At 39.1% G+C, this 116,586-nt stretch overlaps 2 protein-coding genes and 3 non-coding genes across 5 annotated transcripts in view; all 5 read left to right on the forward strand.

Moving 5' to 3' along the window:
• Window positions 1-6,337: 6,337 nt before the first annotated feature.
• Window positions 6,338-12,357, forward strand: KCNJ8 (potassium inwardly rectifying channel subfamily J member 8). The gene is made up of 2 exons (XM_049783827.1): window positions 6,338-6,773; window positions 11,219-12,357. The coding sequence occupies exons 1-2, from the start codon at window positions 6,400-6,402 to the stop codon at window positions 12,117-12,119; spliced, it is 1,275 nt and encodes a 424-aa protein (XP_049639784.1). The 5' UTR covers window positions 6,338-6,399; the 3' UTR covers window positions 12,120-12,357.
• LOC126023608 (U1 spliceosomal RNA) lies at window positions 9,582-9,745 on the forward strand. The gene has a single exon (XR_007500718.1). It is a non-coding gene; the product is annotated as a U1 spliceosomal RNA (small nuclear RNA).
• Window positions 12,358-34,645: 22,288 nt separating the features above from the next.
• LOC126023523 (U6 spliceosomal RNA) lies at window positions 34,646-34,752 on the forward strand. Its single transcript, XR_007500639.1, has one exon. It is a non-coding gene; the product is annotated as a U6 spliceosomal RNA (small nuclear RNA).
• A 14,272-nt stretch (window positions 34,753-49,024) lies between these two features.
• LOC126023467 (U6 spliceosomal RNA) lies at window positions 49,025-49,131 on the forward strand. Its single transcript, XR_007500588.1, has one exon. It is a non-coding gene; the product is annotated as a U6 spliceosomal RNA (small nuclear RNA).
• Window positions 49,132-116,410: 67,279 nt separating this feature from the next.
• Window positions 116,411-116,586, forward strand: part of LOC126022864 (sorting nexin-6-like) — a 2,248-nt gene continuing 2,072 nt past the window's right edge. Inside the window, exon 1 of the mRNA XM_049783898.1 lies at window positions 116,411-116,586. Coding sequence (XP_049639855.1) covers window positions 116,424-116,586 — 163 coding nt within the window. The 5' untranslated portion in view covers window positions 116,411-116,423.

The raw sequence follows: 116,586 nt of genomic DNA on the forward strand, positions 1-116,586 counted from the left end.
AACTTGATCCTGCACCAATCACTGCCAGCTGCTCAGACCGCCTCTCTAACTCAGCCAATCCAAGCAGGCTTTTGATGCATGCAAATTAGACAATGTTCTGGACCCGAATCTACACTGTCAAAAGCCTGCTCAGATTGGCCAGAGTCAGAGAGGAAGTCTATTACAGTAGAACCTTTGAACCTTTGCTTGTTGTGATTGGCTCACTGTGGTACATACAGTTGCAGCACAGGAACGTTCTGTCTGATACAGCAAATATAGTCCTAAACCTATGTTTTAACTGCAAAATTAGGGGGTCGTCTTATACGCCCAGTCATATTATACTCCGGCAAATACAGTAGTGGTTTGGGGCCAGAGCTATAGCACAGTGTTAGGGTGTTTGCCTTGCACGCAGCTGACCCAGGTGTAATCCTACCTGGGTGTAATCCCTGGAGTCCCATAGGGACTCCCAAAGTAAGAGCAATTTCTGAGCACATAGACAAGAGTAATCCCTGAGCGTCACCAAGTGTGGCTCAAAAACCAAAAAAAAAAAGGAAAAAATAAAGAAAAAATAGTGATTGTAGAGATGCCCCCTTTTCATAACTTGCTAATTCATAACTATTAGCAGAATCAATTTTGAGAAACTGAACTTGGAAACTGGCTGGAGATATTTTCAAATGAATCTGATGAATACCTTTGAAAACATTGAATGGCCTAATTTAAAGGTGATAAGAGGCCCTTACCCCCCACGCACACACACGCAGACACACAAACTCTCACATACACACATACACACACTTTAAAAATAGCGATATCTGCATTCATTGGAACAATAGGAAGAGTTATATTGTCATTCCCATTTCAAGATACAACAAAAAATAGTCTTTAGAACATGTTGCTTTAATTACCAGTTTATGTAACAGTTTTATTAAACTAATTCCAAAGCGGTTTATATGAGGACACTATTAAATCAGCACACTGTAGCAAAAAGATCAACCATTATTTGAACTGCTAATATAAATTGATTCCATCGTGATTTAGAAGAATCTCCAAATTCATAAGTCTAATATGGTACATGAAATCAAAGAGTTTAAGATTCACAAGTTAAAAGCCACCAGATAGTTAAACCACTCCCTACTTTTATCTCAAGAGAGCTTTGAAAAACTTCACTAATTTGTGTTTGAGGAGCAAAGCAAATAATGACTACTTGTTTGAAAGCCCCTGACAAGGTTCATTTATTAGGAGAATAAGAACTGTGGAAATTATCTAGCCACAAATAAAATAAATGATGTTCATAAGGGCTAAAAAATCTTCACATACATTCAATTAAAAGTGAACCTTAAATGTACTTTTAGTCTCCTATGGAGTAATAAGCAAATCAATCCCGGTATTGAAGAAAAAATTAAGAAAAATGTGAGCTAAACACATATACCTTTATTTGGCAATGAAAAATTAGTGATTAAATATGTAGAAAAAAATCTGTACAGGATTAGAGGGGAAATTAAATAAAATAAACTGCATGTGAAGAGATGCCAAGCTGATGAAATTTTCAGGTATGGCTTAAAAACAAACAAACAAAAATCTAAGGTATGTAAAGACATAAAAACTTTACAAGGAATACAAACCTCAAATCCATCAAAAACTGGGAGGAAGTTATGCTTCGTCCTAGGATTAGGGCAAAAACCAAGACCACCAACTATAAAAGACATTAAAATAAGAGATGGAACAGAACTCCTAGAACCGTAAAGAAAGACTTCATCCTAAGCTCCATCCTTTAACCTGTGCAAATACCAAGATCCCTAGATACTGAGGCCTAATGTTATCATCCACGACGAAGCAGAAAGTTTCCAGACATCACAAAAGGACCTAGGGGAGAGTCAAAGAACATGTACAGAGCCTGTAGTTATTCCTGTGACAGTATACTTCAAGGGCGAAGAAACCTTGTATCTTGTAGGCCAAGGGAATTCCCTTTCTAATCTCCCCAATATTTATTGTGCCTATGCAAGAAAAAAAAAAGCACAAATTAATTTTTTTTTGTTTTTCAGGCCACACCCATTTGATGCTCAGGGGTTACTCCTGGCTAAGTGCTCAGAAATTGCCCCTGGCTTGGGGGGATTATGTGGGACGCTGGGGGATCAAACCGCGGTCCCGGTTCTTCCTTGGCTAGCGCTTGCAAGGCAGACACCTTCCCTCTAGCGCCACCTTGCCGGCCCCACAAATTAATTTTTTATTTAAATTTTGTTTGTTTTTGTTGTTGTTTGTTGGGGTTTTTTTCCCCTGTGGGTTTTTTGTTTTGTTGTGTTTTGTTTTGGTGCTTTATTTTGTTTTTATTTCAGGACCTTGGTTATTGTGTGGTTGTTGTCTTTATTGCTGTGGTGCTTTAGAAGTTTTTTGTTTGATTCTTTTTTTGTATTGTTGTTATGTTTTTCTTCCTTTTTCCCTTTCTTCTCTTAAATTGATATTTATAGCCTCTGGAAGGACTCCTTCCATTTTTTGCTTATTTGATTTTTTTGCCCCATTTTATTTTATTATTATTATTATTATTTTCTTTCCTTCAAACATAACCACATAACTTGAACCATCTTGTTCTGCCTCACAAATGGAGGGGGAAATAATGGAGGGTACCAAGACCAAACAGTCGTATGAACATTAAGTAGAAATAAAAAAAAATGATCAGACTTAAACACCAAATCCAAAGCCGACGACAACAGAATTGATACCCAATCTACAACATGCTAGACACAGAGGGGACCACTTATACTAACAGCTCGGGGGTAAAGGAGGGGGATACGGGGTGCATGCTGGAAACAGGGGTGGAGGGAGGACAACATTGGTGGTGGGAATGCCCCTGATTCAATGTCATTATGTACATAAAATATTACTGTGAAAGATTTGTAATCCACTTTGGTCAAATAAAAATTAAAAGAAAAAAAGTGGGAGGAAGAGATTAATCAAAACTTCATCAAAGAAGATATACAGATGGTTCAAAATAATATGAAAAAATGTTCTGCAATTTTGATTTTCTTATCAGCCATTCCATCAGGAAAATGCAAATCAAAATGTGATATCATCTCACGCCTCTAACACATGACAAAGAATAGAAAGCCAATGTTAATATAATGTGGAAGGAAGGGGACTTATTCACTGGTGGTAATATTGATTGTTAATACTGTTTTGGAATATTATATGGACACTCAAAAAAACTAGAAATAAAACTTTCATGTATATCCCGACAAGTTTACTTCTTGGTATCTACCTCAAGGACCAAAAAATTCTGAGCAGAAAAGACATTTGTACTCCTATAGTCATTTCAGCATATTCACAATAGCTAAAATCTGGAAACACCCAACAAAAAATAAATGGATAAAGAGACTAAAGTACATGAACACAATGGAATAATATTCAACTGTTAGAAAGAATAGCTCATGTGGGGCCAGAGTGATAGCTCAGTGAGAGGTTGATTCAGGACAGACAGGTTCGATCTCCAGCGTCCCATATGATCCCCCAAGCCAGGAGCAATTTCTCAGCACATAGCCAGGAGTAACCCCTGAGTGTCACTGGGTGTGGCCCAAAAACTAGAAACAAAACAAAGAAAAGAATAGGTCGTGTGTGCAGAGCAGTGGAGAGAAAGGCTGCTCAGAAAGTACCAGATTCAAGTATCTTGCTATGTTACTAATCTGCCACATCAAATAAATAAAAAGATTTCACACTCACTGGTTAATAATGCACAGGAAAATGTTGATATTCATTTCTGGGTGTCTTAAAAATGCTGGAAGCAATGAGTAAACACCGAAACACATACAGGTTTAGTTGTAGGGCCAATAAACAAGCCTATTCTGTCACACAGGTGCACATTCTTGTTTTACTTCCTTCTTCAGCCAAAAGCAAGTCACCATGTTCTCTGCAATGGTCTGAGAAATTAGTGCTGGGAATGTTGCACTGGTGATGGGGGGGGGTGTCCTCTAACATGACTGAAACCCAACCACAATCATGTTTGTAATATTTATCTCTTTACACATTTGCAGTAAAATTATTACATCAATTACTACTGACATAAATGGCAGAAGAGGGGACAGCTAGCTTTCACAGGCTGGGATCCTCAGAAGGGAAAAGATTCAAAACAGATCTGCATAAAGGTATTAATTAAATGGGGAAAAAAAAATCAGCCAGCAAGGGGAAAATTTGCTCCTCATTTGCCCTCGTTAAAAACTAATTTTAGCTCTTTGATACACAGTGGTTATACTGCACACACTTTCTGTCCTTTGTCTTAGAAAACACATGCAACTCCCAAAAATGAAAGTTTCCATGAACGAAAGTCATGGAATGGAAAGACTTGACTTGTGGCAAGAGAACAGGCTTGCCTGAGGAGCCTTCTGGAACAGTGACAGAAGGAAAAAAACAAACAACAACAACAACAACAACAAAAAAAAACTGTTCACTTAGAACCTCTCCAGGCTTGGCCATTGACTGGGATAAAATCCCAGCAACCATCAAGCTGGAGAGGACCCTGCCACAGTTCACTGAAGGTTTGCGCCTTAAAGTGCACAATGGTTTTTGTGGGGGGAACTCTTCACCAGAAGTGACCCATGCTGGAACATGTGTTTGTGGTGTGTGTGTGTGTGTGTGTGTGTGAGAGAGAGAGAGAGAGAGAGAGAGAGAGAGAGAGAGAGAGAGAGAGAGAGAGAGAGAGAGAGAGAGAGAGAGAGAGAGAGAGAGAGAGAGAGAGATTCCCTATGAACAGGTTTTGTAAAGAAATAGTTTAGTGAAGTTAAGAATAATAGATCAGAAGCTGTTGGGTAACTTTCCTATAGAAAAAGAGTGAATTCCTGGGAACAAAAGTGTGCACAGCCACTTGTTCTGATCTTAGATTTTTCGATCTGCTTCTATGCCATCTCATGCAGCCCAATTATCCAACCAGGGTACAAACCATTTTTTTAAACAAGCAAACAAAAATTGTTTTTTCACTCCTTTTGCATCTCTGAATTTGTGTTCCTGCGGGCAGTCCAGTCTAGTCCAGAGCCAGGGGCCTGTCAAAGCGCAACAGGGGGTCGGGACTACCAGAAGCTGCAGATCCCGCCCAGCCTCTCCCCACTTCCCTGCGTCGGCCAGCTGCTCCTCGGGACACTCTCCCAGCCTCAAAGCCCCAGTGGTGTCTCCTCCCCGGCCCGCCCCCCGCAGGGGTCCCGGGAGTCACCCCGCCGCTAGCTTCTCCCTAGGCGCCCCCCCCCCCACCCCCAGAACCTGAGTGTCCCAACTCTCCGCCCCATGCTCACCGCTCGGATCTGGCCCTCCAATTCCGGCTCGGCTCTGCGCGCAGGGATGGGCGCGGGGGGATCTGCCTGCCACCGGCCTGCGCGCGCGGGGATTTGCAGTCTGTGACCCCGCAGCCCGGATTCTGTAAGTTTTGGGTACCAGTCCCGGGGCAAGATGGGGAAGCTGTCGGGGCTACAAAGGATTTAATATCTACAGCACAGCCAGGGTTTCCAGCCGGGTCGGGTGCACTTTCGGCACGGGCTTCTTTCTCCCCGGTCCCGCGGATCCCGTCACGGTCAAAATTTCCTCGAAGAACACAGTGCTTTGAACGGGGAAGTTAAGTTTTTGCAAAAATTGCAACTCCCACTTGCTTCCACTTTAAAGAATTCCGTGCTTATCTTTTTTGAGATGACACTAACCATTTTATAAGTGACTTCGACATTTCCTCTACCTACTTCTAAAATTAAGGGGAGATGTGGTGGGAATGTTGCACTGGTGACGGGGGTATTCTGTTTATGACTGAATCCCAACTACAAACATGCTTGTAATCATGTTTACTAAAGATTTGTTTAAATAAAAGATTAAATAAATAAAGATTAAATACATATTTATTTTAAAATAAATAAATAAAAGATAAGACCAAAAAAACAGATGGGGGAAGATTTCCCTTTTTGTTTTGGATGGATGCCTCTGGATCTTTGCTAAGAAAAGAACCGAGATGCAATGCAATTTTGCAAATTTTTTCTTATAAATGTATGTAGATCATAATTTGAAATTAAACATTACGATTACATTTTTTGGAAGAAGAAAAATAAAAGGAACCGAGATGCACCATTAGCCTTCATTTTTGTCTTGCACTAATTATAAACTAGCGGTTATCTCGAAGCAGTGAGCATTCATAGAGCATGCTGTATAGAATAGCTGGGAGGTGGGAAGGAGGGTACTCCAGCTGTGTCTTTAAGGCTGTTGGACTCCAATGAGGTCTTAGGGATCCAGGACAAGCTAGACTTGCCTTTACATGCTTGCATTCAGGACTGCTAGTTTTGCGGGTGTGGACTGAGCTGCAGAGGGGAGATTCGATCTCTTGTTTCCCCACCCGCAGGAAGTCGGTTCGAGAGCTGGCGGCAGACAGGTGGCCCAGGTGGACTCGCCGGCTATGGTGAGAGCACGATGCTGGCCCGAAAAAGCATCATCCCAGAGGAGTATGTGCTGGCGCGCATCGCGGCCGAGAACCTGCGCAAGCCGCGGGTTCGAGACCGCCTGCCCCGAGCCCGCTTCATCGCCAAGAGCGGTGCCTGCAACCTGGCGCACAAGAACATCCGCGAGCAGGGGCGCTTCCTGCAGGACATCTTCACCACCCTGGTGGACCTCAAATGGCGCCACACGCTGGTCATCTTTACCATGTCCTTCCTCTGCAGCTGGCTGCTCTTCGCCATCATGTGGTGGCTGGTGGCCTTTGCCCACGGGGATATCTTTGAATACATGGAGAAGAACAGCCAGGAGAAAGGGATGCTGGAGTCTAGGGTGTGTGTGACTAATGTCAGGTAAGAAGGCGGTGGGGTGGACATGGGGGGCAGAAAACAGGAAGGCCCAGACTAGAAGACTACCTCTGCTCCCAGGCCCTGGGTTTTGTGGGGTGTGGCATGATTCTTTCAGCAACAGACAAGGAAAAAAAAAAAAAAAAAAAAAACAATCCAACAGAGGCGTAAAATTCTTTTTTGAATGTACCCTTTGGGATGAGCTTTCTCAAAAATTTGCAGTTTCAGTTCCTGGGGCAAGGTTTGAAAACCCTCTATCAATCATTTCTAAAAGAATTGCTGAAGAATTTAGAGGATCTGACTCATAACAAACAAATAAATAAATAAATGATACCCAATTCGCTTCCAGTGTGGAAAATCATTTTCCAGTGTCCACACATAATTATGTCCGATCAAAAACTCATTGTTCAAGTGCTAGTGCCCAAATTTTTCTCTTACTCTTGACATTTTCAAAAATAATAAGGGAAACATGACGGGGAGAGGACCATTGTCCCAAATTTTAAAAACTACCCCCAAATGGAACAAATCATTATGTTCTTCTGGATCAGGAGGTTCTGAGCACAGCTGTTTGTTATGTTCTGATTCTGAAATTAAAAGTCATGTGCAGATTCAGAACTAAGTGATGTAATGTTGCAGGTGAGAACAGGAATAAATAAGACAGTTCTCAAATCATCTACTTTTTGCTTTCATCTCTCAATACAAATATTTCCAAGATAAGCAATGTAGATTTGAAGTTCAGAAGTCTCTGATTTTTACCTAGCCTACAAACATGTAGCTGGGCAGATTTGTCTTTTAATTTTCTTTGTGGGATCATACACATGAATTGGCTATGAAAAAAAACCAAAACCACTAGAAAGTTTTTTCAGGATCTGTTCTAAGAATTATTCCAAATTTGAATAATGTGTAGTGCAAAGCCACTTGAACAAGCATAATTCTTTCAGGAAGCTGTAAAGAACAAGACCTTTACTGACCCTGAAATGTTATGAACTCCATGCACAGCCCTGGAGGAAACAGAAGCGCAAATCATGAACTTGTCCCTCCTTCCATTTCCTCAGTAACTGAAATGCTTAAATATCAACATTTGTGTCCCAGTTCACAGGGACACTGATTTCAGCTCAAATTCCAACCAGGGCAACTACACTGAACTAGCTTAATGTCTTTGTTGCTAAATATATTGTTTTCCTGTCATAATTGTCACAGATTTTTGTCTCTAAGTAAATATCAGTAAAAATATAGGTGCTCATTAGTAGAATAAATATAAAAAAAACCAGTAAGATAGTTTTTAACAGTTTTTATATGAAAGTCAATTACGTATTTCTCTTTAGGAAATTGTGTCATGGATATTAATAAATCATAAGAGAAGTTGAAAATTTATGTACATAAAACTCAACTTTGTAAACCTCAGTTCAACAATTAAACAAAAAGATTTCAAAATAAAATTAAGGTTGCTGGGTGGGAGGGAACCTGGGGTACTAGTGAAGGAAAATTGACACTGATTGGTGTTGGAATATCAGATATCTGAAACCCAAAAATGAATAACTTTATAAATCAAAATAAATAAATAAAAAATAAAAAAGACACTGCTTGCTAGCCACAAGAAAAGATAAAGAAAATTAAATGAAATTAATAAAATAAATTCTGGACAAAATAAAAAATAATGTATAGGAGACATAAAGAAGAAAGTTTCTCAAAAATAAGTGAATGATTTTAACCACAAGACAAATATATTGCCCTTCTCTATGAAAAATTAAGCAATTTACTAAAGTTTACTAAATTTTAAGCAATTTACTTAAATTTACTTAAAATTAAGCAACTTACTAAAATTAAATTAAGGTGGTATCCTTACAATGATCTATTAAATAGGATGTGTTCTGATCCTATACTCTCTGAAATATATCTGCTGTTGTGACTATAAAGTCCTCTATGAGAAGTTGTGTTAGAAATATGAGGGGCAGGGACAGATTTTACCCACTTGATAATTTTGTCACTTTGAATGGTCTTCTTAAATTAAAAAAAATGCTGGCATCATTTAAGGATAAAATCATACTGAGTTTAATTCTTATGGCATTACTTAATTTTTGATATTAGCAGAGTATAATCATCATGAATTAGATATAATAGTTTCTATTATAAAGATAGAAACTAAACATCTTCACTATCTCCTAAATGAAATTTCAAGGACATAATTGTAGCTTTTTATATTTTCATTCTGATTCTGGGTCCCAACATGTCCTTAAAATAGGAAGTAAATTATGTGTGGTTTCACTCACCCAGATGTTCTCATAAAATTCTACCAGTTTTATTTGACTGGGTCATTTTTCCTTCCATGTGGATGATTTTCTAACATAGTCAGAAAATAAACCAATGTGTTGTCTTTTTATTAATTAGCCTAACTCCCTGTACAACAAAACCAAAAAAGAAGAAAACACTTTCACTTCTTTCAGTTCTTGCAATTGTTTCATTATCACAGACATTCACAAAGATTGAGCTGGGAAACAGATGAGGTTTAGAATTAAGTTTCTTTTTTATAAAATTAACAGTAAATAAATAATGACATTGAATCTTTCTAGAGATTCAGTAAAACATATGGGGATATTCATACTTGACTGTTTCCTGAGGCATTAAACATTATTATAAACTAAAGTTAGATGTATATTCCTCCTCTGGAATCATTTACTTTGTCTAGTTTTTGGGTCACAGGCTATGTTTTGTTTGTATCTAAGTATGGAAAATAATTATAGATTTTTGTTTATGTTTTTAACAATAAAAGTTTGGAGGGAGCAGTTTTCATACTTAGTTAAAAACTAATTTTCAATACTTACCTGGCAGGGGAGATACCATGATCACAAAGGTGGTTTCCCCAGGGCAAGGCTCACCCATTGCACTCCGGGTGTGCTGACCCCTGCAATTTCCCCAAATGTGGGAAACTCGACTGCATAATTTGTGGTAGTGGGGGATTGCATTTGTGCTCTCCCCTGGAAAAAAAAAACTAATTTTCAGAACTATTATGTATATTCACATAATTTCTCATCATGTCCCCACAAATTTTCTTGTGTATTCTATATGCAGTGTTTTCACATTTTGGTCACTTATTAAGTGTGGCTTTAGTACATAGGCAATATTCTGATAAAAGCCCACTTCACTACTTGACTTGAGTAGGGGGCAAAGAACAGACTAACAATTTAAGAGCATATTTAATGTACTACTAAAAGTAAGCAACCACAGCTAACATTTATAGTAAAGTATAACATTTATAGTGAAGTGAATTCATGAATAACAAAGTTTCTCTAACAGAGAAATAAATCTGAATGCCCTAAGAACTTTCCAAAGACCACCCTGGTCCTACCAAATAAGTGTATACTCACTGAAATGTGGAAAAAGCTACCTAAGAGTCCCCTGATATTTAAAGGCCATTCTTTTTTGTCTGCTGGGGAACTGGGTTGATGGATTTGAGTTCTTAATAACTATGTGATCTTCATGTACTTGTTTACTAATCTCTCTGCCTCATATCCCTTTAATTCATTAGAAACTCATCCATAAAAAAGTGAATGAAGTTTTTTTTTTCAAAAAGACATTACTTAGAATCAAAACTAATATTTTTGAATGATATATCTTCTTCTTTTTTAGTATTGTGCTTCCTGTATACAGGTACACAATCAGTGCTGATGAATTATTTTTAAATATTGTAAATAATTTTAACATATTAACTCATTAACTTCTCTAGGATTAAAATTAGGTAACACAGATATGAAGTAAATGATCAACATGAAACTGGTAAGAAGCATTACAGTTTAAAATATGCCTTTAATCACAAACATGTATATTTTCTTAATGCCATCATAAAAATAGGTCTATCCTTCCAAAACCTAGAATATATGACTAGAATTGCCTCCCAAAAGGCTGGAAATAGGGGGCTGCAGGAAAGAGACAGTCAGACAGACACACCCTTATGTCTAGAACAGTGCTTCTCAATTATTTTCTGTCATGCCCCCAAGGAAGAAGAAAACATTTTTCATGCACCCAGCGCGACTGTAAATAGTATCTCTATTAAAAAAAACTTTAACCTGCAAAACAAAAATATATAAAATGATTTTTTTAAATCAGATGTCTGGATTAATGGCTACAATGAGCACGTTTTGCAATGCCTAGCTTTTCGAAGCGGGGTTCATTTGAAGCAGGACACAGCAACTCTCAGCTCCAGAGACATCCAGGGACATAAACACGGAACTTAGCTTTTTATGACAGTGTTTGCTGAGATCAAACGCGCCCCCCTTTATGCGCCCCACTATTTGAGAAGCACTGGTCTAGAAACAGACATTGATTGTGTCAGCTAGTCTTTGAACAACTATGCCTGCTACTTTAAAAAGATAAAAGGAAAATGTTCTCGTGACATGAATTCCTGATTCAAGGATCGGTTTGATGGTTTTGTCTTGCATTATACTTCTTTTTAGGTCCTTCACTTCTGCTTTTCTCTTCTCCATCGAGGTCCAAGTGACCATTGGCTTCGGAGGGAGAATGATGACAGAGGAGTGCCCACTGGCCATCACGGTGCTCATTCTCCAGAACATTGTGGGTCTCATCATCAATGCCGTCATGTTGGGCTGCATTTTTATGAAAACTGCCCAGGCTCACAGGAGAGCGGAAACTCTAATTTTCAGCCGCCATGCTGTGATCGCTGTGCGTAATGGCAAGTTGTGCTTCATGTTTCGCGTCGGTGATCTCAGGAAAAGCATGATCATCAGTGCCTCTGTGCGAATCCAAGTGGTTAAGAAAACCACCACCCCCGAGGGAGAGGTAGTGCCTATTCATCAAATGGACATCCCTGTTGATAATCCCATTGAGAGCAATAACATTTTCCTGGTGGCCCCTTTGATCATTTGCCATGTGATTGACAAGCGCAGTCCCTTGTATGATATCTCAGCAACTGACCTAGTCAACCAAGACCTGGAAGTCATCGTGATTCTGGAAGGAGTGGTTGAAACTACTGGTATCACTACTCAGGCAAGAACCTCGTACATTGCCGAGGAGATTCAATGGGGCCATCGTTTTGTGTCTATTGTCACTGAGGAAGAAGGTGTCTATTCTGTGGATTATTCCAAATTTGGTAATACCGTGAAAGTGGCTGCTCCTCGCTGCAGTGCTCGAGAGCTGGATGAAAAACCTTCCATCCTCATTCAGACACTCCAGAAGAGTGAACTATCCCACCAAAATTCTCTGAGGAAGCGTAACTCCATGAGAAGAAACAATTCCATGAGGAGGAACAACTCCATCCGCAGGAACAACTCTTCCCTCATTGTACCAAAGGTGCAATTTATGACTCCAGAAGGAAACCAAAACACATCAGAATCATGACATCAAGACCAGTCCAAGGAAGTCTTGTCCTCTCATGCAGGACAATGTCAAACTGTATCAGAGGCAGGACCCAGTGTTTTGTCCTTGAACACTTAATGCACTAAATGATATTCATATTCAAACTACGGCACCTTTTATAGCAACATTAATATGAGGATAAAAGACTTGTGTCCTGCAATTGTTTTATACATGCAATATTTGTCATGACAGGTTTGAATTATGTTTTGGAACTGGTAGACTTTCATTTTCCTCCAATTGAAACATCTTAATTTGAATAGCAAGGACTGGTTCCATTTGAAATTCTAAGTGGACTTAAGTCAAAAGTTCCCTGTTTCTCTTGTGACCCCTGGAAATGCAAGACGGGGTGAGGTACCTGTTGTCAGCACCTTTTGCATTTCAGCCTGTGTGTGTTGCCTTTGCTTTTTATGTGTTTCTTCACAAATAAAGACTGATGCAAAGCATGTTCAGTTTATCATCCCCATCCATCTAGTAGCTCCTATTCATTCACATATGATCTTCTGAGGGATCCTGGTCCTCTGCAGGGAAACCTGCAGCCAACCATGCCCAAGGAACTTTGAAGAAAATCTAATCTTGTATCATTGTGAATTGGATGCCCCAAAATAATTTTTATGTCTCTCAGTTTCTCATTTCCTGAGATGCCCTAGAGAAAAAAGATTGTATAAAATATTTCATTAAACATTTCTTTATATTCAGTGCATTTTTGGTGATTACTCTCTTGACAAAATGATTCTTAAAGTTCAAGATAAAAATATTTGAGAGACTAGAGAGATATTACCAGGGTGAAGGTATATGTCTTGCAGGCAGCCAACCTAGGTTTGATTCTCAGTACCACATGGTTCCTTGATTATTTTTATCCTGGAGGCCAGCAGTTGACCCAGGTGACCCCTCCTCTACAGGTTCCAAACAGCACCATAAATTTTCACCTGGTTAATCAGGAATCACCAGGAACCACCACTATTCATCTTCTTCAGCAGCCCATGAGCGCCCCCCCCCCAAAGAATCTGAACCATATGAAGAACATGTTCAGTGATAACACTTCTCTTTGGGCCATCTCTTCTTTTCTTGTCCTACATTTTCATTTTATTTTAAACCCTAAAAACATTCTCTTAGATTTCCTATCTTACCATGTGGTAAGCTTTGTTCTCTGAATCCATCTTACCTTCAAAACCACTTTTTCTTCCCAGGAATATCAGAAATCAGGTTTTATCTCTAAATTTTTTACTTCTTTTTTTGTTTGTCTGTTTTTGGCTACACCAGGTGATGCTCAGGTATTACTCTTGCCTATGCACTCAGAAATCACTCCTGGCTTGGGGTACCATATGGGACGCCAAGAGATCGAACCATGGTCTGTCCTAGGATAGCATGTGCAAGGTAGACAACTTACTACATACGCCACGACTCTGGTCCCTTTACTTCATTTATGAACATCAGAATACATTATATATATATATACATATATATTCTAATCCTTTCCTAAACAAAAAGCGTATGATTATCACCAAATGGTGAATATTTGTTCTCATCTTACTTATTTTTATCATTTTTATAAAAAGGTCTAACCACTCCTTTGAACTCCAGGCTCAACTATCACATAGCTTTTGGAGCTCCACTGGGATGTTTCAAATGCATCTTGTCGAAAATCTGTCTCTACACCTCAACTCAACTGCAACTTCCCCATGGTTTCTCCCAATCACTCAGACCTGGGAATCACACTGAACACTTTTTGTTTCCAGCCCCATCTGGCATCCTCTAGAAAAGTCCATTAGATTTAATTTTATACTATACCCAATTTTCACACTTCTAGTGCCAACTGGGCTACTCATCTAGGAGAGAGTGAAGCAGTACAGAGCTTAGTGCTAACTCTGAAGTTGTGCAAGAAAAATTGACAGTGGTAGATTCAGCCACAGCAACCTAAGAGGCTGACGAGATCTTTTAACCTGGCCTCAAGACAAGTGAGCCAACTCATCAGGCAGCTAATACTGGTTCAGTAAAGACATGCAGAGTCTGCTGCTGCCCAGTGCCCACTACTGGTGGAGAAGTCACTAGCTTCTAGTGGGAAATGTTAGGGCTGATCAATGAATGGGGCTGAGATACAGGATTTTGGAGCTAGCTGATACAGGATGCACAGGGCAAGTCTCATCACTAGACCTAGATTTTTTCCTATCCTTCTTCCAGATAAGTGAAAATGACTGAAGTCACTGGTTGTCACGTCTATGAAGAAGGAAGTCAATGGGAGAAAGATGGTAGCTATATTACAACTTCTTCGTTCATTCATTTCCAGTTAGGTATTTGGGGTTTTTTTCCCATATTTTGGCTCTTGTACTAAGTACAACAATGAACATAATAGGAATTGATACACAATTGAATTAGGAGGTGAGTGTGGAGAACTGGAGGTCCTTCAGAGAGAGAGAGAAATACATTGGCAATGGGTGTAATATTTGAAGTATGTACATAAGAAACCAGTTTTAATAGTATCATAAGCCAAAAAATAAAGAAATAATATGGGGTTTTTTATTTGAAGAGATGCCAAACTGAAGAATAATCCCATATTGAATGGTCTCTGAGCTAAGAACTCTGGAGACTTCTCAGGATGGGGATAGGCAGAGTCACTTTCCTACAAAGAGGCCCAGTGGCCCTACCCACACCCAATATCCTCCAACTTTTATACAGCCCATCTTTATAACTCCACAACTTATCTTGAAGAAACACCAAACCTCTGGTGAATCACCCCAGTTACACAGGTCTTGAAGCAGACAACCATGACTGGCAACCAAATAGGAGCTCAGCAAATTAGATAGGAAAGGCGCAAAAGCCAACTTATCTCAATGAATGAAAACAATAAAAGAGAAGTGCAGTGAGCACCAAACAGCTCAGTAAATCCACAATGATTTTAATAACAATACCATATTAATATAACAACTTTAAAAGCTTTTATTATTATTATTATATGGTTTTTTGGTCACACCCGCAGCGCTCAGGGGTTACTCCTGGCTCTATGCTCAGAAATCACTCCTGGCAGGCTTGGGGACCATATAGGATGACAGGATTCAAATCACCATCCTTCTGCATGCAAAGCAAATGCCTTACCTCCAAGCTATCTCTCCAGTTCCAAAAGCTTTTCTTCTTTCTTTCTTCTTAAACAACATGCTGCTCAACAACAGGTGGATCAAAGAGCAACTCAAGGATGAAATAAAAAGATTCCTTGAGACAAATGATAATGAAGAGACAACTTGTCAAAATTTGTGGGACACAGCAAAAGCAGTAATTAGGGGGAAACTCATAGCAATACAGGCCTATGTCAAGAAACAGGAAAAAGACAAAATCAACAGTTTAAAGGATCACCTCGAGCCTGGACAAATAGCACAACGGTGTTTGCCTTGCAAGCAGCCGATCCAGGACCTAAGGTGGTTGGTTCAAATCCCGGTGTTCCATATGATCCCCTGTGCCTGCCAGGACCTATTTCTGAGCAGATAGCCAGGAGTAACCCCTGAGCGCTGCCGGGTGTGGCCCAAAAACCAAAAATAAATAAATAAATAAATAAATAAATAAATAAATAAATAAATAAATAAAATAAAGGATCACCTCAAGGAATTGGAACAACAGCAGCAGAGAAATCCAATCACAACCAGAAGGCAAGAAATAATAAAAACCAGAGCAGAAAAAAACAACATATAAACTAAGAAAACCATACAAAAAATCAATGAGACCAGGAGTTGGTTTTTTAAAAAAATAAACAAGATAGACAAACCACGGGCAAACCTCACAAAAAAAAAAAAAAAAGAAAAGAAAAGAAAAGAAAAAAAAAGAGGGAAAACACCCAAATCAGTAGGATCACAAATGAAAGGGGAGAGATTGCAACAGAACCAAAAAAAAAAAAAATACAACATATCATGAGATCATATTATGAACAACTATATACAGTTAGGCTAGAAAACCCAGTAGAAATCAACAGATTACTGGAAAGATACCATCTTCTGAGACTGGAAAAGGAAGATCTAGAAAGCCTAAGCAGACCAATCACCTCAACAGAAATTGAAGATGTAATTAAGAAACTCCCTAAGAACAAAAGTCCAGGCCCAGATGGATTTACAGGTGAATTCTGTCAAACATTCCGAGAAGACTTACTACCACTATTCCATAGGCTCTTTAAATTCATTGAAAAAAACAGTAATCCTCCCCAACTCCTTTTATGGGGCTAATATCACACTCATTCCCAAAGATGGCAAAGACACCACCAAGAAAGAAAACTACAGACCAATCTCACTAATGAACATAAATGCAAAGATACTCAACAAAATCTTAGCAAACCAAATCCAGAACTTCATCAAAAAGATCAAACATTATGACCAAGTGGGTTTTATACCAGGAATGCAAGTTTGGTTCAACATATGCAAATCACATCAAATACATCACATCAACAACAAGAAAGACAAAAATCACATGATCATATCAATTGATGCAGAGAAGGCGTTTGACAAAATGCAACACCCTTTCATGTTAAAGATACTCAGCAAAATAGGGTTAGAAGGAACCTTCCTCAAGATAGTTACAGCTATCTATAAAAAGCCTACAGCCAACATTATACTTAATGGCAAAAACTAGAAGCATTTCCACTAAGGTCAGGAACTAGGCAAGGCTGTCCACTCTCTCCACTCTTATTCAATATAACCTTAGAAGTCTTAGCAATAGCAATCCGACAACAGAAGGGAATAAATGGAATACAAATTGGGAAAGAGGAACTCAAACTATCTCTATTTGCAGATGATATGATGATATACATCGAAAACCCTAAAGAGTCCACAGTAAAACTCCTAGAAACAATTAACCAATACGGCAAAGTGGCTGGATACAAAGTCAATACACAAAAGACAGTAGTGTTTCTATAGACAAATAACAAAGTCAAGGAGAGAGAAATTAAAAATATAAATCCAATTAAAATAGTATCAAAAATATCAGGTACCAGGGATCAACCTTACAAGGGAAATGAAGGACCTATACCAGGGAAACTTCAAAACACTTCAGAAAAAAAATTGAAGAGGATCTAAAGAAATGGAAGAACATCCCATGTTCATGGGTAGGTAGAATTAACATAGTCAAAATGACTATCCTACCCAAACTACTATATAGATTTAATGCAATCCCTATCCAAATTCAGACATCATTCTTTAAAGAATTAGAACAATCAATCACAAAATTCATCTAGAACCACAAAAGAACCAGAATAGCCAAACACATACTAAAAAACAAGAAGCTGGGTGACATCTCCTTACCTAACCTGAAAATATACTATAAAGCCATAGTGATCAAAACAGTATGGTACGGGAACAAAGATAGGACCTCAGACCAGTGGGTCAGAACAGAATTCTCAGACATAAACCCCCATATATACAGCCAACTAATATTTGACAAAAGAGGCAAGTAATTGAAATGGAACAAAGAAATTCTATTCAACAAATGGTGTTGGTACAACTGGAAAACCACATGTACGAAAGGGAAAATTGACTCATACCTCACTCCTTATACAAAAGTCAACTCAAAATGGATCAAAGACCTTGAAATCAGACTCAAATCTATAAAGTTTATTGAGAATAAAATAGGCAAAACACTCGAAGACCAATATATCAAAAAGGTCTTCGAGTATGGAGCACCAATGGCAAGAACTTTAGCATCAAACATAAACAAGTGGGACTACATCAAACTAAAAAGCTTCTGTATGGCGAAAGAAACCTTACTTAACACAAGAAGACAGTTAACAGAATGGGAAAAAATCTTTAAGCTCAACAAATCAGATAAAGGGCTCATATCTAGAACATACAAAGCACACAAAAAGCTGAGCAACCCAAAAACGAATAAAGCCATAAAAAATGGGGAGCTGAAATGAATAGACACTTCTCTTAGGAAGACAGAAGGATGGCCAACAAACACATGAAAACATGCTCACCTTCACTCATCATCAGGGAGATCCAAATCAAGACAACAATGAGATACCACCTTACACCAGTGAGGATGGCTCACATCAAAAATAATGGGAACAATCTCTGTTGGCGGGGATGTGGTATGAAAGGCACTCTCATCCCCTGCTGGTGGGAATGCCCCCTAGTCCATTACCTATGGGGAACAGTCTGCTCAAAGAACTCAGAATTGAGCTGCCATTTGACCCAGTAATTGCTCTCCTAGGTATCTACCCCCAAGTTGGAAGGACATTCATTCCAAAGTATGTGTGCACCCCACCATTTATTGCAACATTAAGTATAATAGCCAAGTCTTGGAACCAACCTCGATGTCCAACAACAGATGAACGGATCATTAAGATGTGGTATCTATATACAATGGAATACTACATGGCAGTCAGAAATGATACAATCACAGACTTTGCAGCAACGTGGATGGACCTAGAACATATTATGTTAAACAAAGTAAGTCAGAAGACGAAAGATAAACACAGAATGATAGCACTATTCTGAAGCACCTAGAACATACACCTTATATACAATTAATACTCAAAAATCAAATAACAGGGTTTAACAGGGTAGAAACTCCAAACACTATAACAGTCAACATATACTCGGGAGCAGTGCCCAAAACACATGAAAGAGGAACAACACAAACTCTTGACTACACATTATACCACAAAGAAACCAGCAACAGCAGAAACAGCAGCATAGAGAGAACAGGCATGTAATCAGCCTTCTACTACAAAGACCCATAATAATCCCTTAGGGATCTTATACAGGATCACAGGTAAAGAATACCATAGGAAATTACTGACTCCAATGGAAACATCTCATAATATGTTTTAATGCCTTAATATTACTATATTTAAAATAATCTCTCAGCTTTTCTGTCCACAGGCACGCTTGGATACAAAGGGTGGACAAACTAAGATGGAATCTCGGGGCTCAGTCACACGAGATACATGCTTGCACTATGAGAATGTCCCGAGAATACTCCTTAACATACACTTTATCTCTAGGTTATTCCTCCTTCTAGGATTTGAAGCACGTGGCCAGTCAGACCACCGAAGCAGCAACTATGACTTACAAACTTATATACTACAGACGCTACTCATCGAACACATTCAAGCAAACTAGCATTCCCTTGCTCTTTTCTCCTCTCTTCTCACTACTTTCTTTTTATTTCTTTTCTTTTTTTTCTTTTTTATTCTCCTTTCTTTTTAATGTATTTTCTCTTTTCTTCTTTCCTGCCCCTTCCATGTACTTTTCCCTTTCCCCTCTTTGGAAATCCAACTATCCCTTCACCCCTCAATCCCATCCAGACCTCCCACCTTATTAAAACTCTTTACCCTCTGTTCTTAATCCATTAGGCATCGAGACTGACCTCCTACCCCAATGAACCAGTGCCCAGCACCTAAGCGAAGGGACACCCAGTCAAACCTACACCTCCTCCCCAGCAAGAAAAGGCAACCAACTCCCCTGCTGATTCATGATGCGCGGCCCTCCCTACCAACTCCCCCTAACATGGACTGTTACTTGAAACTGGACTTACCTATAAAAGTATTCCCAATGCAAGAACTCTTCCAAGACCTCCCTGCCGCAATTTTTTGGACAATCTCAAGAAGGTCAGGGTGTATGATGACAAGGTGCCCGGGAGGATCCGGCGAGGTGGTGCTAGAGGTAAGGTGTCTGCCTTGCAAGTGCTAGCCAAGGAAGGACCGTGGTTCAATCCCCCATGGTCCCATATGGTCACCCCAAGCCAGGGGCAATTTCTGAGCGCTTAGCCAGGAGTAACCCCTGAGCATCAAACGGGTGTGGCCCGAAAAACCAAATAAAAATTTTAAAAAAGGTACCCGGAAATCCACACACCACAAGAAAATCTCAAAATACAATGGGGAAACCTATACTTCCATCATAAGTATAAGACCTGTATTACACTACCTCTCTACCTGCTTTTCCCCAAAAGTAAGGTAGTCTCTTGATTCACTTTGTTCCTTTAATTATTTTGTTATTTCATTTCTTTAAATGTTTGTTCTTCATATATATATGTGAGCACATATATTTTTATTCCTATTTTTATCTTTTTTGGGTGTGTGACCTGTTTTTGTTTTCTTCTCTTTCCACCCCCAAATGCACCGGCAATATAATGTAGCACCATTTCTCCCTGCAAAGACACACTAAAAAAAAAGCTGAAATCTTACATATAAAAACGAGCTCTTATCTACTAGGGATAAGAACTCATACTTGTTTACAATACAGGGATATCTCCAACCTTGAAAATATGTCACGTGGACCCAACTTAGACCCCAGGTGATTAGATGCCATCTGTCCAGTCTTGATCCCAGACTTAGAAATGACACAGTTCTTCACAACAGCTACAGGAAACAAATACCATCCGGGACTCCTTAATACTGCTGGGACACCAAAAAGTGCCAGCTTTAATATTATATCCTGACAATGAGGAAAATGGGAACAACTTGACCTAAGAGCAGGTTATCCTACTTCACCAGCTAACTATAAGACAAAATCAGAAGACTTGTCACCCTTTGGTCTGTCCAAAAGCCAAGATCGCGATTTACAGATGACTGGCTGCTAGAACCTGACTGGACTATGTATCCTGGGACCAATAAAAAAAAGCCCTAGTCTAGGGTTTGAGCTACAACCTGCACAACAACCATGATATCCAGGTCCAAAGGTCTGGCTGAGACAATTGCAATGGAATAGGTCTTCTGGAAACACAACAAAAGATGATATCCTAGGTTCCATCCTAGGATCAGCACAAAGACCAAGACCACCAACAACAGAAGATGGATTAAAATGACACTGAGAGAACAGAACTTCTAGAACCACAAAGAAAGACTTCATCATAAGTTCCACTCCTGGACCTGTGCTTATACTGAGATCTCTAGACACAGAGGTCTGATTTTATCACCCAGGACAGAGCAGAAGTTTTCCAAACACCACAAAAGCACCAAGGGGAGAGTAAATGAACCTGAATGGAGTCTATAGTTAATACCATGACAAGGGTGGAAAAACCCCCTATCTCTTAGGCCAAGATAATTCCTTTTCAAATGACCCCAATATTTACTGTGCCTGTGCAGGAGGGGTGGGAGGCAAAAAGCACAAAACATTTTTTATTTGTTTTTTTTTATTTACCTATATACTTTTTGTCAATTTCTTTGTTTTGATGTGATTATTGAAGTTGTTGTCTCCATTTATACTTATTTTCTTCTTTTCTTTTCTTTCTTTGTGTGCTCTGCCTTGTTTTCTATCTCAAGACCATGGCTTTTTTGTGGTGCTTATCTTTATTGTTGGAGTGCTCACTGGATATTTTATTTGGCACTTCTTTCTGTACTTTTGGGGTGTTTCACCTTCTTTTTCCCCTTCGTCTCTCAATCCAATGATAAGAGCCTCTAGAACGATTCTGCCCATTTTCGGCGTATTTGGTATTTCCCCAGTTTATTACTTTTCTCTTTTTCAAACAAAACCACATAACTTGAACTATCTAGTCCCGCCTCCCAATTAGAGGGGGAAATAAGGGAGGTACCAAGACCAAACAGGTGTAAGACTACTAATTAGTAAGCTAGGTACAGAGGGGACCACATATTCTAGCAGCCCTGGGAGTGAGGGAGGAGGATTTGGGAGGTAGGACGGGAATGGAGGTGTAGGGAGGAGAAATCAGTGATGGAAATACCCCTGATTTTATGTAATTATGTACCTAAAATATTATTGTCAACAATATGTAAGCCACTATGATCAAAATAAAATTATATTAAAAATATTGCAAAAAAGTCCTTGGGGTGTGAAAAGAAGTGTGTATGGAGCCTGTAGTTATTCTCATGACAGTATGCTTCAAGGGCAGAGAAACCCTGTATCTTTTAGGCCAAGGAAATTTCCTTTCTAATTTCCCCATTATTTACTGCACCTATGAAAAACAAAAACAAAAAACACCTTGCCACACCAGCCCTTTTTCCTTTTCTTTTTTCTTTTTCTTTTTCTTTTTTCCTTCCTTTTGTTACAGTGGTTACAATTTGGTTGTTGTATTTGTTGCTGTGGTGCTTTTTTGTAGTTGCTGTTTTTGGTATTTTTGTTTAATTTTTTTTTGTTTAATTTTGCTGGTAGTGGTTTTGTTTCTTGTGGGGTTTTTATGTCTTTCTTCTTTTTTTTCCTTTTTTCTTTTTAAATTGATATTTATAACCTCTAGTCTAGACGAACTCCTCCTGGTTTTATTTTTGTTTGTTTCTTTTTCTTTTTCTCCTTTTCTCTTTTTCAAACAGAACCACATAACTTGAATCATCTTGTTCTGCCTCATAAATTGAGGTGGAAAGTGGATGATACCAAAAAAAACAGTCACATGAACATTGAGTAGAAATTTAAAAAGGATCAAACTTAAACCCAAACACCAAACCCAAAGGCAATGACAACAGAATCAATACCCAATCTTTAACAAGCATTACATAAAGATGACCAGTTATACTGGCAGTCCGATGGGGGTGGCAAAGAAGGGAGACTCTAGGAACAGGGGTGGAGGGAGGACTATACTGGTGATGGAAATACCTTTGATTCAATGTAACTATGTACCTTAAATATTACTGTGAAATATTTGTAATTCATGTTGATCACAATAAAAATTATTTTAAAATATATGGGAAAAAAAGACTACAGTGTTCACAGAAAAACATTTTGCACACAAGGTATTTCTGGATTCACATGAGTCATTTATTTATATAACAATATATATTTACTAAGTCTGAAACTTACCATGAGACAAAAAATATATAGTTGTGTCTCTATTTTTCAGATAAACTAGAAACTGATGGCTGGTCAAATGCTGATTCTGCCCCCTTGTGTAAAATAAAACCACATACTTGTGAGATCACCCAAGACACCATATTTCCAACCACAGTATGATGCGTCTGAAGAAGAAGGGTAGCAGCAAAGGATTAATAAGCCAAGCTAGTCAAAAGAGTCCTGGGGTCAGTGGCTTCTCCATAATAATGTTAACTGAGAGCCAATCAAAAACTGTTTTTTTCTTTATTATCCCAGAACAAAAACCCATCAAGGGGAGAAAGGGCAGAGTGATCCAGGTGGGCTTTTACATATCAAAGAAGAAATTTAAAAGAAAGAGGAAGATGGGGGAAATACCTTTGTTTTGGTGTAATAGCTGGGTGTCATCTTATACCCATGTAACCTGAGAAGGAAAATTGGCATATATGCCAGAATGGTGAGTTGGACATAAAGATGTTGTCCAGTCACTAAGTGGGCTAGGTAGGCCATAGAATATCCATGGATTATTACACATACAGATTTGCAGAGAGATGAGAAGAAAAGAGAATGGTTTGTCTTTAGAAGCACAATTATGTCTCAGAACTACCTTGCCCTAGCATCATCATTTTATTCTGTAAGCTTTCATCACTAAGTCACTTGGCTCCAGTTTAAACTCAATTGTACAGCCCACAGATATCTAACTAGTGTCTGGTGTGAAATTGCTTTAAACAGTGGGTTTCCTATGACCTAAAAAAAATGACCTTCATTTTCAGAGTAAAGCATAACTCCTGGAGTGATCCATTGAGCAGTCTCTACCTCTCTCCTGGTTGAAATCATTAGGTAGTGTTTAGTTAATTTGTCATTTATGGAGATGATTCTTTTCTCTTGAGGGATACATCAATTAAAGATTAGAAATTTTAGGAGGGATTAATATTAGCTGACTCTGTCAATGAAGGGCAGAGCCTAATCTATGCCATGCAAATTTTTACATGGGTGCCATCTTGAACCACCACTGTTGCCTCCAGGAACCACCTTACCCCAGAAGATCTAATAAAAGGCATATCAACAGAGGTGAGTTGATCCTGCCCACAAAGGACAGAGACAGAGGAGCCTAGCTGCTTTGCTTCGTGGCCTCTCAGATCTCCTAGTCAATGAACTCTAGCACAACACATAGAAAACATCACACTAAACGTGTGAAAATGGAAAAACAGCACAGGCCTCCACCATGCATAGAGAATGAAGACAGAAGTTCTGATTATCCAAAAAGTTTTAACCACTTATTTAGCCTCTCAGATAAGGACTTTGGAGAAGAAATATGGAGGATTGACATAGAACTCAAACAAAGCATGGAAGAAGCTGAATTATCTACAAATAAGAGTTAAGATTTAATGAAAATAGAAATGAGAGGGGCCGGAGAGATAGCATAGCCGTGTTTGTCTTGCAAGCAGCCGACCTAGGACCTAAGGTGGTTGGTTCAAATCCTGGCATTCCATATGGTGCCTTGTGCCTGCCAGGAGCTATTTCTGAGCAGATAGCCAGAAGTAACACCTGAGCATCACCGGGTGTGCCCCGGAAACCAAAAAAAAAAAAAAAAAAAAAAGAAGAAGAAAAGAAAAGAAATCAGAAAACTCCAAATTGTAATAACAGGAATAAAAAAAACTGGTAGACATTTTCAGTGCTGCTTGGTACAAAATGCCTTGACTGGGATAAAAGCTCAGAACAAAACCAGACAACAGAGACTGTGTGTGCAGCCTGTCATCCTTACCCAGAATAGAACCAGCAACACAGTTTGACACCATACGTTTTTGTATGGGCACAGTAAAAAAAGGGGAAACCATAGACACAGAAACAAGATCTTATCTTCTAGGGATAAGAACTCACTTTTTATAGCAGAAGGGTGCCTCCCATCCTGAGCATGTGTCATGTGGATGTAACCAGTCCCCAGGAGATTGGACAGTATTAGTCCAATCCAAAACCCCAGATTCCCGACGTAGAAATGATACAGCTCTGGGCAACACCACCAGGAACTAAGCTCCATTGGGAGATTTATAACACTACTCTGGCACCAACTTTTGCCAGTTTTGATATGACAACGAGGAAAGAAAAACTTGACCTAAGACCAGGCTGTCCTATCACATCACCTAACACTAAATGGAAATCAGAAGAGCTATCATCCTTTGCACTGTGAAAAATAAGAGCACCAACAACAGAAAACTGACTTTGACAACTGTGACTGAACAGAGCCTACCTTGGGACTAATAAGGAAAACCCCACCCTAGGCTGTAGTCCAGGACACATAAAAAACAACAACAACAACAACAAGATGTCTTATTGCAGAGGTCCAACTTGGACAACAGAGACTGAGCAGAATCTTTGGATCCATAATATCCTAGGCTTCGGCTTAGGGACTGAACAAAAACAGGGAGCAAGTGTTACAGAAGACTGAACACCACAACAACGATGGATAGGAACCTCTAGAACCTACAGACTCTATCCTAGACCCTGACCTATAACCTGTGCAAATACCAAGATCGCTAGCTACAGCGGCTTGATTTTCTCACACACAACCGAGAGGAAACTTTTCTGGCATCATTAAAATGCCTTTGGGATGGGGTAATGAGCATATATGTAGCCAGGAGTTCATCCCATGATGGTATGCTTCAAGGATGGAGAAACCCTGAATCTCTTAGGCCATGGGAATCCCCTTTCTTCCCCAATGCTTACTGTGCCTATGGAAAGAAAGAAAAGAAAGGAAAGAAAGAAAGAAAGAAAGAAAGAAAGAAAGAAAGAAAGAAAGAAAGAAAGAAAGAAAGAAAGAAAGAAAGAAAAGGAAAGAAAGAAAGAAAGAAGAAAGAAAAAAGGAAGAAGAAAAGAAGAAAGAAAGAAGAAAGAAAGAAAGAAAGAAAGAAAGAAAGAAAGAAAAGAAAGGAAAAAGAGAAAGAAAAAAGAAAGAAGAAGAAAGAAAGAAAGAAGAGAAAGAAAGAAAGAAAGAAAGAAAGAAAGAAAGAAAGAAAGAAATAAAGAAAGAAAGAAAGAAAGAAAGAAAGAAAGAAAGAAAGAAAGAAAGAAAAAGAAAGAAAGAAAGAAAGAAAGAAAGAAAGAAGAAAGAAAGAAAAGAAGAAAAAGAAGAAAGAAGAAAGAAAGAAAAGAAAGAAAGAAAGAAAGAAAGAAAGAAAGAAGAAAGAAAGAAAGAAAGAAGAAAGAAAGAAAGAAAGAAAGAAAAAGAAAGAAAGAAGAAAGAAAGAAAGAAAGAAAAAGAAAGAAAGAAAGAAAGAAAGAAAGAAAGTGGGGGGAACGCCAAACCCTACCACTCTGGCACCCATACTTTTTCTTGTTTTGTTTTGATTTGTTAGTTCTTGACTATTTTACTTCTCTTTGTTCTTCCACTTTTCTCTTTCTTTTTCACACTTGTGGTTATTATTTAGAGATTTATTTTTATTTTTATTTGCCAGGTGCATTTTTTTCTTTTTTCCTTCATTTTTCTTTTTTTTTCTTTTCTCCTTTCTTTTTTTGGCAGTTGTCACCAAATTTTTTTCTCCCCTTTTTCTTATCCTTTTTATCTCCAATGATGGTGGAATGGATACTAAATTTACAACAAACTGTAAAGTGGAGACCAGTTGCACTGGCATACTGGGGGGTAGAGGAGGGAGATGTGGGATGCATGCTGGGAATAGGGGTGGAGGGAGGACAGCACTGGTGGTGGGAATGCCCCTCATTCATTGTCACTATGTACCATAAATGATGCAGTGAAAGATTTGTAATGCATTTTGGTCACCAAAAAAATTAAAACAAAAAACAAAAAACAAATAAACTGGTAGACAAAATGGAAACATCACTGGAAAGCCAATCCAACAGAGTAATACCAGCTTAGGAAATAATCAATAAGCTGGAAGATAAGATGAATAATAAGTCCATATAGCTGAAGATATTGAAAAAGAGCCTCAAAACAAACAATCAGACAATGAAAAAATTCTCAAAGAATGTGAACAGATGAAAACACAAGTCTTTGATAAATTCAACATAAAAAACATTGAAGTCCCAGAGATTTAGGAAGAAAATCCCCATGAAGAATAACAGTCAAGGACATCATTACAAAGAAAATCCTAGACCTAAAGAGTGCATTCAACAAAAGCCTGCATGACTGAAGAGTATCAGCTAAAAAAGACTGAAGAAAAGCACCCCAAGACACATCCTAGTCAAAATGGTGAATCACACAGATAGTGATAGAATACTGAAGCAGCAAGATCAAAAAGGGAAATTATTTAAAAGGAGTATCCTTAAGATTTAGAGCAGACCTGTCACAGAAATCCAAAGACCCAAAGAAAGCAGTGGGATATAGTGACAAAAGTCAACAAAATGAGTAATTCTCCTACAATACTTCAACCAACAAGACTCACATTCATTTGAAGAAAATACATAGCTTCAGGGATAAACAATACTTTTATAGACTCAAAACCAGTCTTAAAAGACAAACTGAGAGGCCAGAGCAGCGGTGCAAGCAGTAGGGCATTTGCCTTGCAAGCACTAACCTGGGATGAACTGTGATTTGATATTCTGGCACCCCCTATAGCCCCCCAAGCCAGGAGCCATTTCTGAGCACATAGTCAGGAGTAACCCCTGAGCATCACTGGGTGTGGCCTAAAAACAAACAATAAAAGAAATATCTAATTTAAGGCAAAATTGACCAACATAAAAACCAAACTCCTACGTAAAGATGACACTAAATCCTATGATAATTATCTCTTTGAATGTCAGTGTACTAACTGTACCAGTTAAGAGACACAGAATGGCAAAATGGATCAAAAAATAAATACAACATTTGGCTACCTACAACAAACACATTTGAATATTCAAAACATAGACTCAAAATCAAAGATTGTAGGACAACCATCCAAAACAAACAATTTCCTTAGTAAAGCTGGCGTGGCCATATTAATATCAGATGACATGGATTTTAGACTAAAAATGTTATAAGGGACAAAGATGGACATTTTATAATAATCAAGAGATATGTACAACAGGAAGAAATCACACTCCTAAACATATATGCTCCCAATGAGGGACCAGCAAAATATTTAATACAATTGTTGAAAAATCTAAAAGAAGATATTCATAGCAACACAATAATAGTGAGAGACCTCAACATCATCCTGTCACCACCTGCTAGGTCAACCAGGATGAAAACCAACAAGAATATACTAATCTGAAAGGAGAAATGGAAGAAAGTAGCCTAATAAATATATATATATAAATCTCTCCACACCCAAAAACTATATACACATTCTTCTCTAATGCACATGGTTTATTCTCCAGGATAGACCACATGTTGGCTCATAAAGCATACACCCATAAAAGCAAGAGGTTATAAATTTTATAAACTACTTTCTTAGATCATAATAAACTGTAATTAAAAGTGAAATAGAGGAGCTGGAGAGCTAGCATGGAGGTAAGGTGTTTCCCTTGTATGCAGAAGGACGGTGGTTTGAATCCCGGCATCCCATATGGTCCCTTGAGCCTGCCAGGAGAGATTTCTGAGAATAGAGCCAGGAATAACTCGTGAGTGCTGCCAGGTGTGACCCAAAAAACGGAAAAAAAAAAAAAAAGTAAAATACAAAGGGACACAGAGGAAAAACTTTAACAACTGAAAATTGAGCAGCTCGCTATTAAATAACGAGTGGGTCAGAGATGAGACCAAAGAGGAAATCTAAAGATTCCTGGAAACAAATTGGAATAAAGACACAAATTATCAAAGTTTGTGGAACACATAAAAGTGGTACTAAGAAGGAAATTTATAGCTTTGCAAGCATGCATCAGGAAAGAAGAATAACTTAATGTCACAGCTTATAAAATTAGAACTTTATCAACAAAATGAACCAAAACTAAGTAGGCAAAAGGAAATGATAAAGCTTAGAGCAGAAATTATTAAAATGAAAATAAAAGATCTGAACGACCAATAAAATAAGAGTTGATTCTTTGTAAAAAAAAAAATCAAGATCTATGAAGCAATAGCAAAACTCACAAAGAAAAAGAAAAACGTAAGGGCCAGAGAGATAGCACAGTGGCGTTTGCCTTGCAAGCTGCTGACCCAGGACCTAAGGTGGTTGGTTCGAGTCCCGGCATCCCACATGGTCCCCCATGCATGCCAGGAGCGATTTCTGAACATATAGCCAGGAGTAACCCCTGAGCATGGCCGGGTGTGGCCCCAAAACCAAAAAAAAAAAAAAGAAAGAAAAACTTAATAAATCGAATTATAAGTGAAAAAGGGGAGATCACTATGTATATTACAGAATTCAAAGGGTAATACAGACTATTTTGAGAAACTGTATGCCACAATACAAGAGAACCTGGAAGAAATTAATACATTCTTAGACTCTTGTAATCTTCCACAACTGAACCAGGATGATATAGCATATTCAAACAGACTCATAACTATTGACGAAATTAAGAAGGTAATCAAAAGTCTTCCCAGAAACAAAAGCTCAGGCCCATATTTTCACAAATTCTTTCAAACCTTTCAAGAGAGCCTACTACTAAACTTTTTGGGGCTCTTCTAGGAAATTGAAGAAACAGACAGATTCCCAAATACTCTTTATGAAACTAATATCACCCTGATACCAAAAGCAGACAGAGATGCTGAAAAAAAAAAAAAACCCTGCAAACCAATATGCCTGATGAACACAGATTTTAAGATCCTCATCAAAATCCTAGCAAATATAATCCAACACCTCATCAAGAAGGCCATACATATGACCAAGTAGGTTTTATTCTGATATGCAAGGATGGTTTAACATATGTAAATTAATCAACATAATACATTATACCAAATAAAGAAAAACTAAAAACCATATTATTATATCAATAGATGCAGAAAAAGCATTTGATAAGGTTTAATACCCATTCATGATAAAAAAAAAAATAAAGCTCTCAGCAAGATAGAAATGGAAGGAACTTTCTCAGTATAGTCAAGGCCATGTACCACAAGCCCATGGCATATATTATACTCAATGGAGACAAAGTTAAAGCCTTTTATCTAAAATCTGGTACAAAACAAAGCTGTCCCTTCTTGCCACTCCTATTTAACATAGTACTGGAAGTACTTGCCATAGCAATTAGGCAAGAAAAAGTTATCAAGGGCATCCAGATAGGAAAGAAAAAAGTCAAGGTCTCACTGTTTGCAGATGACATAATACTATATTTAGTAAAACATAATTACATAATACTATATTAAAAGATAATCAAAAAGTTTCTAGAAACAATAAATTGTTTAGCAAAGTGACAAGCTACAAAATTTAAACACAAAAATCAGTGGCCCTTCTTGAATACAGGCAGGGGGTGGGGGAAGAAGAACATGGGAGGGCACTGGTGGTCAGAAGGTTGCATTGGTGAGTGGGAGTTTTTTTTTTTTTTTTTTTTTTTTTTTGGTTTTTGGGCCACACCCGTTTGACGCTCAGGGGTTACTCCTGGCTATGTGCTCAGAAATCGCCCCTGGCTTGGGGGGACCATATGGGACGCCGGGGGATCGAACCGCGGTCCGTTCCTTGGCTAGCGCTTGTAAGGCAGACACCTTACCTCTAGCGCCACCTACCCGGCCCCAGAGTGGGAGTTTTTAATTGAAACCCAACTACAAATATGTTTGTAATCATGGTGCTTAAAGATATAAAAAAAGAAAAAAAATCAATGGCCTTCTTATACTTAATAATGATAGGGAATAAATGGACATTAAAAATCAATCTTATTTACAATAGTGCCACAGAAACTTAAATACCTTGGATTCAACTTAACTTAAGAGGTGAAGGACCTATACAAAGAAAACTACAAATCACTACTTCAAGAAATAAAAAAGGATACAGGAAAATGAAGACTCATACCCTGTTCATGAATTGGGAGGATTAACATCATTAAAATGGCAATACTCCCCCAAATAATTGTACAAATTTAGTGCAATTTCTCTAAGGATACCTATGAATTCTTCAAATAAGTAAATCAAATGCTCCTGAAATTTATTTGGAACAATAAACACCCATGAATAGCTAAAGCAATCATTTGGAAAAAGAAGGTGAGGGTAACACCTTCCCCAACATTAAATTGTATTACAAAGTAATAGTCATTAAAACACCTGGTATTGAAATAATGAGAGACCCTTGGATTAATGGAATAGACTTGAGTATTCAGAGAATGTTCCCCAAATATACAATCAATTAATCTTTGATAAAGGGGCAATACATAAAAAATGGAGCAAAGAAAGCCTCTTCAACAAGTGGTGTTGAGACAACTGGTCAGCCACATGTGAAAAAGCAAACTCAGACTTCCATCTAACCCCATGCTTAAAAGCAAACTCAAACTTCCATCTAATACTATGCACAAAAGTCAAATCCAAATGAGTTAAAGACCTTGATATCAGATCCAGAATCATAAGGTTATAGAATAAAGCATAGGCAAAACACTCCATTACATTGAGACTAAATGTATCTTCAAGGAGGAAACATCACTGTTCAAACAATTGGAAGTGGAGATAAACAAATAAGAGTACAATAAGCTGAGAAGCTTCTGCACCTCAAAGGAAACAGTGACTAATACCACCTATGAAATGGAAGAAACTACTCACCCAATATCCATCAGATAAGGGGCTAATATCTAAGACAGAGGTCTCAAACTTGCAGCCTGTGGGCCGTTTGTGGCCCTTCATACAACATTTTGTGGCCCTGCCCTAGAGGAATCTTTTTTTGTTTTGTTTTGTTTTATTTGTTTGGGTCACACACCCCAATGTTCAAGGCTTACTACTGACTTTACACTCAAGGATCACCCCCCGAATTTGCCTCCTGCAGCTCCCAGGTAAATTGAGTTTGAGACCTCTAATCTAATATATACAAAATACTGACAGAACTTAACAAGAAAAAAATAATCTAACTCCATAAAACAATGGGGAGAAGAAATGAACATACTCTTTCTCAAAGAAGAAATACAGATGGCCAAAAGACTATAAAAAAAATGCTGCACATCACTATTCATCAGTTATATGCAAATCAAAACAATGAGATATCATCTCACACCATAGAGACTGGCACATATCACAAAGAACAAGAACAATTAGTGCTGGGGGTGGGGCATGCAGGGAGAATGTAACTCTCATTCTCTCCTAGTACAAATGCTATCTATTCCAGCCTTTGTGGAAAACAATATGGAGATTGCTCATAAAACTGGAAATTGAGCTCTTAAATTATCTAGCCATACCACTCCTAGGAATATACCCTAGGAACACAGAGACACAATACAAAATTTTTTTCTGCATTCCTATGTTCATTGTAGCACTATTTACAATAGCCACAATCTGAAAACAAACCAGATGCCTGACAACTAATGAGTGGCTAAAGAAACTGTGATACATCTACACAATGGAATACTATGCAGTTGTCAGGAAAAATGAAATAATAAAATTTTCCTATACACGAAACTATTATGCTGAGTGAAATGTGTCATAGGGAAAGAGATAAACACAGAATACTCACACTCATCTTTGGGATTTAAGAAAAATAAAAAACAGAATGGAATAATACCCAAAGACAATGGTGCTGAGTGCTGACAGGACCAAAGCCAAGTTATGAAGCTTACCACAAAGATTGGTGAGTGCAGTTAGAGAAATAACTACACCAACAACTATCATGACAATGGTACTAAGTGAGAGAAATAGAATGCCTTTTGTGAAGACAGGCAGGGTGTAGGGCCAGAGGGAAATGGGGAGTATACTGGTGTTTGGAAGGTTGCACTGGTGAAGGGGGGGTGCATTTTTGTGACTGAACCCCAACTACAAACATGTTTGTAACCATGGTGCTTAAATAAAATATTATTTAAAAAGAGAGAGATTAGAAATTTTAAAAAATAACAAAAAGATACCTAAATCTCAAAAATAAAAAAAAATATCTGCATCTCTTGGGCTCCCACCACCACATTTTGTTGTTTTCAGCATGTTTAAGGTAAAGGCAAAACTGAAATCAGTGTCTCCAAGGACCAGTGCATGAAAATAACCCCAATCAATTCTACAGGCAGTTGGAGAGGAAACCCAAGGGCCATACTTTTCCCATGATCTTTGTACATAATTCTCATCAATGGTGAAGAAAATTTACCCACAGACTTAGGAAGGAAGTGACTCTAATTACACCCTCTGCTAATGTACTATGAATATTGGAATCGAAGCTTCTAAAACCATAATGTAATGTCAGACTTTATCTTCAGATCAAAATACTCACCCCTCACCCATCTGAATTTCCTAGGGGACTCATGTATACACGTCATCCTCTCTTACAGTTACTATCCCTGTTCTCCTAAAGTTCTTGTGGCCACCAGTGGCAACCCTCCCCAACTCTTATACCCTCTAGGGTCATTTAAATTAAACTACAACTTTGCACAGTATTTATTTTGATTGCGTGTACGAATATAGAAATACTAAGACTGGGTTTCCAAATATTAGATTACTTGGTAATGAGTAAATATAGAAGTAGAAGACAAAATAGCTCTCTAAATTGAAAATAAAATATAAATTTCACTGAAAATGTTTTGTTCACCTTGAACAGATTTTTCAGGTTTTTAAGATTCACCATTGACTGCTGGAAAAAATTCTTCTGCACAATATGTACCTCTGTGAACTAGATCCTCTATGGCAACTGATATTCTATCCATTTTGGATGTCATATAGTTCCTATGATATTATTTACCCAAAAGTACATATCCCAGTGCTTGCTGATATAAAAGGGAAACAACCAGTCTACAATGTGATACCCATTTAATATTCCTTTCATTTATAACAACAAAGTTGTTCATTATCCAACCTTTACATACTTAACTGGGATCATGTGCCTGACTTTGGACGAAGCACCCCAAAACATAAATCAAAACATTTTTAGGGATATTGTTCCCCTTTCTGACAACGCAACCTGTTGATACAGAGCGAATTTTTTAATTATCTTTATTTAAACACCATGATTACAAATATGATTATAATTGTATGATAACAGTCATATAAAGAACACCCCCCTTCACCAGTGCAAGATTCCCACCACCAATTTCCCAGATCTCCCTCCTCCCCACCCCACCCACACCTGTACTCAAGACAGGCTTCTATTTCCCTCATTCATTCACATTGTTATGATAGTTTTCAGTGTAGTTATTTCTCTAACTGAATTCATCACTCTATGTGTTGAGCTTCAAGTCATGAGCTGCACTTACATGGAAGATGGGGGGAAGTAAAAGTTGGGACTGAGGCAGTAAAAGATTAGATATGAGCTTTGTAGGGCAGTATCATGGTCACAATACAAGTTGGATATTATGCATACATAAACTATATGCATACAATACTGTCAATAGGAGACCAAGGAGAAAAAATTTTCAGTGACTGTCCCAACATAAACCAATGCTAGAACAACCCGCCCTCCTCCAAAAGTGCATTCCCATTACTGTAGGGAGAGGTAGGGGAAAAGCCTGATGACCCCTATAGACCCCACCTGGACCGGTGCCCAGGGAAGGCCTGGAGTCAGGGAAAAAAGAGAGGGACGAATGGGGGCCTGCCAAGCATCCCAGTACTCCCCAGTGCCACTATCAAGAATTTATATAACCCCCATCATCACAGCAACATGAATTGGGGGAAATGAAGTGGGAAGAATGTTAATAGTTTTACTGTTCTTATACCTCCAATATAGAAATGTTTACTGATCTAAATAAACAATGACTATGTTCATTGCAATGAACTTATAAAATGGAATATTTAGAAAACAGAATAAATAATTGGTAACCGTGCTCGCTTCAGCAGCACATATACTAAAATTGGAATGATACAGAGAAGATTAGCGTGGCCCCTGCGCAAGGATGACATGCAAATTCGTGAAGCGTTCCATATTTAAAAAAAAAAAAAGAAGAATTGGTAACCAGTCACATCAATTTATATTTCATAAATATGCCACTGGAAAATCAAGGGAGGGCAAGCAGCTTCATAGCATATCCATAAAGGACGAAAGGAAATAATTATGAAATATTATGATACAGCTTTTGGGTCTTGTTTATGTCCATTTGTTTGAACTGTATACTAATTACTTAGGAGTGGTCAGCTTGGGAAACCTTACTACATATTATAATAAATTCATTACCATTTCTGCATTTCTGTTTATGCAAAGTTTCTTATAATAAGTTATTAAAAAATTAAGCAAGTTTCCCCTATTTCCCCCTGGACTTTAGGCCTGGCCTGAGTGCCACCTTGGGTGGCCTGCTGTGGGTTCCAGGTGGACTCTATTAGGGGTCTTCCAGGAAGGTCTCCCTTCCTACTCTAGGGGGGAGGAGCAGAGGGAGGAACCAGGCAGATAGCTGGCTTCCGGTGCCTTGATCCTGGAGGCCAGCTCTTCCCAGGTATGGGGTTAGGGGACACCCCATGCCGGAGGCATTCTCCCTAGCTTGGGGGGGTGTGCTGGGAGCCTTGGCAGGCCTCCAGCTGTTTCCTTATTTCCTCCACTACTCTAGGCCTTCCCTGGTTGCTGGCCCAGGTGGACTCTATCATGGTCCTCAGGCTTTCCCCCTTTCTCTCCCGACACTAAGGGGGGATACATGGGGTGGATGGCAGGCCGATGCAGCACTGGTGTATGTCGGGACATTACGTCGTAATATTCACTAGTATTTTTTTCTCATTGGTCTCCATTTCTAAAACCACACGGGAGCATACCATATATATTTAAAATAAAAATGGGAGGATGGACTCTCAGGTTGGAAAGAGACCAGTTCGGGTGGGGGTACCATATATTTTCAAAATAAAAATGAGAGGTTGGACTCTCAGGCTGGGAAGAGGCCAGTACTCTTTACCTACTTGTTTACTCTCAGCGGCCCCTTGGCCTCTTCTTTCTTTCATTGTGTAACTGTGGTTGCTACCAAACTAGGTTTCTGATTAGTTCCCATAAACGGTGACAATTGAGTCCACTGTTTTAAGTTAGATTGTTTATTTTCCCCACTTTTTATCTTTTCTCCTCTTTGTGAACTGTTCAATAGGTATTTTGGTGAAAGAGTCCCTCTCTATCTTTCCTTCCCTTTGTTATTTGTTAAATAAGGAAGTTTGTAGAAGTGTCCCTCCATTTAACGTTTATATAAGAACCAAGTCAATTGGATTGTTGGACTTGTTCTAGCATCCCCATAGGTACCAATCTCACCATGTGATACTGTTCTTCCTTTGCATAGGCACATTAAAATGGGAAATTATATACAAACACGTTCTTATAGAGATGGGAACACACAAATTTTCTTAAACGTGACAATTTGTCCACTGTTGTAAGTTAGATTGTTTATTTTTTCCCACCTGTTTTCTCTTTGTGAACTGTTCAATAAGGAATTATGGTGAAAGAGTCCCTCAGTTTAATGCTTATGTTTGAACCAGGTCACAGGGATTGTTGGACTTGTTCTTGCGGCCCCCTTATGTGCTGATAACGCCAAGTGGCATTATTCCTTGTTTGCCTGGGCACATTAAAATGGAAAATACTATACATACAAATAAGTTCTTATCTAATAGAGATACACACAAATCTTGTGATGCAATGGAACCTTACACCCTGAACATTGACATGATAACCTGGCACAGGCCTCAGAGGTTTGGGCATTTTCCAGTCACCCCTGAACCAGGGAAGCCATCTATGAAACATCCAAAGTTGTTGGAAGCAATCCTCTACCAGGAAAGACCCTACTGCTTCTCTGACATCAATTTACTCAAAATAATCTTCCCTTAGGCACTGAGAAGATTTAAACAACAACTATGACCTGTCGTACTCTACAGGGCTATTCTGCATTGCTCTTTAATTTGAGTTGAAATTAGATGCCGCTTCGCACCATTCTGAATTCAATGTAGGATATACAGATTTCAGGACTTCAATACAGAAACATGAGACCAAACAACAGAGACTGTGAAAAATATAACTGTATGGCACTACAGACAATGACTGGGATTGGACAAACTAGTTTGCCTGGAGCCCCAGAAATGGTTTTTATGTCAGAAAATTTCAGGGGTAGGGTCTCCTTGTACTTGGGCCAAAGTTTTTCCTTTCCATGACCCCATACTTTGGTGGGCCCACATAAACATAATTGCCTACACTAACATTGTTTTTACAGTCTCCTTTGACTTCTAGTTTAAACCTTTAAGAAACCACTAGTAAAAATATCTGGAACTGCAAATGAAGAGAGAAAATCTTGCTATTTGTAACAACATAGACAAACTTGAGGAGATTGTGCTAAGTTAAATAAGTCAGGCGTAGAAAGACAACTGCATGTCTTTTCACTCATTTGTCAAAGATAAAACAAATATAAATGAATAAATAAAATTCTTAGAGGACAAAGATTGTACCTGGGAGTTTTACCACCTAAGTATCACTTTTAAAATTAGTTATGAATTTTGTGAAGCTGGCCAGTTTATATGGTGTGAGGGTAGAGAATGTGATATAGCTGCTGGGGCTCCTAGCAGTATGGTGTGGGGTGGGGCGGTTGATCACCAACTTTAGATTATACCATAAAACTCTAGTTCTATCAACAGTACTGTGTTGGAATCAACAGCACAGAGGCCAGTCGAGTGGGATTAAGGGTACCATTAATAAAATCCTTGCATGCATTTCTGGGAAAAGGCACTTGCTTTTCATGTGGCAGAGCTAAATTCAATCCAGGCGTACCCTGTACGTCCTCTGAGACCACCAAAGTGATCCTTGAATGCAGAACCAGGAGCAATCCATAATAACAACTGAGTGTGGCCCGAAAACAAAGAAATAAAAAGAAAAGGGGGAATTTACCATTGCAAATATGACTAGTTAATTTAAAGCAAAGCTGCCTAAGAACATAAATGGAGAAAAAGTCTCTTCAGCAAATGGGTATTTTGAACACTGGGAAAGTCATTTGAGAAGAATTAAATCAATCACATAAAAGAATGTTCATTGGAAACTACTGTCAAAGAATACTTAGCTATTGCTACCAGTTCAAGTAGAATATATCCAAAAGGCTAATAAAAGAGAAGGAGCAAAAGAAAAACTTTCTCCTAGCCTTCGCCCTAAGACTCTATGCAAATAACAGATTCTCCAGCTACAGAGCAGGATGTCATCCCCCACATCTGAGCAGAAAGTTTTCTGGCACCACAAAAAGACCTTGGGCGTGTAAATGAGTGAGTATTGAGCCAGTAGTTGTTCCCATGACAGTATGCTTCCAGGGCAGAGAAACCCTGAATCTCTTAAGCTAAGGGAATTCCCTTTCTTACTTCTTCAATACTTACTGTGCCTAGGGGAAAAAAAACAAAAAACAAAAAAACAAAAAAACTTGCCACATCAGCACTCTTTTTGTTTTTCATTTAAATTTTTCTAATTTTTCTTTTTTTTTCTTTCTTTTCCATTCTTGTGGTTATTACTTGGTGATTTTTTTGATAGTTACTGTCTTTTTTTTTATACTGTTGGGGTTTGTTGTTTGTTGTTTATATGTTTTTATTTTGTTTTTCTTTTTTGTCTCTTCCAGCAGAACCACACAAATTGAATCATTTTGTTCTGCCTAATAAATTGAGGGGGGAAATCAAAATGAATTGGTACCAAGCCCAAACTGCTGTATGAACATTGAGTAGAATTAAAAAATGACCAAAATTAAACACCAAGCCCAAAGTCAACAACAGAATCGATACCTTGTATAAAACAAGCTATACACGAGGGGGGGGGCAAAGAAGGGAGATATGGGATATACACTGGGAAAAGAGGGGAGCGGGAAAGAAAACACTGGTGGTGGGAATGACCCTGATTCATTTTCACTATGTACCTTCAATATTACTGTGAAATATTTGTTACTCACTTTTTGGTCACAATAAAAATTGTTATTTAAAAAAAAGAGAAGGAGCATAGCACAGTAGTTAAAGCACAATCTAGCATGTGCTGGACCTGGAACCTAGATTAGAACCCTGGAACCTGAGATATCCTGAGCATCACTAAGTAAACCCAAGTGGCAACAAGCACTGTTTGGTTGGCTCTGGTGATCCTGCCTCCATAGAGCCCTTGCACTGAACTGGCAGCTTATTCTGGGAGTGTCCCCATTTGGTAGAGACAGTATTAGGGATCTAACTTAAGCCTTTGGGTCCTCTATAATTAATAAACCTCATTTCCAATTGATAAAATTTAGAAACTACAAGAATGTATATGAAAGCAAGGAATCAAACAGTAACTAAAATTCATATTGAGTTTGGGTATTTTTTTAAGCCACTCTTCAAAATAGTCAAAATGAAGATATTGGGGTGGCTCAATGGTGAAGCACATGGCTTCACTCATACTAGACAAGTATGAGACTGACAGTTCAATACCCAACACCATCCTATGGGCCAACTGTTATCTTTGTGTCCTTTGGGATCACCAGCACCCAGTTGAAATGAGCAACTTTTGATGAGTTCTGCAACCTAAAGTGTGCCGAATTTTTTGATGAGTATGAAGAGTGCACAAGAGCTTTGTGTGTGCAATCTGGACCAGTCACAACAATAAAAGAAAATGAGGGGGAGAAAAGATAAAACCTCAAAAGGGTCAGATATATGTGTGTAATCTGCAGAAACAACTTAGATGAAATAACAGAAGTAGATAGTCTTGGCAGAAGACAGAGAAAGCTACATAGATCCAGAAATAAAATAATCTAAGTTTTATAGACAAAAGCAGAAAAGACTGGAAGAGACTAGTGCACACTAGTGATGGATTTGGTGGCAGAACATTGAAGGCCTATTAAAGTCTTTGTATAACACACTGCCTGGATGAAATAAAATATTTATTTTTGGATAGAAAAAGGTTTCAAGATGTTGGGACCGTATAGATAGTAGAGTAGTAGGGCATTTGCCTTGCAAGCGGCCGACCCAGGACCAATCGTGGTTCAAATCCCGGCATCCCATATGAACCCTCATGCCTGCCAGGAGCAATTTCTGAGCAGAGAGTCAGGAATAACCCATGAGCACAGCTGGGTATGACTCAAAAACTGAGGGAAAAAAAGGTTTCAAGATTTTACTTATTATTATTTTTTTTTTAAAGAACATAGCATAAATAAGCTGTAGGAGGAATATTGAACACTATTTTCCAGGAGTCCTAAACAAGGAGAGTTTCCCCAAGATTGGGAAAGATCCACCATAACAAGACTAAAATGCCAGAAAAATAAATCTCAGAACATGATTATTGTCCTTTTTCAGACATATTAGAAGATTTGTAGCCAGTTTTGACACAGGTAGGTGATTCCAGAGCTTTCCCAAAGGCTCAATTCTTGTCTATATGTTGTATTGATGAACCACTTCAAGCATTTGGGAATTTTCATGTTGAATATTAAAAAGACCCTCACAGCATCTTTTCAAGGACAAACCCAAAAATAACGCCAGGGATACATGCTTGAATGTCTCCCCCACACCAACCTCCTACACTTTAGTCCTCTGTGGTTTATGCTCCCCCCTCATTTGCATCCTAACCAATTCAACCTTTATTTTACTATTTTTAGAGGGAAAGAATTGGAGCCACGGGCCCGGAGAGATAGCACAGCGGGGCGTTTGCCTTGCAAGCAGCCAATCCAGGACCAAAGGTGGCTGGTTCGAATCCTGGTGTCCCATATGGTCCCCCATGCCAGGAGCTATTTCTGAGCGGACAGCCAGGAGTAACCCCTGAGCACTGCCGGGTGTGGCCCAAAAACCAAAAAAAAAAAAAAAAAGAATTGGAGCCACACCTGATGGCACCTAAGGAGCTACTCTCAGTAGTTCTTGGGGGACCATGTGCTTGCTACCAGGGATAGAATTGGGATTGGCCTCAGCAAGGCAAGCACCAAAATATCTGGACTATATCTCTGGCCCCTTTAGTTAATTTTTTGTTGTTTTTTTTTTGGGGGGGGGCGTGATTTTCACACCTAGAAGTTCTCAAGTGCTACTCCTAACTCTGTGCTCAAGGATCTCTCCTAAAGGTACACAGAAAATCATGTGGTGCCATGAATTGAACCATGCAAGCCTCCTGCAAGGTTTGCAGCCTACTGAGCAAACTAACTCTCTAACCCTAGTTGATTGGCGATTTTTAAAAAATGGGTCACTTTGTCCATGTTCTGGTGAGAAATGGACTATGCCCTTTTAATCTTTTCCTGAGTCTTTGCATTTCCCTAAGGGAAAGGAATCCCATCACTCCCTGGGGTTCAATCCTGGAATCTGAGCTTCCGGATCCTCTTTGATCTTCCTTATTCCTACATTTAAGTGACCACTCACAAGCAAGCAGATGACTGTTGAGGTTCTTTTAAAAAGCTATTGGACTAGAGTGGCCAGAGTGATAATATAGTGGTAGTGGTCCCTGAGCACCATTGGATTTGGCCCTCAAAAACAAAACAAGATAAAATCGAGTTATTTCTCATGATCTGGAGAAAAATTAGACGTTGGAGATTCTTAAAATGCTACAGTGAAAGGAAACTGGGAGGTTATGAAAGGCACCTCCCTCATTTTGTAAAAACAAACCTCAAGCCCCACGTTGCTTTTTTACTTTTTTTTAATTTAGTTAAAGAACCATCATGTAGAAAGTTATTGATAGTTGAGTTTTAGGCAAATCATAGTTCATCACCATTCCCACTACCAGTGCCAACTTCCATCACCAATATTTCCATACTCCATCATTCCCCCACACCTCCTTGACAGGCATATTATAGCATTTAGTGGTTGCAGCTTAGAGCTAATGTTTTCAGTGTTGTTGAGTCTGAGCTTTGGATTTATAGCTATACTACTCCCCCGCATCATCAATAAAAGCTCAAATTGTTTCTGAGTGAGCAAAGTAATTTATTTGGTACCAGTAAGCTGTACATGATGGGAGGTAGAGAGAAATAAATTTAAAATTTTACTATACTTATCACATAAGGTCACTACATAAATATATTATTGTGCAATTCAGATGTAGATATGATTACATAGATATAACAATTTGATATCAGAGATAACATAGATATAGCAATATATTCGTTAATTTCCAAGGACTACACTATTTAAATTACAACATAGTTCTATATGTGGCTGCTACATTTTTTTAAACTAACTTGAAAAGTTGCCCTAATTTTGTATAACTGAGTTGACCTGATTGGTTTCCTGAGCAGCCAAATAAGACTATGTGTACAAGAGGAGCAGAAAGCACTTGCTTGTCCTATTGCCACACGTAGTGTCCCAGATGCTGTGGGTGAGAGGGCAATCAATGTAGGCTTCAAGGATGTGGGAAAAGAAGCTTTGCTAGCACATCTGCCAGAAGACAGACTCCATTTGAGTTAATAAGAAGTCCGTCTCAATTCAACATTTGGATGTGCTCCCAAGCCAGTCACAGTAAATCTTGATAACTACAGCTCATTCCAAGCCAAATCCAGCAGTTTGTTTACTTTATTTGCTTGCTCGATGGGTTACTCCCCTGGGAAAATGACCTTGTTTTTATCTCAGGCCTGAGGGAAACTTCTTATACTGTGGAAACTTATACTAGAAAGTGTCTGGAAAGAAGAACATTATAGTATACATTCAGAAAGCATGGTATCAATCATTTCATTTAAAAAAAACTCAAAAATAAAAAACCCTCAGTATCTAAAACAAAAGTTGGAGTACTGAAAAAATTTAATTTCTCCACCATCCTTCTACATCAGCAACTGATCCAACTTCCCAATTGCAGCTTGCTCCATACCCACAATGCTATCCCTGTCTCCTTGGATGCCTCAGAAGCAAGAAAGATAAGGACCCCTAAAATATAATATCACTCCAGAAAATCTCTGAGAACCAAGTAGATGAGTATTGAGGTAATAAATAAGCCTTTTAGGGCCAGAAAAATAGAACAATGGAAAGCTACTTGACTTGCATGTGACTAACCCTGGTTCTAATGCGGGAAATCACTGTAAAGTTTACCTGAGCATCACCAGGGGTCACTCCACAAACAGTCCCAAAGTAACTCCAAGTGTGATCCAATTCCATTTCCAAATAAATAAAATAAATATGAGGAGCCTCTTGCCAAGATGTGGCTATCTGGGTAGGCAAGAAATAGGTTTGGACGAATCTTATAAAACTGTCACCAGTTGTCAAGAAGTAATGCCCTCTTTTCTTTGTCTACATACCTAAGCCCAGCAGGGGAATTTGAGATAAAGACCTCTGTTTAAGAACCAGACCTCTGGCACAACTCCTGATGGGTGTTGGTCCCTTGAAAACACATCTATGCCATCTCAGCCATGTCACTATTCTCTGATAGTTTTGGTGGGTGGGTTCCAGGATTCTTGGTCCAAATCCATTTCACAAAGAAAGACCCAACATTTTCAGCCCTATCGTCTGATCTTACCTGAAATGGTTTAAATGCTCATATTATTTTATTTCAGTCATGGTGATGGGTCCTTTCTCTTGGAAGGTGTAGGAAGGAGTTTTTGGCTACTGTAGCTTATGCAGAAAGAGGAATATGCTCTCCCTTTCTGGGAATGAAAGCTATCTATGATGTAGAAATACAATTTTACCATTCTTCAACATATATTTGAATGTCATACCACAGCCCAAGAAGCAATATCTATCTACAACATATCTACAATATCCCAGCCAACATTTGCCCTTTAAACCGCCACTGATTTAGTTTCTCTTTAGACCACAAACCAATGGTGTTGTAAGGTTTTCTCTTTTTCTCTTTCTGTCTCAATCTCTCTCTCTTTCCCTGCCTATTTCACTCATATTTGCACTAGGTACATCTTGTTGGGTGAATGACTAAATAACTAAATAGAACATACAAAAAGACTGGCATTCTTAAAGACACCTAACTATAAAGACCATTGGAGAAGAGTTTTGTAGCTAGAAATGACTTTTATGAAACATCTGGCTTTTCCACCTTTTTTGTTTGTTTTGTTTTTCTTGTTAGAGAAAAGTTGCAAAACATTAAAGTGGATAAAGATAAAGCCACCAAGCCTCCAAAGTATCCCCTGATAGACAATTTTCTAGGTTGATAACACTGGGGCCTTCCTGCAATGGGGATGAGTAGATACCCATCCTGTTACATAGGTCCAGCACCCCACTCCAACGCCTAACATCCTTCAACATATAAACATCCCAGTGCCATTCTCCTAGAACCACAACTGCCTTCTTGACTTTATGACACCTCCAACTTTTTTTTCTTTTTGGGCACTCAGGGGTTTACTCCTGGCTATGCGCTTAGAAATCACTCCTGGCTCAGGGGACCATATGGGATGTGGGGGGATCTAACTGCGGTCCATCTAGGTTAGCAAATGTAATGCAAATGCCCTACTGCTGTGCCACTGCTCTGGCCCCTGTGCCACTTCCAACTTTAACAGTACTGACAACCCAGTATTAGATTAGGAAAATGGTAAAGAAATTGAATAAAAGCCAATGAAATGAATGAGTGAAAACAATAATACAGAAAGATCACCCAGCATCAACCAGCTCAGTAAATCTTAATTGTGAGACAGAACAATTATCACAAGGTATGGAGATATAGTACAGAAGGTAAGGTCCTTATTTAGCACCCACATGACCTCAGTTTGATTCTTTGCATCCCATATGGCCCCCAGAGCATACCAAGAGTAATTCTTGAGCAGAGGGCCAGAAGTCATCCTGGTATATTGCTTGGTATAACCCCCCAAAAAAACCCCTAATAGTCACAAATTTCTTTTTATTGATCCACTTTGTTCTGGTCATTTATTTGCCATTTTGTTTAACAAGCAATATGAAGTGAATTTGTGCCTGCTAAAGAGTCAGGCTTGGGTGATAGGTAGAAAATTGGAAACAATAGTGAAAATGTCACAGTGATGGTGAGATTAGTGTTGGAACACTTAATGACTAAGAAAACTTTACTACGAACTACTTTGTAAAACAAAACAAAGCATGTAGAGAAAGCATTACCTTACCAGCCCTAAGAATTCTTGTGTCTGGACAGTGGGAAAGGAGATGGGAAAGACAAAATAAACAAGAACAGAAATAAAAATGACAAGAAAACAATAAAAAACACATTAGGAGCCAAGATATAGCATAGGAGTTGAGGTCTTTATCCTGCACACAGCCAACCCCAGTTCAATTCCCAGTATCATATTTGGTCCCCAGAGACCTACTAGGAGTGAACTCTGAGCACAAAACCAGGAGTAAGCTCTGAGCACCACCAGGTGTGCTTCAATTACCCACCCATCCCCAAAAAAGCCATTTGAAAAATAAGAGTAGGTCACTCTTTGCCAAAGCCATGGCGCAAGTGATAGGGCATCTGCCCTGCACATGCTAACCTAGGACAGACTGTGGTTCGATCCCCCGGTATCCCATAAGGTCCCCCAAGCCAGGGCGATAACTGAGCTCATAGCCAGGGTAACCCCTAACTGTCACCAGGTGTGGCCCAACCCCCCCCCCAAAAAAAGAATAAGTCACTCTATTACCTAGAGCAGGGCTTTTAAAGCTTGATCATCTCACAGCTGGAAAGATAGTACATCAGGTAGGGCATTTGCCTTGCATGTAGCCAACCTTGAGTTCAATCCTTAGCATCCCATATGGTTCTCTGAGCAATTCCAGGAATGATCCCTGAGCACAGGGCCTGGAAAAAGTTCTGAGCATCACTGGATATGGCCTAAAATATAAAACAAACAAACCAAAAATCTTGTTTTTCGCACACCCCTTGTCACCCAAAAAATGCAACACAGGTCAGAGCTGCGATAGAAACACCTAGGTCCATATTGTCGTGGCAACCTCAGGAGATTCTGCAGAGGAAATTTTTTGAAGAATGACTCTGAGGTAAAATGCTCAGGAGAACAGACTATGTGATGAGAACATCGGGAGAATAGACTCCACAGTAAAAGACCTCGGGAGAACAGATTCTTCCATGAGAGAATTGCAAAAACAGACTCTGAGGTGAGAATTTCAAGAAAATAGCCTCTGGTAGAAACTTCCTGCAAACAGATTTTACAGTAAAAACCTTCAGATGGCCTCACTGGAAACCAACTGATGAAAGCCTGACCCAGAGAACAGCAACCTGGGTAAGACATCTAGACAAAGACACAGGCCAGTCTGCCACTTGTGCTAGTATCAGTGACTGAGGAGGGGAGAGAGAATATGAGGCCACTTGCCACATCCTAAAGATCTGTTGTTCTGTCTCATAGATGAACCCCTACTTATTCTTCTTATACTTAGACACAAACTCTAAATCAGCATTTCTCAACCAGATGCTTTTCAACCATATGGATTTTCCAGGGAAACCATAGTTGAAAATGGTGTAAAAAGGAGGGGCATAAGACGGACAGTACAATGTGAAATTAGGGGATGCATGGGGTAAAGGAACCAGGGTTAAAGAGGGACCATAGGAAGAAAAATTATTCAAAAACAGTGCTTTCAAGAATCACCCCCAATTTAATGAAGAAAGTGATCTATTATTTTATTCTCTTGGAAATTTCACCTAAAACCTCCCTACTAGAATAACACTCGGGAGGGTTAAACAGTATCTGACTATTCTTGTTATGATCAGAGAGAAAATAAACATATTTTAAAAACTGTGCAGGCATCACTTGGACCTGGAGTAGCAAGACAGAGATGGTATTTACCTGGTACAAACAGATTTCTACTACATACTCCAAGTATTCACAACATTCAGAATTTATTCATGTTAAGGTATTAATAAAAATAGTATCATATAAAAATAGCTTCCTTAGAGAGCTAGCTACGCAAATTCTTTCAGGCTCAGAGGAAACAAGGGCTCCATGATTTGCCAACTGGTAGCTGAAATACCAAATAAGTTTTGGAAAGGACCTGACATTTCCAAAAGGAGCATATCACTTAGGCCTTGATCATATCTATTTATAAAGTAATAACAGAAAATGAGAAACTGTTTTCAACTTTATAACCCTTGGAAAATGAAACCCAAGTTTTAAAAAGCTGGTGTTGGGCTAGAGAGATAATACAGTGGGTAGAGCATTTGCCTTGCATGTAGTTGATCCAGTTTCAATCCCTAGCATTCTATTTGATTTCCTTAGCCTGCAGGAGTGCTCTCTGAATACAGAGTCAAGAATAAGCCCAGAGCACTACCAGATGTGGCCCAAAACCAAATTAAAAAATTGGTGCTACAGCAATTATTTAAAAACATATATTTCCATACTAAAAGCAAGAGATCTGTTCCCAAGCAGGTACAGACATAAAAGATATTGGCTAGTTGGGATCAGAGAGATAGAACAGTGGGTAGGATGTTTGCAAAACATGAAGCCAACCTGAGTTCAATATCTGTCATCCTATATGGTTCCCTGAGCTTTGACAACAGCAATTACTCAATGAAAAGCCAGAAGTAATATCTGAACATCATATGGCTCAAAAAAAATCATATAAAACGTAAAATTCACTTGTATTTTATGTTTTCAACAAAACATATAAAAAGAATATGTGAAGGCAAAAGGACAGAAGGCAGTTAATGAAGCCAAACAGAAACATAAGATTATTTAATAAAGAAAACTCAACTTTTTCTGCCCACCTCCCCCGCACTCGAAAACTCAAATTTTAAGAGAGATAATGATTCCATTGTCTGCTGGCTATTGGTAATGTTTCTCAAGCCTCAGCAGAGAATGAATGGCAGTTATTCAAAGTATAAAATATAAATTCATTATCAACATTATTATTCTGAAAATTTGAATTCCACATCTTCAAAATATTTCCTTGTACCTGAGGAAACCTTTGAGATATAGTAGCTAGTTGTTGCTATGTTTCTCTGGTGCCTGGGAGAAAGGACTCATCCCCTATATACTTACTGTGAGTCAGTTGCTAAGATTAAAAGCTATACTTTTCCATGAAATTGCCTTGATCTGAAAGGTACAGTCTTGGTGAAGTGCCTAGTAAGTTACAGGCTATCTCTTTAAAAATAGTCTTTAGGGTCCAGAGAGATAGCATGGAGGTAGGGCATTTGCCTTGCATGCAGGACTGTAGTTCAAATCCTGGCATCCCATTTGGTCCCTGAGCCTGCCGGGAGCAATTTCTGAGAGTAAAACCAGGAGAAACCCCTGAGCACTGCCAGGTGTGACCCAAAAACCAAAAAGATAATAAAATAAAATAAAATAAAAATTAAAAATTAGACGATGATTGAGATAGAGGCAAAAGGTCTAGCCTAGCCCTCACCTCAATTTTGAAAAACTATGGTCCACATTAAATTTTACAGCCCCCCATTATATAAGTGAGGCCAACATTTAATCAAAATCTATCCAATCTACCCAGCTTCAGTAAATAGCTGACAAATAAATTCCAGTATTCAGTTTGCTTCAAGAAAAATCAAACTTAAGACATGAGGATGAATTATTCTTGAGGCACATTCATGAGTTTTTTAATATTGCTCTCAGGTCTGTGCTTTGAGAAATATGGTAGGACTTGGAAAACCTGAGGTACCTGGGATTGAAATAAGACCTCCCACACTCTCCCAAAAGTACTCCATACTTTTAAGTTACTTCTTCAGTACAAATGTAGGCTTTTCTTTGATTTTTTGGACCACACCCAGCAGCACTCAGTCAGCAAACGCCCTACCACTGCACTATCTCTCTGGCCCCACAAGTGATTTTTTTATGAATAGATATAAGAAAAAAATTGCAAAGAATTGTTTTTTAATTTTACATGGTTTTATTGTTTTGATGTTTTTAGTGCCAAAACTATAAAATCTATATGGGGCCAGAGTGGTAGCACAGTGGTAGGATGTTTGCATTACATTTGCTGCCAACCCAGGATGGATGCAGGTTTGATCCCCAGCATCCCAAATGGTCCCCCGAGCCAGGAGCGATTTCTGAATGCACAACCAGGAGTAACCCCTAAGTGCCATCAGGTGTGGCCCAGTAAATGCCCCCCCCCCAATCTATAACCTCAGACAACCAAAGCATAGCTCTGATACTGAGCTACATACCACCCTATAATAGCCTATCACCTATCTTTTTTTTTTATTTTAAAAATGAACATTTACTTTAAAAAAGTCATGACACATTTTATAGTTTGGGGGCTTGAGACTATATCATACTGTGCTCAGGGCTTACTTCTGGCTCTGTGATCAGTCCTGGTGATGTTTGGGGACAGTATGATGCTAGGGAATGAACCAAGGTCAGCCACATGCAAGCACCTTACTCAATTCAGTCTGCATTAGCCTCTATAGTTAGCTATGTTTTAAAATACACATTTTGAAAAATAATTAAAACTAAGAAATATTGCTCGCTTTGGCAGCACATATACTAAAATTGGAACGATACAGAGAAGATTAGCATGGCCCCTGTGCAAGGATGACACGCAAATTCTTGAAGCATTCCATATTTTTTGTGGTGTCACAGAAACAACATCCTCCCTCTTGACTATTTCTAAAACATAAAAGGGACATGTGTATCTCCTTTGTGTTTCTCAGATGTATTCCCTTAACATTTATAACTCTTTTCGAACATCCTTATATAGTGACAATTTTGCCCACTGGATTGTTATTTGATTGTTTGATTTTCTCCCTTTGAGATCTGTTTTATAAGCAATACTGGTAGAAGAGTATCTCTGTATAGATTTCATGTTTGAACCAAGTTATGGGGAATGTTGGACTTTATTTATCGGCCCCCAGAGGCACCAACAATATCTTATGGCATTGCTTCTCTTTTGCATAGGCACATTAAAATGGGAAAATAATACATATGCAAACAAGTTCTTATCTAATAGAGATGGGAACACAAATTTGGTAATGTAATTAGGCCTTATACCCTGAACATTGTCATGATGACTTGGCTTAGGCCTCAGAAGAATGGGCATCACCCACACACACCTGAACAATGGATACCATCTATGGAAACAACCACAATTCTCTATAACATTTCCAGGATTTAAGCCTCTACCAGGGAAGACCTACCACTGCTTTGGCATTGACTTACTTCAAAGAGTACTCTCAACACCCAGATGCCTTAGCAACAGCCCGCTTGCAGGGCAGATCGCTCCACATTTAATGGTATGCTGAAACTAGAGGATGCTCCATATCAGCCTAACATTGATGAAAGAAATGCACAGAATCCAGAGTTTTTAAATATGAGAACCTGATACCAACAATAGCTAAAGTGTGAAAATGTTTCACCGGGACCACAGAGAATGATTTGGGTTAGACAGACTGGTATGCCTGGAACCCAGAGTCGGTCTTATGCCAATAAACTTCTGGGGTGAGGCCTTCTTGTAATCAGGCCAAGATTTTTTTTTCTGTTTTCCCCATATTTTTCTGGACCTATGCAAACAATGGCGATTGCCACTATCACACATTTACTATATTTTTTAATCTTATCCTTTAAGGAAAATACAATTTACTGAACTTAAAAACAAATAACTGTAGTAGAATGCCTGTCTCAAATACAGGCAGGGGATGGTAAGGGGGGAGGAGGGAATGTTACACTGTTCTGTTTTTGACTGTAACCCAACTATGATCATGTTACTTAAATAAAAAATATATCTAAAAATAATAAGAAATAGGGGCTGGAGAGATAGAATGATGGTGGTTCAAATCCCAGCATCCCATATGGTCCCCTGAGCCTGCCAGGAGTAATTTCTGAGCATAGAGCCAGGAGTTACCCCTGAGTGCTGCTGGGTGTGAACCCCCCCCCCAAATAAAATAAAATGCACATTTTGGTCTGGAATGATGGTGCGGCCGGTAGGGTGCTTGCTTTCATGCAGCTGACCAAGGTTCAAATCTTAGAATTCCGTATTATTTTTTGGATTTCCCATTCATTAATTTCTGTTCTAAGTTTTATTTCCTTCCATCTTTCTATTTCTTGGTTCATTTTGTTTAGATCACTTTTCAATATTTTTTTAGTTTTTGGGTCACACCTGGCAACACTCAGGGGTTATTCCTAGCTCTATGCTCAGAAATCGCCCCCAGCAGGGTTGGGGGACCATATGGGATGTCAGGATTTGAACCAACGTCCTTCTGCATGCAAGCCAAATGCCTTACCGCTGTGCTATCTCTCTGGCTCCCTTTTGCAATTTTTTAAAGCTGTATCATTAAGTTATTTATGTAGGCCCCTTCTTCCTTCCTGATTGATATTTCAAAGCTATGAATTTTCCTCTTAGTACAGCTTTTGTTGTGTCCCACATATTCTGATAATTTGTGTCTTTATTCTCATTTGTTTCCAGGAATCTTTTGATTTCCTCTTTGATTTTATCTCTGACTCACTGGTTGTTCAGTAGTGAACTGTTCAATTTCCAGTTGTTATAATTTTTTCTTTGTTTCTGCTTGTTACTCATTTCTAATTTCAGTACATTATGATCTGAGAAGATAGTATGTACAATTTCCAACATCTTTATTATATGTAGGTGCTATGACCACCATGGCTAAAGGTGAGCACCAGGCCTGAGAGGACTTAGTTACCTGTTTTAACAAGAGAGGGCACTGGGCTCAAGAAACATTAGCTGCCTATATCCACAAGGGAGGGCACTAGGCATTGAGAGATCTTAGCTGACTGTACCCACAATTACAATGAGGCATTCGGGGAAATGGGAAAACTGATAGGGGTCATGTTATAATTCAAATTTAAGACATAACTTCACTAGCATCCTAAGGACCTTTCTTTGAGCCTCTCATAAGACACTCATATTTCTGTAAATCCCCCGTCATGAGTAGCTGTGTTTGCTCAAAAAATTCTTTATATTCTTACAAAATTATTAACTGCCCTCAAACCTAGCTTTCCTGTTAACCTAAGTGCAGTCATAATAAAGGTTCATATTTCTTTTTTTTTTCTTTTTCTTTTTTTGGTTTTTGGGTCACACCCGGCAATGCTCGGGGGTTACTCCTGGCTGTCTGCTCAGAAATAGCTCCTGGCAGGCACGGGGAACCATATGGGACACCGGGATTCGAACCAACCGCCTTTGGTCCTGGATTGGCTGCTTGCAAGGCAAACACCTCTGTGCTATCTCTCCGGGCCCAAAGGTTCATATTTCTAGCCCAACTCTCATCTGGGTGCTACCCACATGACTTCTGGGTCCTAAAGCCTCTGGCTCTGCCTCCTGTGGCCTTGTCTCTGACATGGGTACAGCCATTTTGGATTCCTGCCTTAGACTTCTGACTCTGACCAGACTATTTTAAGATAAGAAAACCCCCAAAATGTGCAAAATACCTGCAGAAATATGGTATGAAATTCTATATGGTACAATTTTCATTCTGGAATATGATATGGACATTACTTAAAAAAACAACCTAGGAATTAAACTTCCATTTGATCTAGCAATTCCACTTCTTCAAATATACCCCAAGGGCCCCAAAACATCTGTTCATCTGTGTATTTCTTTTAACACTACTCACAATAGCCAAAATATGGAAACAACCCAAGTACTCAAGAGTACATGACTGGATAAGGAAACTATGGTACATGTACACAATGGAATACTATTTGGTCATAAGGAAAGATAGAAGCATGCAATTCTCTGCTATATTAGTTATTATGTATTATGCTGAGTGAAGTTAGTAAGAGAGTGAAAGACAGACACAGAATGATCTGTCTCATAATTGGGCTAAAAAGAAACATAATGGTGGAATAATGAATAGTCAAAGCAAATGGAAACAGCATGAAAGCTAGTATTTAGTAGGAAACAAGCCCCCTAGAGGGATGGAAGGTAGGAAGGTGAGGGAGTTATGGTTAGGAACAGCTGTGGTAGATAAAAGCTTTCAACAAGAGGGACCTGATGCTGAAAGGTGATAATGTGTATGTACAAAACATTATCAATAATACTACTGCAAAGTACAGTACAAATTTTTTCCTTTTTTGGGGGGGGCACAACCAATGATATTCAGTGATTACTTCTGGCTCGCACTCAGAAATTGCCCCTGGCAGGCACAAGGGATCATTTGAGATGACGGAAATCAAACTGGGTTCCATCCTGGGTTGGCCGCATGCAAAGCAAATGCCCTACGGCTGTGCTACCTCTCTGGTCCTACAGTGCAAAATTTTATATTTAAAACATAAAGTGCCTCTTGGTCAGAGTTAAATGGGCGGGGAGAGAATTGGTAGAGGAAATGGACACTCATTAGGGGATTGATATTGAAACATTATGCTGGAAATCCACTCATGAATAAATGTATACTTTCATGGTGACTATATAAAATATAAAATTTAAAAATATTTAAAAACAAGTGTGGCAAAGTACTTTTAGTTCTTTCTGGAATCATCAGAAAATTAATAAGATAAGATTAATAATGTTGATAATTATAAGATGAAGGACTGGAGAAATACCACAGTGGGTAGGGTGCTTGCCTTATATATAGCCAAGCTGTTTAATCCTGACTCCCAATATGATCTGCTGGGCTCCTCCAGCAGTGATCCCTGAGTGTAGAACCAGATTAGAACTCCATGTGTAAGACAGCAAAGAATATCACAGCAGGTGAAAATGAGCTGATTGCTAAATTGAGAGTTGAAGAAAAAATATTCATAATAAAACAGGGAGAAATAAGTAAGTAGAAAGTCAAAAAGAAAAAATAAACAACATAGTAACTAACAGTATTTTTATGGGGAATCCCAGAGAGGAAGGGGAGGAAAATAGTCAACATCTTTATTTGAAATAAATGACTTGAGTATCTCAGATCTAATAAATCCACACTTTCTAGAATCTCTTACTAAACTCAACTGAGAGGAGTAATCAATCTTTTTATGTTTTTTTGTTTTGTTTTGTTTTTAATATATTTTTATTTAAGTAACATGATCATAGTTGGGTTACAGTCATAACCGGAACACCCCCCTTCACCAGTGTAACATTATCACCTCCCCCCTTCTCATCCCCTGCCTGTATTCGAGACAGGCATTCTACTACAGTGTGGTGTACCCCAAGACCCGCCCATATCTGGGAGGAGTTTTGGGAACCGGATAATAGGTGTAACTACCTGCAAGACCTCCCATTTCTGGGAGGGGTCTGGAAAAGGATAAATAAACCTCTGAGCCAGGGGATTGGGCCTTTTGCCGTTTCTCTCTTGGCCCGGCTTGGCTTCCTGGCTTTTGGATCTTTGGGCCGCATGGAGCCCAAAGGGAAGATGGCTAACAGGAGATAAGATGCAGGGCTAGCAAAATATAGCTGTGCTTGAAAGGTTGACATAGGCCACACACCTGTGGTGGCAAGGGCATGAATAAAGATGATTCTTCCTGATGGCTGCGTGTGAGTGAGTGATTTCACCTGGGCCTGGAACTCGCCGGCTGCATGGAGGTTGCAGAGCCATGTGGGCTGGATGGCATCCTTCACCATCCAGCCCCATCCTTAATTATTTGATGCAACATCTGGCGCCCCATTGTTAATTATTTAATTCAACATCTGACGCTCCGAACTTTGACCTGAATCCTGGACCCAAGAAACCAGCAACAATGGTAATATTTCTGCTTTTCAGTTTAATTTTGGCTCTTGTCGGGTGCACTGAGCCCACAACCCTGGGCCACGTGCAACAATTTTCAAAGATGGCCAACACCCCACCTGGGGGTTCAAAGGCCATTAAAACAAGAGAGGTGAAAGCTTGCATCACCTCCAGCCCAGGCCCAAAACTAAAACTTTGTTACAATAAACAAAAACCTGGGCCTCTTCAAAGACTTATTAAAAGTCTAAATTGGAAACGGAGGAGAAAAAAGACTGTATTGAAAATGGACTGATTTTCTGAGAATGACCTTTGGCTTGAATTTGAATTTCGACTTTGGAAATTTCGGACTAAACTTTTAGTTTAAATCACTTGAAACTTTAAACAACCAAAGCGCCCTGTGAAGGTGTGGCCGAAAACTTGCTTGCAAAGTGCGCCCAAAGAAAAAAAAAAAAAGCTGCGAAAAGCTCCAAGCGGCTGGGCTCGGCTCGGCTGGAATCTCGGCTGGGATCAGCTTGGCTGGGCTCAGCTTTGCCCGGAAAAGCAAAAACCTGGAATCCACCCTCCAGCGAACCGGCAGCGGGCGGCGGAACCGGCAACCTCATGGTCTACAAAACCGTCTGCGGGGCCTGAAACTAAAAGAAAGCCACGTGGTAAAATCAGCGTGGGACAAAACAACATCTGAACTTTAAAAGTTTACAGAAGCCACGTGGTGAGATCAGCGTGGGACAAACCAGCATCTAAAATCTAAAAATTTACAAAAGCCACATGGTGAAATCAACATGGTGAGATCAGCGTGGGACAAATTAATCATTTAAACTGTGATTTTAGGTGTAGAAACTAAGCAAATAGTCATATATTTCACTCATAGTTGGTAATGGGATAAGTTTTAGCTAGTTAGTGGTTAAAAAATAAAAATAAAGGAAGGTAAAACAGCTTAGCCCAACTAAAACATCTTATTTCTAACCACCTGCATCTTTGTCTTAGTCATTTTCTTTATAATTTAAATGTGTTTTGTTGTCTTTCAAAGTTAATATTTGTTATTGCAAAATGTTTTACTGTGTATTTTAATGTACTTAGCCTGTTTTTAAAATGTATGTTATGCATGTATGCTGAAGTACTTGTGTATAGGAAAAATATAGGAACAGTGAAGTTCCCCCAATATAGTTTAAAAATATAGAAACATAAAAGTTCCGAAATAGTGCTTGGTAAAAAAGCATTAATAGAATTTTAGGTTACAGGTGTAAAGTATATTTTGCAAATAATATGTTTTTGAAAAGGGCTGGTATATTAATTTTCACTTTATTACGTTGGCGCATGAAAATATTTAAAAAAGGGGGAAATGTGGTGTACCCCAAGACCCGCCCATATCTGGGAGGAGTTTTGGGAACCGGATAATAGGTGTAACTACCTGCAAGACCTCCCATTTCTGGGAGGGGTCTGGAAAAGGATAAATAAACCTCTGAGCCAAGGGATTGGGCCTTTTGCCGTTTCTCTCTTGGCCCGGCTTGGCTTCCTGGCTTTTGGATCTTTGGGCCGCATGGAGCCCAAAGGGAAGATGGCTAACAGGAGATAAGATGCAGGGCTAGCAAAATATAGCTGTGCTTGAAAGGTTGACATAGGCCACACACCTGTGGTGGCAAGGGCATGAATAAAGATGATTCTTCCTGATGGCTGCGTGTGAGTGAGTGATTTCACCTGGGCCTGGAACTCGCCGGCTGCATGGAGGTTGCAGAGCCATGTGGGCTGGATGGCATCCTTCACCATCCAGCCCCATCCTTAATTATTTGATGCAACATCTGGCGCCCCATTGTTAATTATTTAATTCAACACTACAGTTATTTGTTTTTAAGTTCAGTAAGTTGTATATTTTTTTCCTTAATGGATAAGAGTAAAAAATATAGTAAAGGTGTGATAGTGGCAATCGCCATTGTTTGCATAGGTCCAGAAAAATGAGAAAATGGAAAAAAATCCTTGACCTGATTACAAAAAGGCCTCACCCCAGATGTTTATTGGCATAAGACCGACTCTGGTTTCCAGGCATACCAGTCCTTCCAACTCGAGTCATTCTCAAGATCTCATTGAAACTTTTTCACACTGTAGCTATTGTTGGTATCAGGTTCTTATATTTAAAGACTCTGGATTCTGTGCATTTCTTTCATCAATGTCAGGCTGATGTGGAGCATCCTCTAGTTTCAGCATATCATTAAATGCGGAGCGATCTGCCCTGCATGCAGACTGTTGCTGAGTCGTCTTGGTGTTGGGAGCACTCTTTGGAGTAAGTCAATGCCAAAGCAGTGGTAGGTCTTCCCTGGTAGAGACTTGGATCCTGGTAATGTTATAGAGAATTGTGGTTGTTTCCATAGATAGTATCCATTGTTCAGGTGTTTGTGGGCGATGCCCATTCTTCTGAGGCCTAAGCCAAGTTATTATACCAGGGTAAAAGGCCTAATTACATTACCAAATTTGTGTTCCCATCTCTATTAGATAAGAACTTGTTTGCATATGTATTATTTTCCCATTTTAATGTGCCTATGCAAAAGAGAAACAATGCCACAAGATATTGTTGGTGCCTCTGGGGGCTGACGAATAAAGCCCAACAATCCCTGTAACTTGGTTCAAACATGAAAAATATACAGAGATACTCTTCTACCAGTATTGCTTATAAAACAGATCTCAAAGGGGGAAAATCAAACAATCAAATAACAATCCAGTGGGTAAAATTGTCACTATATGAGGATGTTCAAAAAGAGTTATAGATGTTAAGGGAATACATCTGAGATATACAAAGGAGATACACGTGTCCCTTTTATTTTTTAGAAATAGTCAAGAGGGAGGGGGGTTTGTTTTGTTTTGTTTTATTTTGTTTTTGGACCACACCCAGTGACACTCAGGGATTACTCCTGGCTATGTGCTCAGAAATCACTCCTGGCTTGGGAGACCATATAGGACACCGGGGGATCAAAGTTCGGTCCATCCTAGGTTAGTTTTTGCACCACAAACTCCCTATTGCCTGCACCACTGCTCTGGCCCCAATCTTCTTTATTTTTTATTTAAGCACCATGGTTAAAAATTGTTCATGCTACAGTTTATTTTTTTCTCAGATAAAGTTGTTCATGATTGATTTATAATCATTCAATGTCTAACAACTTTCATCAGTGAGCATTTTCTAACATCGATGTCAACAGTTTTCGTCTCACCATCTGTGATGCCCTCTTCTCTCTCACCCTCTCCTGTCTGCCTCTGGGCGGCATTTTACTTCTTTCTCTCTCTCTTCTTTTTTGATATTGTGGCTTTCACTACTGTTAATGAATGGGGTGTCATCAATGTTCCTTTTATATTAGACCATTTTCTAATGTAATTGTAATCTACTTTTTGTGGCAAGCTTCCTACCACTGACTGGTTCTCCTGAACCTCATCTCTATAATCTCTAAATATCATCCCCATACTGTCTTTAATTTTCCTTATCTCCCACAAATGAGTGAGATTATTCTATATTTAGCCCTCTTCTGACAATCAACTTTCTAAAGAAGGACAAATGGATGATATTCACAATTAAAAACTTTAATTAAAAAATAATTATTATTTTACAGGATTGTTTTAGTTTTGGGGTCACACCTGGCGGTGCTCAGGGATTACTCCTGGCTGCCTGCTCAGAAATAGCTCCTGGCAGGCACGGGGGACCATATGGGACACCGGGATTCGAACCAACCACCTTTGGTCCTGGATCGGCTGCTTGCAAGGCAAACACCACTGTGCTATCTCTCCGGGCCTACAGGATTGTTTTAAGATTAACTAAACATGACAGAAATTAATTATGGACATTTAGACCCTACAGAAATAAATAAATAAATAAATAAATAATTTTATTTACTAAAAGCTAAAAATTCATTAAAGCCTTTGTTCATACAATATTCTTGAAAATGTAAAGTAAAGTAATTGAATGTAATTAGTAGATTTTACTTTTTAAAATATATAGCCTAGAAAATGAAAGGCACACCTGGTGATGTTCAGCCATTACTCCTAGCTCTGTGCTCAAGGATCATTCCTAGTGGTACTCAAGGTATCATACAGGATGCAGGGAATGGAATCCAAGTTGGCCATATGCAAGGAAAGTTCCTTACTTACTGTGTTAACATAATTTATTATTCTCTCTCTTCTCTCTTATAGGCTTTTATTGTTAGCAATATTTATCAATCTTAAATTACTGAAATACTTTGGAATTAGTGGAGTCAAGTGGGGTTTTTCTGGCATCAAAAAAGGAATGTGGATGAAAAATCAGCAATCCAAACCTACTACTAAATTCAATTGCTCTGCAAGGACTACTGTGGTATGGAATTGATATTCTTTATATGGTCATAAAGCTAAAAAGATCATTATAGTTTCAGGATTTATGTGATACTCAAACAAGTCTATTTTTAAGTTTCCATTTTAAAAAAAGCAATAGTAATTACTTGTTAAATGTTCCATTATACTAGAGAAACAAGAAATCATGAAACATGAAAATTTATAAATATTTTAGTGACTTAATGAGAGTAAGTTTCACCTACATACACTGATAAAACTCCAAAAAATAGAGTATTCGCCAAGTTTACTATCCTCACATGACTTATCTTGGCAGTTTTTCTTTTTTGCCCTCTGCTAAAGTTCAAATCAAGACTTTCTAGTTAAGATGGGAAAATTTATGGAGTAAAATAAAGCAACTGGCTTCTAAACCCATGTAAGAAAGTACCAAAAACATTTTATGTCTTTTTTCTGGGATGTCCACTTTCCAAATCACAGTGATATGGCACTTGTCAAAAATTATTTTATCGATAGAAAATAGTATAGCCTTTGGAAATAGATAGATTATGCAGTACTTAAGGTGCTTGCCTTGATAGCCAAGCTCACTCTGATATCCAGTACCAAATATGTCATCCCTAAGCACAGATAGGTTCATCCTCACAAAGAAAAAAAAATAAAGGAAACAGAAAATAATCTACATACATAATTCCACTGTAATGGCAGTCTCCATTCAATAACACTGGATATAATCTTTTTTACATATCAGATTTTATGACAATAATTTTAGTTGAAGCCATGTTTTCAGAAATTAAATACAAAAACTTAGAAACTATGCAACTATAACTATAAATATTATCTGTAAATTTTAATTTGGGTCAAATAATTGTTTCGTAATCTATTTACAAACTGTATTAAGCTTTGATGCAATCCACAATTATATTGATAACACCAAAGCTGCACAAAGCATAGGAGATGCAGTTGTCTCTGAGTATTCCAAGGGAAGTCAATAAAAGGCTTTGCAATGGTTTAAATGAGAGTTGTCTCAAACACTGTTGGCCCCAGAGTATATGAAGAAGAAAAGAAATTGAATGGAGGGGCCGGAGTAATGGCACAGCTGTAGGGCATTTGCTTTGCATGTGGCTGACCCAGGACAGACCACAATTCTATCCCTTCAGCATCCAATGTGGTCCCCCAAGCCAAGAGCGATTTCTGGGCACATAGCCAGGAGTAACCTCTGAGTGTCATTGGGTGTGGCCCAAAATAAATTATATATATAATTATATTATATATATAATATATATAATTGAGTGGAAGAGAAACACAAATATAGAAAGGATGTGGGTCAGGGCCAAGCAGTCTCAGGTGCATTGGTGGTGTTAAAAAAAAAGGACATAACTAAATATCCAAGCTAAAGGCAACAACAATGAAATCAAATTTTAACAAGTTTAAAATCTAAATTTAAAATGGGCCTGTTATACTGGCAGGCTGGGGGTATGCACTTGGTATGCAGTGGTATGGCGTGCACTTGAAGAACATTGGTGGAGGAAGGTAGATACTGGTGGTGGGATTGGCCCTAATTCATTGTATGTCTGATACCCAACTATGAAGGACTCTGTAAATCACAATGATTTCAATTAAATTAAGTAAAATTTAAAAAATAACCAACTTCAAAGAGGTATAAATGTTGGGAGCTAGTCAAAGGACAGACATTTTGGTTGTATGACTAGCTTGTGACACTGAACTCAACACAAAAAAATACTGTCCTTATTAGACATTATAATAAGCAATTTCGGGACCGGAAAGATAGCATGGAGGTAAGGCATTTGCCTTTCATGCAGAAGGTCATTGGTTCGAATCCCGACATCCCAAATGGTCCCCTGAGCCTGCCAGGAGCGACTTCTGAGCATGGAGCCAGGAGTTGCCACTGAGTGCTGCCAGTGTGACCCAAAACCAAAAATAAATAAATAAATAATAAATGAATGAATGAATGAATAAATAAATAAATAAATAATAAGCAATGTCACATAAACATAAAAAACCACAGGCAAGCAGTGAAATATTTTAGGTAAGAAGAAACTAGGGGAAAAAATGAGATTTCATCCAAAGAATTGGTTGTTTTCCAAAGAAACCTAAGGGTCAAACACTCTTGCATAGTTAAAGAAACCAGGCTGATATGATTCCAGGAGAGTAAGCCAACATCTTTGAGAAAACCAACATCAGTTTATTAATTTATATGTAGGAATTAATGGGGGCATTGGTGATAGGAATGTTGCACTCATCAAGTTGGTATTCTTTTTATGACTGAAACTCAACTACTAAAATGTTTGTAATCATGATACTTAAATAAAGATAATAGTTTTTATTTTTTTAAAAAATAAAAGAAGAAAACCATGGCAAAAAGCAAAGGCAGCTATAGGAATATATCAGTACTTCCTTGAGAATTTAATTAATCAAGAGGCTATTTATTTACTATTAAATATAAAATAGTATATTTTATCAAAAATGTACTAAAGTAATAGTACAATGTGTAGAGCATTTGCCTCGCACTTGGCCTACCTGGGTTCAATCTCCAGCACTTTATATAGTCTCCTGAGACCACCAGAATTTATCCTGGAGTGCAGAGCCAGGAGTAAACCCTGAGAATTGTCAGAGGTTTTAATCCCCCTCTCCATAAAAAAAACTAATTAATCCCAAAATATCTTTATAAAATTTCTTTCAACTTGTTTCAATATATTCTATTTTTAAAGCCATATCATCAATATTAAAAAGACAAAGAAGTGGGAGAGGAGAAAAGAAGTAGGAATCCAGAAAATAAGTTGGGACATCCATTATATTTTGACAATTCAGCAGGTTTCTGTGCTGGATCATCATTAGGCCATTAGCAACACATTTTATATGGCTTACATACCATGGCTTTTAAAACTGCCATGTCTTACTCATAGATTTAAATAATAGGTTTCAATGTCCACTACCTTCTGACTGTTTTGTATTATTTTAGAGGGGGAATCCCATCAAGCCGTGCTCAGGGATAACTCCTAGTCAGCTCAGTAGATCCTTTGTGGTGTCAGGGCCATGCAAGGCAAGCATCTTACCCACTGTACTATTGCTCCTGATCTGAATGCTATCTTAACATTTTATTACTGATTTTAACTATATTTTAACGAATACAAAGAACAAAGATGTTATTAGAGTCCCCTGGCTTTGGAAATAGTAATAGATCATTCTGAGTTACAAAGATAACATAAAATGAATTGATGTGATAGTTTATAAAACCAAAGTCTTGTTTTGTTATATGGCAATTTGCCAATAGTCCTGCCATTAGAAGAGGGATATATCATAACAGCTTTTCCTCCGTTATCTATATTAGCAAGAATTTATTTAATAAAATTCAGTAGGCATAAAAATGAGTCATATAATGACTAAAAATCCTTGAAAATTAGACATTGTTTTAATCTTTTATAATAAAATAAGATGGTTCACACTTAGCTGCTTCAAAAATCTGCAACTTTTAAAAAATCTGCATATAAATCTCAAAATTCTTTCTGTCATTATTGATGACAAAATGGAAACAAATAGAAAAGTGCCACATGGAAGACTGTCTAGACAGGAATTTTAGGGGTTATGACGGAAATAATTTGTTCTTTGTTGAGAGCCAACATTAAGCTTAGCATTAGGCAAGAATGGGAACCCAGCCATTGGAGTCACAATTTGATCCAGACACACAAATAACCAAATCATAAATCACAACAGCTAACAAAATGGTATGAATTTTATAGGCGTAAATTTTTGGTGTTGATTTACTTTCTTAGTAATAAAAAATTAAGAGATACCAACAATAGTCATCATAGAGATGCAAATACATAATATTAATTTAGTTCCAGAATTAGCCACCTGATTGAATTTTAAAGGCAGAATTTTGACATTGGCAAATATGATAATGTGTATTTTTAGCAATAGCATTTATGAAATGCAATAGCATGATGTTATGAAAAGCAAATTGTACTCAGTGTTCCCATTTTCTTCATGTATATACATTTACTAAATGTTATCCTTAGTTGTTTCCAGCATTTACAATCACTGGTATTGTTTAATAATGCAATAAGATCTTTTGTTTAGTTTCTCTCCTATATGAAGTAATACTTTTGTAGAATTCTCAGAATGGGTGGGGGAAGATTCCCCTTTCAACATAAACTGTAGATCAAAGGTAAGCTGGACCGACCAAGAAGGGAGAGCTTGATAGCTGCCGAATGCCTAGCAAGCAGCATCTACTGCCAGTTTTGAGAACAACCTCATTCAGAAGTGTCTGTGGAAGCTAGATGATCAGAGAAAACATCACACTACAGGAGCGAAAATGGGAAAACAGTTCAGGCCAACACCATATAGAGAGAATGAAGAAGTCAGTTCTGATGACCTGAAAAGTGCCAACCGCCCTGTTATCCTATTAGGGAGTTTAGAGAAGAAATAAGGAGGATGTTCATAGAACTCAAAGAAACAAAGATCGAGCTGAATTGACCACAAATAAGAATCAAGAGGATATGGAATTAGATATCAGAAAAATTTGGGGCCAGAGAGAAAGCATGGAGGTAAGGTGTTTGCCTTTCATGCAGAAGGTCCGTGGTTCAAATCCTGGCATGCCATATGGTCCCCCGTGCCTGCCAGGAGTGATTTCTGAGCAAAGAGCCAGGAGTAACCCCTGAGCACTGCCGGATGTGACCGAAAAACCAAAAAAAAAAAAAAAAAAAGACAGCAGAAAAATTCAAACTGAAAAAAACAGGACTGAAAAATATGGTAGGTGATGTGAAAACCTCACTGGAAAGCCTCTCAGAGAAACAGCAGTTGAGGATTGAATCAGTGAGCTGGAAGATGAGATGCATAACAACTCCATACAACAAAAGAGAATGGAAACAAATGATCAGACAATGGGAAAAAATCATCAAATAATGTGAACAGATATGTACAACAGGAAGAAATCTCATTCCTAAACATATATGCATCCAATGAGGGACCAGGAAAATATTTAATACAATTGTTGACAAATCTGAAAGAAGACATTAATAGCAACACAATAATAGTGGGATACCTCAATACTACCTGTCACCCCTTGATAAGTTAACCAGGCTGAAATCCAACAAGAATATAATAGCTCTGAAAGGAGAGATGGAAGAAAGAAGCTTAATAGATTTCTATAGGGCACTCCACCACTAGAAAACTAGAAACACATTCCTTTACGATGCACATTGGTCATTCTCCAGAATAGACCACATGCTGGCCCATAAAACACTTCCATAAAATCAAGAGGATAGAAATTATACATGCTACCTTCTCAGATCACAATGTACTAAAATTAAAAGTCAACTACACAAAAAACAGAAGAAAAACTTTTAACACCTGAAAATTAAATATCTCACTACTGAACAACCAGTGTGTAAGGAATGAAATCAAAGAGGAAATCAAAAAGGTTCCTGGAAAAAAAAACGCAAATGAAGACACAAATTATCAGAATCTGCAGGACACAGCAAAAGCAGTAAAAAGAGAAAATTTTATAGCTTCGCATGCACTCATCAGGAAGAAAAGGGGGCCTAAATAAATAGCTTACTGACACAGCTTATAAAATTAGAAAATAATTGACAAAATGAACCCAAAATAGGTAGACAGAGAAAATAACAAAGCTTAAAGCAGAAATCAATGAAGTGGAAATCCAAAAACAATCCAACCAATCAATTAAAACAAAAGTTGGTTTTTAAAAAATAAATAAATAAGATTGATAAACCACTAACAAAACTCATAAAGAAAGGGAGAGAGAGAAACGTAATAAACTGAATTAGAAATGAAAAGTGTAGATAACTACAGATAATAGAGATTCAAAGGGTAATCATAGACTACTTTGAGAAACTTTAAGCCACAAAACATAAGAACCTGGAAGAAATGGATAAATTCTTGGACTCATAATCTTCCACGGTTAAATCAGGATGATGTAGCATATATAAACACTCACATCACTATTGAGGAAATTAAAATGGTAATCAAATGTCTTCTGAAAAACAAAAGCTCAGGCCCAGATGGATTCACTAATGAATTCTTTCAAACCTTTCAAGAGAAAATACTACCAATCTTTTTCAGGCTCTTTGGGGAAATTGAAAAAAACAGAAACACTCCCAATTAGTTTTTATGAAGCTAATATCATGCTGATACCAAAACCTGACAGAGATGCTGCAAAAAAAGAAAACTACAGACCAATATCCTTGATGAACACAGATGCAAATATCCTCAACAAAATCCTGGCAAATAGGATCCAACGCCTGATTAAGAAGATCATACATCATAACCAAGTAGGTTTCATTCCAGGAATGCGAGGATGGCTTAACATATGTAAATCAATCAACATAATATACCATATCATCCAAAGAAAAAGTAAAAACCATACGATCATATCAATAGATGTGGAGAAAGCATTCGATAAGGCCCAACACCCACTCATGATAAAAAATAAAACTATATAAATCACAGCAGGCCTGAGATTTACTACAGGCCTACTACATCCTTAGAAAGAAAAGCACAGCTTCCAAACTAAACCTTATCAAACTGCCAACCCACCAAATTTACTTCAGATCTTTAAGTTCTGGACCACACAGCTGTAAGTTGCTCTAAATCATTAATTTAGTAGTGTCAGTCCAGTAGTGTCACAAGAAACCTGATGGAAAAGTTATATAGTAACTAACTAATTAACTATATATAGTTAACTATATATATAACTATATATATAGTTAACTATATATATATATAACTATATATATAGTTAACTATATATATAAATATATATAGTTAACTATATATATAACTATATATATAGTTAACTATATATATATTATAACTATATATAGTTATACCAAGCTCAGTGAGCTGAAATAGTAACACAGAAGCCTCAACTAACACTACAACAGCCCAGTAAATTCTTGAAAATGACTTTAGTTAAGACCATGGAAAGAGGGGACAGAGAAATAGCATGTAGGTAAGGCATTTGCCTTGCATGCAGAAGGTCAGTCATTCGAACCTCGGCATCCCATATGGTCCCCCGTGCCTGCCAGGGGTGATTTATGAGCATGGAGCTAATAGTGATCCCTGAGCGCTGCCAGGTGTGACCCAAAAAATAACCCAAACAAACAAAAAAGACCATGGAAAAATATAAAAATCATTTCAAATGATCCTTGTTCATCTAAGTTGTGATAATTGTATTTGTCATAGTTTTATAATTCCACTAGTGTTGTGACAGACAATATGCAGTAAATTTGTTTGTCTTCATGAAGGCAGGCTATGATGGTAGGTGGGAAATTGGGGACACTGGTAAAGGAAAGACCATAATGGTGTTAGGATTGATGTTTGAACACTCAATGTATGATATTACTGTATTGTGAACAATTTAGTAAATCACTATGTTATAATAAAATCTTCTTAAATAGAGCTAACCAATGACATATTTTAGAATTATCTGCAATGAAAAACCAGTAAAAGGAAGTATTTATTTTGAGAATTTGTATTACGTTTTTGTAGTAATAACCCATAATAAAGTAGAGGCAACTCTTTCACTTGGGAATCATTCACATTTAAAAAAAATAAAAGCAGAAAATCTTCCTAAAAGCAGAGTGCATATGGACAATGTCTTGGATTGGATGATCTAACTTGCCTGGAGCCTAGAGTTGGTCTTATGCCAGGAAACTTCAGGGGTAGGGTCTCTTTGTATTTAGGCCAAGGTTATTCCTTTCCATGCCTTCATATTTTGGTGGGTCTATGCAAACAACAATTGCCACTCTAACACCGTTTTTACTGTGCTCCTTTGACTCTGATCCTTAAAAAAAAAAAAAAAAAACACTTAAAATTTGAGGTTAACTTAAGCTAATATGCATGTACATGGAAATGTAAAAAATACTATGCCTCTAATGTTTAAGGAGTTACATGAGTTTTATGGCTTTAGATTGCCTTGTGTGCTGTTAAGAAATATTATAATGTGTTACAATCTGGGGACTTGAGGGACAAAGTAATTGTACATTGATTCTGTTTTATTTTTTTTTTAATGTTCTTTGGCTAAAAGTTCAAAGTTAAGATATCAGCAAGGGGACTTCTTCTGAGAATTATGTTATGGGTGATTGTCCTTCCACTGAACTTTACCTTGTCCTCTTTCTTTGCATCTTTGTTCTCATAATTAAAAAATAAAAAAAAAAAGCAGAGTGCATTTACAAGTAAAACTAAATACACTGACTTTGTCGAATACCAGAAACTTGAATGTTTTTTGGGGAGGGTGTTTTTGGTTTTTGGGTCACACCTGGCAGCGCTCAGGGGTTACTTCTGGCTCTAGGTTAAGAAAATGCTTCTCAAGAAATCCTAAATGGAACAAAGAAAGCCTCTTCAACAAGTGGTGTTGGCACAACTGGCTAGCCACTTGCAAAAAATTGAATTTAGACCCCCAGTTAACATCATGTATGAAGGTAAAATCCAAATAGATTAAAGACCTCGATATCAGACCTGAAACCATAAGGTATATAGAACAACACATAGGCTAAACACTTCAGGACATTGAAACTACAGGCATCTTCAAGGAGGAAACTGCACTCTCCAAGCAAGTGAAAGCAGAAATTAACAGATGGGAATATATTAAGCTGAGAAGCTTCTGCATCTCAAAGAAAATAGCACCCAGTATACAAGAGCCACCCACTGAGTGGGAGAAACTATTCACCCAATACCCATCAGATAAGGGGCTAATCTCCAAAATATACAAGGCACTGACAGAACTTTACAAGAAAAAAAAAAAAACATCTAATCTCATCAAAAACAGGGGGAGAAGAAATGGAGACACTTTGACAGAGAAGAAATACAAATGGCCAAAAGACACATGAAAAAATGCTCCACATCATTAATCAACAGGGAGATGCAAATCAAAACAACTATAAGGTACCACCTCACACCACAAAGATTGGCACACATCATAAAGAATGAGAACAAACAGTGTTGGTGGAGATGTGGAGAGAAAGGAACCCTTATCCACTGCTGGTGGGATTGCAGTCTAGTTCAACCTTTATGGAAAGTGATATGGAGATGCCTCCAAAAACTGGAAATCGAGCTCCCATACGATCCAGCTATACCACTCCTAGGAATATACCCTAGGAACACAAAAATACAATACAAAAATTCCTTCCTTACACCTATATTCATTGCAGCACTATTTACCATAGCAAGACTCTGGAAACAACCAAGATGCCCTTCAATAGATGAATGGCTAAAGAAACTTTGGTACATATACACAATGGAATATTATGCAGCTGTCAGGAGAGATGAAGTCATGAAATTTTCCTATACATGGATGTACATGGAATCAATTATACTGAGTGAAATAAGTCAGAGAGAGAGAGAGAGAAACACAGAATGGTCTCACTCATCTATGGGTTTTAAAAAAAATGAAAGAAATTCTTGCAATAATAATTTTCAGGCACAAAAGAGAGAAGGGCTGGAAGTTACAGCTCACCTCAGGAAGCTCACCATAAACAGGGATGAGTTTAGTTAGATAAATAACTACATTTTGAACTATCCTAATAATGGGAATGTATGAGGGAAATAGAAGGCCTGTCTAGAGTACAAGCTGGGGTTGGGTGGGGAGGAGGGAGATTTGGGACACTGGTGATGGGAAGATGGGAATGTTGCACTGGTGATGGGTGGTGTTCTTTACATGACTGAAACCCAAATACAATCATGTATGTAATCAAGGTCTTTAAATAAAATATATTTTAAAAAATCGCTCCTGGCAGGCTCGGGGGACCGTATGGGATGCCGGGATTTGAACCACTGTCCTTCTGTATGCAAGGCAAATGCCCTATCTCATGCTATTTCTCCGGTCCCAAATTTTCTTATCTTCATAACAGATCTTTCCTACTGATGACGTAGGGTGATATAAAGAGCCCTCTCAGATAAAAGTAAAGGAAAAGATTCAGGTTAGCACAGTGAAAAATAATACCAGCTGGGAACCAAGATTTAACATACAAACAATTAGAATGAAGCCTGTTCTTCAACAGGTGCTAGTTAACCTATTTGTATCTTCCATAGGGGACATTCTATATAAGGAATGCACAATCCAGGCTCATAGAATCAACCATTCATAGGTTGACTCGGTGGATTTTTGCATGGATTGCCAAGAGATTTTTATTGGAAGGCTATTTATTTCATTCAGAGTCCACCTACTGGAAATTCACAGCATGCCAGATACTTCCTGGCAATGGGAAGACAACATGAACAGAACATAATTTTTTAAATATAGTTACTAAGGGGACTGGAAAGATAACACAGCAGTAGGGCGTTTACCTTGCATGTGGCCAACCCTAGATGGACTCCAGTTTGATTTCTGGCATCACATATGGTCCCCAGAGTCTGCTAGGAGCGATTTCTGAGCACAGAGTCAGAAGTAACCCCTGAGCACTGCCAGGTATGACCCAAACAACAACAACAACAATAATGATAGTTACTAAGGTCAGAGAGATACACTGGATAGAACATTTACTTTGCACATAGCCATCTAGGGTTTTATCCCGACATCCCTTATGGTCTGCCACGCCCACTAGAAGTGATTCCTAAATGCAGGATCATGGGTAATTCCTGAAAACAACTGAGTGTGACAAAAATAGTTATAAGGAGAAGGAATAAAGTGCATGCTTTGTATGGGGGGGGGGCTGGGTTCAATTCTTGACACCATGTGCAAGCACTGCTGAGAGCAACCTCTGAGTACAGGACTAGGAGTAACCCAAAGCACAGTCAAGTATAGCTGAAAAAAACAAAGAAGCAGAGAGTAAATCAAGCAAAACCATCACAATATTTAATTCTGGTGGCATATTTGATGGTGAAGGTGTGAGGGAGTATAGTAGGAAAGGGGAGAGGAGAGGCTGGGAGCACCAAAGAGGACAATTATCAAGAGCTGGATCAGGAGTAGCCTCAGTGTACACATGGTCTAGTGAAAAAAAAGTCAAAGGGAAAAATATTTAAAATAGCAAGCCAGGCAAGTGCCAAATAAACAGGCTCCCCAGAAATCAAAACTACCTCCAAATCTACCTGGAACTTAGTCAGGGACCAACAGTCTCTGTTTGATGACAAAAAAAAAAAAGTGTGGTTATTAAGCCCGTAAATACAGTCACCGTGTTCAAACCTGGCCAACCCCATAAACTTTTTAAAAAAATAAGATGTAAATTGAGTAGTGAAAGATAATGACCATATAAGCCACATATATACAGCAGAAAGCTAGCCATCTCTGGAGGAGAGTGTGCAAGTTCCCACCCTGCCGAAGCCACACTTACTGCTTCCATCACCCTGAATCACCATTTTCCTGATGGCCCTGCTTCATCATTAACCCTCTATGATTCCTGCAAAGACACCAATTTCACTACACTTCAGGTATGCCTGTTTGGGGGCTGATATCAGGGCTTTTAGAGGTGAGTGAAGGCACTCTCCTCCTATATCTTCCAGGATACCTGGCAGCTGAGTATATGCCCCTAAAAATTCATAGTATCCATAATAATGTTTTGAATTTCTAGACAACTTCATTTATTTGATGCTGTCATCTCTCAAGCAACACTTTTTTTTGGGGGATCACACCCGGCAGCGCTCTGGGGTTACTCCTTGGCTCAACACTCAGAAATCACTCCTGTCAGGCTGGGGGGGAGGACCATATGGGATGCCGGGATTCAAACCACCAACCTTTCTGCATGCAAGGCAAACACCCTACCTTCATGCTATCTCTCAGCCCCCCCAAGGAAGACTTTAATTTAACAGAACGAACAGCTAATAACAAGAGCTTACTAAACCTTCTGCCTTTGTATTAATGACTTCATTGGAGATATAATAATTTTCTTTTTTTTGGGGGGGGTCATATCTGGCAGCACTCAGGGCTTACTCCTGACTCTACACTCAGAAATTGCCCCTGGCAGGCACAGAGGACCATATGGGATGCCAGGATTTGAACCACCATCCTTCTGCTAAAGGCAAAAACCTTATCTCCATGCTATTTCTCCGACCCCCGATACAATAATTTTCACAAATGTATTGCTACTGTACTTTATCTGTTTTCTTTTTTACTACTTCCATTTTATCTTTTTCTTTCTTTTTTTCAATAACTTATTTATCTGGAAACAAGTGTATTATAATCAACTATGTCAACTATGTGATGCTTATTTTTAAATAAATAATGTTTAATAAAGAAAATGTGTGGCTGTTGATTTAAGTGGAAGGAGTTTTGTGGTATAATCTGGGAGAACATTGTTTCTTTTCTCTTTCAACAAGAGATGCTCTCTAATAGGATGTGGAGTCATTGGGCTTACCTGGAGGTCACATGGTTCTGTACTGCCAGATGATACCAGGGCCATTAAAGGTGCAGAACATTGGCTTGGGAGGAATGCCCTGAATACTGGGGCACATACTCAGTATGGCTTTGACTTTGTCCTTTTTGATACCAACCTTTTCCCCCTTCCTACAATATCCAGTAGAATTCTCAGATAATTAAACTCATATCCTGTCATGTACTAATCCAAAAGTCTCCTTAATAATGGTGCTCCCGGTTAAAATAGTTATTGACACAATCATCTAGTTGGCAATAATCTGTCTCCACATGCAAAAACAAATGTTTTCAGATTCTCAAGCAAATATTCTAAAGCAAATTTCCTAGTCAATGATATGAACCAAACCTGAAGGATAACAATTGTTTTCAACAGAGGAAAACTGGGGATACTGGTGATGGGATACATGAACTGCTGAAGGGTGGAATACATTGTTGGACCAAAAGCCAATCATGAAAATTTTGTAACCATGGTATTTAAATAAAGTAAATAATAAAAATTAAAAATTAGGGCCCGGAGAGATAGCACAGCGGCGTTTGCCTTGTAAGCAGCCGATCCAGGACCTAAGGTGGTTGGTTCGAATCCCGGTGTCCCATATGGTCCCCCGTGCCTGCCAGGAGCTATTTCTGAGCAGACAGCCAGGAGTAACAACCCCTGAGCACCACCGGGTGTGGCCCAAAAACCAAAAAAAAAAAAAAAAAAAATTAAATAAAATATATGTATCTCAAAAAGAAAGAATTTTAATTATAAAAAGATGTTTACCTTCTTTATTTCATAAGGAACGTAAGGAAATTTAGAGAAAAACACCATGACTTACTGTATACACATTGCAATAAAGTCCTAAAATGCTACTTACATGTCTTGATTACAGTTCATTTTCATTGGCTCACATAAACACTCAACTCTATAAAATTTAGGACTATGAAAAGAGCCAGGCCAAAAGTGACTGGAAAGAATCTGCTTATATATACAACTGTAATAATTGGAGAGGCCAATAAACTATGGGTTAAAATCTCACTTTTTCATGCATTCCACCATGATCTTAACCTGCAACATTCTCCAGGCTTTCACCCTTTTCTAAAAGGCCTTCAGCTTTTCTAATAGGTCTCAGGCACTAAAACCCTAAGTCCCCCCCAACCAAAAAAAACCCTAAGTCCCCAAGCATTATATGTTGAGCACTGAAGGGATGTGCTTCTTCCCAGCCTATTGTAAATATTACTGGTAATACAATCTATCCCTATTTTATAGTTGGGCAAATGAAAGATAAATCAACAAATTTCGTCAAGACCACATAGCTTATGAGTGTCCAAGCCAGGATTAAGCCATTGGGTTATAGGATACTAGAGTTTGAGACTTTAGCACTTAATTCTTCAACTCCTCAAGAGCTATAGTGAGACGAGACTAGCAGTATCAGCCTGACAATGTCTGAGACAGACATTTGCCTCTTAGTAATGGAACCCTGATTGTTTTTATTTCTTAACCCACTCATCAACCTTGTTTTGAAAAATCAGTAAAGAATTAAATCACCTTTACATTAAAATGATTGTACTATGTGTGTTCTTATAATAAAGTCATGATTCTAAAAGTATGGCCCTTAGAATAGTGTCAGCATCATACATAATATGTTAGAAATTAGATTTTCCAATGGGAAGGAATTAAATTACAACCAAAAGAGTAATGTGCAGAGAAAGATGTGCTTGGTCAGCACAATAAAGTGTATTCCACATGGTTGATTTTCAATGATGTACAATTGCCTTATAACATTATATAGCGAGGTTATTTGAATTTTTTAAAACTCAGCTTTTGAGGGGCCAAAGAGATAGCATGGAGGTAAGGCGTTTGCCTTTCATACAGAAGGACAGTGATTAGTGAATCGAATCCCGGCATCCCATATGGTACTCTGTGCCTGCCGGGGCGATTTCTGAGCATAGAGCCAGGAGTAACCACTGAGCACTGCCGGGTGTGACACAAAAAAAACAAAAACAAAAACAAATCAGCTTTTAATTTCTTTGGATTTTTCTTTTCTTTTGGAAGAAGAGGCCAGAATGAAGCTCAGAGGTAGAACCAAGCTTTGCAATGTGAGACCCTAGAGTAGAGTCCAGTTCTGATAGAACAAAAGGAAAAATAAAAACTAAAATTCTCAGACCTCAGAAATTTGTGCCTTAAGCTCTCAAAGTGACTCTAATAAGAAATTATTCAACAGGCTAAGTGCTAACTTTGTATACTGGAGGACCAGATAGTATCCCTGCCACCATTTGTAGTCCCATATTTTTGAACCTGCAGGTCCAAAACAAGCATTACTTTTTTTTATAACATTGACTGCTGTGGGAGTAAATAATTGAAGCTCTTGGGAAGAATCTAGAGGAAAAGAGAAAAGGAAAAAAGAAATAAGAGGACAAGAAAGGTAATGATGAAGGCAGATGATGGTGGACACTGTTTTATTTACTTGTTGTTAAGTCAAGTCATACCCAGTGGTGCTCAGGGATTACTCCTGTCTCTGTACTCAGGGATCACTCCTGGCAGGGATGTAGTGATTATATAGGGTATTAAAAATCAAACCGAAGTCAGCCACATGCAAAGCAAACACCTTACCAACTGTTCTTCCTATTACTCTGGCCCCAAGAAGTGGACATGTTTTTATGATTAATTCCTAAACCAACTTAAGAAAAACCCATAAACTATTAAAAATATATATACATATATGGCAAGTCCATTGTGAACTGTTTTCTAATTTTAACTTTTTAATTTGGGTTCTCTGCCAATGATGCTCGAGAGACTGGCTGGGCTTAGGGACCTTATGAAATACTAGGGACTAAACCCAGGTTGGCCATGTGCAAGGCAAGTGCCCTACCTACTATATGCCTCTCTCTCTCCTCTCTCTCTTCTCCTCTCCTCTCTCTCCTCTTTCCTCTCCTCTCTCCTCTCCTCTCTCTCTCCTCTCTCTCCTCTCTCGCTCCTCTCCTGTCTCCTCTCCTCTCTCTTCTCTTTCTCTCTCCTCTCTCTCCTCTCTCATTTCTCTCTCCTCTTTCCTATCTCTCCTCTCTCTCCTCTCCTCTCTTTTCTCTCCTCTCCTCTCTCTCCTTTTTCTCTCCTCTCTTCTCTTTCTCTCTCCTCTCTCATTTCTCTCTCCTCTTTCCTATCTCTCCTCTCTCTCCTCTCCTCTCTTTTCTCTTTCTCTTTCTCTTTTATCTTTTCTCTTTCTCTCTTCTCTTTCTCTCTCCTCTCTCTCCTCTCTCATTTCTCTCTCCTCTTTCCTATCTCTCCTCTCTCTCCTCTCCTCTCTTTTCTCTCCTCTCCTCTCTCTCCTCTTTCTCTCCTCTCCTCTCTCTTCTCTCTCTCCTCTCTCTCCTCTCTCCTCTCCTGTCTCTCCCCTCTTCTCTCCCCTCTCTCCCCTCTCCTCTCCTCTCTCTCCTCTCTTCTCTCTCCTCTCTGCTCTCTCTCCTCTCTCTCTCCTCTCTCCCCTCTCCTCTCTCTCCTTTCTGCTCTCTCTCCTCTCTCCTCTCTCTCCTCTCCTCTCTCTCCTCTCCTCTCTCTCCTCTCCTCTCTCCTCTCCTCTCTCTCCTCTCCTCTCCTCTCTCTCCTCTCTGCTCTCTCTCCTCTCTCCTCTCCTCTCTTTCCTCTCCTCCCTCTCCTCTCCTCTCTTTCCTCTCCCTACTCTTTCTCTCCTCTCCTCTCTCCTCTCTGCTCTCTCTCCTCTCTCCTCTCCTCTCTTTCCTCTCCTCCCTCTCCTCTCCTCTCTTTCCTCTCTCTACTCTTTCTCTCCTCTCCTCTCTCCTCTCTCTCCTCTCCCCTCTCTCTCTCCTCTTTCTCCTCTTTCTCTCCTCTCTCTCCTCTTTCTCTCTCCAGCTCCCTGTGAATGGTTTTCTTGGGGAAGAGAGGCAATGAAACTTGATAGATAGGAACAGGTGAAAGGGCTCAGTTCTGGGCATGAGTTGGCAAGGAGGTGTCAGTATTGCCCAATCTAAGAGAGAGAGGGCAGTTTTGGCTTTGAGATTCCACATGGAAATTCCCTAGTCCACTCAAGCTCCCCGACATTTGACCCAGAGTTTAAGTGCGGTAAATATTTAGTCCCCATCCTCCCTCTATCCTGACACTCCACAGGCATTCATTCCCTCCTCAGGCACACACACACACACACACACACACACACACACACACACACACACACACTGACACACAGAGACTTTCTGAAATTTCAAGAAGCTTCCCATGCAGCTTCAGCACTATTTCTTGAACTGGCTACTTTGATCCACGTCATTCCTGGAAATCTGGTGAGGATGGGACATCCTGGTGCTGTTCTAGTCTCCCGGCTTGGCCCTAGAATTCAAGCCCTTCCTGCAATGAATTTCCTGTTATCTTCAGGGCATCTCAGGAGGACAATCATCTCTCAAAAGTGGAGGTTGAGAACATTCTTCAAAAGTTTTGTCATTTGTTTGGAACCTGAACCTTTCACTTAGATGCAATTTTCACTCTTGCAACACTTGTGATTCTGTGGGTCTAATGGCTGAGCAACTTTACTTCAAGGATTATTATTTGGGGGCTGTTAGTCATCTGTCTTCCAGTGAATCATAAAAGTGCCTCACATTGGTATGAACACTCAGTAAATATTTGGCAAATCAATTTGTAGTATCATCAATAAGTACTATCCTTCACAAGGCCATGCTTCCCCCACATCCCCTAGACCCATTCCTGGGCCTTTCAACTGAATATATTTTCTCTACATACACACACACACACACACACACACACACACACACACACACACACACACACACAAACCTCCTAGCTTTCTGAGTTCTTGCTGAGTGCTCCCAAGGAGATCTATGGCAGGACTAGAGGAGAGCTCTCAGAGATTCTACCCACTGCAGCCTTAGTCTACATGGGCCCTTACAATTAGTGATGATGTCCCCTGACCTATAGTACCTGCTCTTTTCTGGGTGTTTTCTCCATGCTCTCCTCCCTTGTACTAGTAATGTATTACTCTAACTCCATTGGGATCAAGAAGGGACATACTTCCTTCTATGATTGATGGAACTAGTATACCTTTCAGGGTTCCTGTATGTTTAACCTGCCACCATGTAGTTGACCTAACATGAAACTAACTCAAATATTCATATAGGTATGGGTGATCTGTTTGCTTTTGGAGCACACATTCACATACATGTCTAATTAATAATTACTGGGAAACATCTTCAAATATTCACCAACTGGGTTATGCTCAATATGGATTGTTTGTACATCGATGTGCTGTTTTGAATATTTGGCTAGTATAGTATTTCACAGGGGGAGAGAAATTAAAGCTCTCCTCTAGATAAAGGCAGCACTGAGGGGCCAAAATTATCTATGTCTGTCTGGAAAATTCTCTGGTCAAGGCCGTTCCTGCCAACACTTCACACAAAGGATTTCAGAGAATGCACAAATATACATTAAAAACACATTCCGTTTGATTTTCACATGCATAATGCAATCTTTTCTGGGAGTAGCCTAGCCTTGATTTGTAACTTTTGAGTTCTGATTTGTTCAGCTATTTATATTCTAACTTCTTCATTGCAGCAACAAAAGTACCTGTAGGACTTTAGTAATATACTTTGAGGGACTAGAAAAATATTACAGCAAGTAGAGTGTTTACCTTGCACATAACTGGCGTGGGTTCAAACCCCAGTTTCTTATGTAGCCCCCTGAGTCCTTCCAGTAGTAATCCCTGAAGGTAGTCAAGAATAAGCTCTGAGCACCACTGAATGCAGCCCCAAAACTCCACTCAAAATAATAATAATAATAGCAAATATACTATGGAATCCAGATTGTTCATGTGTTACTCATTAGTGTGAGTTGGGATCACTCCTGGCAATGCTGATAGGAGCAAGGGATCTATTTTTATGGAAAACCACTCAGTGTTCTAAAAAGAACCTAGAATGGAGCCCCAGGAAATATTCGCATATTTTTTGAAATATTAGAATATTTTAACCTGTTTAATTTTTTAATATCCCTGAGTGGTAAAGCAGCACTACCTGAAGCTCTAGGAAATCTGTGCTTCCTTGTCTTTGTTTATCTTTTATTTCTGTCACTGAAAGAAGTGATGGCAGAAGCTCAGAGAAGTAAAAGCCCTCATTTGTACCTCTAAGTTAAAAACAGCAAGTTATTTATTTATCTGCACCTTGCTATTCTCACCTATAAAATGGGGAGTTCGGGCCAGAGTAATAGTACAACAGGTAAGGCATTTGCCTTGCACACAACTGACCCTAGTTCAGTCCCTAGCATGCCATATTATTACCCCGATCTCATCAGGAGTGATTCCAAAGCTAGCCCCTGAGTGCACCCAGGTGTGGGCCATAAATCAAAAATTTATACATACATACATACATACATACATACATACATACATAAAATAAAAAATTAAAGGCTCTTTACAGCCCTTTTCAAACTCAGTCTTCATGGCCACATACTAACAGAATTCTATCCCAAATGATATGAAGACCTATTTACGTCATCTAACTTAAAAATCCCCACTTACATATCAATAAATTTGCTCTGTCTGCCTATAATTTCTGCTTCATTCATGGGGATCACCACAACTAATTTAATCACTTCCTATACTCATTAAATTCATACTGCGTCGAAATTTTAGCCCGCAACAGTCCCAAATTCGTGCTCTCTTTATTTAAAATGAATAGAATGATCCATATGACTTTCATAGGCCTTGTTATGACAGAGGTACATTTCTTCAAATTTAGGAGCAAAGCAATTTAAGTCACTCCTTTCTGATTTGGGGGGATTTTAATCAACTGAAGACCTTCCGTGTACCATTGCTGCTCAGTTTATCCTCACCTCTCATTTTGATCTCCTTCATCAAACAGAGATCTAGAAACTTATTTAAGTTTATCCCCTTATGTTTGTTTGACTTTGATTTTGGGACCATATCTGGCTGTGTTTGGGGCTTGCTCCTGATCTGTGTTTAGGGTTTACTCCTGGTAAGTTTGGGGGACCATATAGGGGCACCAGGCATTGAACCTGCATCAGTCATGTTCATGACAAGTGCCCTACCTGCTGTGTTATTCCTCCGACCCTAGTTTAACCAAGGTTTCCATTTCCTTCATAAGTATTCCTGGACTCGAAGACCAGGTAATCCCCAACATCACCTTCCATGGCTGTATGAACTCAGCAACTTCACTGTCTCTTGCCTTTAACATCAATAAACTTTTACTAAATGCTAATTCACTGGTTTTTCTCTGCTCATTACCCATAAATGCTTTATGTCCTTCCTACACTGACTATTAAATCTCATCTAGTTTATCATCAGGACTCTGATGGACAGTAGCTCCTCAGGTATAATATAAGTGTATGTAGGTCAGCAGCCATTTCTATAATTGTGGTACAGCAATAATACCTGCAGTCAAGACAGCCTTGTTTGCTCCTACAAGCAGTCCTGAGAACTGTCCTAGGCACTTATGCCAGTGATCTCTGTGATTTTTTTTTTCCTTTTTGAGCCACACCCGGTGACACTCAGGGTTACTCCTGGCTATGTGCTCAGAAATCGCTCCTGGCTTGGGGGACCATATGGGACATGGGGAGGGGTGGGAATCAAACCAAGGTCCATCCTAGGTTAGTGCATGCAAGGCAAATGCCCTACCGTGTGGGCCACCACTCTGCCCCCCTTTGTGATCTTCTTAAGAGCTAGAGAAGATCAAGTCTCCTTCAAGTATACTGCAAGGGCAAGGGGAGTCATTTTCTCCAAGTCAGATTTTCTGGACAGGGGTTCGAAAATGAAAAAGCATGTCTCTCACTTCAATTCCAGCTGGCTTTGAAGTGGGCATCTCCCCTTCACAATAGCCCACACAGCTAGCCTAGGCCAAAACTGCCATGAAATCTGAGGGTTTTTTTTTTTTCTTCTCGGTGAATGTCCTGAGCTTTCCACTAGTTTTCACAGAGCCCTTTGCACTCTCTATAATCTCTATAATCCCTTCTGCTTGCTCTGGTCATCTGAGACTCGTTTTCGCAGCAGAGAAGTTGGCCCCTGTGTTTATTTGTAGACACATCTAGCCACTAGCTGAACAGAAATGCTGAGGGATAAACCCACCCACAACAGACAGGACCTCAGTCTTAACCCTTGGATAAAAGAAACAGAAGGGAGGGGGGATGCGCAATGTGATAGCACAGTGGGTAGGTGTTTTGTCTTCCTCAAATGGTAGAATTCATGAGTACCACATGCAAGATTGAGTTTAACAATAGTGCCACACAAACTCAAATATCTTGGAATCAACTTGACTAAAAATGTGAAGGACCTATACAATGAAAACTATAAAACTCTGCTCCAAAATGTAAGAGAGGACATGCGGAAATGGAAGCACATGCCCTGCTCATGGATTGGCAGAATTAACATCATTAAAATGGCAATTCTCAGGGCCGGAGAGATAGCATGGAGGGTAAGGTGTTTGCCTTTCATGCAGGAGGTCATCAGTTCGAATCCCGGCGCCCCATATGGTCCCCTTGTGCCTGCCAGAGCAATTTCTGAGCCTGGAGCCAGAAATAACCCCTGAGCACTGCCGGGTGTGACCCAAAAACCACACACACAAAAAAAAATGGCAATACTCCCCAAAGGATTGTACAGATTTAATGCAATCCCTCTAAAGATACCCATGACATTATTCAAAGAAGTGGATCAGGCACTTTTAAAATTCATTTGGAACAATAAAACACCCTAGAATAGCTAAAGCAATCATTGGGGAAAAGAATATGGGAGGACTTACTTTCCCCAACTTTAAACTGTACTACAAAGCAATAGTTATCAAAACAGCATGGTATTGGAATAAAGACAAGCCCTCAGATCAGTGGAATAGGCTTGAATACTCAGAGAATGTTCCCCAGACATACAATCACCTAATTTTTGATAAAGGAGCAAGAAATCCTAAATGGAGCAAAGAAAGCCTCTTCAACAAGTGGTGTTGGCACAACTGGCTAGCCACTTGCAAAAAATCGAACTTAGACCCCCAGCTAACATCACGTAAGAAGGTAAAATCCAAATGGATTGAAGACCTCGATATCAGACCCGAAACCATAAGATATATAGAACAACACATAGGCAAAACACTCCAGGACATTGAGACCTACAGGCATATTCAAGGAGGAAAATGCACTCTCCAAGCAAGTGAAAGCAGAAATTAACAGGATGGGATATATATTAAACTGAGAAGCTTCTGCACCTCAAAAGAAATAGCACCCAGCATACAAGAGTCCCCCACTGAGTGGGAGAAACTATTCACCCAATACCCATCAGACAAGGGGGCTAATCTCCAAAATATATAAGGCACTGACAGAACTTTACAAGAAAAAAAACATCTAATCCCATCAAAAAATGGAGAGATGAAATGAACAGACACTTTGACAAAGAAGAAATACAAATGGCCAAAAGACAGATGAAAAAAATGCTCCACATCACTAATCATCAGGGAGATGCAAATCAAAACAACTATGAGGTACCACCTCACACCCCAGAGATTAGGCACACATCACAAAGAATGAGTACAAGCAGTGTTGGGTGGGGATGTGTGGAGAGAAAGGAACTCTTATCCACTGCTGGTGGAATGCCGTCTAGTTTCAACCTTTATGGAAAGCAATATGGAGATTCCTCCAAAAACTGGAAATCGAGCTCCCATATGACCCATACCACTCCTAGGAATAGACCCTAGGAACACAAAAATACAATACAAAAATCTCTTCCTTACACCTATATTCATTGCAGCACTATTTACCATAGCAAGACTCTGGAAACAGCCAAGATTCCCTTCAACAGATGAATGGGTAAAGAAACTGTGGTACATATACACAATGGAATATTATGCAGCCATCAGGAGAGATAAAGTCATGAAATTTTCCTATACATGAATGTACATGGAATCTATTATGCTGAGTGAAATAAGTCAGAGAGAGAGAAAGACACAGAATGGTCTCACTCATCTATGGGTTTTAAGAAAAATGAAAGACATTCTTGCAATAATAATTTTCAGGCACAAAGGGAGAAAAGAGCTGGAAGTTACAGCTCACCTCATGAAGTTCACCACAAACAGGGATGAGTTTAGTTAGAGTAATAACTACGTTTTGAACTATCCTAATAATGAGAATGTATGAGGGAAATAGAAAGCCTGTCTAGAGTACAGGCGGGGGTTGGGTGGGGAGGATGGGAGATTTGGGACATTGGTGATGGGAATGTTGCACTGGTGATGGGTGGTGTTCTTTACATGACTGAAACCCATATACAATCATGTATGTAATAAAGTTGATTAAATAAAAAGCACCCACAAGCCTGACAGAAACTAGGCTGAACTCTTCTGAGAATTTCTGAAAAAAAAAAAGAGGAAGGAAGGAAGGAAGGAAGGAAGGAAGGAAGGGAAGGAAGGAAGGAAGGAAGGAAGGAAGGAAGGAAGGAAGGAAGGAAGGGAGGGAGGGGAGGAAGGGAGGAAGGCAGGAAGGAAGGAAGGAAGGAAGGAAGGAAGGAAGGAAGGAAGGAAGGAAGGAAGGAAGGAAGGAAGGAAGGAAGGAAGGAAGGGAGGGAGGGAGGGAGGGAGGAAGGGAGGGAAGAAGAAAAGGAGGTAGGGAGGGAGGAAGAGAGGGAAGGAGGGAGGAAGGAAGAGAGGGAAGGAGGGGGAGGGATGGAGGAAGTGGAGGGAAGGAGGAAGAGAAGGGAAGGAGGGAAGGAGGGGGGAGGGAAGGAGGAAGGGAGGGAGGAAGGCAGAGATTAATTTAAATTATTTTGTTATAGTTTGTTTTGGGGGATTTTTTAGGGGTTATGCCTAGTGGCTCTTGAGGGCAATTCTGAGTTGGTGTTCTGGCATCTCTCCCAGCAGTGCTGGCGAAGGGTGGGTGGGGAAGTGTACCCATACCAGGAATCAATCCATCCCATGCCAAGAAACTTGCACACAAATATTGTGCCTTTCCCCTGTGAACCTTCTTCTTTACTGGCAGGGTTCTTTTATTTTTGGGGGGTATGTTGTAGGACCAACTGCAGCAAGACTCAGGGATTATTCTTAGTTCTGCATTCAGGGATCACTCCTGGCAGGGTTCAGGGAAACATATGTGATGAGTATCAAACTTAGGTCATCAGTATACAGGGCTTTCTATCTTCTGTACAATCACTCTGGTCCAGGGCATGACTCTTTAACATAGCACTTTATTCTGTGATTAATATGGAGACCACGTGGCTGAAATTGCCTCTCAAAGTCTTCTTGAAAATTCCTGACTGTTCTTGGACAGACATAACGAGACAGAGGTCTTTCTAGTCCCTTGTCACTCCCATATGCAACATATCCAGACCTTGTAACAAAACACTATTGTTTTCTGATGCTGATAATACAGGTCTCTTGAGCACACACTTGTCCTGGTACATGTCAAGTAATTTTGTGAAATATAAGGCTTGAGTAATTAAAAAAAAAAAACTAAAAGCAATAAATAGTACCTTTCCCATTTCCACACCAAGGTCCATACAAAGCTTCTTGGGCCTTTTTGTCAAAGACCATCATGCAAATAACTTGATTAAATCCTCATGAAGGCCTGTTGAATTTATGCCCCAGGGAAGTGTGTTAACTATTAGAGTACTACACCAAGAAGCTATGTAACTGGATTTTTATTCACTGACCTGAATTTTCTGGGCATTTTTTTCCCCTAAGATTTGAACACTTCAAGCTAGATTTATGTATGTATGTAATAGCCAGAGAAATTAAAGTGAAGAGGACCAAAGAGACCTTTGGAGTGGAGAGCTCATTGCTCTGCCGACAACTTAATATCTTTGTGTGAACTAACAACATCCTAATAAAGATGCTTTGGGAGGGTCTGGTTTACCATGAAGCAGGGGCTGCCCAGCTATCATTGCAGTCTGTTTCATTGGTCAGTACAATTGCTTTTGGATGAGAAAATATTACATTTAGCACATTAAAGAAGGGGCCAGAGGACACTGGCTCATTCACAAGCACATGCCATTCCCAAGCAGGTCTATAATTAGAGGTATTCTTATCTTCAACAAGACCAAGTCTTGACAAAACAATTTGGCTGCATCTAATATTCCACCTTCATGTCACTCTTTTAGGGCAAGTAAAAATATGTGTCATTTGTTGTCTTTATATCCTGAGTAAAAAAATGTGTCAGAAAACTGGTTATCTGTCAGAACATACCTGCCTGGCATGTGGGAGGCCTTGAGTTCTGTTCCCTAGAATAGCACAAATTTATACATTAATTAAATCATGAACTTTCAATCTTCCTAACATGAAACATGTTTTCTTTCTTTTGATATTTAGCTCTTATAAAAATAATACTGACTTGTGAATCTATAAATGTCCAGAAGTGAAGTGACTTTATGATGACAAATGAAGCTCAGTACCATTTACTAAAAGCAGAATGACCCTCTCTAGGGCCACATGTTAATTTACACAGTGGCAGCTGTGTTATAACAGCCCTATAAGGAGATTCAGAGAGAAACAAAACACTGAAACAGCAAATTCTTGCCAGACTTACTCTACATCATGACTTTTAACCATGGGACAGTACAAACTTGCTGAGTGAAATTAGAAGATAAGAAGTGACATTTCTCTCCCAAGATACTACTTAAAACCTTCAATCTAAAGTTAGAGAAGAAGAGCTTGGTATTGTCACCACTTGTCATATGATAATTTTCAGAGAAAGGACATTGATGGCAGTTGACCAAAGTCTCACATGTTCTAGATCTATTGCTTATTATGGGACCTTTCACCAACTTACAAGCAGATTGATTATACAAATACACATCACAAATCTTATAGGAAAAAATATGCACCTAAGTACTTAGGTAATTTTTAATTTTTTTTTTATTTTTGGGGGGAGTTTGTTTTTGTTTTGAGTCACACCCAGCAGCGCTGAGGGGTTACTTCTGGCTCTAAGCTTAGAAATCACTCCTGGCAGGCTTGGGAGACCATATGGGATTCAGTGATTCAAACCACCAACCTTCAGCATGCAAGGCAAATACCTTATCTCAATGCTATCTCTCCGGCCCTTAGGAAAATTTTAACACAGTAACTTCATAGAAGTATTTATAGGAAAAACAAAAACCAACGTATTTCCAATGAAGGAAATTGCATTTACTAATAAAATTCTGCCAAGGACATTCACAATCTTGTCAATAGTTTGACTGGTATATGTATTTTTGACTCCATTTTTAAATGATAAACCTGGTCCAAAGCCACAGGGATATTAAAATTAATCTTCTACATGAAAGCACCCCCTCAACTTCTCAAATTGTCAACTTTTTTTTATCATAATAACCTCACAATCTCCAGCTGATTTTCAGCAGCTGTTTTTGTTATTACTCTGTGTTTTTCATTTTCCTGCTCCCCATTTACGTGGGAATATTTTTCTGCATAAATCTTGCCTCTCCATCAAGATCAATTTGTCCTGCTTTTAATTTTCACTAAGTGATTATACTGTAAGACTGACTCCAATGACAGCACAGCCAAACTTAGTTGACATTTTAAAATCACCTATAAATCTGGAAAGACATACTCCTGGATTCCAATCTTCAAACATTTGTGAATTCATTGGCATAAATTGGGGATCTAGGAATCCAAGGATTTTAAAGCTCCCCAGGTGATTCTAATGAGCAACAAGATTTTAGAAAGTTTTAATTCTATAAAAACAATGTTTTTATTCTTTTCTAAGGATGAACCTTAAAAAATTCACTGCTTGTACTATCATAGTATTATTCAATCTTTAACTTTGTCACCTCAATGAATCTTCCCTCACTCCTTGACATTATTGGCGATAGTCAAGTCCCCAACAATTACTGTCATAATTCATGCTACTAGTGTTAACCCAGGTACTTAATCCTTCAAATATCTGTTCCCTTCTGAGTTTTGCCTCCTTCCTTAGTTGTGGTCTATCCTGAATTCTTTTTTTGTTTGTTTGTCTTGGTTTTGGGTTACACCGGGGCAGGTGCTCAGGGGTTACTCCTTGGCTCTAGGCTCAGAAATCTCTCCTGGCAGGCTCGGGGGGGACCATTATGGTGATGCCAGATTTGAATCACTGTCCTTCTGCATGCAAAGCAAACACCCTGCCGTCCATGCTATTTCCCGGCCCCATCTATCCGGAATTCTACGTAAGACACCTCTGGTATGTTCATATACTCTATAGGGTTACATCAATCAATGTACTATTCACCAAGTTTGGTTTGAAATGCTTCTCTCGTCTAAACTCCCATACTGCCTTTCACACAACCTTTCTCTTGTTCTCAATTCTAATGCTTACCCATGTTTATTTGGATCTTCAATTATTCTGCTATATCTGCAGTACCACTCATCACAGTTATAATCTTACTGTGTGTTCTTATGCTCCAGTATGGACTCTATAATTCATTTATATCATTATTTATTAGCTTACATTCCCACTCTCTTAACTCTTTTCCTTCCATAGTTCAAAGCTAGACGTAAATTTTCACTATCATATATCTTATATGCACCAAAGAACAACAGAGCTATGGGAAGTAATAGGAGTAACCCTGAGTGTTGCCGGGTGTGACCCAAAAAAAAAAAAAAAAAAAAAAAGTCACAGGATTTACATTCACATCAGTTTATATGTTACTTGCTGCCCAGTTGTTATTCTGATAAGAACATAAAATAAGAAGGGTATTTCTTTTCTTTTTGGTCTTTCGGGGAGGGGGATAGCAGCTCTTTGGCATTCAGGGATTACTCCTTGCTCTGAGCTCAGAAATTGCTTCTGGAAGCTCAGAGGACCATTATGGGATGCCAGGAATAGAGCCCAGGTCTGTCCCTGCATAGGGCTGTGTTGCAAGGCAAATACGCTACTAGCTTGCTATTGCCTCAGGCCCCCTAAAATAAGAAAGTTTTAAAAGCCCTCCTCCTAATAACAAGCTGTCTTTGCTTCAAAATTGCTGATTAAATGGCAAACAGAATTCTTTTGTATTTGAATTTTTTTCTCAAAATGCTGTTACTTAGGGTCAGTTTTGAGGGGGGGGGAGACAACTTCTTGATCAGAGAGAGAGAGGAGAGAGAGAGAGAGAGAGGAATGTTTTGGGATCAGTCAAATCCCAAAGGAAGAGAAAAACACATCTCGTCTAGTAAGAATTCCCACCAGAGAAATATGCACTAGAAACAACAGAAATCTGAATGGAACCCAAAAACAATAGATAGATGAGGTTTCCATGAGTAAAATAATTTTCTTTTTGTTGTTCATGTGACAGGGTAAACAAGAATTTAGTGCAATATTCCAGTGATGAATTTTTAAACCTCGTGCAAATAGAAAAGTTGTTCAAGACATGTATGTTGCACTGGTAAAGGGAGGGGGTATTCTATTTATATCTGAAATCCAACTACAATCATGTTTGTAATTATGATGCTTAAATAAAGATTTTAAATATTAAAAAAAAGAATTTACTTCAATTACAGTTTAACGGGGACTTCCATTGTGATACAGAGACTTAAAGTAAAGCATTTCTTAGAGGAAAAATTCTCACCTGAGGAACTAGAGCAGGTTAGCAGAAGAGGAAGGTTAAGGGAGACAAAGGGATGGGCTGGAGCACATGTCCAACATGCCAGAGGCCCAGGATTGATTTGTCATTTAATGGCCCTCTAAGAATTGAATAGGATATAAACCCTGAGCATCTGGAAGGAAGGGAGGGAGGGAGGAGAGGGAGGGAGGGAGGGAGGGAAGGAAGGGAGGGAGGGAGGGAGGGAGGGAGGGAGGGAGGGAGAAAGGGAGGGAGGGAGGAGGGACAGAGGGAGGGAGAAAGGAAGGAAGGAAGGGAAGGAGGGAGAAAGGAAGGAAGGAGGAAGGAAGGAGGAAGGAAGGGAAGAAGGGAAGGAGGGAGGGAGGGAGGGGGAAGGAGAAGGAAGGAAGGAAGGAAGGAGGAAGGAAGGAAGGAAGGAAGGAAGGAAGGAGGAAGGAAGGAAGGAAGGAAGGAAGGAAGGAAGGAAGGGAGGGAGGGAGGGGGGAGGGAGGAAGGGAGGGAGGGAGGGAGGAAGGGAGGGAGGGAGGGAGGAAGGAGGGAGGGAGGAAGGAAGGGAGGGAAGAAGGAAGGAGAGAAACAGAAATATATTTTAATTTCTGCTTATCTGGTTGTGCTCAGGGGGCCATAAATGGTGCCTGGGATAAAATTAGAATTATTTATATGTAAGCATATACCTTGACCCATTAATATATCTCTGGCCCCACAGTTTTATTGGTACATCTCAAGTAATCTTATGATTTATCACAATTTCATAAAAACCCTATGCAGATATTTTTAACTTGACAAATTAATTTCACCTTTTCAAGCTCAAGAAAAGCGGATGAACTTTTGTAAACAAAATAGCAACACAAGAAACATCACCAGATGTAAAATTTTATAGTATATTTTTATTTCTTTTTGGTATAGTATATTTTTATAAAATATAATTTTATTTATAAAAAGTATTAAAATCTATAATGTATATATAAATTTGTATATATTGTAAACATTATATTATATATAAAAGTTTATAGTATATACAAAATGTATAGTAAACAGTAATAGTATATAAAGTAATAGTAATATTGCTTTAGTAATGGCAGATCTAGGAGTGAAAACAGTAATAATACATAAAGTAAATTTATAGTAAAGTAATAACTCTCAAAACTGTGGAGGTAGGAGCCAGAGAGATAGCATGGAGGTAAGGCTTTTGCTTTTCATGCAGAAGGTTATTGGTTCAAATCCCGGAAACCCATATGGTCCCCCGAGCCTGCCAGGAGCGATTTCTGAGTGTAGAGGCAGGAGTAACCCCTGAGTGCTGCCGGGCATGACCCAAATACACACACACACACACACACACACACAAACACACACACACACACACACACAGACACACACACACACACACACACACACTGTGGAGGTAGAATAAGAATGAACATAATAGGGACCGGAGAGATAGTATGGAGATAAGGTATTTGCCTCTCATGCAGAAGGTCGGTGGTTCGAGTCCTGGTGTCCCATATGGTCCCTGAGCCTGCCAGGAGCGATTTCTGAGCATAGAGCCAGTAATACCTCCTGAGCGCTGCTGGGTGTGGACCCCCGCCCCCAAAAAAAGAATGAACATAACAAATAAAAAAGTAGAGCCAGGAGTAACCCCTGAGCTCTGCCGGGTGTGACCCAAAAACCAAAATATAAGAAATAAAAATAGAACATTAAAGTGAAAAAACAAGGATAGATGACATGGCTCTGGAAAATGTGTTTTCCATGTAGAAGTCTTCAGTTCACTCCTAGTACCTGAGTCTCCTGAGAACCACTGGGAGCAACTAATAAGCAATGATCTAGGAGTGATAGCTCTGAACATAATGGGGTGAGGATCCAAAACCAAAAATTATAAAGAAAAACAGCTACGATACAGGTTGTGATAAAGTCCTTAATATAGGAGTTCTTGTGTCTGCTCTACAACTGGGCTTACCACAGAGGAGACAGAAGAGTGGGAGAAGGGGGAAAGGGTTCCCCGAGGTAATGTGAAGGAAAGTAAATACTATGGGGGGAAGTGTAGCATTAGGATGTTATATGTATTAAAAAGAATATGTGCTGGGGCTGGAGAGATAGCATGGAGGTAAGGTGTTGCCTTTCATGCAGAAGGATGGTGGTTCAAATCCTGGCATCCCATATGGTCCCCTGTGCCTGCCAGGAGCGATTTCTGAGCATAGAGCCAGGAGTAACCCCTGAGCACTGCCAGGTGTGACCCAAAAACCAAAAACCAAAAAAAAAAAAAAAAAAAAAGACTAGATGCTGATGTGGATGCAGGAAGAAATGGACTCTCACTCATTGTTCATGGGAATGTAGACTGGTTCAGCCTTTTGGGAAATCAATATAGACATTTCACAACATAATGAGAAATTCAGCTTCCATATGACTCAGCAATACCGCTTGTGGGAATATATTCCAGGGACCCAAGAACCCAATGCAGAAAAGCCCTCTGCACTTCCATGTTCATCGAAGCATTATTCATGATAGCGAGAACCTGGAAACAACCCAAGAACCCAAGAACAGATGAGTGGAAAAGAAACCATGCAGCTGTTACGAAAAATAAAGTCATGAAATTTGCTTATGCATGAATAGACATGGAGAGCTAAAATAAATGAATCAGAGGGATAGACATAGAGACAAAATCACACTCATTTGTGAGATATTTAACAAAAACATAGTATGTAAATAATAATGCAAAGACAATAGAGACAAGGGCCTGGATGACTGGTTCATGGCAGGAAGCTTATCACAGAAAGTGCAATTAGTACGAAAAAGAGACACCTGTGAAAATGATAGTTGAAAGAACTGGGTGCTGAAAGTGATAATTTGATATTCATGATACCATTTCAGTAACAGTATTGCAAACTAAATAGTAGTGCCTAAAATGAAAAAAGAAATATGTGGAGGAAAGAATTATGTCTGTCCTAGAAGTAGGTAAGAGCAAAGGTAGGCCATAAATGATGGAAAATGTACATTGGTAAAGAAAATTTAATGACTGAAACTCAATCATGAACAACTTTGTGTGTCTCAGGTGATTCAATTTTTAAAAAATCATAAAAAAGGGACCAGAGAGGTAGCACAGCAATAAGGTGTTTGCCTTGCATGTGGCTGAACCAATTCCCAGCTCCCATATGGGCCCCAGCATGCCACGGACAATTTCTGAGTGCAGAGTCAGGAGTAACCCCTGAGTACTGCCAGATGTGGCCCAAAAACCAACTAATCAATCTATCAATTAGTAAACTTTAAAAAATTTATAGATAAAAAACAAAAATTAAAAAGATTGCTGTTACCATTAACAGCATTGTAAAGCAGAGCACTTAAAATTAAAACATATAAAGGGTCCAGAGAGATAGCATGGAGGTAGGGCATTTACCTTGCATGCAGAAGGATGGTGGTTCAAATCCCGGCATCCCATATGGTCCCCCGAGCCTGCCAGGAGCGATTTCTGAGCTTAGAGCCTGGAGTAACCCCTGAGCACTGCAGGGTGTGACCCAAAAACCAAAAAAACATAAAAACAAACAAAAAAAATTAAAACATATAAAATAATCATATAAACATATATATACATTTATGTATATAAAACATATAATAATAATTAAATAAGAAATGATCTTTTGAGACAATTGCTCAGTTCCTTTTACACTGTTAATGGGAATGTAAATTAGTGAGGTATTATGGGGAGCAGGAATGGTGCAGAGGACTAGGGACCTGTTTACAAGCATAAGGTCATAGGTTCAAATCTCTGGTGTCTTACAGGTGACAAATGCAATATTGGCACCTCTGCTATTTGTATGAGCTTTGCAGCATGCTATTTTTGATTTTCGACATCACAAGGGATTTTGGATTACACCACTACCAGGGACACGTGAACAACCTCAACAGAGGTGGCCACACCCAGGGATCCCACAAGTAAAAAGGTGTGTAAGCACCAAAACTAGGTGTTATGTCTTTTGCCCAGTACAAGTGGTGGACACAACCACAGCCTATGATTTCCTCAGAATGCAGGCCCACAAGTACCCAAGCCAGAGACAGCAAACCCTGCCAAGCACTGCAGCCAAGCATTTAAGCCAGCGAGTCTGCAGCTTGCTTACCATCTCGCCCTCACCCACCTCTGCAGCACCAAAGCAGGTATGTGTGTGTGTGAGTGTGTGTGTGTGTGTGTGTGTGTGTGTGTGTGTGTGTGTGTGTGTGTGTGTGTGTGAGCAAGTCAAGCAGCTACAATCAAGAAGCTACAAAGAGGGCCAGGCGGTGGCGCTAAAGGTAAGGTGCCTGCCTTGCCTGCGCTAGCCTTGGACGGACCGCGGTTCGATCCCCCGGTGTCCCATATGGTCCCCCAAGCCAGGAGCGACTTCTGAGCACATAGCCAGGAGTAACACCTGAGCGTTACCGGGTGTGGCCCAAAAACCAAAAAAAAAAAAAAAAAAAAAAAAAGAAGCTACAAAGAAATGAGATGTGGGATTCAATTTACTAAAATTAAATTTTTTTAAAGTTTAAGTTTTTTTAATTTTTTATTTTGATCATAATGGCTTACATATCTTTCACGGTAGTATTTTAGGTACATATTAACATTGAATCAGGGGACCCAAGATCTCTAGATACAGAGGTTTGATTTTACCATCCAAGACAAAGCAGAAGTCTTCACAACGAAAGCACTGAGGGGAGAGTAAATGATCATGCAAGGAGTCTATAGTTAATCCCATGACAATATACTTCAGGGGTGGTGTATCTCCTAGGCCAAAGGAATTCCCTCTATAATATCCCCAATAGTTACTGTGCCTATGCAGGGGGGGAAAGAAAAGAAAAAAAGAGCATAAAACTAATTTTTTAAAGGCTCTTTAAACACATACTACACTTGCCATTCGCAAAAACAGGAATGAATCTAATCTAGCCCTTATTGTGTTAGTGAAATAAGTCAGGGAGAAAAGCACCCACTGATTAGCACCTATGATATACTTAAAAAAATAAAAATAAACAGAAGCTTTAGTTTTGTTTGTTTGTTTGAGGGGGTTAAGATTTGGGTCACACCCAATGATGCTCAGAGATCATTCGTGGTGGTACTTAGAGTACTTTATGGAGAGCCAGGGACAGAACAAGGGTCAGTTGCATGCAAGGCAAGTGTCTTAATCTGTGCATTATCTCTCCTACCCAAGCAATCAAATAAATGGATAAACTAAAAACAGAAATAAAATTTTAGGGACTAGAGAGATATATTACGGCAGGTAATATATATACAGTTGAGCCAGAATCAACTGCGTAAGTCCCCTGAACACCTCCAGAAGTGATCTCTGAGCACAGAGCCTGGAGAAAGCCCAGAGTACCGCTGAATGTGTTGCAAAGACCTAAATAATAACAAATAAATAAATAAAAATAAACTTTCAGTCTATGAGTCCAAAGTAATGGTCCCTGAAAGAAAAAGAGAATGAAGTGAAGTGATGAGGGATAACATCGAGTTGTGGAAAATTCTTCAGTGACAGAACTGGAAAGTTGATGATGAATAGAATATTTAATATACTGACCTGTATAATGCTGCACACCTGGAATGTCTATAATGTGAAAATGTAATTTTACTTCAGTCAAAAAAAAAAGAAATTAAAGGTGTCCCCAGGTTGGAGGGATGGGTTTCATGAGAAAAAGAGAAGTGATAGAGTTGAGATTTGGCAGTCTAGTGGAGAATGATCCACCATGTTTAAGATATACTATTTTTTCATGTTTCATGCTAATGGGAACCCCACAAAATGGTGCCACTAGCAAGTCAGAATATATGATAACTTCATTTTTTTTCTAACAGCACGTCTCCTAGAAAAAGGTAAAATCCACTTCATTTTTGTTTTCCACAGAGGCAACAAGCTTGGCTTTGTGACTCAGTTTCAATTCCTCAGAGACAAGCAGGCCTTTCTCCAAACGACAAAGTGCCTGCAGCAAGCGGGTTCGTACAGGAAACACAACTTTCCCATGGCCTAAAGAGACTCAGAGAAGTGACCACAGCTGGTTTATAGCTGAAAAACTGGAAAAATTACATAGAGTCCTTTGAAAACTCTTAGTTTATAAAGAAAAAAATTAAAAAGAGGTCACAAGCCACCACAGAGTCAATGGAGGTCTCTCTATGTCTGCCTCCCAGAGACTTTAACTTATGGACATTGTAAATCACAAAGGTCTGAAGAGAAGATGAGAACCAAGTTGAGTTCCAAATCTCTGAATTTTATTATCCATTGTTATGTGCAAGAGAAGTTTATGGGAGCCACTTCCATCACTGCCCTGAGGTAAAAACACTTTTGCTCCCTGAATCTTTGCCGAAAGCAACAAATCAGGAAGGGGTGTGAGTGAACAGAAGTTGGCCATATCCTAGCTCTCTGTGTCATTGGAAAGGGCACCTTAGGAGTCTCACTGGGTTTTACTTTCATTATCTGAAACCCAAAGGGAGTTTGCACGGGGGAATAACATGTAGAAAGTTGATGCTCAAGTAATTCTAATCAGAAGGTTCAAGAACAGGAAATTCCAGGTGAACCTAAGGTCTAAAATTAAATGGTTTGAAGGATCAGAGACAGCACACCTTGCCTTATACAAGGTGGAATTGGGTTTGATTCCTCTGCACCAGGTGGTCCACCTAGGACCTCCAGGAGTCCAGTGTGAAAACAGGATCAGGAGTAAGAGTTGAGCCCCTCATGTGGCCCCCAGACCATCATCATCATCATCATAATCAGAATGATAATGATAGCCATGATAGTCATGAAATACCTTCTGTCCTGCAGGCTTCCAGGTATACTGATTCCAGCTCATGAAAGGTAGAGACCTCTAGTTTGCTCCTTCATTCTACTACGACAAAGTCCAAGGTGGACTGGATACAATCTGATGTCAGACTTGAGACAAATGGCACTTCATAGAATACACAGTAATAAATCTGAGTTTCATGGCATGTCTATACAGTACAGAGCTTCAGACAAAAGAACTCAAGGCTTAGAGAAACTAAGCCACTTGTCTGAGAAGCATGAACCAGGCTGAGTCAGAAGTTGCTCATTCATCAGAAGACCCTGACACTTTTGTTATATCTCCCCCACCCCTAGGGGAGCTGACAACGCTGGGACCAAATATGGGGAATTATTTTCCAAGACTGAACTAGAAAAACCTATGTTGTACCAGAAGTATTTTTATTTTATCTCATTTTTTATTGATTGAAGCACCATGATTTACAACATCAATGATGGTTTCCCAAGTACACAATTCTAACCCCACACCTGCCTCCCTTCCCAAGGGCCCCAGCATCCTCCCTTCCCCACAAACTCAGTTGTGTGGCTCAGTTCTTCCATTGTATTGCTTTTGGCTCTCTGTCACTACCTTGCTCTGTATCTCTAAGACACACATATGAGTGAGATCATTCTATACTACCCCTTTCATGTCAGAAACATTCTTTTAAATAAATGCCTGGGGATGGAGTAAGTAGGCATTTGCCTTGTATGCATTTGATTAGCACCACATATGAACCACCTTGAACTGCCAGGAGTGATCCCTGAGTACAGAGCTAGGAAGGAGTAAGCCCTGAGCACCTCCTGATATGGTTCAAAATTAAATAAACAGATGTTCTGCCTGGCCCAGCAAAAAAAAAAAAAATAGTATGAAAACTAGGATGTAATCAAATAACCTTCTAAAAATAAAATCCATGAACCAATATTATTCATTGTGAGGGGGGTATTCTTAGGGCTTACTCCATGTTCTTCACTCAGGTTCTACACTCACTCCTGGTAGTACTTGAGGAGCCATATATACTGTTAGGGACTGAACCAGGATAAGTTACATGTAAGACAAGTGCCTTGACCCCTATATAATCTCTCTAGCATCCCAGCATTATCTTAAAAATCCACTAAGGTATGTAATAGAAGATGCGATCTCAATATTTGCTTCTTTAACACCCAACATTACAAGCAATGATATAATATTCTACTTTTTTTTTTTTTTTTTTTTGTGATTTTTGGGTCACACCCGGCAGTGCTCAGGGGTTACTCCTGGCTCCATGCTCAGAAATTGCTCCTGGCAGGCACAGGGGACCATATGGGACGCCGGGATTCGAACCGATGACCTTCTGCATGAAAGGCAAACACCTTACCTCCATGCTATCTCTCCGGCCCCTAATATTCTACTTTTAATGAGAAAACAACAATGATAATATTGTGGAAAGGGAGATTGTAAGAAGTTCTAACTGGGGAGTTGGAGGTAATACAGGGTTTTGATACGTCTTGCATGCACTGGACCCTTAACCCTCAATTAATTATAAGCACCACACAACCTCCCAAGCATACCTAGCTATAGCCTTGAAAGCCCATGAACACTCACAGGGTGGCTAAATATCCCCCAATACTACAGGGTCCAAACTGTGGCCCCACCTGTGGGGTCCCGTTTACTCCTATATATGTTATTTGTGTATCCTCAAAGAGCTCCCAGAATGAGAATTGTTTCCCATCACCTTCTCATCTTTTGAGGGGAGATCTTGGTAGTATTTATCCACAGCAAATAATCCACACAGACAGGAAGGTTAAGGGGTAAAAGGTTGGGCAAAGAGAGTCTTTTGTCAGCCTGCTGCTAGCTCCAAAAAACACTCGAGCCACTATGAAAACTCTCCCAAAAGACCCTGAACACCTTGCTCCCAAACTATTTATTCGGGAGTGAGTAAGAAATGGCTGACTGTGGGGACTGCCAGGTGAAGTGCTGATTGCTTCACCTGCAGAGTCTCTGCCCTGCTGTGCTTCCTCTGAGGAAACTGAGGACCTCAAGGGAGCCCTGTCCTATGCTTCTCTGTCTTTTCTGAATCCTTGAAGCTCTCCTCAGAGCCCTGGGAAGCAAACCCAAAAAAAATTGCATTCTGAAGCTACCCAGCGAGTGAGTGAGTGAGTAAGAAATGGCTGACTGTGGGGACTGCCAGATAAAGTGCTGATTGTTTCACCTGCAGAGTCTCTGCCCTGCTGTGCTTCTTCTGAGGAAACTGAGGACCTCAAGGGAGCCCTGTCCTGTGCTTCTCTGTCTTTTCTGAATCCTTGAAGCTCTCCTCAAAGCCCTGGGAAGTGAACCCAGCGAGCTAGTGAGTGAGTAAGAAATGGCTGATTTACAAGCCCAGAAAGGGGAAGCCACTGAACTCTGCTGGAACTCAGATGCCAGCACCCCTATCTGCCTGTCTTCTGTCTTGTGCTCCATTTTCAACCTGATTTCATCCTGTGTGTGGCTCATCTGCAGATGGATCACCTTCCCTGGAGGTGAGCTTACATGCCCAGAAAGGGGAAAGCGCTGGACTCTGTTGAAACTCAGATGCCAGCACCCCTGTCTGCCTGCCTTCTGTGCTGTGCTCCATTTTCGGCCTGATTTCATCCTGTGTGTGGCTCATCTGTGGATGGCTAGCCTTCCCTGGAGGCTTCCCTGGAGGTGAGCTTACACGCCCAGAAAGGGGAAGCCGCTGAACTCTACTGGAACTCAGATGCCAACACCCCTATCTGCCTGTCTTCTGTCCTGTGCTCCATTTTCGGCCTGATTTCATCCTGTGTGTGCCCATCTGTGGACGGCTCGCCTTCCCTGGAGCCTTCCCTGGAGGTGAGCTTACATGCCCAGAAAGGGGAAACCACTGAACTCTGCTGGAACTCAGATGCCAACACCCCTATCTGCCTGTCTTCTGTCCTGTGCTCCATTTTCAGCCTGATTTCATCCTGTGTGTGGTTCATCTGCAAATGGCTCGCCTTACCTGGAGCCTTCCCTGGAGGTAAGCTTACACGGCCAAAAAGGGGAAACCACTGAACTCTGCTGGAACAGATGCCAGCACCCCTATCTGCCTGTCTTCTGTCCTGTGCTCCATTTTCAGCCTGATTTCATCCTGTGTGTGGCTCATCTGTGGACCGTTCGCCTTCCCTAGAGCCTTCTCTGGAGGTGAGTTTACAAGCCCAGAAAGGGTGGAGCCAGAGGAGCACGGCCACTCCACTTTGCTTCCCGGCCGTGCACAACATTTAGCAATGAATACAACCACAGCACGTATAAAAACCCACAACACAGGTGAGACAATGGAGAAACAACACAGGCCAGCGCAAGACATAGAGAATGACGATGGCAACTCTGATGACTTGAACATGACCAACCAACTAGTCAGTCTCTAAAAAAAGGAGTTTAGAGTCGCAATATGGAAGAACTCAAAGAAAGTATAGAAGAGAACACTAATAAGAATCAATAGAATATGAAAATGGAAATCAGAACACTTCAAACTGAAATTTCAGGTTAAATAATAGGTCTGAAAAACTCAGTAGATGGATTGAAGAAAAACATGGTTGAGCTTTCCCACAGGTTAACAGCAGCTGAGGATAAAATTAGTACACTGGAAGATGAGATGAATAACAATTCCATACAGCAGAAGAAATTGGAAAAAAAGCCTTAAAGCAAATGATCAAACAGTGGAAAAATTACTCAAAGAATGGGAACAGATGAAAATAGAAGTCTATGATAAGCTCAACAGAAACAACTTAAGAATCATTGGAGTCCCAGAGACCCAGGAAGAAAATCTCCAAAAAGAATCAACGGTCAAGAACATCATTAAAGAGAAACTACCAGAGCTAATGAATACATGTGATCAAACCCTGCATGCCTGAAAAGTACCATCTAAAAGAGACCCCCAGATAAAACACTGCAAGATACATCCTAGTCACACTGACAAATCCCACAGATAGAGACAGAATTCTGAAAGCAGAAAATCAAAAAGAGAAATTCCATTCAAGGGAACATCCTTGAGATTTACTGCAGACCTGTCACTGGAAACACTCAAGGCCAGAAGGCAGTAGTGGAACATAGTGACAAAACTCAATGAAATAAATGCTTCGCCTAGAATACTGCACCCAGCAAAACTCACTTTCAGGTTTGAAGGAACAATACATGGTTTCACAGACAAACAACAGCTCAGAAACTTTACTGACTCAAAACCATTCTTAAAAGAAAAAACTGAATGGCCTACTTTAAGACAAGACTGACCAACAGACAAACCAAACTTCGATATAAAGATGGCACTAACTCCCAGGACAATTCTTTCTCTCAATGTCAATGGACTAAATGCACCAGTTAAGAGAAACAGAGTGGCTAAATAGATTTAAAAAAAAAAAAAACTCAATACAACCTTCTACTGCCTACAAGAAATGCACCTGAATAGTCAGAACAAACATAGACTCAAAATAAAAGGCTGGAGGAAAATCATCCAAGCAAACCACACCCATAAAAAAGCTGGAGTGGCCATACTAATATCAGATGATGCAAACTTTATACTTAGGAAAGTTGTAAGGGACAAAGATGGACATTTTGTATTAACCAAGAGATATGCACAGCAGGAAGAAATCACTCTCCTAAACATATATGCACCGAATTAAGGGCCAGCAAAATACTTAATAAAATTGTTGACTAGTCTTAAAAATAATATCAATAACAACACATTAATTGTGGGAGACCTCAACACGGCATTGTCAACACTTGACAGGTGAACCAGACTGAAACCCAACAAGAATATACTAGATCTGAACAGAGAAATGGAAAAAAGAGGCCTAGTAGATATATACAGGACACTCCACCCCCAGAAGCCTGGATACACATTCTTCTTTAATTTACATGGGACATTCTCCAGGATAGACTACATGCTATCACAAAAAACATACCTCCATAATATCAAGAGGATAGAAATTTTGAAGGCTACCTTCGCTGACCACAAGGCCCTGAAATTATATGTGAACCACAAAAGGACAGAGAAGAAAAACTTTAATACCTGGAAGTTAAACAGCCTAATACTGAATACCCAGTGGGTCCGAGATTAAATCAAAGAGGAAATCAAAACCTTCCTAGAAACAAATGACAATGGAGACACAAACTATCAGAACCTATGGGACACAGCGAAAGTGGTACTGAGAGGAAAATTTATAGCTTTGCAAGTACACACCAGGAAAGAAGAAGGGGTATACCTGAATAGCTTAATGATGCAGCTCATAGAATTAGAAAGTACTCAACATAGACCCAAAAATAGGGAGACAGAAGGAAATAACAAAGCTGAGAGCAGAAATCAATGAAGTGGAAACCCAAAATACAATCCAAAAGATCAACGAAAGCAGAAGTTGGTTCTTTGAAAAAATAAAAAAGATTGATAGACCACTGGCAAAATTAACAAAAAAAGAGAGAGAGAGAAAAAAACTTGATAACTCGTATTAGGAATGAAAAAGGAGAGATCACTACTGATATGGTAGAGATCCAAAGGGTAATCAGAAACTACTTTGAAAAACTCTATGCCACTAAAATGGAAACCTGGAAGAAATGGATAAATTTTTGGACTCTTATAATCTTCCACGGTTGAAGGAAAAGGATGTAGCATATCTAAATACACCCATCACTATTGAGGAAATTAAGACAGTAATCAAATGTCTGCCCAAAAACAAAAGTCCAGGCCCCGATGGATTTACTAATGAATTCTTTCAAACCTTTCAAGAGGAACTTCTACCAATCCTAGCAAGACTCTTTCATGAAAAACAGGAACACTTTTTTCACGAAAAAACAGGAACACTTCCAAATAGCTTTTATGAAGCCAACATCACCTTGTTACCTAAACCAGACAGAGTTGCTACCAAAAAAGAAAATTACAGACCAATATCACTGATGACTACAGATGCAAAGATCCTCAACAAAATCCTGGCAAATAAAATTCAATGCCTCATTAAGAAGATCATCCACTATGATCAAGTAGGTTTTATCCCAGGAATGCAAGGCTGGTTTAACATCCGTAAATCTATCAACATAATACACAACATCAACAACAAGAAAAACAGAAATCACATGATCATATCAATAGATGCAGAGAAAGAATTTGATAAGGTCCAACACCCATTCTTGATCAAAACTCTCAGCAAGACAGGAATGGAAGGAACCTTTCTCAATATAGTTAAGGCCATATATCAGAAGCCAGAGGCAAATATTGTCCTCAATGGAGAAAAACTGAAAGCCTTTCCTCTAAATTCTGGCACAACTCCTATTCAACATAGCACTGGAAGTACTGCTATAGCGATTAGGCAAGAAAAAGATATCAAAGGAATCCAGATCAGAAAGGAAGAAGCCAAGCTCTCGCTGTTTGCAGATGACATGATACTTTACCTAGAAAACCCTAAAGTCTCTATGAAAAAGCTTCTAGAAACAATAGACTCATAGCAAGGTGGCAGGCTACAAAATTAACACACAAAAAGCAATGGCCTTTCTATACACCAATAGTAATAAGTAAGAAATGGACATTAAGAAAATAACCCCATTCACAATAGTGCCACACAAACTCAAATATCTTGGAATCAACTTGACTAAAAATGTGAAGGACCTATACAAAGAAAACTATAAAACTCTGCTCCAAGACATGAGAGGACATGCGGAAATGGAAGCACATACCCTGCTAATGGATTGGCAGGATTAACATCATTAAAATGGCAATACTCCCCAAAGCATTGTACAGATTTAATGCAATCCCTCTAAAGATATCATGACATTCTTCAAAGAAGTGGATCAGGCACTTTTGAAATTCATTTGGAACAATAAACACCCTAAAATAGCTAAAGCAATCATTGGGAAAAAGAATATGGGAGGAATTACTTTCCCTAACTTTAAACTGTACTACAAAGCAATAGTTATCAAAACAGCATGGTATTGGAATAAAGACAGGCTCTCAGATCAGTGGAATAGGCTTGAATACTCAGAGAATGTTCCCCAGACATACAGTCACCTAATTTTTGATAAAGGAGCAAGAAATCCTAAATGGAGCAAAGAAAGCCTCTTCAAGAAGTGGTGTTGGCACAACTGGCTAGCCACTTGCAAAAACTGAACTTAGACCCCCAGCTAACATCATGTACGAACGTTATATCCAAATGGATTAAAGACCTCGATATCAGACCCAAAACCATATGATATATAGAACAACACGTCGGTAAAACACTCCAGGACATTGAGACTAAAGGCATCTTCAAAGAGGAAATTGCACTCTCCAAGCAAGTAAAATTGGAGATTAACAGATAGGAATATATTAAATTGAGAAGCTTCTGCACCTCAAAAGAAATAGCACCTAGGATACAAGAGTCCCCCACTGAGTGGGAGAAACTATTCACCCAATACCCATCAGACAAGGGGCTAATCTTCAAAATATACAAGGCACTGACAGATCTTTACAAGAAAAAAAACATCTAATCCCATCAAAAAATGGGGAGAAGAAACAGACAGACACTTTGACAAAGAAGAAATACAAATGGCCAAAAGACACATGAAAAAATGCTCCACATCACTAGTCGTTAGGGAGATGCAAATCAAAACAGCTATGAGGTACCACCTCACACCCCAGAGATTGGCACACATCACAAAGAATGAGAACACGCAGTATTGGCAGGGATGTGTAGAGAAAGGAACTCTTATCCACTGCTGGTGGGAATGCCATCTAGTTCAACCTTTATGGAAAGCAATATGGAGATTCCTCCAAAAACTGGAAATCGAGCTCCCATACGACCCTGCTATACCACTCCTAGGAATATACCCTAGGAACACAAAAATACAATACAAAATCACTTCCTTACACCTATATTCATTGCAGCACTATTTACCATAGCAAGACTCTGAAAACAGCCAAGATACCCTTCAATAGATGAATGGCTAAAGAAACTGTGGTACATATACACAATAAAATATTATGCAGCTGTCAGGAGAGATGAAGTCATGAAATTTTCCTATACATGGATGTACATGGAATCTATTATGCTGAGTAAAATAAGTCAGAGAGAGAGAGAGAAAGACGCAGAATGGTCTCACTCATCTATGGGTTTTAAGAAAAATGAAGGACATTCTTGCAATAATAACTTTCAGACACAAAAGAGAAAAGAGCTGGAAGTTACAGCTTACCTCATGAAGCTCACCACAAACAGGGATGAGTTTAGTTAAAAAAATAACTAAGTTTCATACTATCCTAATAATGAGAACATACGAGGGAAATAGAAAGCCTGTCTAGAGTATAGGCAGGGGTTGGGTGGGGAGGAGGGAGACTTGGGACATTGGTGATGGGAATGTTGCACTGGTGATGGGTGGTGTTCTTTACATGACTGAAACCCAAACACAATCATGTATATAATAAATTTGTTTAAATAAAAAATTAAAAAACTAAAAAAACAAAACAAAACAAAAAAACTATTTATTTGGCTCTCAACAGCGCCCCATCTGGAAGGTCAAGGTGGGACAACAGGCAAAGAATAATCTTAATGGAAATGTTTTTATATACAGCACAAGCAACATCACATCTTCTGGCCCTTGCACTGAACCTTCATACTGGTTGGCAGAGATTCACAGAGAGGGCTCCTAAGCTTCCTTAGCACAGCTTGGAAACCTTCATCCCAAAACAGAGATAGTGATTGTGAACTTACAATGCTGAACCAACACAGTTCCTGGTCCCAGGACATGCTGACTTTGTGACATTGATCTTACTCCAAGCTGCACCCTGAATGCCCAGCATAGCATCTGATACTTAATAAACAGGCAATAAAAGCTTATTGAATTTTTAGAATTTAATTTTTCTTTTAAAAAATGATTCTTTAAAAAATGAGTACACATGTACACATAAATACATAAAATTTTATTTTTTTCTTTTTGAAAAACAATATAACATACCCTTTTTTTCTTTCTTTTCTTTTCTTTTCTTTTTTTTCTTTTTTTAAAGTTTTTGGGTCACAACCAGTGGAGCTAAGGGGTTATTCCTGGCTCTGCGCTCAAAAATAGCTCCTGGCTTGGGAGACTATGTGGGACACTGTGAATCAAACCTGGGTCCATCCTGGATTAGCCGTGTTCAAGGCGAACGCCCTACTGCTGTGCTACAACTCTGGCCCCAGTAACATACCATTTCTCATTTTTCTCTTGTGGCCACTTTTGAAAAGTTCCATTTAGGCCAAAGATCACATAAGATCCACATAAGATGGAAAAAATCACGACATAAGATCCCCTGAGTTTCACTTGGAGTGATCCCTGGTCACAGACCCAGGAGTAAACTGAGAACAGACGTGTGTGGTCCAAAACAAACAAAAAAGCTCTGTTTCGCATCTGCTTCTCTTAGCAAGGTGACATCTGTAGAAAATGAAAGTTGTTAGTTCTAAAAGTCTCTAACTAGATATCTCCAATAGGCAAATGTGGAACATTTCTGTTTTGAAGCCTAAGGTAGTCAGTGTCTCCTCTGAACACTTTCAATGAAATAATTCAACCCCCGTGGTGCTACATGGGCTGTCTAATTAGAACATTTGGGCCTAATATTTAATTTTCTAAAAGAAACTAAAGAAAACAAGTTTTGGAGGTGAACTATTTGGAGGGTACTTCAGATAACCCAAGAATTATGAAGTCATAGGGCCAAAGTGATAATACAGTGGATGCAAAATTTGCCTCTCATGCTATAGTCCCACCAGAAGTGATTCTTGAGTGCAGAGCCAGAACACTGCAGGGTGTGAACCCAAAACAAACAAGTAAGTAAATAAATAAAACACATGGATTATCATGTTATTTACAAAAATAAACTAGGTGATAAAATCTCAGTAAATGTTTTAATTCATTGATTTGGTCAACCATTCCTGAGCGAAACCTCCCAAGGGTTCCAGTAAATAAGCATTCAGTCTTATAAAGTAGAAAACTCAAGTTAAGTGGTCTTAATTGAGGCTGGAGCAACAAAATAGCTAGTATACCATTTGCCTTGTATGTGATTCACCCAAATTTGATCCCTGATATTCAATATGGCCCCCTGAGCACCACCAGGAGTGATTCAATGGGATGCAATAAGATTGATTTGGTAAAGTAGACTGCTTTGTTGAAGCACCCTGCAATGCTATATTTTAGTTGGAAAGATACCAATATGATTTTATAGGCTACTTATATAGATGAGTACATGTATGCAATGTACAAACAAATGCTTCTGTTTATATATGTAGTGTGTACATGCATGCTTATAGATGTCTACAATTTTTTCCTTTCCATTCCTTTCCACATCAGCTCTTCTGTCTCCATGGTCTGATAAAACAATCATGATAGTCAAGTGTACACAATACAGTTCCCTCAAAAAGGCAGGTATTCCAGTTTCTTCCAAAGAATGCCTGATAATGACCTGAATTTCTCTAGATCTCTTTTTCTCTTGATTCCCCCATCTAAAGAGACAATTGGGCTTTGCATCTCTCAGTGGTAATACAGCCTTGATCTCTCATTGCCTATGAAGACAGTCTATGAAGAGTAGGGGAAATATCTGTACATCTCTGGAAAGTAGCATCTGTGGAGCTTTAAACTGTATAAAGCTCAATAAGGGAGAAATGGTTCTTGCTCTTCAGAGCTGGAGTTAAAGGCATATATGCACTTTGGTTTATTCAGAAAAAAAAGACACTGCTCCCAAATGTAAATTTTTCCAACTTCTGCCACACTGAGGTGCAGAAGCTATTGAACACACAATGTTAGCGTATGTCAACGCAAGTGTCTCACTGAGTAATATGATTAAGTTGCATGGGTCTGCCAGACTTCCCTGTGGTTTTTGAGTTTCTATTGCCTCCAGTGTTCCCAAGGAAAGAAAATTTTGTAACACAGCTTATTTCTTAACAATGCCAAGATTCCACAGAAACTGTATCTCCTATTTCAAAAATAACATTTCAAGGTATTGTAAAATAAAGTCTCAATCAAAGCTGGAGGCAAAGCTGGAGAAAGTATCTGACTCTTGGCTGCCTTGAGAAATCTGGATCTGTGCTCAGGGTTCTTTCCTGGAAATGCTTAAGAAATCATAAGTGGTGCCAGGGATTGAACCAGGGTGGTCTGCATGCAATGCAAGGCCCTTGTTGACTGGAGCATGCAAGGCAAATGACCTACCTGCTTATTATTTATCCTAAGCACAGATGTAGAATTAAGTCCTAAACATGACTGGTAGGAGCCAAAAAAAGAATGAGAGAGAGAGAGAGAGAGAGAGCCCTGTGCAATCATTTTGAAAGTAAGGATTGTCAAGCACCACTGCCCCATGTCTTACATGAGTCTGGTTCCCCAGGCTCTTGATGTCCTCAGAAATTTCAATCACTGCTTCTCCCTTCTCCCATTTCACATTCTTGCAAGGTTCTGAGAGGGCATTAGTTGGGAGATGCCCAGGTGGGAAGGGATGTTATAAAATACTGCCATGTGCTTAACAACTAAAGATCTTTTTCCCCATCTGAGGCCCCTTATGAAAATTCCAAATCACTGGTGTTGAGATTCATGATAGAACACTGCTAGCCTGAGCAATGTCATTCAGTAAATTCCCAGGCAGTTTACTAGCCCCTTTTCCTACCATTCTCTGTGGCAAGAAAGAGAATATGTCATATGCTCAAAGCTGGAATAAAATGTGGCCCTCATAGATCCAAAGCCATGTATTATTAGTTTAAAGATTATCTATCTCCCAGATCAAACCTGCAACTGGAGTACCTAGCCACATTCTGCAAGAGCAGAAACAACTCTTAAAAGTATATCCTAAGCAACAGCTAAAACCAAATAGCTAATCACTCCCAGCCATTGAACATGGTCCAGATAAAATTCATCAAGTCAAAATACAAAGGACAGATCCCCCATCTATTTCAAGCTGTCCCGCCTCCAGCCACATCTTTTGGATTGAGAGTGTGAATGTTAAGTTTCAAAACAATCATGTAAAGCCAAGTTGAAAGAAAATGTGCATACAGTCCTTTTGTTCCACACAATTAGGGGGCATTTTACTCCCCATCTTTACAAAGTTTTTATAGTCATTTTTAAGAAATAAGGAATATGGGGCCGGAGCAGTGGGGCAGAAAGGTAAGACGTCTGCCTTGCTGGCAAGCCTAGGACAGACAGCAGTTCGATCTCCAGTGTCCCATATGGTCCCCCAAGACAGGAGCAATTTCTGAGCATATAGCCAGGAGTAACCCCTGAATGTCACTGGTTGTGGCCCACAAAAACAAAAAACAGAAATAAGGGATGGGAAGGAGAAGTTTTACACACATATACTTGTGAGTCCAAAGAAATAAAATAAGGGCCCGGAAAGATAGCACAGCGGTGTTTGCCTTGCAAGCAGCCAATCCAGGACCTAAGGTGGTTGGTTCGAATCCCGGTGTCCCATATGGTCCCCCGTGCCTGCCAGGAGCTGTTTCTGAGCAGACAGCCAGGAGTGACCCCTGAGCACTGCCGGGTGTGGCCCAAAAACCAAAAAAAAAAAAAAAAAAAGAAATAAAATAAAATTCTTGGGGGAAAATTTTAGAAAGAAAAGCTTCTCTCCTCAACAAATGGTGCTGGGAAAACTGGTCAGCCACATGAAAAAAGTGAACTCAGGCCTCTATCTAATACCATGCACAAAGAAAAAATCAAAATGGATCAAAGACTTGATATCAAAACCAAAATTATTAGACATAGAGAAGAAAACATGGGCAAAACACATCATGATCTTAAGACTCAAGGCGTCTTCAAGGAGGAATCACCACTGTCCAAACAAGTGGAAGCAGAAGTGGAAGTAGAGAAAAAGATATTAGACAACATTAAACTGAAAAGTTTCTGCACTTCAAAGAAAACAGTAAGTAGGGTACAAAGGCCATCCAAGGAATAGGAGAAATTATTCACCCAGTACTCATCATATAAGAGATAATATTTAGTATATACAAGAACTGACAACTTAACAAGAAAAAAATATCTAATCCCATAAAAAAATGTGGAGAAAAATGAACAAACATTTTCTCAACGAAAAAATACAGATGGCCAAAAGGCACATGAAAAAATGTTCCACATCGCTAATCATCAAGGAGATGCAAATCAAAACAATAATAATGTATCACATCACAGAGACTGGCACACATCAGAAAGAACAAGAACAACCAGTGCTGATATGGATGAGGAGAAAAAGAAATTCTCATTTACTGCTGGTGGGAATACTGTCTAGTCCAGCCTTTCTGAAAAACAATATGGATATTCCTCAAAAAACTGGAAATTGAGCTCCTATATGATCCAGCAATACCACTCCTAAGGACATATCTTAGGAACACAAAAACACAATGTAAAAATGCCCTCTCTACTCATATGTTCATTGTAGCACTTTTTACAATAGCCAGAATATGGAAACAATATAGATGCCCAACAACAGATGAGTGACTTAGAAAACTGTGGTACATCTACATTATGAAATTCTATGCAGCTATTAGAAAAAATAAAGTCATAAAATTTGTTTATATGTGGATGAATATGGAGATTTTTCGGCTGAGTAAAATGAGTCAGAGGGAAAGAAAAAGACAGAATAGTCTCACTCATCTGAGGGATATAAGAAAAAATAAAAGACAGTATAATAATAATACCCAGAGACAATAGATATGAGGGCTGGAGGGACCAGCCCATGATATAAAGCTTATCAAAAGAGTGGTGTGAGTGCAGTTAGACCACTAACTGCACTGAGAACTACAATAGCAATGATAGTGAGAGAGAAATGAAATGCCTGTTCCAAAGACAGGCAGGGAGTGGGGAAGAAAGAAAATGGGGAAATTTGGTGGTGGAAAAGTTAAATGGTAAAGTGTGGTGCACATTCAGTGACTGAAACCCAATTACAAACATTTTTTTTTTTTTGTGGGTCACACCCGGCAGTGCTCAGGGGTTTTTCCTGGCTCCAGGCTCAGAAATTGCTCCTGGCAGGCACGGGGGACCATATGGGACGCCGGGATTCGAACCGATGACCTTCTGCATGAAAGGTAAATGCCTTACCTCCATGCTATCTCTCAATTACAAACATTTTTTATAACCATGGAGCTTAAATAAAGAAATTATCTTAAAAAAAATAAAGAAAGAAAAAGCTTTCCTTTTGCAGGAAGGCAGATCCTGAAAAAGGGGTTGAGCAAGGAGGGTCATGGTAGATCCTAGCAGCTCAGTCTCACCCTGATGACCTCACTCCTGCAGCCTTAAAAGTTCCATGCTCAGAAGTGACAAAAGCTATCTATACCAGGTAATATGTCAAGTTTTATATATATATATATATATATATATATATATATATATATATATAATAAAAATATATATGATGTATACATATATTTAAAAACTGCACCATACTTCATACACTCTCTCCACCATCCCTGTTACTTCAATGCCCACTGCATTTTTGTTCGTGTTGCTCTCACATACATAGTTACACATATGCATTTCATATACCTAATCTAATATTGTCTTTTATTCTTCAGTGAAGGCATTTATACTTAAAAGATCTTTTAACCTCAGGCAAGATCACGTTATTTCCTGTGCTTTTTTCAAGGTTTATTTATCTACGCTCTTTGAGCTAGGATCATTTGAATCTAGTTTGCTGAATAATCAGAAATACAATAAAACTTTATAACTACCACTTTCTTAACAGATCAAATCTTACTTATTGGGACCAGAGCAATAGCACAGCAGTAGGAGGTTTGCCTTGCAAGTGGCCAACTAAGGACAGACCGGGTTTGATCCCTGGTATTCCATATGGTCTCCTGAGCCTGCCAGGAGCAATTTCTGAGCCCAAAGCCAGGAGAACTCCTGAGTGCTGTTGGGTGTGGCCCCAAAACAAAATAAATATTTGTTTACTTACTAATTTTTGTGGTTGTAAGGATCATAGACTACAAAGCTGACAAAATGATATTCAGTATATTTGAGACACCAGGTATTTGAGCTCATGACCAGATACTTGCAAGGTTGCCAGGCACGTATTTTAAACCTCAGCTCTATTCTTCCAAGTTCCAACCATCATTTTTAATGCAAATCGAAAGAGTTCTGTATAGAAGAACATTAAGAAGAAAAGGAGAGGGAGCAAAAGCAGGAGAGAAATTCATTGGGTTATCACTGCCATCTGGTGGCATAAATACAAAAAGTGAATTCGGGAAATGTATTATTTGAAAAAGTCTCAAGAAAATGCTTAATTTCATAAAACAAAGAAAGAGCATTGTTCAAAAAAAAAAAAAACTTACATTGTGACCAAAACACTGAGGGAAATATCCAGATATTTTCTAGCTCATGTGGAGGGAGAAGAGCAATCTGATGGTCAAATGGTATAATAAGTTTGTACCCTCTAAAATATAAATACTTACAGGATTTTGAACTAATTTATGTTTTGGTTTTTATACTACATTCATCTGTGCTCAGTGGTCATTTATGGAAGGGGCTGGTGGACCATACTAACTCAGAGGTTGAGCTAGACTTCCCAACAGCTCTGTAGTCCTTGTAAACCAATGTGACCTCAATTTAAAATGGATTTAAGTCTTGAGAGAACTCGATGGTCTGGTACATGCTTCATATGTAGAAGATTCAGATTTGATCTCCAGAATTACATAATCTCCTAAGCACTGGCAGTTACCCTTAAATACCACTGGATGTGGCCCCCAAACCAAAATCATGATAATAATTAAAAAGAACGTGCTAAATTCAAAATGCAAAATGCAAATTTATTCCCATGTTTTTAATTAATTAATATTTAATTGACACACTTCCTGCAACAAATGTCCATAGCTTCACTCCTGTCCTTCCCACAACCATCTATAAGTGAGTGCAATTATTTTTTGTCTATTCCTCTTTCTCTGGCTTATTTCACTCAGCATAATATTCACCATACCCATCCATGTATGTATATATACATATATATATATTAGATATTAATTCCATCTCAAATACATAGTGGATAAATAGCTTCTCCCAATAAGTGGGCATACTTTATGTCCTGGTCACTAATTATATTGAGGTACAGAAGCTTTATAGTTCAATGTAGTTCCATTTGTTTATCATTGCTTCCATTGTTGGTAAGGATGTTTTATCCTTGAAGATCCTTTTAGCTTCAATGCCATAGAGTTCTGCCTAGGTTTTCCATTACCTACCTTACGGCTTAAGGTCTAATATCAAGGCCTTTAATCCACTTTGATTTGACTTTTGTTCAAGGCATTAAAAAGAGGTCTGAGAGAAACCAGAATGATAGCACAGCACATAAAATACTGGCTTCGCATGAGGCTGATCTGATTTCAATCTCCAAGATCCCATATAAACCTTTGAGACCACCAAGAGGGATTCCTGAGTTCAGATCCAGAAATCATTCCTGAGCACCACCAGATGCAGCCCATAAAACAAAACAAATTAACTAAAATACAGGTCTGAGGTTTTCTTTCTTTTTTTTTTTTCTTCTTTTTGTAGCTGACCAGTTTACCCACCAATACCTATCGAAAAGGCTTTCCTTGCGCCACTTTAATTTCTTGTCCCTTAATCAAAGATTGATTCATAATATTAAAGGGTCTGTCTTTATTCCAATGCCATGCCAATTTCATGACTACTGTAAAGTTTAAAGTTGAGGAAAGTGATGCATTTCATCTTATTTTTCCCAAGGATGACTTAAGCTATTCATGGAGATTTATTGTTCAATGTGAATTTCAGCAGTGTTTGATCTTTTTCAAAAATGTCATCGGTATCCTCATTGGGGTTGCATTAACTCTGCACGGTGTTTTGGGGAGTATTGATTTCATTATGCTAATTCTCCCAGTCCTTGAGCAGGGGATGTGTTTTCATTTTCTGTGTCCTCTTCTATTTCTCAAAGCATTTTTTTTTTTTGCTGGTCTTTTTTTTTTTCAGATAAGTCTTTCACCTCTTCAGTCAAGATAATTTTGAAGTACTTTTTCTGAGACACAATTGTGAAAGGAATTGTTTTATAATACGTTTCTTCTCTTTCATTTTTCATATATAGAAAAGCCATGATTTTGAGAGGGCATTGATTTTGTAGTCTTCCATTTTAATATGCAATCTATTGTTTCTAGATTCTTTTTTGTAGTCTTTAGAATTTTCTAAATATAGTAACATCTTATGTGCAAATAATGACAATTTGACTTCTTACTTGCCTATGTGGAATCCTTTGATATCTTTTTCTTACCTAATTGCTATGACAAGTATTTCCAGTACTAAATTAAATAGAAGTGGTCAGAGTGAGGAACCTTGTCTTGTGCCAGATCTTAGGAAAAAAATTTAAATTTTTCCCTATTGAGTATAATGTTTGCTATGGGCTTGTAGTAAATGGCTCTGACTATATTGAAGAAGGTTTCTTCAATTCCCATGTTGTTGAGAGTTTTCATCATGAATAGATGTTGGATTCTGTCACATGCTTCTCTGCATTTATTTATATGATCATATGATTTTATGTATTATTTTATTGATAAAATAAATATCAATTTTGTTGATTATATATAAAATATGTTTTATTTTATTATATAAAGAAAACATTAATTGACTTGCAAATGTTAAACCATTCTTGCATGCCTAGAATATATTTTAGGCATGTTTGATATCTTGGATGAATTCTTGGAATTCTAATTGCTAGTACTTTGCTAGTACTTCACCAAGGTTATCAGCCTGTAACCTCTTTTATTATGGTGTCTCCATTTTTGGTATCAGGATTATATTAGCTTCATAGAAACTACTTGGAAGTGTTTTTTGTTTCTATTTGTTCAATTTTCCTAAAGATCTTGAAGATGACTGGCAATAGGTCCTCTTTAAAGATTTGAAAGAATCCACTAATGAATTCATCCAGGGGTCCTCAAACTTTTTAAACAGGGGGCCAGTTCACTGTCCCTCAGACCATTGGAGGGTCTGACTATAGTAAAAATAAAACTTATGAACGAATTCTAATGCACACTGCATATATCTTATTTTGCAATGAAGAAACAAAACAGATACAAATACAATATGTGGCCCGTGGGCCATAGTTTGAGGACCACTGATAGACCTTAAGTTTTATTTTTGCAAAGACTTTTGATTTTCATTTCAATTTCCTTAATAGTCATAGATATAATCAGGTATTCCAAATCATCTTGGTTCAGCATTGGGAGGTTATAAGAGTCCAAGAATTTATTCATTTCTAATAAGTTATCTTATTTCATGACATAAATAAAAGAAAGATCATCTCTTATTTTTTACTAAGTTTTTGGTTTGATTTTTGGGTTTCCAGTTCATTAATTTCCGTTCTAAATTTTATTATTTCCTTCCTCCTGCCTGGTTTTATCTCATTTTTCAGTCATTTTTCAATTTTTGGTGGGGGGTTTTGGGTCACACCTGGCAGTGCTCAGGGGTTACTCCTGGCTTTATGCTCAGAAATTGCTCCTGTCAGGCTCAAGGGACAATATGGGATGCCGGGATTTGAACCACCAACCTTCTGCATGCAAGGTAAATGCCTTACCTCCATGCTATCTCTCCAGCCCCCATTTTCCAATTTCTTTTTCTTTTTTTTTTTTTTTTTGGTTTTTTTTTTTTTGGTTTTTGGGTCACACCCATTTGACGCTCAGGGGTTACTCCTGGCTATGCGCTCAGAAGTCGCTCCTGGCTTGGGGGACCATATGGGATGCCGGGGGATAGAACCACGGTCCGTCCTAGGCTAGCACTGGCAAAGCAGACACCTTACCTCTAGTGTCACCACGTCGGCCCCACTAGCAGTTTTTCTTAAGTAATTTGACATCCCCTCATTAAGTACATATAAATTTAAGAAATGTCACTTCTTCCTGATGTACCTTTTGATTAATAAAAAATTACCCTCTAGGATCCCCAAATCCCAACCTTAGAACTGGCACAGTTTCCTGCACAAGCATCAGGAATCAAACTCTCCTCAAGGGAGGCATTAGTACTGCTCTGGCACCCACTTGTACCAGGGTAGATTCATATGACACCTGGATGATGAGGAAGCAATAATAACTTGATCTAAGGGCAGGTTACCATACCTCACCACCTAACAGTGAGATTAAATCAGAAGACTCTCTGTTATAGGATCTGAGCAAAAACCAAGATCACTAATTAAAGAAGACTGACTATGACAACCTCTACTGAGCAGAACTTTCCCTGGGATCATAAAGAAAGAATTTATCCTAGGCTTTGCTCTAGAAGCTGTGCAAAAACCAAGATCTCTAATTACAGAAGACTGACTTTGACAACTGCAACTGAGCAGAACTTTCTCTGGCACCATAAAAAAAGACTTTGGGGTTTGACTACTAACATGCCCGAAACTTACAGTCCAGGGATGGCAAACAAGTTCGAGACAAAGAGCCAAAATTTTAAACTCTGAGAGTCAGAGAGCCACACCACGCAGTGACCTGCCAAAACAAACACACAAAAGCAAACAATTTTAACAATAATATATTAAACACATATTGCATTTTGCCATTTTGAGTGAGGGTCAAAATCCTGCAGTGATGGTGAGGGTGCGCTGCGTCCTCCACACTAAGAACTAACGGCAAGATGTGACCCAACATGTGACACGGGGTCCCCAGCTCGCTGACCCTTGCAGTTGTTTCCAAGGGATGGGAGACGGGACTCCTCGCTAGGAGAGCTCTACTCAGAGGTCCCTCCTCAGAAGCAGCAGAACAAGATCCAAATTTGGCAAAGAGCCACAGTATACAAAATCATGATCAGAGGCAAAGAGCCGCATTCATTTTGGCTGGGAGCCACCCCTGCTATAGTCTGTCTCATGATAATATGCTTCAAGGGTAGAGACACCTTGTATCTTTTAGGCCAAAAAATTTTTCTTTCTAATTTCCCTAATGTTTACTGTGCCTATACAAAAAAAAATTGCCACATCTGCTCTCCTTTTTTTCTTTCTTTTTTTTTTTTTTTTTTTTTTTTGGTTTTTGGGCCACACCCGGTAACGCTCAGGGGTTACTCTTGGCTATGTGCTCAGAAGTTGCTCCTGGCTTGGGGGACCATATGGGACACCGGGGGGGGATCGAACCGCGGTCCGTCCAAGGCTAACACAGGAAAGGCAGGCACCTTACCTTTAGCGCCACCGCCCGGCCCCTCTCCTTTTTTTCTTTGTCTTTTTTCTCCTTTTTTAAAATTGTATTCATATTTAAAGATTCTAGATAGGAGCCTCCTCCTTTTTTACAGAAACATAGATCATGAAGTATCTTGTTCTGCCTCACATTTATATGTCTTCCTACAAACTGAGGAAAGGGGAAAAAAAGTTTATGGGACACAGGGGCCAAGTGGTCTCAGGAGCATAAAGTGAAAATAAAAAATGGTCATCCCTAAATAACCAAACCAATGTTAATGACAGTAGAATCATGAGACTCAAGCTATAACAAGCTATACACAAGATGAAACTGTTACACTTGCAGTCTAGGGGGGCCAAGGATGAAGCTATGAAATGCATGCTGGGAACTATGATGGAGGTAGTTTAACACTGGTAGTTAGAACGGTTCTAATTCACTATCACTATGTAACCGAAATATAACTGTGAATGACTTGTAATTAGCATTGGTTTAAATTTAAAAAAATTACCCTCTGGGGCCTGAGAGATAGCACAGCAGTAAGGAAGCAGTAAGGAGTTTACCTTGCAAGAAGTCAACTCAGAATAGATCTGGGTTTGATTTACAGCATCTCCCAATCCTGCCAGGAGCGATTTCTGAGCTCAGAGTCAGGAGTAACCCCTGGGCACCGCTAGTGTGGCCCAAAAACAAAACAAAACAAAAAAAAAAGAAATTACCCTCTCAGTCTCTTAAAATGTTTCTCTGCCTAAAGTTTATGTCATCTGACAATAATACGACCACCCATCCTTTTTTTTTTTTTTTTTTTTTGGTTTTTGGGCCACACCCGGTGACGCTCAGGGGTTACTCCTGGCTATGCGCTCAGAAGTCGCTCCTGGCTTGGGGGACCATATGGGACGCCGGGGGATCGAACCGCGGTCCGTCTCTCCTAGGCTAGCGCAGGTAAGGCAGGCACCTTACCTCGAGCGCCACCGCCCGGCCCCACCCCATCCTTTTTTAAAGAGTTGTTTGGTTGAGGCATTTTCTTCCAACCGCTTATTTTGAGTCAGAGGCAGCAGGATATTGAGTTCAATTTTTTATATTATTTTATTTTAATTTTTTGTTTTGGGGGCCACACCCAGCAGTGCTCAGGGTTTACTCCTGGCTCTGCAGTAAGAAATTGCTCCTGGAATGCCAGGAATCAAACCCGGGTCTGTCCCTGTTCAACCTCTTGCAAATGCCCTATCACTGTGCTATGTCTCCAGCCCTGAGTTCAGTTTTTTTAATCTATTTTGTGGCTTTGTCTCTTAATTAGTGCATTTAGTCCATTGACATTGAGAGAGATTATTGTTGTGGAATTTTGTGTCATATTTTTCATACAAGATTGGTGTGTTTCTTTCTTTTTTGGGGGGGGAGGGGCCACACCTAGCAGTGCTCAGGGGTTATTCCTGGCTCCAGGCTCAGAAATTGCTCCTGGCAGGCACGGGGGACCATATGGGACGCCGGGATTCAAACCAATGACCTCCTACATGAAAGGCAAATGCCTTACCTCCATGTTATCTCTCTGGCCCCATGTTTCTAAGGTTTGTCTTATCATAAAGTACCCTCCTTAGTTCTTTTAAATTGAGTTTTGAATCTATAAAGTTCCCGAGCTGTTGTTTATTCATGAAGTTGTGTCATCAATCTGAATGAGATTCTTACTGGATAAAGTGCTCTTGGTGAGCCATTAATTTTTTTAATTTTTCATTCTATCCCACTACAGTATTTGGGCGTGAAGGATTGCCTTTGATAAATTTGCTATAATCTTAAACTTGCTCCTTTGTATGTAATTTCTTTCTCTAATCTTGCTCTGCTCAGTATTTTATTTATATCTAAGATTTTTATCATTCTCATTAGGATGTGTCTTGGAGTATTTTTATTTAGATCTCCTTTAGCTGATACTCTTTGAACCTCCAGTGTGTAGCACATATACTTTCCAGCTTTGGAAATTTCTCAGCAATGATGTCCTTGACTGCTTGCTTCTTTATAGTGGAAATTGAGCTCCCATATAATCCAGCAATACCAATCCTAGGGATATGCCCTAAGAACACAAAAAACACAATATAAAAATGCCATCTACACTCCTACATTCATTGCAGGATTATTTACAATAGCCAGAATCTGCAAATAACCCACGTGCCCGAAAACAGAAGAGTGGCTAAAGAAACTGGTATGACTACACAATGGAAAACTATGCAGCTGTTAGAAATAAATGAAGTCAGGAAATTTGCTTATATGTGAATGGATATGGAGATTATTATGCTGACTGAAATGAGTCAGAGGGAAAGGTATAAAAATGGAATAGTCTTACTCATCTGTGGGATATAAGAAAAATAAAAATCATAAGGTAATTATATCTATAGACAATAGAGATGAGGGTCTGGAGGACCAGCCTATGATATGAAACTTGCCATAAAGAGTGGTGAGCGCAGTTAGAAGACTTAACTGCAATGACAACTACCATGACTATGATATTGAGAGAGAGAAGTAGAATGCCTGTCCCAAAGAGAGGGAGGGTGGGAGTAGGAAAATAGAGGACATTGGTGGCTGGAAAGTTGCACTGTTGATGTGTGTTATACATTCCATGACTAAAATCCAACTATAAAAATTCCAGAACCATGATGCTTAAATAAAGAAAATATTTAAATACAAAAGAGAGGGGCCGGAGAGATAGTATGGAGGTAAGGCATTTGCCTTTCATGCAGAAGGTCATTGGTTTGAATCCCGGCATCCCATATGGTACCCCCGTGCCTGCCAGGAGCAATTTCTGAGCATGAAACCAGGAGTATTCCCTGAGCACTGCCGGGTGTGACCCAAAATCCACACAAAAAAAAAGAGAGTGATCTCTGAGCAGAGTCAAAAGTAAGCCATGAACACAGTTGGTAGTACCTCATATCCCCTTCCCCAAACACACACACACACACACACACACACACACACACACACACACACACACAAAGAGAAAATTTTCTCCTTCTCTGGAAGTAGTGCGTTCCCCTAAAAGCTGTCATAAGCCAAAATGGTGTAAAGCAAAACAAGAATCATTTTTCTTGTAAATGATTTTCAGTAGGAATACACCAAATTAAATGTGAAATTATTATAGAAGCCGCATGACCTCAACTAATAAAATCAATAAAAGATCACTCAATTGACAATATTCAGCTTAGTAGACCTTCATACAATGACATAAGACCTGATTGCAAAATATGACCATTTTCTCACATTTTCTTTTAATGCAGTTTTTGTTTGTTTTCTATAATTCCATCACTATTTAGCTGTATCAAGCAATGTTAAGAAAATTATTCATGACCTCGCCTCGGAGCAGCCATGATGGAAGGCCTGGACGACGGCCCCGACTTCCTCTCGGAGGAGGACCGAGGACTTAAAGCAATTAATGTAGACCTTCAAAGTGATGCTGCTCTCCAGGTGGACATTTCTGATGCTCTTAGTGAGAGAGATAAAGTAAAATTCACTGTGCACACAAAGAGTT

Source organism: Suncus etruscus, chromosome 11 (genome assembly GCF_024139225.1).
Source record: "Suncus etruscus isolate mSunEtr1 chromosome 11, mSunEtr1.pri.cur, whole genome shotgun sequence".
In the NCBI taxonomy this organism is placed as follows: domain Eukaryota; kingdom Metazoa; phylum Chordata; class Mammalia; order Eulipotyphla; family Soricidae; genus Suncus; species Suncus etruscus.

Bases quoted from the DNA above. Each gene is read 5' to 3' on its own strand.
- KCNJ8 (XM_049783827.1), top strand. From the start codon at position 6,400: ATGCTGGCCCGAAAAAGCATCATCCCAGAGGAGTATGTGCTGGCGCGC. The intron at 6,774-11,218 runs GTAAGAAGGCGG...ACTTCTTTTTAG, and splicing joins GTGTGTGTGACTAATGTCAG to GTCCTTCACTTCTGCTTTTC.